Source organism: Castor canadensis, chromosome 7, assembly GCF_047511655.1.
Source record: "Castor canadensis chromosome 7, mCasCan1.hap1v2, whole genome shotgun sequence".
In the NCBI taxonomy this organism is placed as follows: Eukaryota; Metazoa; Chordata; class Mammalia; order Rodentia; family Castoridae; genus Castor; species Castor canadensis.
Window position 1 is genome coordinate 13,948,727 of NC_133392.1, and position 144,179 is coordinate 14,092,905.

General features: G+C 42.6%; 3 protein-coding genes across 3 annotated transcripts in view; 1 reads left to right on the top strand and 2 right to left on the bottom strand.

The window, feature by feature from the left end:
• Window positions 1–10,606: 10,606 nt before the first annotated feature.
• Pdzd8 (PDZ domain containing 8) lies at window positions 10,607–75,605 on the top strand. The gene is made up of 5 exons (XM_020185947.2): window positions 10,607–11,730; window positions 35,997–36,119; window positions 43,830–43,932; window positions 65,803–65,965; window positions 67,916–75,605. Exons 1-5 carry the CDS (start codon window positions 10,844–10,846, stop codon window positions 70,114–70,116), a joined length of 3,477 nt encoding a protein of 1,158 aa, XP_020041536.2. The 5' UTR covers window positions 10,607–10,843; the 3' UTR covers window positions 70,117–75,605.
• On the bottom strand, window positions 74,668–109,703 carry Slc18a2 (solute carrier family 18 member A2). Its single transcript, XM_020185948.2, has 16 exons — window positions 109,589–109,703; window positions 109,054–109,187; window positions 107,258–107,612; window positions 99,111–99,169; window positions 98,758–98,841; window positions 98,403–98,495; window positions 97,611–97,700; window positions 97,456–97,499; window positions 97,324–97,384; window positions 95,153–95,248; window positions 84,206–84,284; window positions 83,980–84,031; window positions 83,330–83,393; window positions 82,242–82,361; window positions 81,971–82,104; window positions 74,668–75,895 (listed from the first exon to the last, which is right to left on the bottom strand). Exons 2-16 carry the CDS (start codon window positions 109,172–109,174, stop codon window positions 75,791–75,793), a joined length of 1,557 nt encoding a protein of 518 aa, XP_020041537.1. The 5' UTR covers window positions 109,175–109,187; window positions 109,589–109,703; the 3' UTR covers window positions 74,668–75,790.
• Window positions 109,704–131,842: 22,139 nt separating this feature from the next.
• Window positions 131,843–144,179, bottom strand: part of Kcnk18 (potassium two pore domain channel subfamily K member 18) — a 14,068-nt gene continuing 1,731 nt past the window's right edge. The window contains exons 2-3 of the mRNA XM_020185950.2: window positions 142,713–142,841; window positions 131,843–132,642 (exon numbers count right to left, since the gene is read on the bottom strand). Of these exons, the coding sequence (XP_020041539.2) occupies window positions 131,843–132,642; window positions 142,713–142,841 (929 nt within the window). The remainder of the gene's footprint in view (window positions 132,643–142,712; window positions 142,842–144,179) is intronic.

Genomic DNA, 144,179 nt, shown 5'->3' on the forward strand with positions numbered 1-144,179 from the left:
ACAACCTAGCCTTTTACACATGCTTATTAGCTGTCTACATGGAGTTCATAAGACATACTATGTATTTTTGGGTGAAGCTGAAGAGTGAGCAAGAGAAAGGTGGTCAGCTAGAAGTCCCACTGGATTTTTCTTTGCTAATGTCAGTGATCTGGTTTATTTGTATGGGGGAGGGGATAAGGGAGCAAAGATGGGCCATGGCAATGGCAAGTTCAGCATCTGCACACAGATAATCCTAGCTGAGAATACTGTCCCTGCAGCTCAGTAGCCATGTGACCTTGTGCAAGCCACATAGCCTCTCTGTGCCTCCATTTTCTTGTCTGTAATAAGAATTCTATACTTACTCCAGTTTTTACTTGAGGGCTCAGCCTGCTGTAATGTGCCTATAAATGGTACCTTTATTTTAGAAGGCTGTTAGTAGGTATTTATGAGTGTGGTTTGTTGTGGTGAATTTTTTCCTGACTTGAAAAAAAGGTATTGGCCACTTTCTGCCAAACATGATTTTATCCTTCATTCCCACTGGTTCTCTTTCATTTTGATGTATTTGTTATGAAGTTACTAGTCAAAGTACATTGCTAAAACCCTGCTATTGGTCAGGAAATTAAGAACTGAAGTACTTGATTGCAAGTATGCATTTTCTTATCAAGGAGCTATACTGCTCCTTAGCAAAAGCACATCTAGTGCAGAGTCATAGTGAGGAATGCTGAGCCCCATTCTGATGTGTGGTGGGCAGAAGGGAACACACAGGCAAGAGGGCTTGTACATCTCCATGGCTCAGCATTGCCTTCTAAGGCCCCATTCAGCCCAGAAGATTCTTTGGAGGCTAAGCACTAGTGTTTGTGTATAGTGCAAATACCTAATGACTGAGCGATCAGTCAACCATCCAGGGAATTCCTTTTTATACTGTCCTCAGACTTGAGTGAGAGAAGAGGGCCCCTGATGTCAGGGACCCCACACACAATCTCTCTCTCTCTCCCCCTCCACCCCCATACACACACATTAGAGAATATGTGTGTGGATCTGATCACATCACTATCTCTAGTTCTAAACATTCATTCTTGGGTCCAACACTACTCAGGCCTCAGGGAACATTCTTCCATATTTTTGGCCTTTTGTTCTCCACGAGGTCCAAATGCCATGAAAGACTGTGAGTCACACCTAAAACTGGAGAATTAGGCCCCAGTCCCAAACTCCACTTCAGTTCATCTTTGGGGCACAGACATGAGCTCTAGGTTATGTTTTGTTTTGTTTTTTGTGGTACTTGGGCTTGAACTCAGGGCCTTCACCTTGAGCTACTCCACCAGGCCCCCCCCCCTTTTTTTTTTTGTGAAGGGTTTTTCGAGATAGGGTCTTGCAAACTATTTGCCCAAGCTGGCTTTGAACCGCGATCCTCCTGATAACTGCCTCCTGAGTAGCTAGGATTACAGGCGTAAGCCACTGGTACCTGGCATGAGCTCTAGATTTAAATAGGAATTTGAGCAGGGGGGCAAAAGTATGCATAATTATCAAACAAACCTGGCCAAAGTATGGGCTGGTTGACCATTATGGGGGGGGGGGAATGGGAATTTGGAGAAATTGAGACAGAAGGGCTCCTGGAAACCTAATTATTACCTACCTGTGACTTTAAAGGGTGGAAAGAAGAAAAAAGCAGAATGGATTGGAATAAGGATAGTATGAAGATTAGGGCACAACCAATCAGAATGTTGTAGGCATAGCCAACCAGAATGCTGCTTTCTGAACACCTAACTAGCATAGAGATTGAGCAACATTGGATAAAAACCTCAGACCACATCACTTCTGTGGCAACCCACTCAGGACCCCTCCCTTCCCACAGGAGCTTTCATCCTTTCCCTTAACAAACTTTCCTACCTCTGTGCTCACCCTCCATTGTCTACAAAGTTCATTTTTCAGCTTTGTAAGACAAGAACTCTGACCACCAACCTTCCCTCTGGTTAAACACCTAGCCAGCAAGGGTGAGTGGTAACTTTTGGTCCTATACAAATCTCCTGTAACAACTGGAGGGGAGAACTCTGGTCAGGAAAACAAATCATTGTTGCCTGGCAATGATCTGTCCTAAAGAGGCTCTGCTGTTCCTTTCCTTGGGGGCAGTTTCCTCTGATCAGCCCTGTCCATCTTAGATTCCAAAGCAGCTGCAAGGTGAAGGTTCAGAGCAAAGACACACACAAAATGGAGGCAGACATTCCAAACATTTCTCCTGCTTTTAGTTAATTCATAGGCCCAAGTAAGAAGTTCATTTTTTTTTTTTAAAGCAGAAGCAGTTTCATAGTCCCTGTTACACTGCTGCCAACATCCGAGATAGACACTGCTTCAGAGGGCAGAGGGCGGAAATGGAAAAAGCCCTCAGTAACAAGAAAGGCAACTTCTTTAACTTCTCAACTCCTTCCTCCCAGAGAGCAGGTGTCAGGGAAGAATTCCCTAGAGATGTGACATTACAGCAGTGATCTGGGTGGGAAGTTGACCATGCAAAGAGTCTGGAGAACATTCCATATTGAGAAAATATCTCAGGTAGAGGCCATGGGAGGGGAGGGGGCCTGTGTTGGAGCAGGAAGATTCTGAGAGGAGGCCCAGTGAGGCTGGATGTGAGCCCTGGACCATTCCACAGTCACATCAGCACACTGCCTGTTTTGATAAATAAAGTTTTATTGGAACTTAGCCACATACATTTATTTGCTTCCTACATATGACTGCTGTTTTCAGCTACAAGAATAGGGTTGAATAGTTGTAATGGAAACCTTATGGCCCACAAAGCCTAAAGTATTCCCTCTCTGACCTCTCAGAAAACTTTGCAGGCTCCTGACCCAGATAGTGGGGGTCAGACCTTATAAGCCTATTTGAGGATTGTGGCCTTCATGCTAACAACAGTGGAAATCCATCAAAGTGTTTTAGGAGGGGCAAAAATGGGATATATGCTCCGATTTCATGTGAAACATTCAGGAGCCTACTGTATACTTACATTGCCAGGTTATCCCAGGTCAGGCTTCCAAAGACCCCCCACAAGGGAATTGTGGCATTAATTTCTGCAGAAATGGGCTCTCAGTGCTCTCTAGTCTGTGGCAGGTGGCTCCAGTCAATATTTTTCTACCTGAGCTCCTATATTCATCAGATCCTTTGGGAGCAAATGGCAGAAACACAATATAAACCAGCTACAGAGCAAGAAGGAGTGTATTAGTGGTTTATGTAACTAGGAAGGGCAGCAGTGTGGTTCAGAAAAGCCAAGAAAGAACAACAAAAAACACAGTCTGCAGCACTCCAACCAGGGACTCACCATATTGAGGCCCCTCTCCACTCACCTCTCATCTTTGCATGACCCCACTTAGCTTCCAGAGCAAACAGACATCATCCTCTGAGTGATTCCAGGTTCATATTCTCCCACTTTACACACTCAGCAGATTTTAGTTCATGTGCTTACCCTGAAGGCCAGGAGGTAGGCCTGAGTTTAGGACTCCAGGGGAACAACCTAGAAAAAAACAAACAAACAAAAAAATCCACATGACTCTTCCAGTCTGCTCCATCTTCCAGGCCAGTACCCTCAAACTTTGTAAGGAAAACCACTCTGCTTTCCTGGCCACAGATGAATAGACCAGGGATTGATCCAGAACAGTGTGAAACACATATCTGTTGAACACAATGGAGGCTGATCAGCTCTGAAGACACCTGGCATAAAGGTCAGTGGGGGCCCTCCACTGCGTAGCAGCAAACTGACCAATCAGACCTCACTTGGAAATGTAAGTGCTTGAAAACTCAATAGCATTCGGATTGCTGTTGCACACAATACCTAGAAGAACTTATCTGAGTTTCCACTAGCTCACTCCACATCCAGGGTCTAAACAGGAAGTCACACAGTAAATCTCAATGGCTGAAGGAATTACTTATTTCCTCATAAGTAATTTGCCTGTTTTGATCAGTTCAATCTGACACCCTGAAACACTTTTTCAAGGGAAAGTGTTTCTGTGATAGGATTTCCCACAGCAGGTTGTGAGCTACTCTTAAGACAAGGTATAATAAAGTCAGTATAAGAATTTCCTAGTTGCAATTCAAACACTTCAATGGGTGGCCAGGGGAGATCTAACCACACACAGCCTTTCTTGGGAAGGTGGTTAAGTGAAACCAGGCATGTAGAAATAGTATTCTACTGGTAGTCAGGCAGGAGTCCTGGGTTCTCTGCTGGGGGCCATAGGCAATTCAACTTTCCTCTGGAAATCATTCCTTCACCCTGCAAAGATGGAGCTGAAGCAAGAGAATGAGTAAGAGCAAAAGAGATGAGGCTAGAGAGGCAACAGGGACCAGATCGTTTGGTACCTTGGATTTTACTAGGAGGACTGGCTTTTACCTTTCATGAGACAGGTAGCAGTACTAGTTTCTTTTGGCTGCTGTAACAAATAATCACAAGTTTAGTAGCTTAAAAATGCAAGTTTTCAATTAAAAAAATCTGACTTCTAGCAGGTCTTACTGGGCTGAAATCAAGATGTCAAAAGAGCTGCATTTCTTCTGGAGGTTCTAGGGGAGAAGCCATTTTTTTGCCTTTTCCAGTTCTCAGAGGCTCCCCCCACTCCTTACTCCTAGACTCCTCTACCTTCAAAGGCAGCAATGGCTGGTTGAGTTATTCTCACACTATATCACTCTGGTTTTCCTGCCAGCTCCCCTCTTCCATTTTTAAAAACATTTGTGATTATATTGGACCCAGCTGGACAATTCGTATTAATCTTACCTGAAGACCAGCTGACTAGCAAGCTTAAATCCATCTGTAGCATTAATTCCCTTTTGCCATGTAACTTAACATTTTCATGGATTCTGAGATCAGGATGTAGACTTCTTTGGGTAGCCATTGTTATTTTTCTATCACAGAACCCATTGGTGGGTTTGAAACTAATGAGCGACATGATCAGCCCAGTACTTTAGCACAGTCACTGTGATTGCTGTGTTGGAACAGATATCAGGGTGGCATGGACAGAAGTACAGAGTCCAGTTAAGCTATCACATAATCCAGCCATCACTCTTCTATGCAGGCAGAGAGGAGGGAGAGAGAAGGATCAAACCCACGAAGCCTGGTAAGTCTGAGCCCTTTAAATACCTCCCATCCAACTGCTGACACTTAACTGCTCATTGGCTATTCTTAATTGCAAGGCTGATTGGGAAATGTCATTTTTAAAAAGCTGAACAATTTGCTGTTCCCAAATTCTTTAATATGAAAGAAGGAATGAGTGAATATGGGAGAAGCAACAAGCAGTCTCTGCTATAAGCATCAGAATAGGGAAAGTATAAAATAGTGCTTGAGTATAGCGCAGGGGCCATGCCTAGACTAGGGCTGGGGTGTGTCCTGGACAGAAATAGTGAAGTCTGGACTTTAAGGGCAAGGTTTTCTGCCAGAGGGAGTAGAAGCATTTCAGGGGGAAGAAGCATGTGCAAAGGCTGGAGAAAGAGAAAAAAGACACAAGTAGGAATCTCAAATAGCCCAGGAAGGTTAGAGCACCGCTGTGAGCAGGGAAATGTTAGGTGTTGGCTGGAAGAGGTAGACAAGAGGCCAGGCCTGAGGGATCAGTCTTGGGAAGTAGCACTTTGCCCATCAGCCTATGGGGAGTACTGAAAGATTTCAAGTAGTGAGCAGCTCAATTTAGTTTGGCAGCAGAGACACATAGAAAATACAGAGAGGAAAGGTGGAGGTAGCTAGACCAGGAGACAGTACCAGGGATTTAGGCATGAGAGGCCAGTGGCCCAAACTGGAGTAGTGTCAGGGGACAGAAAAAAGTGGAACAGCTTGGAGAACAATTCAGAGGAATACAAAAGCCAGTGAAGGCCTCATATATTTAAAGGGGATCTGGGGAGCTGGAGACTGGCTAAAGTGTTAGAGCACAAGCATGAGGCCCAGTGTTTGAAGGCCAATACCACCAAAAAAACAAAATAAATAAATAAAAGGGATCTAGATGCAGGGCATGGTGATACAGGCCTGTAATCTTAACACTCAGGAGGTGGAGGCAAGAGGATTGTGAATTTGAGGCCAGCCTGGGCTACATACAGAGACTCTGTCTTAAATTTTTGACCTTCTAAGAAGCCTCACACCTCCAGGATTTAGTTCAGTTTCTGAACTGCAATAGGGTGTCAAAATTGGTAGACAGTTTAAAGGTAAATTTTGAGGTTGGCATGGAGTAGGCAGAATTTAGAGGCATTGTTAAACTATCCTGAATGTATTATTAGAAAGTTCTTTACTTCAACTGAGAAAGACAGAACAGCTGATACTATTCCTTCACTATTCCATAGCACTACGTGATTCTCCAGGACAGGAATCAGCTGGCTGTTTAGCTTCATCTCTAAAGGTACCACCCACGTAGGGTGACTATCTTGTCCCAGTTTGCCCAGGACTCTTCTAATTTTAGCACTGAAGGTCACCATAAACCCAAGTGTTTCTTCAAGCAAGGTTTTTTCTCTTCCTGTCACTATCTCTATATACTGAAGTGGCAAATAACTTTAAAGGGACAGTTTCTCTTGTTAACAATCCAAACAAGGAAGTGTGTTTAAAGTTTGACTTTACTTGGTGTACTTTATGGTATTGTCAAGGGAAGGGTGTCAAGGCAGGAAGGAATGATCCATATTGTTAGATGACCCTCAGAACTCTGACAGAAGCCAGAGCCACAGAGGCTGGGCCTTTGGTAAGAAAGGGATCCTTGGGGGTAGGGGAAGGGCTGTTTAGGCAGAAGTGGGATTACAGTGCATGAAGGAGTGAATGGAAGGCAAGGATGGCTTCAGAGAGAATTGGCTTGTCCTCTGTAGGCAGGAGAAAAAAAGGTGGTAGTTGAAGAGGTAATGGTCAGATATTCTCTGGAGTTTTGTTTTTATTTTGTAGTTTGTAAGAACAGAGAGAGCAGTTTATATGTTGAAGAAGAAGAGATAGATCCTGTAGCGCAGTGTGTCCTAGAGGACAAACAGGTTTTTGCTCTGTTTTATTTGTTTTCAGTCTCTTGTGTTTTTTGCTGTTGTTACTGTTGCCACAGAAGAGAAGCATGAAGAGAACAGTGTCTTCACAGGTGAGCTTGAGCATGGCGAGGACAGGCCAGGGTAAGAGGCCTGAGACTCACCAAGGTTTGATTGCACTTTTGTGAGAAATGGGGGAAGATGATGGCTAGGACAATGGAGAAAAGTATATTGGGGGTGTCGGGGGGTATTGTGAGGACCCTAATGAGAATGAAGGCCATCACTTTACAGATGGGGGGAGGAGAAGTTGGATTTACAGTTGGATTGCTTCAGGGTTGAGATTTTGCAGGTGGATAAGATGGAGAGAAAAGTACTAATGCTATGCTCTTGCTTTAAAGCTTTTGGGAATTTTACAAAGCCTGCAAAACAGAATCCAACTCACCCTGACATTCAGCCCCTCCATAACTCAATTCACATCTGCTTTGCTGTCTTACTTTCATCTTCTTTCTTTCCTCTCTTCAGTCCTGTTCATACTGCCTGCTTCTAGTCATCCTGTCTTAATTTCCTTAAACTCTGCTAGATTTCTAACTTCTGAGCTTTTGCCTCCATCTGACTAGAACACCAATCTAATCATCAAAGTAAAGTCCATTTGCTCCCCAAAGTCCCCCACCTTCCCCAGTCAGAACTCAACTTTCATCTTCTCTCAAACTAGAGGCCCCCATTACATTTTCTCAACACTCCTCCTGGAAGAAGTTGCCTCACCCAGAAGCAGCAAGCCCTTGGATATGACTGGATGAGTTTGGCCAACTGGGGATTCTTTCACAGGGCTTGATATTGAACTAGCAGGCCACAATGGGCACCAGAGACATAGAACCCTCTAGATTTGGGTTCAGAGCTGGCACCTTCCCTGTTGCCTGTATGCAGAGGCCATTGGGGGAGCAGGAACCCATGGCAGAACACTGGAGGGATGAGATACTGGGTGGGATTAGGGGCAGTGGAAATGAAACAGCCCTTTCATTGGGGCTTTTGAGAATGCCCCAACTGAACATCTTGCAGCTGAGATCCCGGAGCTATTCCAGTATCATTAACAAGAATCTAATTTCAGTTAAGTTAACCTGAGGCAGTCTCTGTTCCTTGCAGTCTACTGACCTTGCCCTGAACTGAAGGCTCTGCTCCCACAGACTCTGGAGTGTGGCTCTGCTAAAGCAACCATCTCTTCCCATCAGAGTTACGAGGTATATGTCTACATCTGCCTGGGTCTCCCACCACTGAGGGCAGGGACTCTGTCCAATTCCTCCAATATCCCTGAGCCTAGCACATGTTGGATGCTCAAAAAATAGTTGTTGAATCTGTATCTTCAACCATTCACAAAAGTGATGTATCATTTGTTAGCAAACATTCTGAAATTCTCTATGCATTCTTCCCTATTTTATCATATTTGTATTATTTTATCTAATTTTTATTAAATTGGTTTTCATGTACTCCCAAATTCCCCACATTCCCATGTGTTGGCTTTCTCTTATTTGGTGGTCACCAACATTACAGGCCCCTGACTCTCACCCATCATCCAGTATTCAACACTCCTTTACCTTTGAAACAGATGCTTCCCAGGAAGGCTGGTGGAGCAGTTTCATTTCAATGATGTCATCTAAAGCACATTAATGGATCTTCAGCACAAACCAAAATTATTGTGAGCATTACCACCTAATTGCAATATCAAATACATTTGACTTTATAAAATCTCGTGACATTTTGATTTTAAAATATTTAAATATTTTAAAATAGTAAAGTATTTAACACCAAGCCTAGAACATATGCTCTGTATTGTTATTAGTGTTTAATGAATGTTAACCATTTTTAACGCAGGGGAAAGGATTTTCTTTTATCTTCCCAAAAGGTTTGCTGAGCTCCTTCATGGATTTAAAGTGTGACCCTCAGGGACAAGTTTTGCTGAATGGCTGAATAATGGATTGAGATTTGGGGTTGGAAGTATTCTGAGGAGTAAGGAAAAGTTGTGAGATGGAGTGTGAGACTCATTCCCATGGAAACCACCAACTTTCCTCCTGGGGGAGGGAGGTGTAGGATATTTTAAGATCCAGGATGGGTCAACACACAATTTCAGGTTTTCATATCTCACGAATGTGAAGAGCTCCCCTACCAATTTCTGGTGGAAATTGAGAAAGGGTATATAGATTTTCCATTTGGATTGAAACAGTGTAGAACACAAAGTAGAAGGTGACCATGAGAACAGAAGTTGCCCAAAGCTTCCAGAATTCGCAGCCAGGATTTGAGCATGGTCATTCAGCAGAAACCCATCTTACATCTTCTTAGTATTAGAGCCGTTCTGGTCTCAGACCTGGGCGTGAATAGATAAGGTGAGATAAGAATGTTTTCAAAGTTCTGTCCTGCCCCAGCCGGGTCAGAACTCTGATTTTGTTCTAGAATCAACCAGAGTCACGAAAATTCCTGGCTTGAAGATTTTTAAGGACTAAAGAGGAGCTCTGCCCTGGTACCTTAAGACTGGCCAGAATCTGCCTGACTTTTACAGAAAGGAATGACCTCTGTAGAACTAGAAGTTTTGTGGTGTCGGTGTGATTGAAGGGACATAAGCATTTATGATGCAACAACTAAGTAGTCAGAGGGCATACGGAGGAACATTGTTGCTAGGCAACTTGCTTTCATTAACTCTATGGCTTTGTGGTCAAGGTGCTACCTTGTGCGAAATCTCCTTAAATTTTTCCTTTACCCTTCCCCCAACTCTCCCTTCTGAAGCACCAGGGAACCAACCGATCAGCCCCTCCACCCCCATCCCCTTACAACACTAGCGGTAGAGTAGTGACAGAGCTTCGGGTTTCATGTTAGCTAAACCAGGCTTCACTATGTACACATGGGGTTTACAAGAGCTTGGTGTCTCTAATTCATCTTCTAATCTGGCAAATCCTTCTCCCATCACACTCCTTCCTCCCGGCTCTCATTAGAACTTCCTTTTCATTTAAAATTTGAATGTCTACTTAGGTGGGAAAGTTAGTCCCCATTTTACGGCCTTTCCCCTCTGCCCCTCCTTCTCAGGCCCACCCTTTGTGGACGCAGAGCGTCTGCTGGTCAGATTGAGAGCTAGCGATGGCGGTCTCTGAGGTAGTCAGTCCTCTCTGGTCGTCTTGGGCAGGGTCCTACCAGCCTGCTCAGGTCCTCTGCGGCACTGCCATGCAGGGAAAGCCGCTGCCGCCAACCAAGCAAAAAAAAAAAAATTTTTTTTTGGAGGGGAGGGTGGACAACTTGGAAGCACCACGCTGCGGGAAGAAGGACACTGCTGCAGAAGTAACAGGCAGGGACCACTGCCAGCGCAGGAGGATGGGCACTTGAGAAGATAACGGATGACTGCGGCAAGCCATCTTGCCGGACCTCCTAGCCTCCAACCTGTGCCCTCAGTTATCCCGACCGCGGTTCCCGAAGTGACAGCCACGTGGACCACGGCGTGCGCGGCCGGGAAAGAAATGCTGGAGTATGGGGGGGCGGGGCTGGAAGGACGCTGGAGAGCGCAGGAAGGACCCGCGTCCGCGCGCCCGGCTGCCGGCTGCCAGGCGACGCTGCCGGGAGCGAGCACGCCCCGGACGTCACGCTCCGCTCGACCAATGAGCGGAGGCGTGGGGCCAGCGCTGTTCCCGCCTCCTCCCACCCCCGCTGCCGCCGCCGCCGCCGCCACTCCAGCCGCCCCGGGGAGCGTCTGAGGAGGCGCGGGCCTTTGCAGGCTCAGGCGCCGTACCTGCTGGAGCCGCCGGACAGGCCCAAGGAGCTGCTTGTTCCGACCCCACCGCCCGATGTCCTCAAGATGGAGGCAGCGGGGGCAGCGGCGTGAAACAAGCGGCGCTGTGGGCGCGGGAGCAGGGACCCGGGCGGCGGCGGCGGCGGCGGCGGCGGGATGGGGCTGCTGCTCATGATCCTGGCGTCGGCCGTGCTGGGCTCCTTCCTCACGCTGCTCACCCAGTTCCTGCTGCTGTACCGCAGACAGCCCGAGCCGCCGGCGGACGAGGCGGCCCGCGCGGGCGACGGCTTCCGCTACATCAAGCCGGTGCCGGGCCTGCCCCTGAGGGAGTACCTCTATGGCGGCGGCGGTGGCGGCGGGGCTGAGGAGCCCTCGGGAGGGCTCCCCGAGGGCGGTGCGACCCCGACCCCGACCCCGGCTCCCGAGACCCCCGCCCCGCCAACGCGGGAGACCTGCTACTTCCTCAACGCCACCATCCTGTTCCTGTTCCGGGAGCTGAGGGACACCGCGCTGACCCGCCGTTGGGTCACCAAGAAGATCAAGGTGGAGTTCGAGGAGCTGCTGCAGACCAAGACGGCCGGGCGCCTTCTGGAGGGGCTGAGCCTGCGGGACGTGTTTCTGGGCGAGACGGTGCCCTTCATCAAGACCATCCGGCTCGTGCGGCCCGTGGTGGCCTCGGCCACCGGAGAGCCCGATGGCCCCGAGGGGGAGGCGCTGCCCGCCACCTGCCCCGAGGAGCTGGCCTTCGAGGCGGAGGTGGAATACAATGGGGGCTTCCACCTGGCCATCGACGTGGACCTGGTCTTCGGCAAGTCCGCCTACCTGTTCGTCAAGCTGTCCCGCGTGGTGGGCAGGCTGCGCTTCGTCTTCACCCGCGTGCCCTTCACCCACTGGTTCTTTTCCTTCGTGGAGGACCCGCTGATCGACTTCGAGGTGCGCTCCCAGTTCGAAGGACGCCCGATGCCCCAGCTCACGTCCATCATCGTCAACCAGCTCAAGAAGATCATCAAACGCAAGCACACCCTGCCGAGCTACAAGATCAGGTGAGCCTGCGGGAGATGGGAGATCGGAGATGGGAGGGCCCGGGCGTGCCGCGTGCGGGGAGCCGTGCCTCCCGCCTGCTCCAGCCGCAGGTAAGGCAAGGGGACGGCGCTGCGGGGAGCAGGACGCCTCTGGAGGGATCGGGGCACTCCGCGCCTGGTGCTGGGCAGCACGGGCGCCTCGGAAGCCATCTGGGGGGCCACAGGGAGCCCCCAGCCCAGGTCGTCGCTGTTGGGACTGTGGAGAAACTTCCTGTGCGTGGCAGCCGTCGGGGGCCATGCAGCAGCGGCGCAGTTGTCCCCGGACCCAGCGCGGCGTGGAGAGATGCGCCCGACCTCCCACTGTCCGCTTGGTCGCTTTGCCTCGAGGCACCCGCGGCTTTCAGGACAGACGGGGTCGCTGTGCAGAGGCGGGGTCCTCAAGCACTCAGCACTCCAGTGTTGCCTCCCCCTTCTGCGGGGAGGGTGTGCAGCCCAGGCCCGTGCTCTGCCCCTCGGTGACCACTCGATGGCCGTGTTCCTCGCCCCACACTCGGCGATGCTCATTTCTGCAGAACCCTATTGCGCCCGCGGCTTGCTTGTTGTCACAGGCTGGGTGGATGGAAGGGTGGAAGGACGCGCGACAGGTCTGCAGGCCTCATCCACGTTGGTCCAGGAAGGCTCGTTGGTAGGGGGGCGGGGGGCGCAGAGCGGCATACCTGGCTCTTCTGTTCAAAACATCAAAATTGTTCATTTTCCTCTCGGTCCTCCAATAATTTTATGTTTGTGAAAATGTTTGAGCCTTTTGGAGTTCGTCCTTTATCAAAAATTTTGTCAGTCTTGTATCAGCCTTACCTAATGCCTTTCAGTTAGTAGAAGTTGAATATCCCTGTTACCACTCGTTTCCTACCACGGTGTCAAGCCACATCACTCAGAAATCTTGTGAATCTGGAATGGAGTTTTGACGTATGGATGTCGTGTTTAGGCTAGTAGAGTGACAGTTTAAAACTGTTGGGTGGCAGTAAAGTTTTATTTTCTGCTGGAATCATCCCCATAGATTTGCAGGGAGTGGTGGTGGGGGGCTGAGCTGGTTGTTCACTCTGTTTAATTTCTGGTTCTGTGAAGTAGAACATACTTTATGAAACCTTCTTTTAAGCCCTGGAATATAAGTGACTAGATTATAAAGTCACTAAATTATGAGTTCCAGTATTTACACAATGAGATCTTTATATATAGCAGTGTGTTGCTAAAAAGTCATGAGAAAAAGTTGTCACACATTTTAGTATATCATAACTTCAATTCTGATGTTTTCTGGGTGGCTTTCAGGTAATAAACTGACTAGGGTTTGTTTGTTTGGTACTTCTTGCATTTGAATTCAGCTTTGTGCTTGTGCCCTACCACCTGATCCATGTCCCCAATCCTTTTTGCTTTTTTTGCTTTAGTTATTTTTTTGGGTAGGTCTCATGTTTTTGCTTCAGGGCGGACCTCAGATGTCCATCTTCCTATCTATTCCTCCAGGGTAGCTGGGTTTATAAAGCACACCACCATACCAGTGTGGGCTTGCTTGTTGAGATGGTGGTGTTGCTAATTTTTTGCCCAGGTTTGTCTGGAGTTTGGATCCTTCTGAGTACCTGTGATCACAGGCATGTGCCACCATACCTGCCTAGGCTATTATCATTTGGGGGTTATTTACCGAATAGCCAATGGCAGTAAGGTTACATATAATTTTGAGGGGTTTTTTTAAAAACATAAACTTGAAATTTAGTTGAAAGTTGAAAGAAAGTATGAGTAAGGGTAATGGAGTCATTGAGAAGTTTGTTGCTTTGCAGATGCTATCGTCTATATCATTGAACAGCATCACCATTTATTTAAAATATAGTAAATTTGCTTTTCAAAATTTTACTATACCCAAAGAAACTTTTTAAAAATCACAACATGAATTTAACTATATTTCAATTCTAAACCTGAAGCATTAAGTGACCACTTCCAAAAAATGTACACGTGTGCTATTTGTTAGAGGACATTTCATTGGCCAATTCGTAAATACTGCACTGAGTGCATCATTCACTGTGCACATTTTTATTGGATACCTTCTAGGTGCTGGGGCTTATTTCAATACTGACTAGGAATAGACAGCTCCACCCTCCTGGAGTTAGTCTAGTGAGAACTGCATTACCTATCCCTATGGCTTAAACTAGAGTGGGAATGATGGGATTGAGTTACTAGGAAACTGATTTTAGCTTAGTAAAAGAAAAATTGAAGTGTGAGGATGAAAAAGCCACTTCAGGAAGCATTCTCTTTGTAGCTGCTCTGCCAGAAGTGTTCTAAACTGGTGATGTCCTGGGGCCGACTCAGGTTTCAGGTAAGAGGATGAATTGCAGTACATCTAAGATGTATCATTCTCACAATGAGAATTAAAGTAGCTAGTGTTCATTGTGCTGTATAGATGAAAGAATGGAGTCAGACTAGTTAAATAACATGCTTAAAGTCATGCAGCTGTCAGGTGGTGAAACCTAGCTCTGATAAGTCAGGCAATCTTTTTTTTTTTAAATTGTGTTAGGCTAAGGGTGTGGTCCCAATGGTAGAGCACCTGCCTTGCAAGGATGAAGCCCTGAGTTTAAACCCCAGTACCACCAAAAACATAAACGAGAAAACCCACTCCACTGTTCTTACAAGTTTTTTTGTTTTTGTTTTTGAGTATGCCATCAACAAAATATATGTTAAGTATATATAGCCTATAGAGTGTAGAGTGTGACTATGAAGCTTAGTTTGTTTCTTAAATTGGAAGTTTTGGGAAGGTCTTTTTAAAATTTAAATCCTAAGGTTAAGTCTGAGTGCTGACACACAGAATTTCTTTTTTAATCTAGCAGATTGTGTTTCTAAATAGAAGGTCTTGCTAGATTATCCATTTTAGCCATCTAGTCTTCTTAGTAGAGCTAAAGTAGTAGAAAATTGTGTCGAGTCTTAGGGTTCTTTAGCACGTTTAATCATTACATAATAAGAATATCTTGCCAGTTATTATTGTTGTCAGTTCTTCCCCCTTTATTAATTTCCCCTTTTTCATTTTATAAAAGGAAGTGACCTGTCAGGACTGCCAGGTCCCAGTTTTTCACCTAGAAATGCTCAAGTAGTAGCTTCCTAAGGATCCAGCTGATTGGTACTTCATTTTACCCAACTTAGGCATTTAGTTTGTAAAACATTAGATTTTTAAAAAGTGAATTGTAGTATGCAGAAAATGTGTTTACTAATTTATCGAAGTTAGATTCTCAATTGTTGAAAATTTTTTGCTTTAAATGTAACTTTAAATAGTGTATTAATAGTAATATTTTAAAACATTAACACCCAAATTCATCTTTGGGGAGAAAGATTACCACTTTTTGTTCTTGAGTATATGGTGAGTCTATCTCCAATGTGAAGTTTAAACAAAAGTCCTGGGGTGACAGGGGTGGGGGTTTTTAGGGTTTAGGAGTCACATATTGAGATTCTTTTTTGGAGGGGGGGGGGCTTGAACGCAGGGTCTTGCTTGCAAGGCAGGAGCTCTACCACTTGAGCCAAGTCCCCTGCCCTGGTATTCTTACTGATGCTTCTGTTCCTAGAGTATTCTTGCCCTGTAGCTAGCACAGGTTGTGTATTGAAAGGGCAAACTCAGTTTGTAGGTACTTTCTATTTGGCTTGCATTCTTTTTGTTTTTTAATTGCCAGCATTTAAAAATGGAATATTTTGCATGGTTTAGATTTCTGGCTTCTGTTAGGCAAAATTAGAATATCTTGTTGCACCAGGTCTGCATTTCTCCTAGCAGCGTAGGTGGGGAGAGGAACTATAGTAGCAGCATTGGGGATAAAACTTGGTGTGTAAGCTCCTTCTGCATTTTGCAGTCCCTGCTTACTTGTCCCATTTGCTTGTACCTGCATGTCTTGGAGTCATATGACTTTGAGACCCTCATGTGAGGAGAAAATGGGGAGACTTAACAGGGTGTGATTGTTTTTTACCCCTCTTTAAGATTATATCTGTGAAGAGACTTTCTTTAAAAGTGATTTTACTCTTTAAAAATAAACTGTCTATATAATGTTGAAATTTAGAAAGTCATTCTACTACAGTTTTTTAAAAAATCCCTTGAAATATTTCCACTTCTGTCATGTAGTTATAGTAAATAGTGACAGCTTTTCTCTTGAGTTTGGTAGGGATTTTGCTGTAGTGGGGTTGGTCCTTTAATAATTAATTAAGCATTTACTTCTCTGATCTGCAAAGGAGGGGCATCTACTTACTGACACCATATTTGAATTTGATAAACATGGCAGACATTTGAGGAAAACTTCACTTTATAAATTCATGGAATGTTTTCTGAGCATGACTGTTCGCATCCTAACTGTTTTGTTCTGCTCTTTACCCATGAAAAACATTCTGAAATGTATTTGTGGAGAAATTTCAAATATCCTTAGTGACTGGACCACTATCTCCACTGAAGAGGAGGGAAAGACTTACAGCATCTTTATTAATATATAGGCTACTATTTTCAGAGAACTAAATTAGACCTGCTCTGGAAAGCATCACATACTTTATAATCTCTATAATGTGGTTTATATCTGATTTATTTCTTGGTCTTGTGAGATGAAGAAAACACTCTAATGTTAATTATAGCTTTATTGTTTTACTGATTATCAGGGGTAAGGATGGTTTTCTTTTTTTCAGTGCTAGGGTTTGAACCCAGGGCCTTACTTATGCTGAGCAAGCACTTTTTTGTTTGTCTTATTATTAGCATGTAACTAATTCTAAAAAGGGGTTTCATTGTGATACTTCTATACACGCATATAATATACATTGATCAAATTAACCCCCTCTGTAACTGTAAGCAAACACATTACCACTGAGCTACATCCCCAGCCCAAAATGGTTTTTGATAATGCATGTCCTCTTGCAAACTTTCAAAGTCAATTCTCTAGAAGCTGACAAAACCATTTGTGAAGGTAAGTGTAATGTATTTCACTTATTCACTTACTTTCTTGTACATTTCAAAGTATGTAGATAATTTTTAAAAGGTGTTGGAAAATACTTAAAAATAGCTAATAAAATTCCTTTGTGATTATAGTACTCATAGTTTTACTTCCTAATGGTAGCAAGAAACATAACTAGTCTTTGATACTTTGAGAAATTGAGACAGTGGTATTAGTGTGTTACTCTGCTCCTGGAGTAATGATCTAAGGTAGCAGTGAACTATTGTGATTTTTCTTATAGTGTTACTCAGAGGAAATCTGTTTTTATATCTCTTTATAGATAGAATTGGAAAATAATTTGCTTAGAGATGAATCATGAAGTCATTTAAAAAATCATTTATTTTCAATAAATGTTTTCTGTAGATTACCATAGCTAGTGTTGTGATAGGTATTGTATGGGTGTTAAAATTGATTACAAGGTAGCTCATGCTTTCACGCTGGTTAGTTTTTCTAGGGGAAACTAATAGTAAAGCTCATTATAATGGTATTCGGATATCTAAGCCTTTTAGTGTTTGAGAACCAGGAAGAGGAAAGATCAGTATCAACTGATTACTTTGTTGTTAGTATGTAGTATGTACTCATACAGGGTTCAGTACTGTCTGGGGTTTCAGGCATCCACTGAGGTCTTAGAGTATATCCTCAATAAGGGAAGACTGCTGTATAGTGACCTTAGGCTCCTTAGAGTGTACACTAGTTTGGTGCTAGTTTTACTTCTTGCATGTTGGATTTCCTGAAGCTGCTGTGAATTATTGTGACCGTAGGCTTTAAAAACTTTACATGGAAAATAATGCATCAATAAATCATCTGTAGAAATTTGATTTACACTGAGAAAAGAGTAATTAAGAGGAGGATGTTAGGTTCTAACCAGTAATATACAGATGTTAGGTGTGTTGACTGTCCCAGAAAGCTACAGTTTGTTACTGCAGGTAGCCAAAGCAGGTCATTATAAAGTAGATTGCATTGAAGGAGTATGTCTGCATTGAACGAGCATGTCTGAGCAAACAATATTGACTTACAGATGTTACTAAAAAGCTAACATGAGCAGGGTCAGGGCTAATGAAATCAAGTTTGCTAAGTCTATGTATGCCAGGCTGTTCACACATTTACTATCTCACTCTTGTGTAGGAGAGATGGGCATCTCATTTTTACAGATGTAGAAACTTGAGACTTATAGGGTATTTGTGATTTTCTCAGAGTTCTTTAAGAAAAACAAAGCCATCACTAAAAACAAAAACCAAAAAACCCTGGACTCTCAAAACCCTGTGTTGCATTATTTCTGTGGAGCTAATTGCAAACTAGAAGCTTTTAGTGTCCACAAGTTCAAATTGGTGTTCATTTTTTTTTAATTTTATAGTTGATTAAACAACAGATGTGACAAACTATATGTACCTGGAAATTCTGAAATATTTACTGCCTGGCCTTTTACAGAAAAGATTTGTTGATCTCTGTTCTTAACTCTTAAAAACCAAAACCAAAAACTAAAATGCTTACCAAAAAAGAACATCTGTGCATGTACATTGAAAGTAGTCTTCAGCCATTTTTGAGGCTCCTGATTTTTTGAAAGCTAATGAAAACTGCAGATAATTTCTGCAGTAAAATGCATAAGCAGATTTTTATTTAACTTCATGAAATTCATAATCCCCTTGAAGCCTACGTAGGGTTAGACTTCAGGTTGCAAAGTAAACAGACAGGATACAAATTTGTTGCTATAAATTAAATTACAATTAAAGCTAAAGCTAGTGTGTTAAATATTAAGGACTTCATAATCTTGCTTACCTTCTTAGAAAGTATACAGGATTGGTATTGCTCAGCCATTTCTAAATAAGCTAGAGCAGGGATTGCCTGCCAACCCCCCCCCCCACCCCCGCCACAGACACTGCCTCAAGATTACCTATACCTATATTACCTCTTCAATAAGAATATCTGACATTTCATCCAGGTACGGGGCTGGGGGGCACATGCCTGTGATTCCCAACTACTTCTGAGGCAGAGACAGGAAGATCTCGAGATCAAGGCCAGTCTGTGCAAAGTTAGTGATACCCTATCTTAAATACAAAATAAAAACAAAGGGCTGGTGTAGCTTAAGCGGTAGAATGCTTGTCTAGCAAGCTGAGGCCCTGGATTCAATCCCCAGTACTGCAAAAATAAAGCAAGCAAACAAAAAAAATCTACCTTATTTAAAAGTTAGATACTGACCCAACATTTCTTCCCATTATTCTCCATTTTCTGAAAATAATGTCACTAGGAAACAAGTGCTATTAAATCACTCTGTTCCTACTTTAGAGTCATAGACCAGCCTGACACTTTTTTGGCATGGCATCAGAACACATCACGCTTCATCACACATCACACTTCATCAACTACCTGGTCATTAGCAGACATTTTACAGAGTAGGTCCAAAATCTGTTTTGCCAAATTGCGAATGCTGACATAAACTTACTGTATTTGACTAGATGAGTAAACTGCAAATAATAGTGCCAGCACTATGGAATTGTTCACTTTTTTTTGGATGGAGGATGTAGAGAAACACTTAGGTTGTTTGTTTCAGTAGAGGGCTTGGGAGGAATGTGGACCTGACTTAAGCTATCAGCACTGTCTCCAGCAAGAGACCTTGGACAAAAGACCTTCTTTAGTCTAAGTTTCCTTACTAAAATGGAATTGAGGCTTTCTCCATTTTGTAGATAATGTAGACAATTGGAGACAATAAACATCACATGTGATAACAATTGAATAAATCTGTCTTTCATAACTAATCAAATACATATTTGTTGACTATCCTATATCTACCAGACATTTTGCTAGCGATATAACAGGTATTTTGTAGGCAAAACATTAATTTTTCTCCCTTTCAAGTGAGTGATAAACTCATTTAAAAAATTCAAGCTGCTAGAAAATATGAAAAACTCCTGTAATATATTTCCTTAAAGGAAACTGCTGTTAAATTTTGGGACTACTCTTCCATTTAAAAAGAGGTATCATAATTTGTCATTAATTTATAAAAACAGGCTCATACTCAGTACTCCAGTGTTAGCACTGGAGGTATGGCTCAATGCCCATACCAGCCTCTTAGGATGTCTTGGGTTTTCTAAATCTACCTACTTCATTTGTTTTAGTAGGAGCATGGAATTACATTGATCAGTAGTACCACAAACTAAACTCGTTTTATTTTTTTCCTCCTTAGGTCCTCTTTAATATAGACAATGATACTATAAACATCCTTCTGTTAATCTCTTTGGATAGATGCTGGTTTTTAAAAAAATCTTTTTGCCAGTTCTTTGCAGGTGTTTAAATAGTATTGAGTAGCTAAAATACTTGTAATTAAAAATCTACTTCTCTCCATTTTAATTTCATCTCCCTGCTATACCCAGTGTTAAGTTTGAGGAGTACACTTCACTGAGCAAACACATGTACACAAGCCTCTTATAAGCTAAGGAGGTGCTTCTGCCTGTCTTCCTTTTCCTCCCTCTTCCTCTATTCCTTTCTTCTTAATAATAAAATGGGAATAGATTGTAAGTGTAACCCCAAAAATCAGTTTATAAGTGTAACTTGATAAACTTCCAGACAGTACACATGGATCCTATTCACTTTTTTTTTTTTTCTGGTTGCACTGGGGTTTGAACTTGGGGCTTTCCACTTGCAAAGCAGGCAATCTATGGCTTGAGCCATGCCTCCAGACCATTTTGTTCTGGTTATTTGGGGGATGAGAGTTCTTGAGAACTCTTTACCTGGCTGGACTCAAACCGAGATCCTTCCCATCACAGCCTCCCAAGGAGGTAGGATTACAGCTGTGAGCTACTGGTACTCTTCACTCTGGGTCATCTCCTCCAGCTTTGAACTACCTTACATCTCTTTTCTTCTCAGTCCTATTCATGCCGTCTGGCTTTTCCTACACTTCAAGCTTCCACCCCAGGGTCTGCCTTTCCTATTTGCTTTTCCAGAAGCTTTTTCCACAGAAAGCCAAAGATCACTTCCTATCAGATTTCAGGTCCCTTTTAAAATACACTTTGCAACAGCCTGTATTATAAAAGTGGGCTAGCCCTTTGGATGCTGGAATTTTTTTTTCTGCACAAACTAATAGTTGAAATATGGGTATGTGTGTCTTTTGTTCAGAAATTGGCCAAATCTTAAGTAGTGAATTGTAACAAAGTGAACTCAGACATGTAAATGAAATGTAAGTTCTGAACTCTAACACCAGTAATTTTGGATTTCTTTTTAAAAATTTTTTATTAGGCTATATTCATTATACAAGGGGGGATTTGTAGTGACAATTTGATTAGACTTATTTTGTACATTATTTACACTGTCCCCATCATAAATGGATTTCTTAAACAGAATGTCTAAAACATTTATTTCGCTTGCTCCCTCCCTCCCTTCCTTCTTATTTTTTTCTTTTTTCAATACTAGGGATCAAACTCAGTACCTTATTTCCCTCTTGAGCCATGCCCCAGCCTTTTTGTTTGCAATTTTGTTTCTGAGATAGGGTCTTACCAACTTTGTTTGGGCTGGCCTCAAACTCTGATCCTTGGCTTCCACCTCCTGAGTAGCTGGGATTATAGCCATGTACTACCACCCCTTGGCCTTAACTTGTTTCTTTTTTTTTTGTCATTATAACACAAGCTGATGTTATATAACCCAGTGCTGTTGTAAAATCAGCAGTGTGTTGTATTGGAGAGGAGTGCTTCCTCCCTGTTACATAACTGGGTGTCAATCAGACACCCCTACCCCTACATACATTCACGCGAGCGTGTGCGCGCACACACACATTTCTGTTGATTGAGAACTCTAGAAGTTCACCATGCCAATTTTAAGGTCTGTCCTGGCTCCATAAGGGTACTGCTCCCTCATTTCCACACACAAACAAGAAAATAGCTCTTATACTCCAGAAGCCTTAGTTTTTAATTTCACGTTCTTAGAAAGGTCAATATTGATAAGCTGTAGATTATATTTTGCCTGGACTAATATAGAATAGCAATAAAATTTGTTTTCATTAGTCTGATACATAATTTCCAATTTTTGTGAAATCAGCAGAATGCTTTAGAACACATTTCTCTTTATTCTGTTGTCAGCACACTGGGTATTTTATGCCCATAAATTCTTCATGTATTGTAGGAAGAATGGAGCTGATGATACAGTGGGTGGAATACTGAATATCTGGACTCTTATTTGCCTAACTTTTATAAATGAGCTAGAAAACTTCCCATTCCCCACTGTAATTAGTTCTGTTACTGTGTACTTAAAAATGCTGTGATTAGTATAGTAAAATAAACTAATGAAGTTTATTTTTTATTATAACTATTATATTTACTTGGGCCAGTGGTAAGATACATGCTAGTTAGTTAAATAGGTGACCTAAGTATGTTTAGAAATGGTGTTTCTCTTAGGATCAGCTCTGTATCCTTCTTGTACAATCTACAATTATGTGACTACTATTTTTTACTGTTAAATCTTATGTAGCTATATATATAAAATAGTACTAGAGTACACTATATTTAGTAGTACAGGAGATCAAGAAACTACACTTTGGAAAATGACTTGTATTCTGTTCTTAGAATGATTTCATGCAGACCTGAGTATCTACTAAATAGTGTTTCTGGTGTTTTTGTTACATGCTAATGTTTTGTCCTTTTCACACAGCAGTCTTCATACCTACTAGATTATATTGGTACTCATTACTAAGGATAATTGTGGTTGCTGACTGCACAGTCTTGCTACTTTAGTCATTTGGTCATGAAAGTAAATAATTCAAAGCATTTAGTTCTCTGCAACTTGCTGTGGCTGAAGTAAACCATTCTAATACAGCTAATTTCATTTGTATGCTGATTGTTTCTATGACACTGAAAACCTTTTTTTTAAACCATCATTGAATGTAATATTATTTTCCATACAGTTTAAAATCTTACTTATTTCAGTATTTGGAAAGGTTATTAGTTCTCAATGTTCAACTCTTTGCATTGTAATTAGGACCTGAATGGCAAACTCTGGACACAGGAAGAAATTAGCTAACTGGTTATGGTAAAATAGGCATCCTTTTATTTACTAGTGCTGGTGTGATAGGTAATACAAGTTGAATCTAGTTCAGTTATTTTGAGATCTGTAAAATATTAAGAGAAAGTTCTTGACAATCTTAATTTGTAATAGAACCTGTAATACAATATACCTAAACTAGCCTATTTTTGGCAAATTATTTACATAAAATAACTTGAGCAAATTACCTACTTAAAATATCTGAGTAAATTACTCAGAATTCTGGAAATTTTTAGTACTACAGAGTCAGGGTTTGAAATCAATAATGCTAAGAATCATGGCAGTCAATGAGAATTTATTGCACTAGATTCTGTGGTGGTAATTGATGGAGCTTAGGAAATTTCTGTGCTCTTAAGGTTTTCTTGAAAGTAACTCAACCTCTTGCCCTGAAATAGTAGGGTTAGGAATTTCTGTTCTGTTTCTGAGATTACTATTGATTTGTTGGTTTAGTATACCTTGAACAAGTCATGAAACTTAAAATTTTTGAGATAGAATGACATAAAAATCTAGTTTTTAATGTTCTTAGAGAAAAGAATTATGCAAACGTGATGTGGCAATTTATTACTTGCTTCTCTGTTATTTCTACAAGCTAAATCTTATTCTTGCATAGGTCTGATGTATTGATTACTCTCAAGTATGCAGATAGAAATTGTTTATCTTAAAAGGATTTTCATTTAATAAGTTTCAACTTTAGTGAGAATTTAAAAAACTAAGATATAGAGGTATAGATAACATCAGGATCATCTGTAATTCATAAGATGTTTTGCTTTTACTTGGACAGAGAAAAGTTAGGAAAAAAACTGGATTGTTATAACCTTAAAGTATTTACTTTCTCCTTTCTCTTGTTCAGATCATTCTGTATCTGACTTCATGTCTGGAATGGTTTTCCACAATTATTTATTTTTGTGGTGCAGGGCATCAAACCCAGGACCTTGCATATGCTAAGCAAACAAACACTTTACCATTAAACTACCTCCCCAGAACTTGCTATGTAACTCAGGCTGGCCTGGAACTCTCCATCTTCTTGCCTTTGTCTCCCAAGTGCTGGAATTACAGGTGGACACCAACATGCCTGGCCCTTTTGTCTGTTTGATACACCCAAGTGGGTTAAGAAAACCAGACTTTTTTATTATATACTTCATGTCTTTATGATATTTAGGAGATGATAATTTTGCCTTTGGGTATTTTCTCTCACCCAATCCATAAGAATTCAGAGGAGATTCAATAAATGTTTGGCTTTGCTCAGGGTGTAGTACACTGCAGAAAGAATTAGTACTGTATAAAGGGAATAAATCCAACCAGTCCTTCAAGATAACTTTGTTTTTTAAATCTAGTAGTGAGAAACAGTGTACTTAAAATAAGATAATAGGTTGCATCTTATAATTTGTAAAGAATTGTCATGATTAAGAATTGTTACAGTGTAACTCAGTGGCTTTCAAAGTGTGATTGGGGCACACCTTTGGATCTCCTAGACCTTTACCATGGGTCTACCAAATCAGAACTGTTCTCATAATAATGCAAAGTGTTACCTGCCTTTCTCACTTTCATTCTCTTAAAAGTGTATGGTGGCGTTTTCCAGAAGTCAAACAATGGATGACTTCAGATTCCGCTTAGCCATGATTTCAGTCCAGTCCCCATACTAGTTTATTTAACAAAAACAACAATAAAACCCCCAAACAACAAAAAACCTGTATCCTTTGTTGATAGTATAAACTTGCAAATGCAAGAGAACAAATTAATAATAGACAGTATGCCTCCCTGTTTTAGGTATTAATCTTTCTACTTCTGTGTCATTAAATTTTGTAACTAAGCTGATATTAAAATGAACATATTAAAAAACTGACTTAGGGAAGCCCATGGAGAATTGTTCTATTTATGGAATTGTTTGGTGTGTATTATTAGTGAAAAAGGCTACACTTGGAGAAATGATTTTGATTTCTGTACTTTATGGAGAAAAAAGGTACTCCTCAATAGTCATGGAAGAACAAGAATAACAAATACTGTTACAGATCCCTCCCCTCCTGCTCACTCATATAACCTCTATCTAGTAGTGCACACTTTTTTTCAAATTTCTAATTTTGAATAAGAATAATCAAGATCATAGCTGGTTCTGGAGTGTAGCTCAGTAGTAGAATGCATGCCTAGCATTCTACAAAGGTTATGGGTTCCATCCCCCAGCCCTGTAAAATGAACAACAGTGACAAAGCCACCAATATCTAAAATGCCTCACAATTTTCTTAAGTGGTTTTATATATAAGCTGAGCAAAAGAATGGTAATAGAGGCTGCAGGTCCCTCATAAAAGGACTCCAGCAGCTGGTGACTCAAGGGTGAATCAATGTTAACTGATACCCTGTGCACCAGAGATAAGGTATCAAATGAGATGATCAGATGTATTGCCCAGGGAACCAAAGTAATTTTCTTGACCATGTCTAACAAATCTCATATCTTTTTATGTTCATGGCAACCCAAAATGTGAGGCTTCCTTACCATAGCCTATGATCAATTAAACCAGAATTCTCACTTTTCACAAAACTAAAAAATGGGCATCTCCAAACTCCTGTTCTTCTACCAGCTTCCCCTCAACCTCAATCTTTGAATAAGAGAATATAAAAACTACCACTTGTTACATTTCCAGCACTTCTGTAAATTATGCACACAATACTTTCACATATCCTTTATTCTTAAGACTCATAATGAGGCAGGCTAGAAAATAGGGAAATATTGGGACTCTTAAATATATATGACTTAACTTACTGTGTTTCAAGTTGAACATTTTGCTGTCTGACACGTCTATAGGAGACCAACCTTAACATAGATGATACATAGAAAGTTTGATAGGAAATATTTTAGAGCACCTCACTGTACCAAATGCTTTGAGAAATTTCTCATCTACCAGTAGAAGATAGAGGCTACCACTATCTGACCTTTGCAGATGAAGAAACTAGATTTCTCAGCTGAAGAAACTTGCCTAAGTATTCAAGCCTAGTAGGTGTTAGAGCCAAAACTCAAGATCAGGTAAACACTACTTCAAACTGCCTTATCAAAAAGAGAGGGGAGGATGAAATAATAGAAAATTCAAGGGAAAAATACCAGAGGGAAGACAAAAATCAGGGGTAATGGGTATTAAAAGTATGTTGGGGACTAGTGACATGGCTCAAGCAGTAGGCCTCATGCCCAGAGGCCCTGAGTTTGAATCTCACACACACACTCACACTCACACACACTCACACGCACACACACAAGTGTGTAGCTTAAGAGCACCAATCAGTAAAGAACTGTACTGTAGTCCATGAAAGAAGAGGGGAAACAAAAGAGAAAGAAAGGTCAATGTTTTGAGCTTCTGCTTTGGGCCAGGAAAGTACTATGTTATTATGTGAACTACCTCTTGAATTCCCACAGTAATACCCTTGGAGTGACTTTTGGTTAAAAGTGAGTAAACACGGGTTCAAAAAGGTTAAGTGAGTCAAACAATTTGAAACCTTGGTCTGTAAAATTGCAGAGCTCATGCTTTTATATTTTATCTAGTATACAGTTTAAGAAACGGAACTTTTTTTATTTCAATTTTATAATGAAAAATTTCAGGACTGGTGAAGTAGCTCAAGTGGTAGAATGCCTGCCTAGCAGGCATGAGGCCCTGAATTTAAACCCCAGTATCACCAATAAAAAAAGCCATTTCAAACATTGTTCAAATGTAAAAAGAATAGTAAGATGAACTCTCATGTACATGTTTACCTCACTTTAATAGTCATCAACTCCTAACCAGTCTTGTTTTAACTCATACCTCCCTCTGCCAATCCCATAGACTGGCAAATCTTACATATTTTATCCATAAATACTAAGAATGTATATTTAGAAAATAAGGATTTTTATTTTTATTAGAGCCAAAATAAATTTTAATGACAGTGCTAAATTCATTAAATATCCTGTTAGTGTTCAAATTTTCTTGATCCTGTAGGCTTTTCTAAACATAGACTTTTGGTTTGTTTTATATAACAGTGATCATATTCACATAAACAACATATCCTGATTTTCCATATACCATTTTAACTGAAACATTTTCCTATGTTTTATTTAACTTTGTAAGTTATTTTAAAGACTTGAATGCATTCTTTTGTTCCTTAAACATTTTACTGTCTTGTTTATATTAGAAAAAAAGTTTGTCTTTATGAAAATTGTAAGCTAAACTAATAGCATGCTACATTTTCAAATACTTTAATTTTTTTAAAAATGGATGGAATTGGAGAACATCATTCTGAGTGAGGTTAGCCTGGCTCAAAAGACCAAAAATCGTATGTTCTCCCTCATATGTGGACATTAGATCAAGGGCAAACACAACAAGGGGATTGGACTATGAGCACATGATAAAAGCGAGAGCACACAAGGGAGGGGTGAGGATAGGTAAGACACCTAAAAAACTAGCTAGCATTTGTTGCCCTTAACGCAGAGAAACTAAAGCAGATACCTTAAAGCAACTGAGGCCAATAGGAAAAGGGGACCAGGAACTAGAGAAAAGGTTAGATCAAAAAGAATTAACCTAGAAGGTAACACCCACACACAGGAAATCAATGTGAGTCAATGCCCTGTATAGCTATCCTTATCTCAACCAGCAAAACCCCTTGTTCCTTCCTATTATTGCTTATACTCTCTCTACAACAAAATTAGAGATAAGGGCAAAATAGTTTCTGCTGGGTATTGAGGGGGGGAGCGGGAGGGGGTGGAGTGGGTGGTAAGGGAGGGGGTGGGGGCAGGGGGGAGAAATGAACCAAGCCTTGTATGCACATATGAATAATAAAAGAAAAATGGAAAAAAAAAAAAAAAAAAAAAAAGTTTAAAGATTTTTGTATCACGGAGAAGAGGGGGCAGAGAATATCAGCCCCAAGTGAGCCTGATATGAAAATATTTTTTGTATGTATATACTTGCTATAGTGATTTCAACCCCTGTAAGAGCTATTTGGGTTAGTTCTAATTTTCTCCTTTTTTCCTTCTTGATTTATGCCCCCCCCCTTTCTTCTTTCCTTATCCCAGAGTCAGATACCTGTACCTTAAGAGTAGATTAATGGTAGAGTACGTATTATTTTGAACAGCAGCCTAATTTATGTTTTGTAAATGCTATTAGGAATACGACTAACATAGCTTCTACCAAAAGTGTGTGGAAAATTGTTAGTCTGGTATGTTCAAATCTAACTTTATTCCTAAAGAAACACTGGGTCAGATGTCAGGACACCTGTGTTTTTAGACTTGGGCATGTTTCTAATTTCTGATTTTTCTGCTCAGTAAAATGAAGGTATTTAAATTATTGGCTATCTGTGGAATAGCAAGAAGTCAGTGTTTTTTAAGCTTTAACGTTCTATGGAGTAAATAATTTTGAAGTGTTTTTTTTTCAAATGTCCATAATAATCTTCAAATTGAATTTGTCCTTTAAAAATTTTTTTAATAAGGTGACAAATTATATAACTTACCAAATGGTGTTAAGATGGAAAAGTATATTAAATATTAGAAATGCCAGATTCAACAATTCTCTAAAAATAGAATCTATAGGAAATTCATTTGATAGAAAGGGAAAAAAAATGAATTACCATGGATAGAGTTCTATGGTCAATGACCAGTTGATTGAGTTCCTTATTACATTTATAATAAACAAAAAAAAGAGAGAAATGCATCTATGATCATTTAAAATTAAAAAATAGACCATAGTTGTTTTAATAGAGCAGACCAATAAAACCTTCATGGAATTTCTTCTAGAAACTTCTGAATAGTTTCAGAAAATTCAAGTATTGTAGTATTATTCAAAGTTACATCATTTTATCATTAAATAGCTTCTTTATTTCAACAGATATATATTAATGTCAATTTATGTGCCAGACATTTTGCTTAATACCAGGAATTTAAGCTAAACAATAATAATTAGTTGAGTATTTGCTGGCATGGTACTAAGTGGTTTTCATTGTCTCATGAAGTCCTTATAATAGCACTATGAGGTGTAATTATTATCCTCCTTTTGCATTTGAGAAAATGGAAGCTTAAAGACAGTTTGTGGAGGGGATGAATTCAAGTATGATATATTTGATATGTTGTAAGAACTTTTGTAAATGCCACAGTATACCCCGACCAAGCACAACAATGACAATAATAATAAAGACAGTTTGCTCAGTCATATTGCTAGGAAGTTGCACAGCAGGATTCTAAAACCAAGTTGTCTGGCTCCACAAACTGCTCTTAACCACAGTTCTATACTCCTAATTGTATGTTTCTTTTTCTCATGCCAACTCAGTTTAGTTGTGAGATGAGAGAAATAAGGGAAGAGCTAGAAAGAGGCAGACATTTAAACAGGATGACTAGTAGCAGCATGAAAGGATATATGAAGTGCTTTTAGAATATAGGTGAGGAAGCAATGACCAGATGGAGAGGAAGGGGACAGGTTACAGAGAGGAAGTGACTTGATGCTGACAGGGAGCTTAGACATGGAGCTACGAATGGGATTAGAGTGGTTGGCAGGTGCAGTTTATCAGAAGAAATAGTACATAGTACTAACTTTGGTAACTGTATAGGAGCTTTTAATGTAATATCAATTGAAGTGCTTTAAGTGATATTAAACTTCTTTTTTTTGTTTGGCTATATTAAACTTCCGAAATTTAGGTTTGTAACTTACCAGTGCAGAAAGTTAAGCATTTGTAATCACTTGTCCTTTGGTTTCTTTTTTGGCTTATGCTTAGTTTTATATTAATGTGCAATAGTTTGCATAATAATGTGCATAATGAAAGTTATAACTGAGGTTTTATAAATCATATTTTAAATGCAGGAGAGGAAACTCATTATTTATACTGCCTCTGAAGCATATTAAATGAAGAAACATTTTTGAAAACATTCACTCCCTGACTTATGTAGCTTAATTTGGTTTAGGAGAATTTAGTTCCAAATGTGAGAGAACCAAATGTGTAAGATTGAAAGGCAAGAACTACACTGCATGCGTGTGGCTGCTTGGTCTCCTGTGTTCCTTAGGCAAAATGTAGTGTTGTGCATCCCTGACCCAGCCTGAAAGAAGACTGGTCTCTGCAGACCTCTCCATTTCCAAGTAAGCCTCCTTGTTGACAGGATGAGATGACACTTGAACTAACTGTTAAAGAAAAGGTTAGTTTTAGAGGTGGGGAGATGGGATGAAAATATATTCTTAAGTGGAATAAATCACAAAGGAAAAGAATCAGGACCTTGTAAGGTATCTATAGGACTAAATAAGAAAGCCAGTTGATAAGACTCAGCATAGGAAAGGAAAAAAGAGGACTGTGCCCCTTCTATATGCCAGGAACTCTTCTCAATGCTTTTACACTCATAAGTTCTCAATTCTTTCCTAATAGTTTTTTGATGCAACTTTTTATTTAAAAAAATAGATAGCGGCTTTGGTTTAATTTCACTTTGTAAGAAAAGGAAACATAATTTAAGAGTCACAACCTTCTAAGTAATCGATAAAACCTGAACGATGGCAGTATGAATGTAAAATGTATAATGAAGTCAGTATGCAGAAGAAGTCCCTGCACTCCCATGCACATTGCAGCATTGCTCACAGTAGACAAGGCCTCAGCTAGTGAATGGAGGAAGAAAATGGTGGTGTATATACATGGTGAATACTACTGGTAGGCCTTAAAAAAGGAAACTCCTGTCATTTGTGACAGTATGGATTAACCTGCATGATATTATGTTAAATGAAATAAGCTAGGCATAAAAAGTCAAATACATTATATCATTTATCATATGTGGAATCTAAAGAGGTTGAACTCAGAAGTAGGGAGTTAGAATAGTGGTTACCAGAGTTTGTGGTAGGTGGGAGATGTCTGTCAAAGGGTACAAAATTTCAGTTAGGACTTGGGGCCCAGCTCAAGTGGTTTAGCGCTTACCTAGCTAGTGCCAGGTCCTGGGTTCAAAGCTTAGTTACTGTAGTTAATGACACTGTACTGTGTTCTTGGAAGTTGCTAAGAACGTAGATTTATTTTAAATGTTCTCACCATAGTTTTAAGAAGTATATGAAATAGTACATGTGTTAGCTTAACTTAGCCATTCTGCAGCATACACTTATTTCATAACATGTTGCACATGATAAATATATACAATGTTTTTGGTCAATTAAAAAATTAAAACAAAACAAATACTTTCACCTGCATGCTGATAGAGTTGAATGCGGGAACAATACAGGTAAAGCTCTTACACCAATGCCAGGCATTACTGCAGGTATACAATGAAGTAGGGGCCAGGCTTAGTTGCAGTGGTAATAATAACTGCTGATAACTAGTTGTGTGGACAAGTCACTTCATTTCTTAGGACCTTTGTTTCCCTGTACAAAATGAGGAAGTTGAACTAGTAATGTCTAAGATTTAGGAGATACCCTTCATCTCTGCTATTCATTGATTAATTGGTAAAATTCATATTATTACTGAGCCTCATGTAAAAATGCTGCTTTTAAAGAAAAAAATTTTTTTCTTAAATAAAGCCATCAAATAGTTTACATGTGCCATGAAGTGAAGTCTCAGCATATGGGTGTGGAAACAAGAACATGTGGTCCTTTATAAATATGGGGCAGACTTTTGAGTGTGATGGGTCCCTCAAAGGTGATATAGAAATTTTAAGAATTCTTTCTGTTTGGCAGATAACATTTATGTGATACCTTGCAGTTTAAAAGGCGCTGATATATGAATTAATCTCACCTCATCCTCTTATAGATAACAGGAAGAATACTCTACCTTTTGAACTAGAAATTGAAGTAGAGGGAGATGAAAATCCTTGCTGAAATCACATGCTTTGAAAATGAAGTTGAGACCACAGTCTGCTTTTGTGTTCTATTTCCTAATGCCTTGCTTCCTTGACAGATCCTTATCTGGTCTTCCCCTTGCTCTGCATTGAATGGGCTATGTCCTTTGTGGGTTTTTTTTTTTTTTTTTACTAGCTCTAATTGTTAAAGTTTTCCTTTCAGTGAACAGGAAGCCCTAGCAGATTTATCACTTGGACAAAGACAGATGAGCCTGACTGGAGTCGAGTAGATTTAGAGCTCAGCATATTTTTATATTGAGTTTGCAGCAAACCCCTTTTCTGTAAAGATCACAGTGTTTACAAACAGTTGTACTGCTGCCATGTGATGGAGATGTCACCAGCTGGCATTCAGGGTGCTTTATAGAACAATCTTGAAAAGACATCTGAGTGAAAAATATTTTAGATGTTGCAAAATATTCTCTCAAATCCATATATGAAAAGAAGGTTTGGCTTCTCCTATAGATGTAAAATTTAAATACATATTTAAAATATTTACTAATGTAGTGCACATTTTGAAATCAAGCATGTTTGTTTTCTTTTAAACTTTAATGGAAATATAACTCACTACCTGAAAAGTGTTTAATTGTAAAAGTCCAATCCAATGAATGTTGATAGAGTGAGCGGGCCCATGAGATGAGCATTCAGAACAAGCAACAGGGTTTACTCACCCAAGACACACCTCATGTGCCACCCAGTCACTGCCCTTCCCTGCTCTGCCTAAAAGTAACCACTCTCCTGGCCTTGAACATTTTGAGGGATTTTTTTGCCCATTTTGAACTTTATATAAATCCAGTCATACTGTGTACACTCATTTTTTGTCCAGCTTCTTTTACTCAACAGTTTGTGAGATTAGTCCATGTTGTGTAAGATAGTTTGTACATTGTATTTGCCGTGGAGTATTCCACTGTGAGAATGTGCCTCACACTTCCCAGTTTCACTGCTGATGGCAGTGGATAGCATAGGACACTCTTACACATGTCTTTGATGAACATTTGTGCCCATTTCTGTTGGATATGCATCCCTTCAGGTTTAGTAGTGACTGCACACATTCTCAAAGTAGTTGTAATAGTCTAGTCCAGCATTTTCACACCCTCTCCAACACTTAGTATTTCTCTTTTCATTTTAACTAATGCACATAATTTAAAAATCAAATAGAACAGAAAGATTTGTAATAAGAATTACCAGCTTCCTGACCTAAGCAGGAAGCACCTATCTGTAACTATTTCTCTTTTTAGCAGCTGTTAAGAAGCATTATTAAGAACACAGATGCTTAAGCTCTAGAATCTTGGCTCTTCTACTTACTAGCTGTGTGTCCTTGAGCACATTACTTAGCTTCTCTGCTTTGGTTCCCTCATCTGCAAAATGAGGGCTAATTATAGTACCTGTCCCATGGAATTATCGGAATTAACTAAATTAATAAAAATGATGTCTTTTAAAAGCTTAAAAGGTGACCATAATTTGTTTTTTAACAGAGCTGTGTCATTTGTGATTTTGTTTATTATTTAATCAAATAATTCAAGTTAAACATTTACATAAGTATTCTTAGGAATGTGAATGTGTTCACTGGCCTGCTGAACAAACTACTTTATCCTATTGTTTAGTATTCTCATTTTACATGTAACACATTTTTCTGATTTTAGTATATTCTTGTGCAAAGACACTCTCAACAGATCCCTTTAGGCATTAATAAGCCCAAATTAGACTTTATCCCATATCATTTTCAATTCTCATGCCTGTGAGAAATATTCTGTTGACTTAATTTTGTCCTGGACAAGGAAGTGTGATCCTTACAGCAGCCAAATAACTTGGATTATTAAATTCAAAATTACTAGTATATGTAGTGCTACTTATAATTTTTTTAGAATACCATTTTATTTAAAAAGAAATTTTGGTGGTACTGAGGTTTGAATTTGTTAGACAAGTGTTGTACCACTTGAGTCACAGTCTAGCCTTTTTTTGCTTTACTTATTTTTGCTGGGGCCAATCTTAGACCATGATCTGCCTACCCTTTCCTCTCAAGTAGCTGGGATTATAGATGTGGACCACCATACCCACTTGTTTGTTGAGATGCCCAGATTGGCCTCCAATTGCAATCCTCCTAATGTCCACTTTCCAAGTAGCTGGGATTACAGCCAAGCACCCCACATCCAGCTTAGAGTAACAGATTTTTGTGTGTTCATCAAGAGCCATAAGACTTCTGTGTGAAAAGCACTCAACTATAGCATTGTATTAATATGACAAATACAGTTCCTAGTTTTCCTCCAATAATTTTGTATCTGTCTGCCTGAATCAAATGACTTTAAATACAAATTAGTGTAGCAGTCAGGAAGAACTGAAGGGGCTTCTGCTTTCTGTACTAGTTCAGAAACAGGAGAAAGCATGGATACTGTCTGTGTACATACTGGTGCTTTCTTAAAAAGGTTTTCCTTTAATCTGCTTTACTGGAAAACCATAAAACAGAATTTCCCCACCCCATCAGAACCTTCGAGACTAGATGGTAGGAGGCTACTCATATACCCCAAGTGTTTAGTTCATTGTTAGTATCGGGCTTTTATAAATCAGCTCATCATATCCTCGGGTCTTGGGGTGCAAGGCACCTTGTCAGCTGCTTGAGAAGCACAGAGAATCACGAGACTGGGCATAAGTGCACAGCAGTTTAAACACCTGAGATAAAGAGGAGAAAATTAGCGTGAGTGTGCCATTCTCTAGGATCTGAGGACCAGAATGGAAAGAAGCATGAGTCGGGCAGTACCAGAGGCCTGAAGGCCAGACTGTGCTTGGTATGGTGTCTTCTGGGTACACGAGCTGACTTCCTAGGTTAAGGGGTTCGTTTGTTTTTGAGGTGTTAAGGATTTAACTCGGCCTACAGCTTGAGTGCTCTAACACTTGGCCATACCCCAGCCCCTTTTGCCTTTAATTCATTTTTCAGAAAAGGTCTCCTTCTTTTGCCTTGATCAATCTCAGACTGCCATCCTCCTACCTACCTGTGCTTCCCAATTATACTCCACCATGCCTAACTTCTTTTTGATACACAGTCTCACTAACTTTTGCCTGAACTAGCCTCAAACTGTGATCCTCCTAAGCTATGCCACCTTTGTAGCTGGGATTACAGGTGTGACCACCATGTCAAGCATGTTTGTTGAGATGGAGGTCTCGTTAACTTTTTGCCTAAACTGGTCTTGAACCATGATCCTCCTATTTGTACTTCCCAAGTAGCTGGGATTACAGGCATTCACCATGCCTGGCTGAAAGGGATAGATATATGATTGGAAAGATTAATTGTGGTGTACTTTGAATGTGAAACTAAGATTTTCTGTCATTGCAGGGTGGGGGTTGCTGATTGGGGGTCTTCTTATGTTGTCTAGGCTGGTTTCAAGATCCTGGGTTCAGGCAATCCTCCTGCCACAGCCTCAGGAGTAGTTGGGAATATAGACATGTGCCACTATACCTACCTGATTATCTTTGTGTGTGTGTGTGTGTGTGTGTGTGTATCATCATTGGAAAGCCATTAAAACTTTTTGAGCAGGCTGGCAGGGTGGCTCAAGGGGTAAGAGCACCTGCCTAGCAAGCCTGACACCCAGAGTTCAAACCCAAGTGCCACCAAAAAAAAAACAAAACAACTTTTGAACAGGCACATGCCGTGGCTAGTGACCATGTGTAGGATGAATTGAAAACTACAGGGTCTCATGTCCACTTTTCCCTCATTTTACTTGTCCCACTTTTCCCTCATTTTACTTGTCCTTTACTATTTTATGAAGGAGTATGAGTTCTGTTTCAAATTAAAGTTTTTTAAAGCCTACAATTATAACTCAGCACCAGTGCCTCCATTAAAACAAGAGTATTAACAATGAACATAAAAGTGCCCAAATAATTACTAGGTAACTGAGGTGTTACATATTTGGGCTTCTATGAAGTCAAACTTGCTTGAGTTCTGGCTTGGCCCCTCGTTATGTAAGGTTGAGCAAAATCTTAACCTTCCTAAGCCTCAATCCATCTGCAGAGGGAGATCACAGCGGTCTGTGGGGTGAGCACTAACAAGACAGCGCACGTGACACAGTTATCCATCACGTGGCAAGTCACAAAGATCCAAGGAACACCTTGCTGCTGTCAGCTGTTGGCACTGTTACTATTACTAGTATTTACTAATTGCTGGCATAGAACTGTGTGTTCTGAATTTTGATCTTCTACTATAGGAACATACTTCCAGTCTGGTCCAAAGACTTCAAGACCTACTGGCTGCCTCTAGATTATCCTGTTCCTTGTGCTCAGTGTCCTGGCCTGACAGTGAGGGCATACCACAAAGCCAGGCTTCCAGGGTGCTGTCGGGAGGCACCATTTGCTGCCAGTTGTGAGGAAGTGTGGCAAGCTCTGGTCTTGTAGAGCACATGCAGTATTGTTTTGTGTTGGTTTTTAAGCCAGTATATATTGTTATTATGCTTTGTTATTCAGAAGTTTAGCCTGATCTTTGCTTTTTTCAGGTTTAAGCCGTTTTTTCCATACCAAATCTTGCAAGGATTTGAAGAAGATGAAGAGCATATCCACATACAGCAATGGGCACTTACTGAAGGCCGGCTTAAAGTTACCTTGTTAGAGTGTAGCAGGTATGTTGTTTTGTCATGACTGTATCATGGGAAAGAAAGTGCACTGGAAATGTATTGAAGGAATATTTGTGTTTATTTCTCTTTCCTATTAATTTATGTTGTAAAATTTATAAATTCTTTAAATGTAAATTTAATAAAAGCAGACCTTTACAGCTTACAAAAAATATTAACTACATTTTTAAAAGTACTTTGATGGAGGGCATTTATTCTGTAATAATTCCCAAGTTTTAATTTATTTACTTATATTTTTTAAATTTTTTGATAATAATGGAACTTGAACTCAGGTAGGCACTCTATTGCCTGAGCCAGGTCTTCAGCCTTCTGGAACTTTTTAGGAGCATACTACTCTGTTGCATAGTTTTAGTCTACTTTGCCTGTTAGAGAGTTGGTCCTAGTACAAAAGTTTTGAGATTTGTGGTCATTGGCAAGATGCAGGAAGATGGCAGAACCAGATTTGGGAAATCAGCTTACCTAGCCTCAGTATTTTACCACCTGACCTCACATCTGGCTTGCAGTACTTGCTACACTAACTTTTCTCACTTTTCTCCTAACACTTTCACTCCCAATAGAACAGCCAGAATGGCCTTTAAATGCAGACCTAATTGTCACTCTCCTATTTAAAGCTTTCAGAGCTTCCTCCAAGTCCCTGTGCTCCTGCTGCTTTCTCACTGAATTCTGCCCATCCCGTATCTCGTACTGCTTAAGCTACATAGGCCTTCCAAAGGGACAGGGATTACAAAACTTTTTCTCTAAACTGTAGGTAGTAAATATTTCGGGCTCTGTGATTCACCTGGTCTCTCTTGCAGAACCCCGACTCTGCCATGTAGTTTGAAAGCAGTCACAGACAGTATGTAAATGAATGGGCATGACTGTGTCAGGAGAACTCTATGAGTTTCATGATTTTTGTGTGTTATGAAAATAATCTTTTGATTATTTCTCAATCATTTAAAAATGTGAAAACCATTAGTATTAGCAGCCCAAGGACTAGTTCATAGTCCTATGTTTAGATGTAAGCTCCTTATGTTGACTCTGCTATTTTCCTGGTTCTCTCTCTGCTTCTTGAAACCAACCTTCCCTGGTACAGCGCAAGGCTATCTCCTTAAAACCTCTGCTGGCCTTTTCAAGTAAAAGTATGTGCCCGTGGGGTTGCACATCCTCAGCACTTGGTTGCACTACTAACTTGGTACTTACCACTTTTTTTTGCTTCTAACCCATAATACAAATCAGTACTTGTACCGAAGCTCTATTTTGCACACATTTGTGTCCTTGCTAATAGGTTAAATTTGAATATACTAATAATATGTTAAAGCATTTTTTTAGTCCTGAGGTGACTCAGGATTATGCATCATTCTGTCAGAAAGTCTGTTGACAAGGAATTCTTTCTTTTATCGAAAAAAAGGTGGGGGGTGGACCCTGGTGGCTCATGCCTATAATCCTTGCTACTCCGGAAGCAGGAGGATCATGGTTTGAGGCCAGTCTCGCAAAAAGCGAGATCCTATCTCAGAAATACTCAACACAAATAAGGGCCGGTGGAGTGGTTCAACTAGTAGAGCACCTGCTTTACAAGCTTGAGGGGCCCTGAGTTCAAACCCCAGTTACCCTACCTAAAAAGGGAGGACTAAATATGCTGTATATTTTGTAAAGGGAGCCATAGTTTATAAAAAAAAAAATAGGTATAAAGGTATTATGCCTGGTATTTAGAAAAATATTAGTCCTTTTGCCTTAGTGTTGATGGTGGGGTTATTGTTCTCTTGCCATATCTGCAGTACTGCATTAGACATTGATATGTATAGTCAGACACTATTTAGGTCATGTTGAATTGAGATAAACGATACAAGAAAAGCACTGGAAATTATGGGGTACTTTTAGCCTGCTTTATTTTAATGAGGAATGGTATACTGAATCTTGAAAAGAATACATGAGAAACTAGCAAAATTCTTATGGAGGAAAGAAGGAAAGAACTGGATAAATAATGATGATGGTCAAGGTGACAGCCAAACTTTTTACTATAAATGTCGGTATAGTGTTTGATTTTTGTGACTGTGTTACCTGGTCAAAAGCCAAGGACTAATAGACAGCCAATACTTTTACCTAAATGGCAGCTTAATCTTGGGAATAGGTACATTGGCTAAAGAATTTTCTAGTTTCTAGGCACTGTCTTTATAAACTCTATGAAGAAAAGTTACTCAGTCTTGTGGTGCAGTGTTATTTATTGTTCACATAGCTTAAGGATTACTTAAAAGTGTTTACAAGGGAGATAGGTTACTATTCTTAACTCATCCTAGGTTTTTATCTTCATATTCTTGTTACAAGCTCACCTTATTCCTCAGTGTAACAATACAACTCTAGGTTCAAATAGATTCTAAATTTGTAGGATTGTTTAGTTGTTACTGTTTTGAATGTAAATTCATCCTTTGTGGCTTATTGTCATCCCCGAGGGAGAGACACTAGAGAAAAGGGAAGAGCAAGTGATAGTAACCCCCTTTTTAGAGAAAAGTCCAAAAATGCTTATAATTTCACATTTTGGAAACAACTTAAAGGCTTATGCCCTCTTGATATTTTTTTCTACCATAACTACTTAGTGATTTGCAAAAAAAAAAAAAAGTAACAATTAGAATGGTTAAAAAGTTTGAAAGAACATAAACCAAATAAAATTAAGATGTTTCTATAGGCTTTTTTGTGTGTGTGTGTGTGTGATGCTGGGGTTTGAACTCAGGTCCTCAGGCTTGCTAGGCAAGCCCCTACCTCTGTAGACCATTTCTGTGTAGATAAGTTGTTCTGAATGAGCATGTCTGCTTAGTGGCTTTTAGGGTGTTGTTTGTTTTGCTGGCTTCGAAAAATATATTTTTTAAAAGTTCTTTTTAATGTTAAATATAATAAAAATACAGAAAACCACAGCAGCTGACATTCTGTACTACCAGGAGTCCTTCCTTACCCCCATTTATCTACTGTCATTACATACTCAGATTCCAGTTTTTCTTAATGGATATAATTTTTTAATGACCTTAATGATTTTAGTCCTTAAATTGTTCCAAATTTGGCAATTAGGAGCCTCCCTCAAGCTGACTTTTATGTGTTTATGACATGACCCCACCTTTTGTTGATTTATTTGCTTTTTTAGGACTTCATTACCTGCTGCTATAACAAGCTGTTACGTGTTTATCTTAGAATCAGTTATTTTTCTAAAAGGTCCGTGGTTCCTTTTCATAGAGCATGGTCTTAGAAACCAAGATCTGGGTATTGGTGTGTTTGTTGCTGATTCATATATTTATAGACTCCTTCAGCAGACCTTTAGGAAATACATTTAGGTGTATGTATATGCATATGTGTGTGTAACATATATACACATACATAATTTAGAAATCATGAGTAGTTTACCTGTTATGTCCAATTCCAATCCATCCTAATGGGGTTCTTCCCCCATTTTGTATCTCATGGCTCCCAAAAGCATCAGCACTTTTATTCATTTGCTCAGCCCTATAAATACATCTCACATAGTTTCAGATTTGCTTTGTCTATACAAGTACAAAAGCATACTATAACATATTAAGGATTCATTTTCAGTTCTGTTGACCCCACCCTACTACTTTGTCCATAAATTCACTCTGCTGATTGTCTACTCTGTCTTCTGTTACTTAACTCCCTCAAAGCTTCAGCTTTCTGCTGCTCAAAATGCACTAGTGTTTCCCTGCAGCCTTAGCCCTCAGCTACGCTTGGCTTGGATGGTTTGGACAGTGCCCTTAGACCAGAAAGCCAGAAGCTAGCAATTTGTACTCCTTCCAGATGCAATTTTTTTAAATTAAATATTAATCTTAATACAGGGTCCTGTTTGATTTTAGAAAGTTTTGTTATCTGTGTGTTTTTAAAATCATTTTATTCCAGTTCTTATAATTGCTGTCTGTGAGCGTTTGTGACTATTTCACTGCTATTACGTAAAGTACTGGTCATCTGGGTTTGCTGTAGATGTTGGTGTGTTTTGCTTTTGTTTTCTTGTTGATTTTGTGATTTTATAGATGGATTTAGGGAGACTCAACTGTGCTGCCAACCCAGGCATCCTTCTAGAACCAGAAATAGTTTTACAAAAGAAAGTCTTCAGCTGGCAAAGTGGCTCAAGTGGTAGAGTGCCTGCCTAGCAACTATGAGACCCTGAGTTCAAACCCCACTGCCACAACAAAAAAAAGTAAACAAAAGGAAGTCTTTACTTATGTGATTAAGTAATTCTTATTCTTCTCCTCCTCCCCTCCTCCTCCTCCGTCTTCCTTCCTTTTTGCTTCTTTCTTTCTTCTACTTCTTTTCTTTTTTGGGAAATCTTCAATATAGTCCAGGCTGGCCTCAAACTCGAGATTCTCCTGCTCAGCTTCCTGACTGCTGGGATTACAGCAGGTGAACCACCACATCAGGACACATTTTATTTTAATATATCACCTGTCTTGTTGTACATATTAGATGAAGCAGTTTCAAGATGAAAGTATGGCAGAAGGGAAAAACAGGGAATTAATCCTTTAGCTTAATTCATGTCCATATTTTATAGTAAAATATTTAATTCTTCTGCATGGAAGGCTGCTAATTATGTAGGATTTTGAAGTTCATTGATAAGAGGAGCTGATTTAGGTGTTATGGCCACAAAATATTTCTAGTTTGCATTTGTTTGTGACTCCTCCAAGACTTTCAGATAGGACAAATAATGCTTTGTGTGCTTTACATTTGCATTGTTAAGAATATTAAATATTTGTGATATTTTAACATTAATGATTTTATTTGGAATTCATTTTGTCTTAAGTTATCTTTTAATATAGTCTGCCATCAAATGTCCATATCAGAAAAAGATCATGTTTACACTTATTGAAATATATAATCTTGTCAGAGTATTATATTGGTTCATAGTAACAGTAAACCAAGAATTTGTTGCTATATCTTTTTTAACATGTCTTTGAAACTTACTATGACCCTATCACAGAAAATGATTTTGTTGCACACACTGTTTGTTTTTTAAGCAGTTTTATTGAAAAAACTCAGGTATACATCTGATTAGCTTTTATTTGCAATTCATAAATCATCCATTTTATAAAACAGCATGATGGTCCCCACTGAGCAGTAGCATAACAGTGGGCTTCATAAAGTGGGAACAAAGAAACAGAACAACAAAAAGCTACTTGGTTCATTTCAGGTTACTGTTTTGTGAAGGTTAAAACAAAGGGGACTTCCTATTACACTGGTTTACAGAGACTGAAATCTGCTGTTTTCATGAAAAACCTGGGGTCTGTTTTTAGATCTATATGCTTCCTTAAAGTTTCAGTTTGATTATGTGATATTTAACACGAGTGACTCCATTTTGGCTTATTCTGTTTTGCTGGGTCTTAGTGTAGTAGCTCAGTTTAAAACAGTGGTCTCCCATTTTTCCATTAATACTACTCTGCTTTCTGTCTCTATAACTTTGCCCATTCCAAACATGTCATATGCATGCAGTCTATAATATGTATTCCTATGTGACTGGCTTCCACTTAGTGTGTTTTCAGGGCTCATCCATATTGTAGCATGCTGCAGTACTTCTTTTCATTTTGTTGCAGATAATATTCCATTGTATGATTATGCCATGTTTGAATTGTTAGCCTTCTTGGACTATTTGAACAATGCATTCTTGTGTGAATTTTTTGTGTGAATATGTGCTTTCATTTCTTTTGGTTACATACCTAGGAATAGAGTTGCTAGGTCATGTGCTCACTCTATGTTGACTTCCTAAGCAGTTGCCAAACTATTTTCCAAAGTGATTACCATTTTACATTCCAATGAACAATTTATGGAGATGACAGTTTCTCCATATCCTCACCAATACTCTCAGGTCATGTTTGTTAGAGACAGTCTAGCAGGTTTGAAGGGGTTTCCGTTGGTAGTGATGCCCAGCATCTTTCTGTGTACTTGCTAGTCATTTGCATATCTTTGAGAAGAACATCCTTTGCCTGTTTTTAAATTGGGTTATTTTACTTTCTGTTGTTGAGTTGTAATTGTTCTTATTTTTTTCTGGGTACTAATCCTTTATCAAATACATGATTTGCAAACATTTTCTCCCAGTTTCTGAATTGTCATTTCATTTACATAGTGGTGCCCTTTGAAATACAAAACTTATTAAATGCAAACTCTAATTTATCAGTTTTTCCTTTTGGTGCTTGTGCTTCTTGCATCATATCTAATAAACCACTGCCTAGCCCAAGGTCAAAAAGACTTTAGTTCATATTTACTTCTAAGAATTTTATAGTTTTAGCTTTTACATTATGTCTGTGGCCATTTCAAGTTAATCTTTGTTATACTTCGTATTACTATTTTTCTAAAAAACGTTTTTTTAAAGCACTATGAAAAATATGGAATACCTTATGGTTTCAGAAAGAATTCTGCTTTCTTGTTCCTGACTCGTGAGTATTAACACGTGTCAGGAGTTTGAGACAGTAGTAACTGGTACCTGGCCTTCTCTGCCTGTTAGTGAAGACCCTGAGGTAGTTTACTCTGTGAACAGACGGTGGCAGCAGAGATCCAGTGAATGAAAATTCTAGTTATTCCAGACTTCATATTATAAAGTTATGAATCCTCTTACTGTATTTATTCTGCCTTCCTTTTGGTAATAAGGTTGTTAGGCATTACCTTTAAAGTTCCCCTGAAGATTCTTTAAGCGTTATTTAAATTTAGGGATTTTTTTTTTCATTAGTTTATGAGGTCAGTTTGTGATGTGGAAATGTGGTTTGCTTGAGCTCTCCAAACTTAGGACAGTTTTCTCAAGTTTTTCTGATGTATGTTATCCACTTTTCTTTCATTATCTTACTCTTGCCCATGATGTTCCTGTAGAATAAAATAATAGTTAACAGTTAAAATGTTGACTGATATTAAAGCTGTTCTCAAGCTCACTCCTGAAACAAATTAACACACTGCAATCTGATTCTGAGGATAAATAATTCAGAAGTTGTACACATGATAATCTTTCTTTTCTTCAGTAATAAGAACTTTTATATAATCTCAGAATTGTACTTCAGATGTCCTTTTTATACTGAATATTAAACAATACAATTAAGTGATATCATTATTCCTTGGAAATGGTTTTCAAGATAATAATAAAAATAATATTTATTGATCACTTACTATTTGTTAGGCAGCATGCTAAATACCTTGTGTATATTTTCTTCTTTTACTCTCAAGACAGTTTTTAGAGGTAAGTTGTTTTTGCCTTACATTTTGCAGAGAAGGAAATGGGTTTAAAGAAGTTAAGTAGTTTGACTGGGGTTGAATTAGGGAAGAGAAAAAGCAAAGGAGAATATGAATTCATAAGTACTTACACTCCTGTATGTTAAATTTTACAGAGATGACATACATATTATATGTATCACTCTGCAACTTTTTTTTTGATTCAACAGTTTTGACAATTTCTAGCATTGTTTATTGCATAGAGATATTGATGAACTTCTTTTCCCCATGAATAGATAATATTCTGTTATTCAGACAAATTGAAGTATTTGCTTTGAAAACACAGCATGTCCTGAAATCTCTTCTGATTTTAGTCTTCTCTTTTCCACTAGAGGGTGTAACAAATGTTCGGTTTAATTTTTTTTCTATTACTGAAGTTATAATAATAATGAAATAGTGTATCACTTCTTGCTATAATCATCAGAAAGAAAATTGAATTTTATACAACTGGCATAATGTTCTCTCTGCTTTTTTGTACCATAGGTTACTCATTTTTGGATCCTATGACAGAGAAGCAAATGTTCATTGCACACTTGAGTTGAGCAGTGGTGTTTGGGAAGAAAAGCAACGGAGTTCCATTAAGACGGTAAAATGGGTTTGCATAGTTCTATATCTGTATAAAGTCTTATTCTACATGATGCTTTTATTAGTATTTCTGTATTTCCACATTATTATCGGTCACAAGCAAATAGTTAGGACCTTCTTAATTTGTCTTGCTAACAATGAAATATCAGCAATATAATAAACCATATGAAACTAGGTGTTCAGACTGCATAAGAACAAAGTCTTACGTAGTTTTCCTTTCAGAACTTTAAAATTGTTTCAGTAAGGGATTAGGAGGAATAAACCTTAGAAGTCATGCCGAATTCATAGCATTCAGTCAGTCAGCAGTATTTTGTGAGCACTTCCTTTGTGCTATGCACTATCTCACGTGCTGGGGAAATAGTTCAAGACAAGAAGAGATGCTGTTCCTGTGGCACTGCAGGCACCTGTGAGGTGTGGTGTGGCATGGATGATGGAGGAAGTTGAACTGCCTATAGTGCAGAGAGAATGAATAAGCCAAGAAGGAGAACAAAGTTACTTCCAAAAATGAACAAGTACTCTGAAGAAAACACTGTTATGACAAAGAGGCTCTTTAGATCTGGGGATCATAGGGACAGGCGTCTACAGAGATGACACCAGAGCAGGCTTTCCAAGGAAAATATAGGGTGCCCAGTTAAATTAAATCTCAGGTAAGCAGTGATTTTTTAGTATAACCATCACCTCAGTATTTCAGAGTGAAGGTCAAAATGCTGCTAAATCTTTAGTAGGCAATCATAAGGCCCTTTTATGAATGTTCCTTTGACTTTTACATTGTTTCTTATTTTTTCATGCCATAACTGTTGTGAACATCTTTACATAAAAATTAGGTGGTGTGAAATTCTTTTGGAAGAAACAAAGTAGTTTTGATTAGTGGGGAAGTTAGGAGAAATGAAATTAAAGTGGCTCACTCATAGAGTTTGAATTTATGAAAGTAGTAGGACCTGTTAAAAATTTTAGAGGTTTAAGCAAAGTTTCCTTTTTCTTTATTAGCTGTTCCAGCCTCAACTTTCTTTTAAGTTATATATCAAGCAACTTGACACAAATTGAATAAAATAACCAGCTTTATGGTTTGTGCTGAAATACATGGCTACATGAAAAAATATCATTTTGTCTGGATAAATTTTTGGCTTTTTTTTGAGTTGGTTGTAACTTGCCATTACTGTTGACATTTTCAATTTCTCTTTATTATATTTGCAAGGATATGAGATTAGACAGCTTTAATATTTCATAGCAAAGGTTAGTAAGACTTTAATCTTGAATCATTATCTTAGCTCCTAGCATATGTCACAGAAAGAATTCTGGGTTACTAAGTACATCTGGTGTTGAAAATGTCAACAATATCTACAAGCATTACTTTACAAATATCTGAGTTTAATAATGATAAGGAAGAGATTAACTTTTCCAAGACAACATAAAACATCAGAGAATAGGATTCGACACTGGAATATATTGCAGATTTGGGTAGAAAGTAGTGCATCATTCAAAGCATGCTAAATCATTTGATGAGTTTAGGAGGCTCTCTTTATATAAATACAGTATTCACAGTTAAAACCACTTTTTTAAACGTTGAAATTTGTTAGGTGAATTTAACCACCAATTGCAATGAATATGAAGTATAAAGGAAATTCAGTTCTTTCCATATTTCAATGTTGAAAGCATTACAGTACACTAACCAAGGAACCTGGCTTCCTTCTCCATCATCCTTAGCATGGGGTTTGTGCTTATGGTTATAAGATGGTTAATGCAGCCCTCACTATCCATCTTTGAGGGAAAAGGATGAGTTTGAAGGCAGACCAAAGGCACATGTCAGCCCAGTTTTGTCCTTACCTGCTTTTCTCAGAGGTTTCCCAGGGATTTCCACTTAAAAGCCTCATTGTCCAGAACTGGGTCAAATGGCCTCCTCTAGCAGAAGGAATATGGAAAGTCATTTTCTTAACTTTTCTAGAAGTGGAAGGCAAGGAAGAGTGGAGTTGCAAATGGCTTTTAGATGGCTAGTGCACAAGAAAGCAACCCAAATCTATTTGATGACTTTCTTTTTAAAGGAGTTTTTCATAAATTAGAATATAAGGGAAAAATGGGAAAAGTGATTTAACAAATAGCCTATGTAAAGCCTACTTTTAACATACCTTATGAAACATCCAAGGAAAGTTTAAAGAAACTCATACACTCTTGTCACTGCCCTGCTTAGCTCATTTGCAGAATAAGAGTTCATAGGATAAATGAAGAACCTGTTTGTTCTATAACAGTAACAAATAAGAAAATAAAAAAATTATTTGCATGAAATGCAAATAAATTAGATATTAGACTTGTCAAAAACTAGAAGATCAGCTTGCAAGAGATGGTTCAGTTGATACTAAAAATACCTATACTTACAACAAAGAGAGATGGTACATTTTTTGATATATTTCATTCTCCTGCAATATTCAAGTTTGGTGATGAGAATTTACTGCTCATTCACCAAGTAACAAAGTTAAGGAGTTTTAGGTTTTAAAAAGTTTTAGGCCAGAATATTTTGATAGTAAGCTATGAAAACAACTGTGTATCAACAGAATTAATAGTGTTTATCAAATAAAATTTATAATTAATTAATCCGGCATATAATAAATCATATACACAGTAGTCCTCCCCTTATCTGAGATTTCCCTTGCCACAGTTTTAGTTACTTGCAGTCAAGAAGAAGGGCAAACAAAGTATAATGAGATATTTTGAAAGCAAGAGAGATAGATTATAATCACATAACTTTTGTAATCATATCACACTAGTTCTATTTTATTAGTTATTGTTGGTAATCTCTTACTGTGCCTTATTTATGAATTAGATGTTATCATTAATAGGTATGTATAAGAAAAACATAGTTATATATCTATTTATATATATGTATGTATTAGGGGACTATCTGCAATTTCAAGCATTCCCTAGGGATCTGTGGAATGTATCCCCTGTAGATAAGGAGAGATTACTATCATCATTGTTATGTGTGCTTCAAAGCAGACAGGTTACATAATGTCACATTGTTTCCAAGAGAGGCATCCTAAGTCTTAACCCTTCCAGTTTTGGAGTTTCATTGGCCACCCACTGACTTTACCCCTAGCCAGACATAAAATAGGTTACTAGTAAATGTTCTTTTTTCCTCTCTCTCACTATTTTGACTGTTCTCCCTGTGCCTTGCCTTCTGCTGTGTATGCAGCCTGGCACTTGATTCTTCAAACTTCAAACTGATTGTTCTAATCTCTGTCTGTCTTAGAATGCTTGAGGCCACTTGGGAAGAAGAGGAAGGTACCATGAAAATGAACTATGGAACCTGAGAATCTGGTAGTTGTGGGATGAAAGAAAAGGATTTGGGAGCAAGTGCAAGCACCTAGCTATACTTTCATTCTGAATAAAAATAGGATGTAAGAACTTCTGATTTTTAAAAACAAGCTTTTATATATAGTTTCTTTTTGTGGTGCTAGTGATTGAACCTGGGGCCTCACACATTCTAAGCATGTGTGCAGCCACTGAGCCACATCCCCAAATCCACATTTTCTGATGCTGACCATATCCCTCTCCTTACAACCTATTACAGTCTGCATTCAGACACTTGATAGCAATTGCCTTTCATAAGAGACCAAGTCTCCTTCTACAGTTGGACAGAAGGTTAGAAATCCAAACAACATTGGCATAAAGTTGTCACTACAAACAGTAAGGATGAATGTGAATTTCCTCCTGTTTTGAAATGGAGAAGGAACTACCAAGGAAGCTTCTGAGTCTTTACTATAGAGTAGATAAGTAGAGAGCGATTAGAACAGTTGTTCTGCATGAATTGAAAAATAAAGTATCTCATGTCCTGTGTAGCCCAGTGTGCAGGGTGAAGGCAGGAGGTCATGTCATGAGATTGCAGTTCCAGAGTTAGATTACTCAGCACTGTGAAGCTGGAAGAATTCACCTTACAGACTCTGAACTTTTGTCTTTCAGCTTGACTTGAGTGGACCTTTCCTTCTCTCTGCTGCTACTTCCTTACTGAAGTCTTGTTTTTCTGAAGAATCTGGTTCTGAGAAGAATTGATCACCAGGCTTTCTTTAACTGCCTGTAGGCACATCATTATAAAGAGCTGTTTTAGGAGATGATGCTTACTCTAAGAACCAAAATCTAACATAATCTGGTACTTTAGAGTCTAAGAAACACTTTGTTAGTTTGTGGTACTGGGGTTTGAACTCAGGGTCTTGTGTTTGCTAAGCAGGCACTCTACCATTGAGCCATGCCCCTGGTCCCTTCTTGCTTTAGGTTATTTTTCAAATAAGTTCTCATGTTTTTGCCCAGCCTGGACCATAGTCATCCTGTTTATGCCTCCTGTGCAGCTGGGATGACAGGCACATACCACCACACCCACCTAATTGGTTAAGATGGAATTTTGATAACTTTTTGCCTGGGTTGGCCTCTAACTGGAGTCCTCCCGATATTCACCACCCAAGTAGCTGGGATTACAGGTGTAAGCCACTGAGCCTCACCTATGAAATACTTTTTCCCATGCACAAACAGTTAAAGTTTTCTGACTATAAGATCTGTACTTGTTCTAGCTGGGTGTGGTGGTACATCCCAGTAATCCCAGCTACTCTACTAGAGGTAGCGCTTGGGAGGATTATGGTTTGAAGACAGCCAGGGAAAATGTTAATAAGATCCCATCTCAACTAACAAGTTAGGTGTGGTGGAGTGTCCCTATCATCCCAGCTACTGGGATGCACAGGTAGGAGGATCACAATCCAAGTCCAACCCTCAATAGCAAGACCTATCCAAAAAAAATAACCAAAGGAAACAGGCTGGAGGCATGGGTCAAGTGATAAAGTACCTGCTAACAAGTTTGAGACCCTGAGTTTAAGAAGTACTGCCAAAAAAAAAAAAAAAATCTATACTTGTTTTACTAAATTCCACTATCTCTAACAAAAACTGCTCTATGAAATGGTATTCTTACAATTAAGTGACAGGTTAGGATTGGTGATCCTAAGTAATGGGATCATTTTGCAGTGATCCAGCATGGGGAGATGAGATTTGAAAGCGAGAGCCTTCAAAAGATTAGCCATGTATACTTGCTCAATACTGAGTGTGACTGAGAGGCGATCTGGCTCATTGAGCCAGCTGTGCTCCTTTACTACCATGAAAGTTGAACACAACAAACACTTGGTAGAGAAAAGGGTAATCAGGAGAAAAAAACAATATTTACAAAAGTCATTCCTGTCTAATACAAAGCTAAATGAACATACAGAACAAATAGAAGCTGTTCATGCATTTCACTTTGCAGAAAGCTTTTGATGAAGAGCCTTATCAAAGAGTCTCAAAACATCTAATTACTAGGAGACTATTCTGTCACAAATAGATTTGACTTAAAGATGTGGGAAATGTAAACTCCAAAAGTAATTCAATCAATAAATGGGCAAATGAACTGAAAAAGCACTTTTCAAGTGAAGAAGTACAGATGGTCAATAAATGCATGAAAAAATGTTCAGCATACTTAACTATCAGGGAAATGCAAAGCAGAACTACACTGAGATTCTACCTCACCACAGTCGGAATGGCTTTCATCAATAAAACAACAACAAATGCTGATGAGGCTGGAGTGGGTGGAGGAACTCTTATTCATTGCTATTGGGAATGTAAATTAGTCCAGCCACTATGGAAATTGGTATGGAGATTCATCAAAAAACTAAAAATAGAGCCAGGTGCTAGTGCTTATAATCACGCTTGGGAGGCTGAACTTGGGAAGATCACAATTCAAGACGAGCCTGGGTAAATAGTTCATGAGACTCCATCTCCAAAATAACCAGAACAAAGCAGAAAGGTGGTGTGGCTCAGGTGGTAAGGAGTCTGCTTTGCAAGTGTGAAGCCCTGAGTTCAAACCCTGTCCCATCAAAAAAATTAAAAATAGAATTCACATATGATTGAGCCATACCACTTCTGTGTATATATCCAAAAGAATCAAGGTCATCTCACTATAGAGATACCTCTATATGCATGTTTATATTGGCACTATTCACAATAGTTAAATTATTAAATCAGCCTAGGTGCCCATCAATTGGTGAATGGATAAGAAAATGGAAAATGTGGATAAAGAAATGGAAATGTGGATAAAGAAACACAATGGAGTGTTATTCAATCACGAAGAAGAATGAAATCAAATTATTTGTTGGAAAATGGATGGAACTGGAGATCATCATGTTAAGTGAAATAAGACAGTCCCACAAAGACAAATCTGGCATGGTTTCTCTCATTTGTGGAAGCTAGGAGGAAACAAAACCAAACAACCAGGCAAAGGAGAGGATTACTAGGGAGGTGGAAGGGGAAGGAAAAGAAGAGATGAGAAAATAAGAAAACAATAGAGGAGATGAATATGATCAAAGTATATTATGGCCACCACGCCTTTCCCTCCATGCACAGGACAGACCCACAATGCTTCCAGCCCCTGGCCTCTGCTAATACTACTTTTCCTTCCTCTATTGGTCCACTCTAGGTTGGTAATGACTTCTTACTCTTGCTAATATCTGAGTTCTCTCCTTGTCTCCTGTTTGGTACTCTCTTGTCCTTTCACCAAGTAGCCATTCTGTTTTATAGTCCCATGCTTTCAAATACACAAGTGTTTTCTCCTTCCTTATCAGAGCCTGACTGATATACTAGTCATCATTTCCTCTGAGAAACCCTTCCTAAGCAGCACAAAACTCCTTGGTAAATTTTGTCACGGTAGAATTTTATATTTCTACGTCAATAGTATTTGATTAGTGTTATCTCCAAAAATATCTTCTTTTAGAGTAGGTTCCATGATTTTTTTTGCTCTGGGCATGTTTCTAGGAAGATAGCCTGGCTATCTGGACATCAGAGTCCAGGTATCCTTAAGACTTTTTTCCCAGACCTTCAGGGTTTCAGCTTTACTATTAGTCATACATTGATTTCCTTTCTCAGTTCAAGGCTATTTCTAATCTGTTTTAACCAAATAAAAATCTTTAATACTCAATATTACTTTTGTGACAAGCTTATTTTTTTTAACAGTGAGAATTTCAGTTTACAAGTATAGTACGTAATGGTATAAGTATTCTATTTCTGGAATTATTAAAAACATCAAAAGAACTTCTGATGCTATATGTGTAGTTCAGTGTAGCCTAAATAAAATGACTTGGTATGATCTAAAATTGAACTGGCCTCACTTCCCTTTTAGTTTTGGAGAATTTTAGAAGTCTTGCTGAGTGATATTCAGTGACTCTACAATGTTCAGATCTGTACACATACTATCAAATGTTCACACAAAGAATTTAAAAGGGCTCCCTAAAGCTCTTTTTCAGGTAAAAACATCTGAGGCAGACAAACTTATAAATACATTAGTCTAAATGCCTCAGAGTTGGCATTTTGGTGTGTTTGTTTAAAGCTAGATGCCTTGCAGGTAGTATTTTGGTGTGCCTTTAACCATTTGCCATTTACAGTCTTAATCTTATCAAAAGGAAGAGAAAGATTTAAACAAATAAAAGCGTTTTAGAAAATGTCAGTTTTTATGAAAACTCTGGTTTAGTTCAATTTGATAATATTTGGGAATGCAGTAGGGACTCAATGAAATTTTAACCATGTATAATGTTTTATAATTTGGCTTCTTAAATAAACTAAATGCCTTTGAGCTTTAATAGTGAGTCCTATGCAACATTTCCACTCCTAAAGTTCATCTTAGTTAAAAATAAGGGATGCAAGTTTTCTTTCTGTCTTAGTTTTTCACACAGTTTGGTATGATAATAAAATACTAGGGAAAGAGTAGGAACTTAAAATAAAACACATAGTCCCCAAATCAAATCAGTGTAAGGCACTATAGGTATGAGAAGGAAGAAACTGAATATAAGATGTAAAGTCACTTTATGATCCTTCCCTTCAAGGGAAATAAGCTCAAAATTACTGTGTACATCAAATACTACTATTAGCACATGAATGCATGAGATAGTTTCAGAATAAAGTAGTATGGACTTGCCACAAAAGGAAAATAATATTCTTTGGGAAAATAAGATAAGAATATGTTAAGGAAGTATCATTTGAGCCAAACCTCACAGTATATGTGAGATTTTGAGATGGTGGGGAGGGCTTTTCAAGATGTAGACTCGCATAAAGAGAACGTGTAAACTACCATAAGAGAATATTTGAATACATTTAGGACACAATAAATTGTCCAAGTTGGCTAAAGAATATGGTAGCATATGAAGAGTATGCAAAATAAGAATAAACGTTTGGACCATATTATAGGGTGCTTTAAATACCAGACTAAGAAGTTTGGCTGCTACTCTCCAAGACAGTAAGAGCTGTGGAGTCTTCAGAAGGAAAGTGATCCCATCAGAACCTTTCTTTAGGGAGACTTGGAGCTGGAGTTGAGTCTTAGGTAGGATACTGCTTGGCAGCATGCCTTTAGTCAAAGTTCCTAAGCCCATCTCATCCACAAGCACTTTATACTTCTACAAAAACCAACTGATAGTGCTTCTCATGGTTGTAAAGAAGGTCATATGAAAATGTCTAGCATCGTACCTGGTACATAGTTGGTAGTCAATATTATGTTTACTGAACCTGGAAGCAATGGATAAAGTCAGGGATGATTTGGCAAGGGAAAGACAGTAAAGGTGAGTGGCAATGAAAGTATGAACCAGAGTGGTAACTGTAGAAATGGAAAATAGAATCAGTGTGACTTTGGGTATCTCTTCCAAAAGGAGAAAAGAGCCAGAAAGACTAGAGCTTTGAGGAGGGAGAAGGACTAGGAGAAAGAGGACCTTATTCTGCACAAGTTAGGTTGGAGGTTATAGTGACTACAAAAGAGTAGTCCAGAAATGGAGTTTTTTTAATCTGCTGTTTCTTGTTTTTGTTTTTATATTTTCCGTGCTGTTATTTCAACTTTTAGTGAACTTGTAAGTTAAACACTTTATTTGGACTTTATGCCCTATTTTTTTAGATCTCCTTTTTCGAATAGAATAAGGGAAACAATATAGTGGTAAGAACCAACATTTATTTACTTTGAGTTTTGGTGGTGCTGGGATCAAATGCAGTCAGTGCTTCATGTGTGCTAGGTAAGTACTCTAACACTTAGCTACTTCCCCAGCCCTAAATTCTTTTTTCAAAAACTTTTGAGAGAAAATTAAGGAGAAATATTCCTAAAACTTAAGCACTACTTTTGGTTCTCAGGGTCTCAGGACCCTGCAATTGACTATAATCCAAGTAAGACTGATTGACTCAATCCATGCTTTTTCACAAGCTATTAACATCCTTTTAAGGCATGGTAGTACCTTCCCATAAACACTCATGTAGCCAGATAGCTCATTTTCTGAGTGTAAACAGATGCAGGACATGGAACTAGGTGATTCAGGGAAGTCTTACGAGTTGCTATCAGAGGTCCATCCACCTTACTACCCACCTGTATCCAGCTGGGTATATAGCATTTATAATACACAAGCAATTTCTTTGTTCCGGTTGTTTTAAGACCTTATATGTGTTAACCATTTAATCTTCATTGATAATCCCATGAGAATAAACATATTTCTATCTATATTACCTCTCATATTCTCCATATGGGGAAACTGAGGCACAAAAAGAAAGTAATACCAGCTAGCAGATAGTAAAGACAGCCTGCATACCTAGGCAGGGTGATTCAGAGCTGGTGTTTTTTACCACTATTGACATAAAATAACAACTCTGCTTTAAAGGAAATATGAAATAGATTATTCTGAGTCCAATATAAGTGACCATGGCCAAGGAGCATAGAGTCAGGTTATCCTGAATGACATATTCCATCAGGGAAGAAGTTACATGAACTTTCATAGTCACACAACAAAACAGTCATGAATTCATACATTTATCGTTACATTGGTGGTGGGAAACATTAGGTAGGTAGAATACAGCAAGGTGGGAGATTTCTTATGCCGGGTTTCAGATGTTTAGCTTTAGAGATGGTGCAGGCTAGAGATCCGCTAAGCTTAATGATACATTCTGCTACTTAGTGATACATTCTTGGTCTAAGATAAACAAAGATAATTTTGGCTGTGGACCTGCAACATTCTAGTTCCTTCACAGTAGCAGTGTTCTAGTCATCCTTGGTCAGGCAGTCTACAGAATCTTTAACATAGATGCAGCTGTCTTCTAAGAACTTAAGTTCATACTACATCATCATCTTCACAAGTGGTGCCAGCAGGGCTGGGTTTAAGTCCACATTCTTCCACTCTACTTCTATGACTGTGAGCAAGTTATTTCATATCTCTAAAGTAGAGGGACTACCATCTGCCTTACAGGGTCTAGGGGCTAAATGTGGGTAAAACACTTAACACAGCATCTGCACTTAGAATCTGTTTCGACTAAACGTACCGCATTTGCTCCCAGGTTTTCAGTGCTGAGATTCTGTGTGTCTTTATCAATTCTGCGTCCCCATTACTTTTGAATCCTTCCTGTAACAAGGTGAAGAGGGCAGAACAAATAGCTTTCTCAGTCATGGGATGGAGATTTTGTTTTGTTTTTTTTTTTAAGATGACAGGCCCAAATGGTGATTGAAAGCATTACCAAGTTTGCTGATAGCAACTAGGAGGAGGATGGAAACCAACTACCTGTTGCCCATCACAGCTGAAGCTAAAACATGAACAAATCTTAAATTTCAGGAAGGTTTAAGCAAGAAATTAAGAACTCCTTATGATTAAAGAGTGTGTTGATGTCAAAGCATAGAAAAAAAAACCTACTCATATCTGTAATTAATAACATATTTATAGGACACTTAGGAACTAGTTCATGGTATTTACTCAAAACCTCTAACACACCACTTTGCATTTTACTATAAATGTCAGGTGTTTAAAATGAATAGGCTAAAAGTAAAACTAGGTTGAAGCTTCTGTTTTTGCCTTCAAACAGGCAAGTGGAAAGGGAGAGGCAGCAACAGCAGCAGTTTAATTCATACATCCTATCAAGCCAGTCTTTTTAGTATTCTCATAAGATATTGACTGTTTCTCCAAATAAATAGTGAACATTACAGTTCATACTAGATTTGGGAACAGCTGTGTTTCTCATATGTAAGCATATTGATTTATATTAATATTGGGTTGCACTAGACAAAAAGGAAGTTGTATTTGAAAGTTGCTTATGTTAAGCAGCGTACTCTATATTGGAAGAGATAAGAATGTCTTATTAATCACTGTATTAAGACTACTTCTGGACAACTCATTATACTTCCTTAAAGGTCATCCAGTGCTTCTTAGTGTGTGGACAGATCAACACTGAGAAAGTTGTCAGTAGTCCAAGTCAGAAGCCATAAAGCATAAGGTGAGAAGTATCGTGAAGCAGATTTTTTAAATTTTTGCAGTGATTCACTCATTTGCAAAATTTGGGGAAGCTTGCATATTTTAACAATAAAATCAGCAGTCTGTGTAAGATAAAACTTATGTATGTTTAGATATTGGTATGGACTATCTTTTCCCATTTAAAGAAAATGCCATGAAGAAGACTGCAAAAATCAACCACAGTTGTACTACCCAAAGGGAACACTGTTAAATTTTCATAAAAACTGTACAAACATACACCGTTCACATACAGAATGTGTGTATGTGTTCTTTGAAGAATAAAAGCCTTTTTCATCACTTAACAATATTTGGGGGCATGTTTCTGTCTCCATGTACACATGTCATCATTTTTATGTGTGCATGATATTTTGTTGTATACCTTAATGTATTTAACCACTCACATACTGATGAACATTTGGGTTTTTTTTTTCTATTTTTGATGTTTTAAGGAAATCTGTAAGTCATGTCAGTGTGTATATCTGTACACATTTATTCTTTAAGTCATTGTTTGTCACACCATTTCTATAAAGGGCCAGATAGGAAATACTTTATGACAGTCACTGTCACAACTACTCAGTTCTGCTATTTTAGTTCTAAAGCTACCATAGAAAATATATAGTTAAGTGAGCATGGCTATTTTCTAATAGAACTTATTAAAAATCAGCCCATGGGTTATAGTTTGCTCACCCCTGATTTAAGTCTTTTTTAATGCAAAAATATATGATTATTGGTATGTATTTCAAAATGCATTCCAGCTAGAATAAGGTCTGTAGACTAGTACTACACCAGTGTTAGTTTTCTGACTTTCATCATTGTAATGTGATTATGTAAGGGGACTTTTTTTTTTTTTTAACATTACTGGGTGCCTTGAACTCACGGCCTTGCACTCTCTAGGCAGCTCTACCACTTGAGCCATGCCTCCCACCCTTTTGTGTTGGTCATTTTTGAGGTAGGACCTCACTTTATGTCGGGCTGGTCTGGACCATAATCCTCCCTATTTGTGTTTCCCCACATAGCTGGGATGACAGGCATGCACCACTGTGTCCAGCCATTGGTTGAGATGGGGCTTCAAGAACTTTTTGCCCAGGCTGGCAGTCCTCCTAATTTCTGCTTCTCAAGTAGCTAGGATTGCAGTCGTGAGTCACAGCACCCAGCTAAGAGAATGTTCTTGTGAGTAAATACTTAGGGGTAAGGGGCCTCATGTCTGCAACTTATTTTTAAATGATTCAGGAAAAAAATATGCAAAGAAGAGAAACAAATGTGGCAAAGTGCTAATAACTAGAAAATATGGATTCAATATAAGTGGAAGTTTTTGTTACATTTTTACATCTTTTCTGTTAGCTTGAAGTTATTTCAAGATTAAAAAAAGTTACTTTAAAAGCTACATTTAAAAAAAAACAAAACAATCTTTCCCTAAGGATCTCCTGCTTCTGTAGTAAGATACAAATCTTACTAAGTATATATTTAGTAAGACACACATCACTCTGTAGATGTATAATGCTAATATATGAAGGTAAAATTTGACTTGATGTTTAAGAATAAGAGCTGTTGCTTTCTATTTGACAAAGGAACTAAAAACAGCATGAGTGTTCCACTGTTATTTCATTAACAACCTCAGCCTTTGCCCACTTTCCTTAGCTTTTTATTTCACAGGAATGGTTGTATAAAATTTAAATTTGTTTGAGATCAAAACATTATTAGAGACTTCAATCAGATTTGAAAAGAGAGAAACAAGAAGAAGCCTTAGTGTATTGTAAGGTCATGTTCATTATTTTTCTAACAGCCTTTGAACCTCAGCAGACTATCATTTTTATTCCTTAGATCTCTTAGGTCAGCTGTATTTGTATAATGGAGTTTATCTTTTTTGCATATTCCTGGATCCTTGTTGTCTCTTTGTGACCAAAGAATGCAGTCCTAATTTACCATCCAGTTGCTTTAGAGACTAAGTTACCTCATAGCCAGCTGCTATTCTGTTTTGAGGGGCCTCACTTGTACTTTCACCAAGAAACAAATCTTCCTTAAAGAAGATTATGGAAGTTCCTGGGTTGTGCTAAACATTTATGACCAGATGCATTTAATCCTAACAACAACTCAGTGTGGCGGATATTATTAGTAGCTTCTTTTCTATGATTTGGATGTGGCTTGAGTGTGTCTCCCAAAGGTTCATGTGTTAGACAGTTTTTCCCCAGTTTGGCAGTGGGGAAGATGATAGCATCTTTAAGTCATGGGGCCTAGTGGGGGGTCCTTAGGTCATGGACCTGCCCTTAGAAGAGATTAAAGTAGCTCTCATGGAATTTCTGAGCTCTTGTGAGCACAACCCCTGAATTAGTCTCTGGCTTCCTGTTTTGCCTTCTCTTCTAAATGCTGTCACTGTAGTGGGGCCAGCTACCATAAGATCCTCACCAGAGTTTTAAAGGCATGCTGGTGCCATGCCTTTAAAACTCTAAAACTGAGCAAATTAGACCTTTTTCTCCTTAAGTAGCCTGCCTCAGGAATTTTGTTGTAATAAATATGGACTAATATATGTTTTTTGCAAATAAGTCCCATAGTGGCTAAACCACTTGTGGAGGTCACAGAACTAGTAAATGTAGCCAGAATTCAAACCCAATTGAGTACAAAGCTAACCAGACAACATTACAGTATTCTTGAACAAATTTTAAATCTGCCATAGTTCATGGAGGGTTTGGGTATGGGTGTTGGACATCAGAGGTTCTTCAGCTATTCATTGAGAGTTAATTGCTGAAAAGGTAGGTATTATTCTGACAAAAATATTTACTTGTACAGTCCAAGTGAAAGAATTTAGAAATTGTTCCCCATATACATCTGCCCCTTTAAATACCCTGTGTGTATATAATTTTTGTCATGATTGGAACAGGGGCAGCAAAATTTATTTCTGCACTGGCAGAAATATGTTACCTGGTAGATCTTTTTCATTTATCTGACTTAAATGAGTAAGAACCGTTCTAATTTATACCTTCAAGAATTGCTTACTTTAATGAAAGGTGTTTGAAAAGGTCCATTAGTGTTGCTAGAAATTTTTATGTCATGAAATAAAAGCAAAGAATTTGCCATATATTTCAAAGAGTTGTATTTTCTATGAAAAAGATGGTGTAATCATATGCATTCAAAATGCGAGCCTTCTTGGCTGATCAGAGACAGTTTCAAAGAAGACAGCTAATATAGTATTTTTTTTCTGTTAAAGTGATGGAACTGGATGGGAGATGACTGAGAATTTAATAGGGCCCTTGGAACTAAGGAGCATAGTTTGTAAACAGTCAAGGGTCTCGTGAAATATTTTAGTTTGTATCTTCTGTGCCATTAAAACAGCTTGTGCCTGGAAGGAGATTTGACTGATACCAGAATGACCTTTCAGAGACTCAGGAGTTTACTTCTTTTTATATGTATTTCCTTTTTCATTCTGGAATCTTAACTTTTTTTTTAACTTCTCAGAATTATAATTTACTGAAATACCATTCTAAACAGAAATTGAGTAATAGTACTCTAGCTCTAACTCAGTCACTTCTAATTGAGCCAAGTACTTCGTATTTTACCTTGCACCTAGCATGTTGGGGGTGGAACGGTGCAAAGAGTGAAGATGGACTGGAGCATGTGCTTATCTTTATGTTTTAACCTAGTACTAATGGAGTTAGTGGGCTCATCAATTGTGGTTATAGCTTTTAAAGGTGATGGATGATAAAATAGGAAATTTAGCCCTAGATTTTCTACAACCTGGTGCTTCCAATTGGGATAGACAGTAACCTGTTAGTTCCTAGCCTGCTAGTCATTTATGCCCTGTAACCATAAACAAATTGAACTGATGTTTGGTATTCAATGAAATGACCAGAGAATAGCATTTTAACACAGAAATGTTGCACACAGGTGTTCACTTTGCAAATAACTCAGGAACATTTAAAATAAAAGTTGTAGTTTTAGAAATTTTGACCTCTCAACTATAACTCAAAGTTTGGGTATAACTCTTTGATATGCTAATCATAATGGCTAGAATCCTTAATATCCAGAATTAAATCTACCAAGCAAAGGTGATCTACACACTGATCCATCAAAAACAATGATTGTTTTTTTAGTCACATTCAGTCCATTTAATAAAAATACTATAAACTGGGTGGCTCATAAACAACAGAAATTTATTTTTCACAAGTCTAGAGACTGGTAAGTTCAACATCAGGGTTCTGTGTAGCAGATTCTATGTATGATAAGGGCCTGCTTCATCGCTGGCCATCTTTTCCTTATGTCCTCTCATGGCAGACAGGACAGAAGTTAGTTGGGGCTTCTTATATAAGAAAGATAATAGCACCACTCTTGAGGGCTCTGCCCTTAATACCTAATTAATTACCTCCCAAAGGCCCCACCTGATGCCAGCATCTTGGGGGTTATGATTTCAACATAAGAATTGGAGAAGGGGATGACACACAAGTATTCAGTCTATAGCAGTCCTTCTGGTGACATATAGCATTTTGGTTACTTTGACCAAAGAAGCTATTTTATATTCCCATGAGCACAGTGACCAAAAAGAGGCTTTCTGACAGAAATGTTTGGATTCTACATTAATAGTATAGGTTTTTGAAAGCCATTCTTGTAATTTGAATAGTCCCAAAATATCTAAGGTATTTGGTTGGCATAACCAAATAGTTCTACTTTCAGGCATGCAATTTATAAACTTCAATTTATAAACAAATTGTTTTTAGACTCTCTCTAATATGTTACTCTAATTATACCTCTGCTGAGGATGTTTACTCAACCAGAGGGCTCTGAAAAAATAGTGCACTTCTCTGTAATAGTAGAATTTTAGCCAATATGAACCCTAGTTATTGGCAGTTTTTAAAATGAGGGAGAAACTGGCCAAATTTCTGTAACCTGTAAGAAAGTAGGTAAAGCTGGAGCCCTGGCCTAGTAATGACCCAGAGGAGGAGGAGAAGGTAGAGGTGTGGATTTAATAGAAACATGGAGTTTCCCATGTACCCTTGGCCAATCTATAAAAACCCATTTTGTAGAAGAAAGTGTGTTTGTCTCCACTCATTAAAAATATAGGCAACAAAACCATTATACTTAGGTACAGTAGGAGTTGGAAAAAAACCCAAGTCCTACAATGAGTAAGGCGTTCCCTTTCAAAATGTTAGTGATGAGGGTTGACCTCCATACTTGGCTCTTTCCTTAAAACTTCTCTCTCTTACAGCCAAAGGCTATCTCCACTTCAAGTCTCTTCACTGTGCTTTTCATAAAAGTGTTCCTGAGGGGGGCTCTTCTGTTGTTCTGGCATCCCTACGCTGAGGGAGTCCAGTCCCTGAGTACTTGGAAGTAGCAGTGATACTCTCTCCCTCTCCCTTGCCTGATTCCCTGTCGCCCTCTTACCTATACACGTCTCATGGTATATCATCCTTCAGTCTTGGAATATAGTTAAATATTCTCTAAATAGCTAACCACAATATAGATACTGTCCACAGTGGAGGCAAGAATTCCAAGAGCATGGTACCAGCATCTGAGAGCTTTTGTGCTTCATCATAACATGGTGGAAGGGCAAGCAAGCACCCAGCAGACAGAGAAGGGACCAAGAGGTAGCCAGGGTTATAGCAAACTCATTCCTTCCATAATGAACACACTCCTGCAATGTTAATCTGTTTGTGAGGGCTAAGCCTTCATGACCTAATCACCTTTTAAAGGTCTCACCTGTATGATCCTTGAGGATGCAATTAAATTTCAACATGATGTTTAGAAGGGACATTCATAGCAATCTCCAAAAAAATTAAAACAGGAAATGTAATGTCCAATTTTATAATAAGTACGGCTTTTAACTCAAAATATTTTAAGTACTGTTTGCTGACTTACAGCTTTTAAAATCAGCCAGCCTTGATAGTTTAATTATAGTTAGAAAACAAATAATAGTAATCATGAACACTGATGGTTTAATTTAGAAGGTTGAAGTTACAAAGAGGAGAGGTAGAGAAGGGCTAAAATCAATAAAGATATTGTTTAGAGTGGATGAATAAGAAATAAGGTTATAAGTGTATTAAAGTTACAAAGAGGTATGTAGAGCAACTAAAAACAGTACTATCACTATATAATTAGAATAAGCTAACAACCTTGTCTGCTACTAATAAGGAGTTAACACATTGTCTAAAATTTGATATATTAAGAGATGATGCATACATAATATCTAGAGAAAAAATGGCAACTCCTAGAACAACTAAAAACAGACTTTTAAAGTCATTGCTATGGTAGTTGTGGGGAGCTTGACAGACAGCTCTTTATTATATGTTCTTTTTTGTATTTACTATTTTAACTACATATAAATGTTTGCTAAAAATTTAAATTTTTATGCTATTTTAAAATTTAACAGTACCAAAATAAAAAGTTAGATTACATTTTATAGGTTTTTCTTTCAGATACACTGTTCTTTTTTCTGACTGTATCTGGTTTAACCCAGTATCTATAGTCTAATAATTCTAGTTATCTCAAGTTAAGAGTCAGTATGCATTTGATTGACTTAAGTTAAATGGAAAAACTATCTAAATGTTGTTCTTCCTGATTGACTTAAAGATCATCAAAATTCATCCCAAACTGCTTTTATTCAGTTAGGTAAATTGAAAAACTAAGGGCTATCTGAAATAGTGACCTGTATAATTCAGTATCTTAATACAAAATTTGTATATCTGGAGGATTATCAATGTACTGGATCCTGTTACTTGCAAATAAAGACAATTTTTATCCTCCAAGCTTTATGCTTTCCCTTTGTGCTTGATTCTGCTATCTATAACCTCCAGTGCAGAGTTTAAGTGGTTAGAGAAATCCTTGCTTTGTTACTGATTCAAGCAGAAAACATTAACTATTTCTTCCTCCGAGTATTGAAGGTTGAAGTCAGGGCCTCTTGCTTGCTAGACAGGTGCTTTACCACTTGAGCCACTCTGCCAGCCCAGAAAAATGCTAACTCTTTCACCTTTGAGCTTTACGTTTTGTTTTTATTTTTGTTTTACAGTTATCAAAATATTTATTACTTTCCCCATTGTTTTGTTTTGTTAATATGCTGAATTACATTGATTGATTCCTGACTGGTAAACCTTGAATTCGTGGAATGAACTCCATTTGGTTATCAACATTATCCGTTTTTTTACATTACTGGATTGAGTTTTATTTTCCATTCAGGTTTGAACATTAGGGATACTAGTCCATAGTTCTGTTTTCTTGTTTTATGTTTGTCTGGGTTTGGAATCAGTGTAACATTGACTTCAACATATGATTTGGGAAGTGTTCCTACTTTTTGTATTTCTTGAAGATTCCAAGAGTTTCTTTAAGAACTCACCAAAGGCCAGGCTCATGCCTGTAATCCTGGCTACTCAGGAGGATCATGGTTTGAGGCCTGCCTGAAAACCAAAAGCAAGATCCTATTTCAAAAATACAATACCCAACACAATATGTGATAAAAGATAAACATACACAAAAACAAACATGATCATATGCAAGCTCATATGTAGAACATGTTAGCAACAGTGGGATTACTTTATGGAACTCGAGGAGGGAAGGAAAGGGAAAGAGAATGGTAGAGCATCAACATAAGGTAAAACACAACATCTGTGAAGGTAGGGGATATGAGGATGTGTATTGAAAGCTATTGAAATTGGGAGAGTGGGAGGTAAACGGGTAAGACGGAGTAACAGAAGGGATTAAACGGACCAAAGTAAAGTGCACCCCAGTGGGGATACAATAAGAAATCCCTTTGAATACTGACTTAGATATTAATAACGAAAGACAAAGAATGTAAAATAGTGGTGGGGGAAGTACTAGTGGGAGGGGGAGGGGAAATGAAGGAGGTTACGGTGGGGGAATATGGTTGATGGACTTCACATACAAAATAGAACAAAGAAATCTCTTGCTATAGTTTTAAGTGGGGCGGAGAGGGGGCCAAGGGGGAGATATGGTTGGGGTGATCTAACCAATGTACAGTATAAGCCTATTTGGAATTTTCAGAATGAATCCCCCTGTACAAAGAATATATCCTAATTTTTAAAAATTCAAAAAAATGCCCAGCACAAAAAAGCCAAAAAAAAAAAAATTTCACCATAGAAGCAATCAATATGTGAAGGGTTTTTTTGTTTGTGGGAAGATTTAAGAATGTGTATCTAACTGATAATAAGAGTATTCAAATTTTCTCTTTTGGGATCTGTGTTTGTCATTTATATCTTTAAAGGAAAACATTCCAGTTCATCTGCATTGTCAAATGCATTGGCAGGATGTTGTTCATACTGTTGCTTTATTCTGTTAGTGTCTGTGATGTTTCTCTCTTTTTGATTTTGATGATATATGTCTCTTTGCTTCTTGATCAGCTCAGCTTAGTGACTTATCAGTTTTACTGATCATTTCATTGAGTTAGCTTTCAATGATTTTCTCTTCTATTTTCTATTTCATTGTTTCTGCTTTTTATTCTTTCCTTGCTTTTACTTTGGGGTTTCAATTTTCTTAAGGTACGAACTCAGATCACGAATTTTAGATATTTTTTCCTCCAATATGAGCATTTGAAGCTATAAATTTTCTTTAAATACTGCTTAATTATATCCATTAAATTTCTCTTGATTTTATTTTCATCATTTCATTCAAAATATTTTCAGTTTCTCGTGAGTTCATTGACTCATGAATTATTTAGTATACTGCTTTTACTTTTTAAACATTTGAGAAATTATTTCTGATGTCTAATTTAATTCTGTTAATCAGAGAACATACTTTGTATGAATTCAGTCTTTTAAAACTTACTCTTGTTTTATGACCTTCCACATGCTAGAAGCACTTGAAAAGAATGTGTATAGTCCCACTGTTGGTTATAGTATTCTATAAATGTCAGTTAAATCCAGGTTGATAATGTTTGGATCACCCGAGCTTCTGCTTATTTTATTATTATTAGTTTTTGTTATATTTGGGGTGGAGAAATAAGTTATGTCTCAAATGGCAAGTTTGATAGTTAACATTGCAAAGGGAGATATGTACCAGGATAGGAGAAATTTGTGACCATGTTTATAATCTGCTACAGGGTTCATTTTACTGTTCTCTGTATATATTTGAAATTTTCCATAATAAAATGTTAACAGCCAAAACCTCTGAGATAATGATATCCTATTCCAAGGAGTGCATACCACCAGACACAGGGGAAATATTGAGGATATTTATTTTTATATCATCTAAAAGGTTCCATTTGTGCATATGTTTTATAATGTATAAGGTACGATATATCTAACAGTCATATAACTTCAAGATATATATGTAGGAGACTATTATATATTTCTTATTTAAAAATAGTTTCCTCTATGGAGGAATCAGTTTTGTTCCAACAATCATTTCATCATTTGGATGGTCTTTTAAATTTTATCTTAAATTTCACAATAAAACATTTTTTGTATGATGCTCACTTTTAAATGGATTGTTCTGTCAGGTTTTCCTGGAGGAAAGGAACACAATTCTAGGGGTTGAATTTAGGGTCTCATGCTTGCTAGGCAGGCTCTCTATCACTTGAGCCACTCTGCCATCCTTTTTTGGGTTGGTTATTTTTGAGATAGGGTGTTACTTCATGCCCAAGCTGACAAGCCTCCTATTTGTGCTTTTCCACGAGGTGGGATTACAGATATCCACTACCACACCCAGCCATTGGTTGACATTGGGGGTCTTGTGAACTTTTTGCCCAGGCTGGCCTTGAAACACGATCCTCCCAATATCACCTCATAGTAGCTAGAATTACAAGCCTGAGCTACTGTGCCTAAGCTAATGTTTTTAATTAAGAGGTGTTTGGGTTTTATTTTCCATTGTTTTATTTTTCAGTGCTGGAGATCAAACCTAATAGGCAAGCACTCTACTACTGAGTCACATCCTCAGCCTAAGCAGTGTTTTAACACTGAAACTTTAGAACCGCTGTCAGAACTTAACTGGTAATTCCTAAACTAAAACTGTAAACTCAGATAAGCCAGTGGTACAAATTTAAAAGAAAAATAAAGAGCTCCTAACAAGAAAAGAGGTAAAAGAAGCAGAACCTTGTGTTCTGTTCCTTGTGTAAGTTTGAAATTAACAGCATTTACTAATAGTAAAAACTGGGAAGAAATGGAGATTATGTAGCATTTGTCCTGATTAATTGTTCCTATGACAACCTTCTCTTTTTTCCCATCTGGAATGTTTATTTCACATACCATTTGAAAAGAGAAAAATCAAAGGGAAAATATATGCTCAGGCAGCAAATTAAGAGCCTATATTGGTAGGGCACTGGTGGCTCACACCTGTAATCCTAGCTACTTGGATAGCATTTCACCTTTCTGCTTATTTCCATATTTTCTACAGTGAGCATGGATCTTTAATAAGACACATTGAAGACAAAAGTGTTTAATTTTTTTATGGCTTAAATGTGTAGTCTTAAGAGTATGTCAACTTATATTGTTAAAATAATGATTTCTTCTTTCTCTACCTGCAGTTATAGTCACCGTAGTACAAAAGTCATGGTCAGCTGTGATGGTCTCAGTGTCTTACTGTTATCTCACTCCACCTCTGTGAATCCACTGAATCTGTTTTCATTTCTCTGCCTTTTATCAAAGGTTGAATTAATAAAAGGAAATCTGCAAAGTGTTGGACTTACACTTCGCCTAGTTCAGTCGTCTGATGGGTATGCTGGGCATGTCGTCATCGAAACTGTAGCCCCAAACTCACCTGCTGCGATTGCAGACCTTCAGCGGGGAGACCGGCTCATTGCCATTGGAGGTAATTACACTAATACGTAATGTACTTCACGTGTACAGAGGAACGTCCCCTCTCTTCCTTCCTCCTTATTTCTATAACAAGCATCTGCTACTTCTTACGTTACTTTCTTTTATGATGAAAGGAAAGTAATGAACTTTATTATAAAAAATACCTGAAGGATACCTTAAACATACATCTAAAGTATATATGTCATTTTAGTCCTACTGTCATAAATATTTAAAATACTCCATCTTTAGGACACTTTAATATAACTTCTCTAATTTTTCTTCCCTTCCCACCTTTTACTCTATATTTTTATTGAATGTGAGAGTAAGAGCAAATCAACCATCACCTTCACCATCACTATTCTGAGCCTAAAATTGGTAGTATTAGCACTACTAACCCCATTACATAGGACAAGAAAATGAGCAGGAGAGGAACTGGTATTCCTTGCTCTAGAGGGCATACCCACACTCTCCTGGGGCTCCATACTGTCTGAATGTGCAGCCATTTGTTAGTATGCTGTTATTCAGAGTTCAGCCAAATCACGGGTGGAAAAATGTCACCTGCATACTGTACACCTTCTTATCAACTGGATTGTTGTTGACAGTAAAAACAACTCTATTGCTATGCAGATTATTTGCCTGGATATATGCCTAAGCAGTAGCACTAAAGTGTGCAGAGCAGTAAAGACATGCAAGTCTTTCAGACCTTGTGGTATCTAGTCACAGTTGATCAGTTTATTTTTATTTTTTTGGCTGCACTAGGGTTGAACTCAGGGACTCTTCCACTTGAGCCATACCCCTATCCCTTTTTGCTTTAGTTTTTTAATAAGGTCTCACTTTCATGCCCCAGGCCAGTCTGGACTGTGATCCTCCTGTTTCCTTACATAGCTGGGATGACAGTCACATGCTTTTTATTGGTTGGATGGGTGTCCCATTAACTGTTTGCCCTGGCTGGCCTCAAACTGTGATTTTCTGCCCTCTACTTCCAGAGTAGGTGGGATTATAGGTTTGACCTACCGTGCCTGACTATAGTTGACCTTGTAAGGGCAGTGTAATAAGTTCTTTCACAGCTAAGACATCAAGTAAGGTAGAATGGTTCCCAAATCAAAGAGCAGTTATCCTTGGTAACATTTCACAAACTCTTGTCTTTGATTTAAATCCATTGTCACAATAAAGCAATGAAAATGATATAGTTGCACACTTGGGAGCTCAACTATGTCAGTTTTTCCATGTAGAAATCTCTCTGATCGTGGCATAAGCAGTGAATCCCTCACTTTCATGTGTATTCCAGGCACCGGCCATGGTATTCAAAAATGTGCAGTGATTCAGAATATTCAAGGTGGGCCCAAGATTCTGCATCTCTAATAAGCTCTCAATGATGGTGATGCTGCTGGTCCATAGACACTTAGGACGGGTGTAAAACAGACCTCCTCCACTCCATAAACATAAAAGTTAGTCTCCCACAGCTAAAATCACAGTTCAATGTACATTTCTTACACTCACACATACCCTGTTTTGGTTTTACGTGTTGGGGATATTCTTTTTTTTTTTTCAACCTATTTTACGTATTGGGGATTTTACTTCTTTATGTCCCTTTTAGGGTTTTGTTTTCAACTATACAAGTAGTAAATATCTATTATCCAAAATAAACAAATCCAAATAATACAAATGTATGCAAAGCTTTAAAAAATGTTATTCCTTCATACCTAGTAACATTTGTAAAAAAACAAATTTGTATTGAGAGGTAAGTGTGATACACATTATTTATATAGGTTTATTTCTTTTAATTTATCATAAACTTTGCCCCATATCAACGGGTATGTCTTTAAAAATTATAGTTGTAATTGATTAATTTATATGGATATATAATGGTTTTTAAAATATTTAGTAATGGAATTGGTGATAGCTGTAACAAGATTGAATTTTTGTTCCAGTACTTTATGTTTTCCCTTTTATCTTAAACCAGGTGTGAAAATTACATCAACACTGCAAGTGTTAAAGCTTATCAAGCAGGCTGGTGACCGAGTCCTGGTGTACTATGAAAGGCCTGTTGGCCAGAGTAATCAAGGTACGGTGCTACAAGATAATTTTGGCCAGTTGGAAGAAAACTATTTGTCAAGCTCATGCCAACCAGGTTATGAAGAGGAAGCTGTTGGGTTGGCAGTTGATGCTGAAAACAGAGACTTGGATTCTGAATTTGAAGATTTGGCAAGTGACATTAGAGTACAAAATGAGTTCAAGGATGAGGCGCAGTCATTAAGTCATAGTCCTAAACGTACTCCCACCACACTTTCCATTAAACCCCTCGGCGCTATATCACCAGTTTTAAACCGTAAATTGGCTGGAGGAAGTCACCCCCCACCACCAAAACTTCCATCCAAAGAAGGAAATAAGCCAGCAACCCTAAAAACTTCTGAGGTAACAGACCCAGCACAAGTGACAAAACCCAACCAAGGACCCACTTTCAAACCACCTGTGCCACCACGACCACAAGTGAAAGTTCCTTTGCCTTCTGTGGATGCCCCAACTCAGGCAGAGCAGGATGTTGTTGAAAAGCCAGAGAAGGTACTGCCTCCGCCTCCTGCAGATAAATCTGCTGAAAAGCAAGCGAAGACTGTGGATCATGTAGACGATGTGGCTCCAGCTAAGCAGTTTTCAACAAAGCAAGAAGTGGTGAAAGATTGTATTTCAGAAAGTTCCTGCCCTACTAAGGACAGTTCAGATGACCGTCAAACATGGGAATCATCTGAAATTCTTTATCGTAATAAGCTAGGAAAATGGACAAAAACCAGAGCATCCTGTTTGTTTGATATAGAAGCCTGCCACAGATACCTAAACATTGCACTGTGGTGCAGGGATCCTTTCAAGTTGGGGGGTCTTATCTGTTTGGGGCATGTTAGTTTAAAACTTGAAGAAGTGGCTTTAGGGTGCCTGGCTACATCAAATATGGAATACCTTTCAAAATTCAGGCTGGAAGCCCCTGCACCCAAGGCAATGGTCTCTAGAACTGCACTTCGAAATCTGAGTATGCAAAAAGGCTTCAATGACAAATTTTGCTTTGGTGACGTTACTATTCACTTCAAATATTTGAAGGAAGGAGAACCAGACCACCACATAGCTACTATTGTAGAGAAAGAAAAAGAACTCCATTTGGTCGAAGAAGTGTCTGCTTTGCCTAAAGAGGAACACTTTGTCGGACAGACAGGTTCACCAGAAAGTAAACATAGTTTCCAGGATACTCAGTTCCAAAACCCAACTTGGTGTGACTACTGTAAGAAAAAAGTTTGGACAAAAGCTGCTTCCCAGTGTATGTTCTGTGCTTATGTTTGTCATAAAAAATGTCAAGAAAAGTGTCTAGCCGAGACTCCTCTTTGTGGAGCAACTGAGAGGCGATTAGACCGGACCCTGAAAACACTCAGACTGGAAGGACAAGAGCCCCTCTTGGGCCTGCCTCCTCGTGTTGATACTGAAGCTAACAAGTCAGTCAATAAGACAACAGGTTTGACAAGGCACATTATCAATACTAGCTCTCGGTTGCTAAATTTGCGTCAAGTCTCCAAAACACGCCTCGCTGAACCAGGAACTGATCTCGTAGAACCTTCACCAAAACACACGCCCAACACATCGGACAATGAAGGCAGTGACACAGAGGTCTGCGGTCCAAACAGTCCTTCCAAACGGGGAAACACCACAGGAATAAAGTTAGTGAGGAAAGAAGGCGGGCTGGATGACAGTGTGTTCATCGCAGTTAAAGAAATCGGCCGTGACCTATACAGAGGCTTGCCTACTGAGGAGAGGATCCAGAAGCTAGAGTTCATGTTGGATAAACTGCAGAATGAAATCGATCAGGAATTGGAACACAATAATTCCCTTGTTAGAGAAGAAAAAGAGACAACTGATACAAGGAAAAAATCACTTCTTTCTGCTGCTTTAGCTAAATCAGGTGAAAGACTGCAAGCTCTAACACTTCTTATGATCCACTACAGAGCAGGCATTGAAGATATTGAAACCTTAGAAAGTTTGTCTTTAGAACAGCACTCCAAAAAAATAAGCAAGTATGCAGATGATACAGAAGAAGACCTGGATAGTGAAATTAGCCAACTGATAGACTCTCAGCCATTCAGCAGCATCTCAGATGACTTATTTGGCCCATCTGAGTCAGTGTAACAGACAGGCTATTTAAACTTTCAAATGGCTGGGGACAAGATGCATCTAAAGTACCACAGATACAACCACATTTCAATCCTCTCGTAATGCACTTTGGCCTGCTTCTCAGTTATTTGCTTGTATAAGAGCAAGAATGATAAAGGTTGTTTTCCAGCAGACACATGACCACTAAATTGGTTGCTTTAGGTTGCATTTATAGCTATGCTTTTTTAGGTTTATATTAGGAATTGGTTTTTACTAATTTATTTTTAACTTTTTCTAATTATGTGATTATGTAAGCTAACTTTTTGTGTTTATGTATGTGTGATGTCTGTTATTTTTCCTTCCTCTTAGTTTTTGAATTAGTGTCCAGATCCTTGAAATATTTTCATTTTCATCATGGTTATAACAACAGATTTGCTGCATGCCCAAATTGACAACAGCAATTACTGAGGGAACAGGTTTTGAATTTTTCTTTTGTATTATGAAGTTTGTCATCTCTACTTGCTTGAGGTTTTGTTATTTGGGGTTTGAGGGTGCTTTTTATTTTGTTTTTGCCAAATGTAACATGAAAGCAGATGCTGCAGCTTTTAGTATGTTATGCAGATTTAGTAAAAAAAAATTTTATATATATATATATATTGCTTGCTTTCTATGCTTCTGTGAAATTTTCTAAAACTTTTGTGCAGTTGGAGTAAAAGTATAGTTATTAATTTGAAGAGCCTGCATTGAAAAATAAAAGGTAATATGGAATAAATATATCATATAGTTGGTCAAGAATTTTAGAGAGGATAACCAGCTTGATTACTGCAAGACAGTAACCTGTAGGATTTTGAAGTAATTTTCAAAATGCCAATGCTTTCCTAAGCATTCATGGTGATTTTTTCATCTTCAGCTCTCCCATAGGAAATAAAGCACGTGCAAGGGTTTTTAAAGTTTCAGAGGACTGTTCTTAAAATAACCATGTTGATAACTGGTTTTATTATAAAAAATTTTCATGTAGGAGTATGATGTGAAGAAAAAGAATCATGCAAATCATTTTATTGCTTCACCTGGTGTCTTACAGGCTTAACAGAATGATAATCATTCTGAATACTTTGGTAGTTCAGACCATCTTCATTTGTTATTAAAAAATAGATAAATGAATAAAAATAGACAGTATACATAGGAATTGGGACCAGTTCTCTGAAAATGATGATCTAGTCTGATACTGGGTCTATCTTATAAATGCCAGTAACACACAACGGAGGGAAAATGTGTGAACTTGACCTCTCTTGGTACCTTAGAAGTTTGGGCCTGTTATATACCTATAAAATGGATGTGTATGTTTTTCCCTTTTGCAAGTAACTCTAATGATAAACTAATACATAAACTGACATAAATTTAAAACCAGATGCAACAGCTGTTATGGCTGGTAGAAAAATGCATAGTGTTAAAGTAAGGATTGTGGTCCAGTCTTGTAGTCCAGACTCCATACAAGAGTTTAAGTTCAAGCTCTTCCATTAATGAACTGTGCAGCTCTAAGCAAGTCACAAAAGGACTCCATGTGGCAGGCTCCCTGTCTCTGATGTGAGAATGATAATACTTTAACTACCTCACAGGATTGTTGTGAGGAAACCAGTAGCATAACTACAAAAGCACTTTGAGCAGTAACAAACTATACAAGGTATTATTTATATGAGAAAAACATTTTTGAGGGTAGAAAAGTTATTTTGCTTTTAAAATCAGAAGTTAACTCTCCTATTTTATTAAGTGAAATATTATGGTTCTAAATACCTTTCTTGGCCAGGTTTATAACGAGAATATATATGTGTTAACCACCCCCCCCCCTCAGTTTATTTAGGCAGCTGGCATTTTAAAAGAACTTCCTGAAAGCTGAATTGTTGTTCCACAGCATATGCTTGAAACAATCTGTCCAACATATAACCACATTTCATCTTGTAAAAAAAATAACTTGCCACTGCTAACTTGGAAGGTGAAGTGTCTATAAATGGCTGGCATTTATGTATTAAACCATGGAAGTTGTAATGATACCCAAGCATGCTCCTGAAAGCTGATGCATTTGAAAGAGCTGTAGAAACAATGCAAAACTTGAGTTCCATAAGAATCTACTATGTTTTAAAGTATTTAACTCTGTAGGACCTTAATTACAGGAAGCTCAGTAATGCTGCTAATGACATTTGTAAAATATACCTTTAGTATAGTGCAATACTTTTCTATCTACTGAGAGAGACAGTAGAGGCATCACAGTCATACTTTAGTGCAAGGGGGGACACTCCAAATAGCCTAGAGTATAGTAAGGTATAAGGCTTCAATTTTAAAAAAGTTGTATTATATTACATTACTGATGTAATCTTGCTGCCATGCTATGTTATCAATAGCTAAAAAATAATAAAGACTACCACAGAAAATAAGAATATCTTCATTTGATGACATCTAAAGACAAGGTGACTGCTGCATCTCTGTGAAATTATTGCCTGGTATAATTTGGCCATACAGACAAGCTAACAGTTCACTTTTGCTAAACAAAATTGCAGAAGCATTTAAAAAAAAGTCTCTGTTTCCTTAACTTGTGAAATATATGTATAGATTTGCTTCTCTTATATAATAATAACTAGACTATACATAGACCCTGTCTCAAAAAAAATTACACTAATTAAAGTGTATCATCTTCATTAGTATGTAGATGAATGATTTGGTTTGACAAAATGAGCAACATTTTAGCATTTTGCAATCATAACATACTACATTTCTTAATGGCAAGCCTCATACTCTTCAGTATCATGACTATTTGGAATATTATGTGGATATTTTCTTATTGTAAGAGAAGAAAATACAATCTAAATATTTTGAACATATTATCAAGTTCTAAATTTAAGTATACCTGACTTTTTAAAGGCAGTTTGAAAATATTTGCTTACTAAGACAATAAAATTTTAAGTCCCTTAAAAATAAATTTAAAATCACTTTAATTAAAATGTTATCTTAATTTCTAAATTGAGATAGTACTTTTCCTTACCAAAGAAAAGAGTGGGAGCTTCCCTAGCATCTTTTTGAGTACTGGATGCCCGTTTAAGGTCTGATTAAAACTAGACCCCCAGTCTCGGAAGAAGCTGTTGAACATACACACACTGTTCAAAATGACCCTATTTTCAAGGATTTTGCAGAACACCCAGGGCCCTGGGGCCTGGGCTTGCATACCATATGTCAAAGGCTGGATATTAGAGGTATTTTCATCAGGTAGTTATTTGATCACAGTAGCTAGAACAGTAATATAAGTAGAGATTCAATAATTACTGTTTTTTCCACACTGATAATAATGTGGCTGGTTATATTTTCATTTAAAACAAATTGTGGAAAGCCAAAAGTATGCTTCACACTAACCTGCAGTGATTTTTACCTGATACCTGCAAGCACAAAAGAAAAGTTTTTAATTAAACATTCATAGTCAGAATGATACCTAATTTATTTTATTGCAACAGGAATATTTGGTTTAGGAAAGAATACAGGCAGGTACAGTACAGTGCTCAAAAGATTTATTAAGTAAACTGCTAAAACATGACTTGGACAGATATGCTTAGCAGTCAAAAGAAAACTGAATATTCATTGCTACCTCATTAAGGTTTTTGTGTCTGTATTACCTGGTACAAACATAAAAGCCACCTTTGTTCAAAAAATCTTCAGAGAGCTGGATTTTCTTTGTTCTGATACATACACAATAAAAAAAAGTTTTTTAACCCTCTATTTTCAGTCTTGCTAACTTTATATGACTGATGTTAGTCATATAAAAGACCTTACTGGGTTTTTTTCCCCATATACACATTTTTTTACTCCCCAAACATTTCTGAAAAATTCGTCTGTCTTTTATCTTTTCCCTAGGGAACAATAGCAGACATGCCTTTGCCAGTCATTCTTACAGACTGCCTTAAAGGCAAAAACGAAGCAGGAACAAATACGATGTTGTGGGCAAGAAGAACCACAAACTCTAAGAGAACCAATTTATAGCACATTTTTAAAGGCTATCCTTATAAAATAAAACCAATCCTGCCTTTTTATTTTAACCATATCTCCAGAGCCATCTTGTAAAGTAGCAGACTTGTGTAACTATCCATTGTTACTAAGAAGGAAGCCTGTTTCCCTCAAACACATTGCACTTGGAAACCAGACTTCAAACCACCTATGGCCCACAGAAAAGCTTCATAAAAGCAAAAGACGTTAGCTACTTTCCTAGAGAATCTGTAATATTGCAGTCGATAAGACTGAGGAGTCGTTCCGAAGTTCTTTTCCTCTTGTTGTCCAAGTAAACACAAACACAATTTCAGCTTAGCAAAACTGACATTAGGTAATTTTGTTTACAATTACAGAACTGCAGAATTAACAAGTACTCCACACTATCTTTACATCCCAATCGTATTTCATACATGGCTATGTTGACTGACAGTGTTCACTAACAGTATTGCTGATACACTGAAAAAACACATCAATGTTGCCATGTTTAGAAGAACTACACTACCCAGCACACAAGATGATATGGTAACACATACACATTTTTAGATGGTTTTCTGTCTGGGAAAGGGGATGTGTCCTGAACACCCTATTGATCTGTTTTCCTAACACGTTTAAAGATAGTTTCATTCCTTAGTTTCAAATTCATTTTCACATTGATGTGAACATCTTTTAGGAGTCTAAAAAATAATGGTTACAGCCAATTCAAAATTAATAGAGCCCTAGAAAAACACTTGGATGACTTGCAGACAAGTCAAAGATACTGTAGTCTGATATTTCTAATTATAACAGCTATTAGTCTTGTAAGGTTTCTTTTTCTAAAACTCGAACTAGGTGTTGATAAACTGTACCGTGCTTAAACACTCTCGACAGTGTAAGGTACATATGCCCTCCATTTTCATCCAGCAAGACAATTTACATCTTAAAGGAGAAGCTTTTGGTTCATAACTACATTTGGGTGCTTTTCTCTGCTTTCAGAACAATAATTTTTTTTCTCTTGTTGGTTTTTATGTTTGCTGCCAACCACAAGATAGAAATATTAATTTACAACCATCTCTTTCCAGGTGTGTGATTATATACAAAACTAATACCAGCAAAGATTTACAAATAAATCCAAAAGATCACTGACTCAATTTCTTGTCCTCTGCACTTGAAATAACTAGCTTTTGACTCATAAATCTATTCATACTAGTTACAAGTTAAATAACAACACTTAACTCAGTGTCGCTACATAACATGCTGTCTTACAATGATTGTTTTTCTGACTTCTGGTTTCTTGTTGGAACAGTCTCCGATAATGTGTGCTTTAAACACTCATTACCAATATTCAGAAAAAATTTTGAGTTTTTTTGTTCAAGTGTTCGTGAATGTAAGTTAAAAAATTATATTTGATTTGGATTCAAATATTTATAGATTTACAATATACCTATTTCGTTAAAATATATTGTATAATATTTAATAAAATCAAATACATAAAATAAAGTTTTCAACACTATTTATACAAACCCCTAGAAAAGCCGCTTTTTCTTTATAAGGCTGTTGGCAGTCGATCATAACTATGGAAAAGAAAGAATTGCCTTTGGTTGTTTACTCTTTGCCAGGGATGGATGGTGACTAAGACAGCTGTGCACGAGTCATTTCACTGGAAACACTTGTATACAATTAAACACTTGGATGACTTCAGATAGGCTCAGTCACTTTCGGATTCTTCATCATCACCTATCGGATATGACTGGATATTATTCTGAGTATACATTTTTGTCTTAATGGGGCAGTTGTGATCCATGAGAATAGCCTGAAAGAGAGCAAAGTGCAAGTACATTAACTAATTGTTTTGTAAAGATAAGACAGTTTTAACCTGCTGCTTTGAAGGATTACTAGTTTGAATGCACTGTGTCATTATCTGCTATTAACCAGTCATTTGGAGCCATTGGGCGATTCTAAGTGAAAATACCAGGCAACAGGAGATAGCAGAAGCCCTCTCTGCAGTATTTTCATTATACCTGTTGGTAGCAAAAGTCAGTTCTGGGAATTTCTACTCTGTGAAGCAAGGGTTAGTTAGGAAGGTTAGATTTAAGAAGATTACACTTAGAATCCTGGAAATGGGGCGAGGGGTGCTGGAGGTCACTCAGTCCAACTTCAGGAACTGAGGAAATGATGAGGACACTTCCTGAGGATGTGCAAAAGGGGCTCTCGCTTGCTAGAAACAGGAAATCTGAACTCAAACTTGACCCATTTTTGCATCCCTGGATCTGGTTCTTACGCCAGCCATCTTCACAGACTGCCCTTACATATTTTAAGACCATATCACCACGGCCCCTTAGGTATTTTCATGGCCAGACATCCTGGGACTTGTATTTCTTTGTAAATGTGTGATGCAGGCACCCTCCCCAGATCCTAGCTGTCCTGTCTTACCTCAATTTTATGATTGTCCTCGAACATAAAAGTCTCATCTCTCTCCTATTGTTATTTAAAATTAAACAAAAAAATAGTATGACTGCAAAAAAAAAAAGCAATGCTTTGTTTTCAAAGCATCTCAATTAATCATTTATAGTCATTATTCCTCTTTTCAAGTGTGGAACCAAGCATGTAGTCTGATAATAGAGCTGACATCATGCCAAGAACATACTACACATACAATGCTTCAACTTCACAATAACCCTGTGAGGTAGGTTGAGAAAATATGCACAAACAGGTTAAAGAACTTGACTCCATATCCTTGGGACTGGCTCCAAGACACCCCACACACACACATACACACAACACCAAAATCTGCACATGCTCAAGTGTTTTATATAAAGTAATGTAGTATTTGCATATAATCTACACATGCACTCCTGCATATTTTAAATCATGTCTAGATTACTTAGATACCCAGTATGATGTAAATATGCTGTGTAAGTAGTTATACTGTACTTAAGGAACAATGAAAAGGAAAAAAAAAGCCTACGTGTTAGTACACACTTAGTTCTATTCTGAATATTTTTGAAACTGAGGTTGGTTGAATCCACAGATGCAGAACCTGTGGATGCAGCGGGTTGACAGCACAGCTAGAATGAAGCAGAGGGGGCAGAGGAAGCAAGGCAGCCTCAGGACCAAGTCCACTCTTGTAACACTCCATGGCAGCTGGAGTGCAGGGGATGGCAGTGAGACCTCATGTGCAACTGGAATGAGTTCTCTTCCTCACCAGGTATGTCTTGTAGAGTTTTCCTCCCCTTGTGAACTCTTCCCCAATACCTTGTGGTGCAGTTTGCAAATCTAAAGGGATTAAAATATCTGATACTGGCCTACTGCAATCTATCTGGTGTCTGTTAGCTATTACTTCCAGCTCTTGTCCTGTAGATGTGATAAGACTCCACTCGATGCTTAACCCTTTTATCATTTCCCAAGAAATTCTCAAATGATCTGCCTGTGTGACACATGAAGATAAGGACTTCCTCGACCTCTGAGTCAGGCTGCTAGCTCAGATTGTCAGCTTCAAACTTAACTGTTTCCAATTATGCTGCTTGCTCAAAGATCACTGTGGAGATGGAGTGGTGACGTAGAGCAGGCTAAAAATGAAATTCCAGGTTCCTCCCTCCCATCACATGAAAGTGTTGTCAACAGCTTGAAGAAACACTATCCCAGTCACAAGGCTTATATAAGACTACAACAGAAGAGTCATCCAGCTGACGAGCTTCCAGGGCACCTACTAAGTGTATGCCACTACCTAAAGATCCTATACCATCAACTTAGTTGCACAGGTCACCCAGGTTCATAGGTGGAATGCTCACTGCGGGTTAAGTGCCAGTGAAAATTATAGAGGAACCTTGAAAGATGAAAGGATTTGGACAACAAGGCTGGTGACAAGTGTGGATTATTTGTCAACAGGACACTAGGTAAAATAGAGACACTAAGCCACCAGACCACCAGAGGACCTGATTGCAAGGCTGCTGGGCCTGGCCCGCTAGGTGTGGGCTTCGACTCTTGCTTGGCCCATGGGCAGCAAGGCTACCTTGGAAAGAATGGTCGTCATACCTTATGCAAAATTGCCTTCTGTCACTCCACTCACCCACCATTGCACCTGTAAAGGAATCATAAAGACCCCTGGGCCTAGGACTGGTCATAGACTATGAACTCAATAAAAACTGCACTGCAGGGAAGTTCGGTGAGCCTGGTGCTTTGGCATCATACATATGTAAGTGATCAGAATTTATCAGTGCAGCCAAACTATTTGTTGACATAGCCTGTCTGTTTCAGGTAAACAGAAATATTGTTTCATAGCTTTCAATACCTAGCTTGCTGGCTTCAGAGCCTGTCTGGAAAGATTGGGAAATAGTTATATTTTTCCAAAAGTTATGCATGATTAAATAAGCCAGATGACATATAATATTTCAAAAGTGCCACGAAAAGAGGCGCAAGCAGCAAGTGGGTAGGTCAAGTACATGAGGGATAAGTGCCCAGTGGCCCATGAAGTAGGAAAGTATTTTAAATCAGCATTCCACACACTGAGGAGAAAGCTACATTCAACTTTTAGCTGAGGAGAAAAAGGGAGGGTTGGCATATGAAGTTAGAGGAAAGACCAGAGACTGAAAGCCCAGCCTCAGCCCTGAACAAATACCTAGCTTGTATCAAATGCAGATCAGAGATGGAATTGCCAAGATAGTTAAAAAACATGGCAGACCAAATGAAGTGGGAAAGTCATACAAATTTGATGCTGGACTAGTGAAACAGTAAAAGCATTGGAAGGTAGAGCTCTAGTCTTGGAGACTTTGAAAGGTACCAGGCCTAGCAGAAAGTGTTACTCTCATTAACATAACTAGAAAGGTGATGGCTTTGCATGTACTATATAAGGGCCCTGCAAAGGGACAAATGTCTCCAAGTGGATTACAATGTGCAGAGCATGCCTTGTCTTATCAGCTGTGGCCATCCCATCCTTGCCCAGTCTATGGCATCCAGGAAACAGGTTGTGGCTTGAAGGACCTCACAGAGCCATCTGGTAGAAGAAACCTGCACTCCTCAGACCACCTCCTTTGTGCCTGGACAACAATTAGAAATTTCTAGAATGAGGCTAAGAAATGTGCCCTGCCTATAAAAATGATTCTTTAATCTGAAAAGCAAAATCCATACCAACTGGGTGTTTTGAGAATTAAGAACAGTGTTGTGTAATGGTCTTATCACAGGAACTGTTTTCCTCAAAGGCAGTGTTGACATTTCTTACACTTGCAGGGGGACCTGAGTAACAAGGAGTGTTTTTGTTTTTGTTTTTGTTTTCCTCTGCCTATGTGGATAACACTGATTATAAAGATCAGAATCCAGTAAACCAAATGGATAAAAAACTCAAGTAGTCACAAACTCATTTATGATTCTATGGCATGTGAGTCATGAAAAAAGCATTAGGTCTTTCCATATAAAACAGCTTAAGTGCAAACACCTTGTTATTAGGATGCTGCCTAATGAAAGAATGCTTTGCTCAGGGTGGAATGCCTTTTTCTGGCTCATGGGTTCCCTGTATTTGGATAGCTGCTAACCCTGAGCACCAGCACTTGTCTCTGCTGGGTTTTCTCAAGTGTATAATAATCAATTCTTTCTCCCCTTGGCACACACTGCCGCACTCTGTCTTATCATTAGGTGCTATCGGCTTCCACCACTTTGTTCCTGCTCTGCTTGTATAATGAGCAGACAGCAGCTGCTGGCCACCACCCTCAAGTGTTACCATTATGCCAGTCAAATGGCATCCTCCAATTCTGGACATCAGTTATGGGCAGTGAGATGCACATCTTTTCAAGATTTAATGACTTATCTTGCTGGGCACTTATTAAAATTTTACAGTGAAAGTGGCTTTCTGGAGACCTGTAATTCTTACTGCTTTGCCTTTTGAGATGGTCTTTTCCACTACCTTCGGTATTTTTATTTTAAATAAACTAAAGCATTGATCTAAATGGAGAAAGAGAAAGGGCACTGAGGACCCACCTTCTGCCACCATTTTGCAGAACGTAGTGCTGGATGTATGGCTGGGCAAACATACCTCCTTCCCCTCTTGTCTTCTGACCTCACTTATTTCCTTCACTAGCTCAGATAGGCCATCATGCTGCTGCCCACAAACAGACACTACAATCACTAACATCTGCTGCCTTGACCAGGGATGCCCATCTAGCAGTTCTGGAGTCTGGGTAGCAAAACAAAACTCTGGCATTGAAGAGGGAAGACAGGCAGGACATTCGGATGCTGCTGAGCAGACAGAATGAGGCAGAATGCTAGATAAAACAGACAGATGTGACAGTGGGTGACAATGGAGACAGTAACCCATTTCCTGGGCCTGACCCTGTTAGGTCAGTGCTGTCATTTCCCTGTGCATCAGAGAAGAGAATCACATAGCCCCTGCAAGGGACAGACAGTGCAGCTGCCCTAGGCCTGTGCCTGTTTACCACCTCAAGAGTCTGAATGGCCTCCTGGGTGACAGAAGCATTGCCAGGTTATTCTATTTTTTTGGTCAAAGAAGGTTGGAGTATAACCTACATTACACCTTAATCAAATTGATAGGATGGCAACACCATGACAGCTTCCCAGTGCTGTGCTCAGAGTTTTCTGGCCCCTTCTGGGAAAAGCACTGTGTTCAGTCAGCCACACAACGGTAGAGGGGGAATATACACAGTCAGGCTGGTCACAGCCTCCTTCACCCTCAGAGAAGGAAGCTAGAGACACATGCAAGCAAGAAAAAGAAAGGAGAGGAGATGCTTCTACCCCAGGACCTCCATGGCACCTTCCCTCCTTTCCTAGGAGTCCAGTGGGATTCTGAATTAGCTGGTTAATCCTACCTCACCCAAAGCATAAGCCAGGGCCCAGAGCTTGAGGTATTTTTCAAAAGAGGATAAATGAATTAATGAATGTACAAAATGATCCAGACAAATGTAGGTTGCACATAACCCAACTTTAGGCTGTGTCTTTAAATCCACTTTTGTGGAAACCATCAATGACAGTTCAGGAAATGCCAAAGCCTTAAGACCTACTCAGTTGCAGAGTCAGAACTGCTGATGTACTTCCCAGAGAACATCACAAAGAAGCCCCAGCCTGTCAGTGAACACAGAAACACCATTGCACCTGCACATCTCCAGGTGTCTCCTTTCAGCTGAATGATCTCTGCCAGTGTTCAGTACTTAAAGATCAGCAGCACCACTGCCAGGTATGAAGGGTTTATCAGAAATACTGAGATTATTTTCTGTTGGAAAAGGCGAACACCTTAGAAAAGATAAAATGGCTCAGACGTTGCAAAATTCCAATTTAGAATCAGTAGGGTTGAACTTATTCAAAAGTGCACTTTACTCTCTGTATGGCTATGATTCTGGTCATAAAGTCATGAATTAAACAGCTCCCTATGCTCACGTGTGGAACTCAGGTTACACATATCATGATTTTCCATACAAATCCCTAAAGCCATCCCATAATCCTCACTGTATAGAGAGGACCAGGGCAACTGTCACTGCTGTAAGGGAGAAGAAAAGCAAGCAGCACCACAAATGGCTACTCTTGGGAGGCAGAAGAATTATGCTCAAGATTTACAAGCACTGTAGAAAATCAAATTGAAGTAGCTCAGGTCTATATTTGGTTGCCAAAAGAGCTACACTGATGCTAATCTATGTACCAAACTAATTTCATTCTTTGAGTGAATAAACAATCAAATATTATAAGCATGATAAAAACAACTGTAAAGGTAATAAAAATAAAAGAAGTAAGTGCCCTGTGTAGTACAAACTAAAAAGGAAACATTTGTTTGGAGGCTTCTGCCCCAAAGGAGCAGAAATACATTTTAGAATGGGACCATGAAAAAATTACCTGAATCATCTACTAAAATGACCAAGAAATGCTTCACTGCATCCTAAATTTTTCTTACCATTTTTTCTTCCTTGGCAGGTGGACTCCGAAGAAAAAAACAGAGAGGAGCAAAAGCAATATCAATTATCCCGATAATTGTCATGAGCCATGGGAAGCCAATGGCCTTTGCAATAGCCCCGCCAGCAGAAGGACCTTTTGGGAAAAGAGAATTAGACAGTGCTCTTGCAAATATCTTACCAACAGAAAATGGGAAGATTTCAATACTTTTAGGAGGTATTATCTGTCCTGCATTGAGATAAAAAGGTCATTTTGAAAGCCAAGGTTCTTACCTATAGCATACCCCATACAAAAGGCTACATCTGCAATGGCATACACACTCCCATAGACAGACACGTGCCGCAGGTCTACAAGGTAGCCCATTATAGGCATCATGGACGAATCCACCATCCCTGTGGATAGTTAGGGAACACAGTGTATGAAAACTGTTATAAACCAAACGTGAGACAGCTCTTCCCCTTTGCCATCACCACCTGCCAGTATTGTGGTAGACTCTTGACAGCACTGAGGAGTCAGCGGATGGGCTCTGAGGTTGGGAGTGGAACCCAGGACCACACTCTGAGTCCTTGTTAGGCGACCATTTGACTGCTCTCTGCCTTGCCTTACCTTGTCTGCCACCATTGGAGTGGCCTGTCATTTGGGTAAGGGTGGCCCAGTCCTCTGGCCACTCACCTTGGCTTTCTCCAGCTCCTCATTTTGTTGGATGACACCAACATCTAAGACCAATATTAGAACCTCTAATCTCTTGATTAGCAGAAGACAGGTGTGTGTGTGTGTGCAGAGTTCTGGGCTCAAATCCTTGGCTGAGCAAGCATAGTCATTCTGAACATCTCTAAACAGTTTCCCCATCTATAAAATGGGGGTACTGAGGATTGGCAGCAATGGACCAGTGCCTGTGAGCACACATGCTAAGCCATAACTCCCTCTCTCCACAAGTTTCAGCAGGGGGCAGGTGACAGGAACTCCACACAGACAGTATTTTCTTTACCAAGGCTTTTGAAAAGCATATGCAAAGCCTTTGTCCCCAGTCTCATCTGACAAGGTCTGCTCACAGATTTGAGCCCAAGCAAACTGCTGCATGAGGGAGCCTGTGCTTGCCCAAGCATGGCAGTGGAATATGTTTGTTTCTGTAAACCTGAGTCTTTTAAAAATGCTGGTTTTCAGGAAATAAATGACAAGTATGTGAAAGCAAGTGTGTGGTCTACAGGCTGTCACTGAGCTAAGTTGCTGGCAGCCTCCGCTCAAGCTTCTAGAAAACTGAGCTCAGTAACTATAGTCTCCTCACTCTACCAGAGGAACAGGAAATGTCCCCTGTAGAAAAAGCAGTTTCAAATTTAGGTGTGAGGGTCATGTAACTTACCAATCGCAAAACCAACTCCAAAGTTGGGAGCTATGAGTCCATAAATGTTTTTTGCAAAAGGAATCTGTGAAAGGAAAGAAATGTTATAATAACAAGATACTCAACTCTAAAATCATCTTGCAAAACTTAAGAATATCTCTGGAGCTAGTGGTCTTTTCCCTTCTGGGGAAATATGAGCAGGAGGAAGGATGGGCTTGCCATCCTTTTCTTATAAAGGGTAAAGGTTGAAATGGGTGCTCGGACTTCCGTGAAAACGTGTCAGGAGCCATCTGTGAAAGATAAGTGAGTTCACCCTCAACTTCAACAAGGAGAAAGAGGCTGTATTGAGGGAGATATTGGCCATTGGTAGAAGATGTTTTATCCTAAAAATATATTGCTATGACAATTGTAAGGGCTAGTATAGGGCTAGTAGCCCTAAAGTGTTTATGACACTGTAAAGTTTCAGATAATGAGAAGAAAAAACTTAAAGGTAAACTGTAATAGGATAACTTGTCATAAAATAAAAACATACCCATTGGACAGACTTGTCAAAAATGTTTTAAAAATTAGAAACAACAGACATCATAAAACTAAATATCAACAAGCTCAAACCCAAAACAAGACTTTGAGTCCTGACTGTCCCCACTTGTCAAATGCCATCTTTTACTCACACATAAAATGCTGATTCCAACAATTATCATTCCCAGAAGAGCACAGAGCCACCTATCAAAAGAAAAAGCACATTAATAATGAACACTTAGGGTGTTTGCCCAGTCCAATTTTTCAATGGAAATCCAAACAATTACTTGTTGCAACTAAGGCAGAAACACTGTGGATTTCATCAAAGAACAGGATTATCAGAATAACAGAATGAATGCCGCTTTCATTTCATCTTACCTCCCCATTTTGTGTGCAAGTATCCCAAAAATATTGGTTCCAATGAGATAAGAGATACTGGCTGGCAAGAAAGCAACGCCTGTGAATTTATGAAAAGGACACCTTATCAGTACTGAAAGCAGTCACATGTCAGAAAACTAATAATTATAGACGCTGCAGTGTTGATTCAAGCCAATGAAGTGAAGCCCCAAAGCCTGAACCCAAGCAGCTAATATCCGGTGGCCAGCTCTGATCTGGACCCCAACAAGGCTTATCCACCCCATACAGCTGCAGAGATGCTTCAGAAATGAAAGCCATTTCTCTATCAGCGGCTGCATCTCATCCCCATCTCTGTCTGGTGCATCTTTATACATGGACTGATAGGGAAAGCTCCCAACTGAGAGAGTCCAGCAACCGCCACCTATGTGTGCTGGACATCTATGTGCATGCCCTCCTCCTCCCATTAATTCCGTAAGATACAAGTAGTCACTGTCCTTGAAAGAATTAGGGAAAACTTGGATAAGCAAAATAAAGCAGTCAAAATTACCCCAACCCCATTACTCCGACAATCTCTACAGGATTTGCCCTTGTTAAGTTTATACACACACATGCAGGATTGTGTGCACTCCAGTGGGGTCATACCACACCTACTGCTCTATATCCTGCATTTCTCAGTTAGCTTTATGGACATCTTTCCATGTAAAAAAAATTTCCTATTTGGTCATATTGTAGCAAAGTCATACATCACTGACATTTCACGTCCAAGGTTCATGGGAAAGAAAGACTGCATCCCCTGGGTTCTGAGGAGTCGTGAGTGATTTCTTGCTGGTGGGGTCACAGGCTGCCTTGAAGGTGGCCCCACATTGAACAGGAAGGCCCCTGTCAGGCCACACCTGGCCTCCAGGGAATCTGTTCACCTCAGCTGTTCTATCCATTGCTAGGACAACAGAACAATCTCTTTATAACCTCTATTTTCCAACTTCTTAATAATTTTAGCATGTTTTTCGCATGCTAAAGGAGTTCACACTGGAGGAAAATCTGCAAATGCTCAGGGTGCAGAATGTAAACACATTGATGATAACAGGACTGACAGAGCTTCTCCACATCAACTGTGCTGTATAATGCATACACAGAAATTTCTTTTTTGACTACGCTTGGTTGAAACCACATGTAATAAGTCTGTGAAAAATGCAGGCTTACTGTACACAGGATAGCTGATTTGTTCTGAACCATGACTGCATTCACTAGATATGCTTGGAGGATGGTCAGCAGTGCTTGCCATATTCAAAGTACAGAGAGCCTGGGGCTTTTCTGGTCCGGGAAGTGCATCAACACACAAACAGACAGATGTGATCTTGTTCCTTTAAGGATAAAGCCCTAATGTAATCCACCAAACCCAGAGAAAGGGTGAGCCTCCAACACAATAGGGATTTCAAAAAGATGGGTTCCAGGAGCAAAATCCAAAACCACATCATTCTAGACCTGGGAATTCTGAGAAATAATAAAGAAAAATCTTATTTCATATTCCCAGGAATCATTTCTGTCACACATAACAATATGTGGTGGCCAAATAATTCAGTGTAATCTGATTCAGCAAACATTTACTGACAGCCATGTGCCCAACACAACACCAGCCTACAGCATAGACAATGACAATATGGCTCTTGTCACCACAGAAAGTGTCTTTGAAGGAAAGAATCAGATGATATTTGAACTGTGACATGCTCTTGTTAAGAACATAACAAAGTACAGACACCGGGCTCTGGGAATCCTGAACCTGCAGCTGGCCCTAAATCAGATGGGACTTAAGCCTAGCCTAACAGGTGTGTGGCAGACTCCCCACACTCTAGAGACTGTGTTTGTCTGGATAGTAGAAATCATGTTGACCCTGTCTCAGGATCAGTGGCTCAGGGACTGGAGAGGTGTAAATGAATGAAGCAAGCAAACTGGAAGAAAGACAATCAAGCATATACCTCAATAAAGAGCTAATGACCTCGAGCCTCAGGGTCAGAGAAACAAAATGAAAACTGGAGTGGATAGGGATCTATGGTGACTCCAAGGGCCCAGACCCCATCAGAGAAGGCAGCTACCACTCTCTCCAGCCCATCCCTGCCCTGGGGGACTACAGTTCCAGTACTGGAAGATCTGGGCTTTCCAGATCTTCTGGAAATTTCTGCATGAAATTTGATTTTTTAAATGTTGACTGTTCATTTTTAAAAAACAAACACATTTTATAGGCCAACACTATACTAGTCAAGCAAAAACAAAACTATTTTAAGGGCTGAACTCAGCACACACAGAGCCAGCCAGAACCCCAGTCTCCAGCGCAGTCCTGACTCCAGGGTCAGAGCCTGGGATTTCTCTCCAAAGCCAAAGCCATAAGCAGGGACACAGAGAGGCTGCAGCTGAAGCCACCAAGCAGCCACATCTTCCTGACCTGCAAGTGGGATGCTGAGCTCACCCATGGGACTCAAGAGCAGGGTGACCTTATTTCCCATGGATGGCAAGGACTCTACAGCAGCAAACCCCATCTCACGATTCTCAAGCAAAAAGCACTGGATTACAGGAAAGAGTAGGAAATACTCTGGAGTTAGTAGGTATAGGTAAGAACTTTCTCAATGGAACCCCAGCAGCACAGCAACTAAGAGATAGCATAGATAAATGGGACCTCATAAAACTAAAAAGCTTCTGTTCATCAAAAGAAATGGTCTCTAAACTGAAGAGAACACCCACAGAGTGGGAGAAAATATTTGCCAGCTACACATCAGACAAAGGACTGATAACCAGAATATATAGGGAACTTAAAAAACTAAATTCTCCCAAAACTAATGGACCAATAAAGAAATGGGCAAGTGAACTAAACAGAACTTTCTCAAAAGAAGAAATTCAAATGGTCAAAAAACAAATGAAAAAATGCTCACCATCTCTAGCAATAAAGGAAATGCAAATTAAAACCATACTAAGATTCCACCTCACCCCTGTTAGAATAGCCATCAGTAGCAACACCACTAACAACAGGTGTTGGCGAGGATGCGGGGAAAAAGGAACCCTCTTACACTGTTGGTGGGACTGTAAACTAGTACAACCACTCTGGAAAAAAATTTGGAGGCTACTTAAAAAGCTAAACATTGATCTACCATTTGATCCATCAATACCACTCTTGGGGATATACCCAAAGGATTGTGACACAGGTTACTCCAGAGGCACCTTCATACCCATGTTTATTGCAGCACTATTCACAATAGCCAAGTTATGGAAACAGCCAAGATGCCCCACTACTGACGAATGGATCAAGAAAATGTGGTATCTATACACAATGGAATTCTATGCAGCCATGAAGAAGAACGAAATGTTATCATTCGCTGGTAAATGGATGGAATTGGAGAACATCATTCTGAGTGAGGTTAGCCTGGCCCAAAAGACCAAAAATCGTATGTTCTCCCTCATATGCGGACATTAGATCAAGGGCAAACACAACAAGGGGATTGAACTTTGATCACAAGATAAAAGCGAGTGCACACAAGGGAGATAATGAAGATAGGTAAGACACCTAAAAAATTAGCTAGCATTTGTTGCCCTCAACACAGAGAAACTAAAGCAGATACCTTAAAAGCAACTGAGGCCAATAGGAGAAGGGGATCAGGAACTAGAGAAAAGGTTAGATCAAAAAGAATTAACCTAGAAGGTAACACACATGCACAGGAAATCAATGTGAGTCAACTCCCTGTATAGCTATTCTTATCTCAACCAGCAAAACCCCTTGTTCCTTCCTATTATTGCTTATACTCTCTCTACAACAAAATTAGAGATAAGGGCAAAATAGTTTCTGCCGGGTATCAAGGGGTGAGGGGGAGAGGGAGGGGGTGGGGTGGGTGGTAAGGGAGGGGGTGGGCGCAGGGGGGAGAAATGACCCAAGCATGGTATGCACATATGAATAATAAAAAAATAAAAATTAAAAAAAAAAAAGAAAGAAAAAGCACTGGATTAGGAGGCATGAAATAAAATATTCACTTCAACTTGAACTTGCTAGCTAAGGCCTGAGGGAATCACTCCAACCTCTTAAAACTCTAGAAGGAGCCATTGTTCACATCCTACACACCTCACAGGGTGGATTTGAGGATCACACAGCAAATTGTGCCATATGGTCCTGAGCCCTTCCCATCCCATTTCAGTCACACCATGCAAATCCCATCGTCCCGTGCCTCCCTTCAGCCTCTTATTCCCCACACTGGAATAAGCTCCCCATAATTAGAGGCCACTTCACCTCCATGGTGGCATACAGAAGGTGCCCAGAACACGGTTGGCTATCTGAAGAGCCTGTATGAGGACACTCACATCACAGAACTGAAGGCGTCCAGTGAGGCCACTATCCCTTAAAGACAACCCCACTCCATGGGAGTCACAGACAGCAGTGTCTCTGGAGCTCAGAGTCCCTTCTTGGTTTCTGAGCTGGGGACGGGGCCCTGTGCTCTTTGCAGTCCTGACTTCCAACACCTGTTCTGACATTGCTCAGCACCCTCCGCTTGCCAGGGCTCTTTCCCACAGCCTATAGAACCACAGCATCCAGGACTGCTCAGGCACCACAGTATCTCATGTGGCGGCCAAGAGCTCTCACCTCAGCCAGTGGTCACAAGAGGTAGCATCCAGCTGTGCTCCAAAACCCAGTACTGGTCCGTGACATTTCCAGACAGCCACCTGCCTCCCTGACAGCTCTAAGTATGGACAGGCTTCCTGACACAAGTCCACAGCAATCCTGTATCATTTCCACCATTGGTGTCCATGGCCAATGGAAGATGGCTCTAACAGTCCCTCAGTCCAGTCACCAGTGAGAGCCCATCACACCCACAGCCTAGCCATCCCAGCAAAATGCATCAGGGTTTTGTGCTAATCCCCAAGACAGGGCTCCCACCAGCTCCTCTCTCTACAAGTTCAAGTTACTTCTCTACTTCAAAACACGATGCCTAGAGCTGGCCTAGCCCCCAACTCTGAGAAAGAAAAGAAGGACTAAATGCATCCCACAGGGCTTGCTCTATGGTCAGTTCTCAGTGACTCACCTACTCCTCGTCATCTCACCACACCAGTGATGGCCTCTCTGGAGCTTGCTCACTACAGGACCCTCTGGGGCTTGTGGTGCATGGACACGCTCTTGCACCAGGCCATCACCTCGCCTTTGTGGGAAGTTCTCTTAACTGCAGGACAGGACTGTACATTCTCACCAAAGGAACTGCACTGAGTGTCCTTCAGGCCATCATCTCTGCCTATGGAGATCTTTGCATCTGTAACTTAATAGCTATCATCACCACTCCCAAATTTCTATCAGCTGCAAGCAGCAAGAACTCATTCTAAGCCAGGTGCAGATGGCTCATGCCTCCCTAGCTATAGCTGGAGTGAAAATTTCCTGAGACCCCATCTCAACCAGTGGCTGGGTGCAATGGCGTGTGCCTGTCATCTCAAACTGTGCAGGAGATTGAGATTAGGAGGGTCACAGTTCCAGGCCAGTCCAGGCAAAAAAAGTTTGTGAGATCTCATCTCAATGGAAAATAGGTGGACACGATTGTGCATGCCTGTCTTCTCAGTGATTGTGGGAAGCATAAAATAGGATTGCAGTCCAGGCTGGCCTGGGCAAAAGCAAGCCCCTATCTTCAAAATAACCAGAGCAAAAGTGCTGAAGGTGTGGCTCAAGCAGTAGAACACCTGCCTAACAAGCATGAAGTCCTGAGTTAAAACTCTAGAAACACACACACACACACACAAAGGCCTTTTCTCAACTCAGAAGAATGTTGACTGGGCCTGGCCTACACCCAACTCCTCAGGGCCACACACATGAACTGCTCCTCCTGCTGTTGCTAGCTGGTTTCCTGAAAGGGATGCCCACAACTTCCTTATTCATCTCAGGATGCACTAGAAAGTTCATCACAAGGAGGTCCTCCACCCACCCTCAGTGATCTATGTAAAGTGTTGGCCAGCAAACCAGGGAGTGGTTTACCCATCACAAAGATGGCTGCTGGAATCTGGCACTAGACATTCAGTCCCACAGCCCCATAGGAACAAGTCCTCTGGCTTCTTCCAAGCTCCACGTGAGCCATCCCTGCACATCCCAGGGTGCTCTGCCTGGACCACAACAGGGTGATGGGAGATTGGCCTGGGCTAAAGCAGGCTTATGGCTGAGTCACGTCCCGAACCAGAGAAAAATGGCAATATGCACTTGTCTTCTGGCACCCTACTGGGCTGGCACAGGACAGCCTATGAGGTCAGAGCTGGCTAGGAACAGAATGGGCCTCCTGCCTAGCAGGCAGGTGTCCTTTCTCCCATCCCACACCGTATCACCACATCTCATCGAAGAAAAATGTGCCAGAAGAACCAAAGGGAAGAGTTTAGCTCCATCCTTGTCTGGAGCCTGTTCCTCAAGGCCTAAAGATCTCTTTGGGGACTCATAAGCCTCACCCTGAAATCAGTTCCTAAGCATTAAGGTTGTCTGATGGAGGTCATTTGACCTAGAACTTAAGGTAAAAAGAAAACACCATGAAATGATTCTTTCCCCACCAGTTCCAACTCAGGACCTCTCACCAAGTGACAGAGGAGGGGTTTAGGGGGAGACTTGTAAGGGAGTCCTCTGGAACAGGGATGGGATGCCCCCTGAAACTGTGGCCCAACCAGCGCGATCATGTGTCACCCACACGGATAACAGAACTGTTTGCTCTTACCCCAGGCAGGGAAGCACAAAGGCCCTTTCACCCTGGACTGGGGCAGCGACCAGAGACTCCGGGGTATCCAGGGGCCAGGCCACAGGGGCAGCTCTAAGGAAAGAGCTGCTGGCCTTGAACCCTGTGTCCTCCACACTGCACTGCACCTCCCAAGGAGTGCTCAGGCTCAGGGTCCTGAGACCTGTAGGAGCCATGGACCCTAAGCTGCAGAGACCCATTAAGGTGAAGTGTTTCCCCTGACACTGGAGCTGAGGGAGCAGGTAAGAAAGAGGATTCTCTTGAAGAAAGACAAACCTCCCTTGGAGGCAACAGAAGGAAGAGCTTCAGAGACAGAACTGTGCAGTGCTGGTCAAGTGAACAACCAGCCAGCAAGATGATCTCCCCGTGACATCCTGGCAGCCTGCTCTGCTATCTCACCCCCATGGCCTGGGGCTCCTGGTTAACCTTAAAGACTTTACAGAGAAAGCCTCAGGCTCTGTCTGGAGAACAGAGAGTAGAGCAGCTTAAGTGCCCTGCACAAGGCCAGGACACATTCAATTAGGATCCTAAGTTGGTTAAGTGGAGACATCAGGGAAACTACAGCCTAGAGCAAAGAGCTCAACTGGGAGTCACACCCTTGCACAGGCAGTGCCTGCTGAGAACATCTCAGACCCACCCTGGGTCCCCCAAGGACCAAGGGGAAGGAGAAACTGGGAAACATTTTTGCAAGAGACAGAAGCAGGCACTAACAGCAAGACAAGAATGCCAGTGTCTTCTGTGCTGTCTTTGAGTGACAGTTAGAAGAAAGTGCCCCTCCTGCCAAGTGGTGACCTTTCCAGGAGAGGCCAATGGCTTGAGGCTTTCTCTTCTGCCCTGACTGCTAGGAAGGGCACAGCTACATTTTCTGCCTGAGAAATGGCCTTAGTTTAGCTTCAAGAAAAATGTTGTTAGTTGAGGCTTGTTTTGTGACATAATTCATATCCTGTATAATTCACCCTTTACAGTGTAGCTTTGTGGTTTTTAGCACATTCACAAGGTCATGCAACCATTATCACTACTAAGATCCAGAAGATGCTATCACCCCAAAAAGAAACCTCATGCCCATTAGTATCCTCTTCCCATTGGCATCCCAGACCCTATCCCTATCGGGCCTTTTAAGGATTGATTGACAAAAGAACACAAGCAAGTCAAGGCAGATCCCGACGGACTGGTACTTAGGCTGGGCCATGTGTTGTGAGGCAGACAGAACAGGGGAAGGGCTAAGCAAGGAGTCACAAGACTCCCCCAGCATAGGTTGGATGCACCAGGATGGAAGTGGGGGAGATGGGGATGGATAAGGTCACCAGCACAAAGGTAGAGAGCATTGATAATGCCAGCCTAAGTCAGAACTTAGTCTCTCTATGAAGACATCCATGTGTGAGTTGAAAGAACTATGAAAAAAAAAAAATCTCTAGGACGGATAATCAATAAATTCACAAAGAAAAAGCTATATTGTGGGGCCTAGCCTTCCAGAAATAAAGGCAAATGATTCAACAGAGAGATCCTGAGACAAGAACAACAGACAGAGCAATGGAGCAGAAGAGAGAAACCAAAAACAGGCCCCAGAACACATGGTCATTCAGAGAACCATGGAGATGGGACATTAGACATACTCCTAGAGACATGGCCTAGGACAGTGGCCGGCCACACAGAAAGCAAAAGCACCACATCCCTGTCACATGCCTTAGGACAAAATTAATTTCATATGAACCCAACACTATGGTATAAAAAATCATGAATAAATTAAAGAAAAATATGAGTTGTTTTTTTTTAAATACTCTTGACATGAGAAAGGCCTTTCTGAGCTGGACCTGAAGTGACAAAGACATAGAAGGGAGGAAACAACAAGCAAGGGCAATATTTGTTAAACTTCTGATAAAGGATTAATATCATATATGCAAAGAGCACTTAAGATGAATAATGACAAATAACAGATAAATGGCCAAAGAATACCAATAAGCATCCATACTAAAGGAAATACACATGGCTATAAAAATTTGTTCAATTTCATTCATTTGTAAAACAAAATTGAAATGCGATATACCCCCCCATTCTTACATACTTGATTGGGAAAGACTGATGATACGTGTGTTAGTACAGAAGTACCATGCCTTGCAGCGTCCTACAGCGATGCTTCCAAACGCACGTAAGAGGGATCATCTGCAATAGTTTCTAATGGCAAAAACAGGAACTAACCCAGATGCCCAACAGCAGGCACTGGTTGAAAATACATTGTATGATCTTGAAAGAGGACAACACGAGCCATTAAAATGAATACTGTATTGCCTACCATTTAAATGGGGTGGTCTGAGTCTATAGATTTTATTCCACTTACACCCCAAACTCCTTTTTAAAGAATAAATAAAATTTCTAGACACACATACCAACCCCTCCTCTCTGCACCTGCCTGAGGTCAGACAGAATGGGCGGGGAGAAGAAGCAGTAATAGGGAAAATAGTGATGGACACAGAGAACCTTCTGCCTACATGTGGAGATGCCAATAAGAAGTGAGACCCCCGTGCCTCATAACCCAGAAAGACCAGGATCTGAGGGGTCAGATGAGTTGGCCTGGGCTGCCAACAGGAAGAAGGTGGGAAGGCTGCTTTGAGAGCAATCGGACCCCCCAATCCTCTGCCCAACCCCTGGCAGGAGACAATCTCTCTAGAGAAGCTAAATTGAAACTGTTCACGGACCCCAGGAGTTCTGGGCAGTGTGGAGACCAGCAGACCAGGGGCAGCAGGGAGGTAGAATTGGGGATGGAATGAATGTCTCCCTACTAAGATGGTGAGAAGGTGCTATTTCAACAACCACCACACACAAAACAGCACTCAGGGTGCAAACTACAGTATCAGTTGTGAAAGCATCAAGTTTAAAAATTCAATGAACTGCTTAAAAGATTAAGATGAATAAAAAGCAAAAAAGGAAAGATAAGAAATTTAAAAGGATAAAACCAGGATGTTCAATAGCCAACTAAGTGGAACAAAAGAAGAAAATGAAGGGAAGAATTAATTAAAGTAATAATAGAAAAAGTCTCCCCAGAATTGAAAAAGGCGGTTCCTCCCCAAGTGAAAGGGCTGACCCAGCAAGTGCCCACCCAGACCCCGCTGCAAATCACCAGCGTAAACACTCATAACCCAGAGAGGAAGAAAGTCCCATGAGCAATGAACAGAGGACTCAGAATAAAAACAACCCTGGTCTCCACAGCAGTGTCCCTGTGTGCTAGGAGCTAATAGAATGGTGGCCTCAAAACACCAAAGAGAAATGATTTCCATCCAGGAGTTACACAGGCAGACTAAGCCAACCAAGTGCAAGGAGAGGGTGAAGGTGTCTGCACACACCCAGGATCTCAGGCCATGGTGCTAAAGTATGTGTTCCCTCATAGTGGGGAGAAAAACCAAGAAAGGACATGAGAGAGAAGGACACCAGAAACAAGGGAGGCAAAGAAGACACCCAAATGATGGACAGGAATGTCTCAGCATGCCCCAGAGAGCACCACATCTAAACTGGAGAGCAAAGACAGATGTCCACAACAAGCAAAACCATAAGGATCCCGTTGGCATACTGAACTACACTCAGAGAATCCTCTGTTTCTGCCAGAGAGTCTGGGGGATGGGTTCACAATTGTGACATAGAAAAATAAGAAAATGCAGAGACAAGTCAGTGACTAAATCTGGGGAAAACAAGCTTGTTAAAAAGGAAGGAACTTAATTAGAGTACCCATGTCTACAAAGGTCAGCTTGGAACAATATTCACTCAGTCACCCTAAAGTCAATGCTAAATACCAATCTAACCAAAACACCGTGATGCAATTATAGGAGTTCCCCTTACCTGTGAGGAACACATCCCAAGACCCCCAGTAGACGCCTGACACCATGGATAGTACCAAACTCCATATGCACACATTTCCTCGCATACATACCTATGATGAACTATAACTTATAAAACAGGTACAGTAGATTAACAATAATAATAATGAAATAGTACAATTATTACAGTGCTTTTTACAAAATGAATGTGAATACTCTCTCTCTCTCAATACTTTTTCTTTCATGTGATACATCCATCAGGAATGATTTTAAAAAACTGGAGCAGAAACAGAACCCAAAGCTGCCCTAGGCACTGAGCCAGTAAGAGCTGAACAGAAGCAATCCTTTATCATCCTGCTACAGGCAGCTCAGTAGGGCTAGGCTGACAGGCCCTGCCTTGGGAATGAAAGTTCTAGACTCAGAAGAGCCTCACTCCTTACCCAGCTGCCACTTCCGGGAACACATGGTCTCCATCATCCAGATGGGCAGAGCTGGCTCCAGCATGGCAATTCCCATGTTTGCAAAGCAGATGGAACCTTGAAGGGGGAAAAATGGTTAGTGTGTTTCTGCTTCCGTACTGAGGGTCTTCAGCCATCTCTGAACACTTAGACCCCGTGCACGCACAGCTCAGATACCCAGAACAGCAAGTTCAGAGAAGAGCAAGGGGTACTTATAATTATAATTTTAAACAAGTAGAATCCTGAAGTCATAAAGATTGGAACTGGAAACAGCCTAAAAAGACCACCTGGTTTAACCTACCCAACTTATTAATGAAGAAAAAGAGCTCTAGTTTGTGAATGAAGCTGCCTGAGGCAGCATGGCAGCTGAGCAATTTTCAGACCACACACAGTGCTGGGGCAGCCTGAAACTCTTGTGACTGTCTTATTGTGCAATGAGCATGGACATTTCTAATGGTGCCTAAAATGCCAGAAAATCCAAGGCTCGTGGTACATGTGGTACAGGTGTGCTGTGTAGGGATTTTTTCTTTTTAATCAACTACCCATATAGGGTAACTATGCAAATATTCATTATCACTCTGTCAAACAGACCATTTTTAAAAATAGAACCATCTGGAAAAAGACACACAGAGCTTCCTGTGTTGTGTTCCATGGAACCTATAATTTACTAGAACAAATTCAAAGAACATTGTATGATCGTGAAGGTGTGTACACAATGAAGAAAGATTTTTTTTCATTCTTTGTGACATTTAAAGGCAGAATAGACAAATGGCTGGACTCCTTTTACCCAGCTCATTCCCAACCACCCTCTCCCAGAAACAGAATTGTTTATAATCTGCCAGTTAGTGTTGGATATGTCTTGGCATTTTCTTCCACGGTGAGGCTCCAAGAAACCCAAGGCAGAAGGGATCAGGCAGCACAGTCCTGCCCAGAAATGCTCAAGGTTTGGGGAGTCACATCTCTGGGACTACACCTCCTGCGTGCCCTCATCCCATCTCAGATAGCCAGGGTTCTTGGGGTGCCTCAGCTTTGGGATGCTGCCTGCACTCTGAGGTCCCCACTGCATGAAGAGGTCACAACACCAGCTTTCCAGCCCTTAAATTATGTTTAGCAGACCAGCCTGGAGTTTTGAAAGGGGCTGGATTTAAATATCCTCAGGGCACCAGGCCCCTGTAATCTCAGCTACTTGGGAGGCAAGATTAGGAGGATCACTGGGGTGAGATGGGAAAGGTGTAGGAGTGAGGGACGTGAGAACCCATCCTAAAGCGAAAAAGGCTGGGGGCATGGCTCGAGTGATAGAGCTATCCCTAGCAATCTTAAGACCCTGTGTTCAAACCCCAGTATGCAAAAATGAATAATAAAAATAAAGACCCTGAGGAGGATAGGGCCCTGTTCTCCCTGGCACCCCCACCTCCTGGAGTGTGGGAGCCTTGCTCAGACCCCTCTGGATCTGACTCCTCACTACAGAGTAGAGCACAGCCAGTCCCTTTTCTGCCACCTGACTCCAGGGCCACCACTGGCCTCAGCACATTGCTGCCAAAGGCTGGGCCCTCAGAAGGAGGGCAGCCCCAGGACTGGCACAGAAGTGGCCTGTGGCCACTGGGACAATCTTAGACACTCACCTGGGAGAATGAGGGCTGTTTTCCATCATCAGAACCACAGAACCCCAGAGGTTTCTTTTAGCCTGTGCAGGCCAAGAACCTAACGGCCTTTCCCTAAAGAGTGCTTGCCTCAGCCTCCCTACTGCTGAGCAGGAAGGGTGACCTCTGGGCCCTCTGGGACTTGGCCGTAGTCTTTATTCACACATGCCCAAAGGAATCAGATCCCTGTGATAAGGCCACCATGCTCTTCCAGAAAGTTCAAGGTCAAGTAATGATGGCCTTTGACACAAAGACAGTAATGGCATCCCAGGAAACTGGCAGCTCTGCAGAATGCCACACTCATCATTTACATTTGCTCCAAGTGAAAAGAAAAAAAACCTCGGCAGACAATCAGAAAACAATGGCAGAAAAAAAATGACTTCCTGAGTCTTATAAACGTCATGTTCTTCTACAGCTCCACATATCCAGCAAGCTAAGTGCAAATGGGCACCCACCCCACATCCCCACCTCCAGCATGCACAGCCTTGACCAAGAAGAATCCAGGAGCCCCACCTGCGGCGATGAGGATATATGGGTCCTTCAGCAGGGTGGTTAGGGGTGTCCCCTTCTGACTCTGTCAAGTGAAAAGAGGGGTCAGAAGAGTCACCAGAACCACCATGGGGCCCTCAGTTCCCAGATTCTTACCTCTGGCTGCACCCGGGATGGCTGAAGCACAAAGAGCTGAATAACTACAAGGGAAAAGCACAGCTGATCCTCTTCTCAGGAAGCACACATGACCCAATCACATGCTGACACGAATGCCAAGGTCACAGCCATGGGGCCCAAGGGACCTCACTCACCTCCATCCAAGAGCACCAAGGCAGCCAGTACCAGGAATGGAGCAGTCTTCCCCACAAACTCGTAGAGCACACTCCCAAAGGGGGGACCCACTGCAGGAAGAGAGAGGGGGCCAACCCAGCCCTGGTGGATGCATGCCTCTCCTCACGTTGAACCCTCAATTTGATTTTTATATTTTTCTCTCTGCTTTGTTGCAAAAAAAGATTTGGAGTGCACACCCTTACATTCTTTTTAGTTAGTATCAAGTTGCCTTGACAACACCCCCCAGGTGGGTTTTCATGTGACCAGTGGGGAGAGTATACAAAGGCCGCCCCAATGGCAAAGGCCTCAGAGGAACATGAACCAGGCCTGTGCTGCCTCTGTAGCCGGGGAAGGGACACAGTCTCCACCCCTCATCCACCAGCACAGTGGAAACCACCACATCCAAAGTGAAAGCCAGGGGAAGGATCCAAATCCCCTGGCCTGGGACCTCGGCGGGGCAAGTAGAGTGGAGCTCCTGACTCACAGAACGCTGGAGATGATGGGGTCTGGCAGACGACCCTGCTGAACCCTGTATTTTACACCTGGGCCCACGGATGTTTGGGGCAGAGGCCAAGGAAGCCCTGAGCCTCCCACTTCAGGACTCTTCCTGGGTTTTCCCAAAGTTTCTATCAAGGTAGGAAATAGAGTGGGGAGGGCTGGGGCGTCTGTCCATATGAAGGTGGACGTGGCCCCACAGTGGCTACAGCCATGGGCAAGGACCACTGCTACCCAATGCCGGACAGGCCCTGCCTGCAATGGTGGTTCTTACTCACCTAAGACCCCCATGGCCAGGCCTCCCAAGGCGATCCCCATGGCATTGCCCCTCTCTTCGTCATCTGTGTACACACTGGCAAGCATGCCCATCCCTAAACAGGAGAAGACACAGTCAGTAGCCACACTCTGGGGAGCACAAAAAAATCCTCCATGACTTGCCCTCCTTCCCCAGTCAGACCAGCCTCTTCCCAGTCCTGTGGGATTGACTACAATATGGATCAAGGTGAATTTAAGGGGAAGGTGGGCACCTTCTACAAGAAATCTCCCCCAAGTTCCCCAGTACCTTGAGTCCCTAAATCAGTCCAGCTAACTGTGTGAAGGGCCCTCCCCTCCAACAGGTGGTTTCACACCTACCAGCTACAGATGAGCAGGAAGAGCCAATGCCCTGCAGGGACCTGGCAATCAGCAGGAAGGCATAGCTGCTGGAGAAGGCAAACACTGCCAAGAGAAGAGGCCCACACACACATCAAGGTCATGTTCCTACCAGTAGTAGGACCAGACCATCCCAACAGGCAACTTGAAGCCCCTCCCTCAAGTAAAGGTGCATTTCCATATTCACGACACAGTGCTTCTCTCCCATGAAGCCTTCCCCTGTCTGCTCTGTTCTGCTACAGTTGCCTGTATACAACTCCCAGGTGTAGTCTGATCTCAGCTGGTGGGATCTCATTCCAAACCCCACCCTCAGAAGGAAAACATGAGACACTTACTAATTGTTGAAATAAACATGATGCAGAATCCTGCAAACATTGGAATTGGATAGCCAATTCTGCGAAACAAACACGGGGAAAATCCAGTGACTGCTGGGTGTATTTTTTAAGGCTTGATATTGATTCTGTCCTGGTTACCCTCAGGGACCAGACAGATAAATGTTTGGTAGACTTTTCTAAAAATTCATAAACTCAGAGCTTCCTATGTGACCTTTTTGTGTTTGACTGTCTTGGAACGTGAATACAGTTAAGGACTGCCACTCTGAACAGAAATTTCTCTGGAATAAATGTTAACACGATATTGGCAAGTAACCCAACACAGCCCCAATTTCCATCAATTTTTGTTATTATTCCTTTAATTACAGTCTTTGCTAGAATATCCCCAAAGGGACAAGTGTAATCAAATGACTCTGGTAAAAGGCCACCAAGTAATTCACCTGGCAGCAGAGACAACAGCAGTTTGTCTAAGAGGCATTAGGAAGCAAGATTTTAAGCCCTGCTTCCCTGTAGACCCCAGTGAGGCCAACCTAGAAAGACAGGTCTCACATTCTGTGCAAAAATTCAAAATCCAATCTGTAAGACCACTGCCCACACAGGGCTCAGGCACCAAGCAAGGGACAGTGCAAAGTCCCTGTGCTTTCTGTATCATGTCTGGCTGGACACTCTGTTCCTCAACCCAGGCAACACTCCTTTCAGCCCAAGGAGAGACCACTGCCCATCTCCCAGGACCAGAATAGAAAGATGGAGTCTGGAGCATGTAAGATACCACAGAAATTTAATTCCCTCTCTTGTTCTCCCTCTTTTCCTTGTATTTCATTCCCTCTCTTGTTCTCCCTCTTTTCCTTGTGTTTTGGTGAAATAAGCAGACAGCTTTGTCCCTGTTGTGCAGGGGCTGGGGTGGGGGGATATAAGCTATACCTACAGTTTCCTGGCCCCTCTGCTCCAAGGAGGAGGAGCCAACATTGACTGAATTATTGCCTTATTACTGGCAATAATAACTCAGAACAGCTCCAAACATCTCCAGGCTTCTTCTCCTCTCCCTGGTCCCCAGGAAACTGAAGAGGAACCAAATGAACCCAAGAAGGCAGAAAGTCACATGCTGAAAAGGCTCTTCTATGCCAGGTTTTCATGAAAAGTTACCATCACAGCACCATCTTTTAAAGGTGACACCCAGCAACTCAATTGTTTCCAAAAGATAGCCGGTTGCCTCCCCATTTCACAGGTGAAGAATCTGAGGCATGAAAATGTGACTTGTCAAATGCCATCGGGCTAATTTCACTTGGGGTCACTTCTTCCAGTGCAAAGCTTTTCCTTGCAAACTTTACCACCTCCCCAGGAAGCCAAAAAACATATTGTGGCTTTAAATAGAATCTTTCCAAAAGTTCTTCTGACCATACCCATAGTTTTCAAAACCATTTCACTCATGTGTGTCCAGAACCAAATATCAAAATTACAAATAGCCTCTCAAAATTGTGATAAATTTTCAGATATTCAGTGCTCTTTTCATAAACCCTACAAAGATCTCCTGATATGAAGTGAAAAGAGCTTGTAATTCACATTGGAGATGGGGTGAGGGGGGGTGGGGGAGAAAGGTTCCAAGTACATTGAGTGAACAGGAACCCAGCTCACAAAACCATCAGAGGGCACTTACTCTCATCTCATCCAGCCAGAACTGACTGCTCTATGCTCCTTATTCATGAGGACAAAAGAACCCCAGCAAGGGGGTCTTATAGAACACCGCTAGGCACTGGATAAAGTCCAGGAGCTCAGAGAGATGATTCAAACAGCCCATTTTCAGCAACCATGGCCCTTCTTGCAAAAGAGCAGACATACGACTATGCTCTCAGCTGCCTGGAATAGACATAGGCTACTCACCCCTCCAAACACCTGCAGAATCTAGTAATTGAGGTGCCAAAGTATGTGTCAAAGATGGCGGAATGAGAGGCTAGCTTGTCTATCATGAGTTCTTCACTTTGGTTATTTACTGGGCTCTAACATGGAGCCCTTGAACTCCAGAGCCATCCTTGCAGCCACATAAAACTCTGCAGGCAGAAGCACTAGGTGGTTTGGGGATGAAACTCAAGAAAATGCAACAACACCTGTCTGTGGCCCTACCCCACCAATGATACTACACCAGACTGCAATCTGGCCAGCAGCCCAGGTCACCCAGCAGGGCACAGATGGAGCAGGCTGGACCTCTGGGACCCCTCTTCCCAGGGGGCTGAGTGTAAGCATGGAACTAGTAGTGTAAAGGTGACCTGGGATTCTCATGACATTCCTGGGGAAGTTACATACATGCCTGCTTTTTGGATGGCCAACACTACAACTCAGAGACCCGAATTCAGCCAGAGGGTATACTGTGGGTGACTGCTGTGTGTCCTGCCCTGCCAATATATATTTTGGTGAGGACACCAGTCCCAGAGATGGATGATTCCAGTGGCACACGGGATGGAGGGCTCACAAGGCTATGCACCTACACAGGGGTCTTTTCCCTAGGCCAAGTGCTCCATTCCTGTAGAAATTCTGAAGCTACTGTCTTTTTTAAACTCCTCTGGGATCGTAGCAAAGCATTACTGAATAACTGAACGGCAAAGCTGGAAGCAAAGGCAAAGGCTGGCCAGTCCTCACCCTCATCTTGATGAAGCAGAGCAGATCATCCAAGAGGGAAGGCTGTGCACATACACCTGTGCTCACAGTGCCTCTCACTGCTGGACACACACGTCTGCACTCTCAACACTGGCAGTGCTGCTCTGTGGTCAGTGCTAGTAACATCTTTCCCTAGTGCTCAGACCAAGGCAAAGAAGATACAGAGGGTCTCTCCTGGGGCTCCAGCTTCAAACTCTTCCAGCCCTGCACACCCACCTCAGAGGGAGGGCTGTCCAGTGCCCCCAGGTCATTGAGTAGTGGGCAGAACACCAACGCCCTTTCTCCTTAATGTCTCCCATAATGTCTCTAAATGTACAGAAGCTCAAGTGACATTATTCATAAATGTCTGAGTTGGTCATCTGTCTCAATTCAATGCCATCTCAATTAAACTATTGCTAGCAGAGGTAGCTCTGATTCAGAAAACCTTTAACCAAATGTCCCAGTGTCATTCCCCTTCTAATTCATCCTAGCCTCAGGGAGAAGTTAATCCAATTTGAATAAGGCTAAAAACCATATATCGACTCTGCAGAAAAACATGTAAAACAATAAAAATTATGCTACTTGTGTAACCCCATATGTCCCCAGATGGTCACTAATGATTAATACTTATTCTCTAATGCTAGCAAGTAGTTTAACTTTGCTACAGAGACTAAAGCAGACTCTAAGCTTGCTAAGGCCATAGTTCCCTCTACCACAGTAAATGACAAAGGGAAGGACACAAGGTAGAGACCCTATAGTGCGCAAACCACTGCCAGATGAGACAGAGGCACTGTCTCCCTTCCAGTATCTCAGCACACTCACACTCCTAAAAGGTGGGACAGGAAGTGAACATCAATGAACACAATGATATTTTCAATCAGCTCAGAAGTAACAGGAAGTTTGTCGATCATTTAGTAAATGAAACAAGGTTCATGCTAGGTTGAATGCTTCAGCCAGCTGGTCTTTTTTCAGCTATGATATGCACACAGGTTGTTCTGTGAGCCATGGACTCTGACTTCCCTCTGTGTTAGCCCTGGGCTAGAACACACAACTCAAGGATGGCTTTGCTCCCATGAGAGTTACTCTAATGCCACTGCTGGTTTTTCTGATTTCAAAGCAAAGACTCTGTCATTGTCTAGGATGGGAGATCCCTTTCCAAACAGCTGGTTTCCCTGTCTGCTGAGAAGCTGAAAAGGTCACTGCTTATTCTTACAAAGCCCACTCCAGACCAACTGGCTAAAGCTGGAGGAAAAAATAACCCCAGCAGATCTGTAGAGATTTCATGCCCTGTGGCTTCCTCCTTGTCATTCAGATGTTAGCTAAAATTTGCGAGGAAACATAACTGCTTTCAAATATACTAGGTAACTATGGAAATAAATTAAGCCACTGGTGCTGGCTTGATAAAAAGCAGACTATCCAGACAATGACAAGCTAAGGAGGAAACCAAAGGAGACAGCCCCCAGCAATGGCCTTAACTCTTTCCCAAGCCAGAGGCTGGTCTGAAATACTTCTTGGTTCAAAAGATGCAGCTACTATTTAAACTTCATGCTAAGCTAGTAAAGGACATCTTGAGCTAGGGCACAACTCAATAATAGAGGATGCACTTAGCATATACACAAGGCTCTGGATTTAATCCCCAGTGCCAAAAGGAAAGAAACAAAAACCAAACAACAACAAAAAGAGGCCACATCTTTACCTGATTTGTGGAAGAGAGAAAGGTAAAGATGTTTTCTTATTGTTTATCTGCTTAGAACATTCATTTTCTATACATTCATGCATAAATTTCACATCGTGGACCAGATGGTGACCAGTGTCACTATATAACCCTGCTACCTCCTTTTTCGCAAAACTGCAATTGTGAAACGAATACCAGTTCAACTGGAATTATAAACAGTCACACAAGCCCCCCAAAAAGAAATAGAGCTGATCAAGGCACCCTCCTGGGGTGCTAAAAAGAGTGTTATTGCATATGTGACAATTACATGTTTCAAAATTAAAGATCCTTTGTTCCTTATCTGGTAACATATTTGCAGTGAATATATAGTACCCCAAAAGTAAACAAAGCAAAAATAATTTATATCAGATTACCAGCCAAACAAACACTAAAATGCTTAGCAAGACTTGTTACTTTGTGTTTTCAGGGTTTGGTGTGAGATCTTATCTCCATACTTAAAACATCAAACAGACAGGCTGCCTGCCTTCCTGTATCACCTGACAAAAGCCAGCACCACCTTGACCATGAATACAGGAATCGGGATCTGACCTGAATGATACAGGGAATCTCATCTCAGAGGGGCTTTTCAGAGGCGTGGCTGTGACCAGTCTAACTCTATGTAGATTCTCCATGTGTCTTTGGAGATGTATGAGACTGAACCAGCTCACATCAGGAGCTAGAAAAAAACACTGTTTTTCTGGGGGTCGGATCATGTCCAAAAGAATCAGGCTGATTTTTTTTTTTTAATTTCCTGATGCCATTGATTAAAATTTCATTTGTTCCTTTGCCTGTTCAGCCTGTGGGGGAGGGAAAAGATATAAGAATGGCATTTTTGATCTGTATTCTTTATTTTTACCAGCTAAAAGTATAAACTGTATAATAATGAGCAGGTGGTAAGAACAGGAGGGGGAAAAAAAACAGCCCTGAAACGGGGTCAGGGCAGGATAGGGGTTGTAGCCCTGCTGCAGCCATAGGCAAAATCTTTCTACTGAACTGGGGCAAACTCCTTCACCCCCAAAATTCTAGGACTGGCCCAGAACTGCTCAGTAAAGTCTGTGCAAGCTCTGTGGTTCCATGTTTGGAATGGCTTTCTCAATAACAATATAGAAGCCAACTTTAAAATGCTCTTTACCTACACTTGTTTACAGCACTAGACATATAAGTTATAAGTGATGTTTTTAACTCTTCTTTAATCATAAATGTATTAATCAACCTTAAAATGCTGTTTTAAACATACTTCTTTACAACACTGAAAATAGAGTCATACTTCTTGTTGGTAATTGAGGATGGACTTGGCACAAATTGCATCAAAAGACCATTTCTAATGACTTAGAGGGAAGACTGCCCCTTCTCTGCTAGCTTCCTCTGTACCATGAAGGAAAGCAGTCTTGAAATGCCCACAGGAGCTACAGGTCCCCAGATTCATGTCTACCAGGTTCACGATTACTGTATAGGGACAATAGAGTTCCCTCAGTTGTTTTGCCTATGTCAACATGAAAAATTGTTTGCATTTCCATATTATCAGGCAGTGTTGATCCTAAGATCATTTTAAAACTTGCTGGATAGCTAGGAAAACCAGCTAGGGGTTAAAATTTTGCTCTAGATAATTTCCAAAGTGCATTGCCCACCATAAGAATAGACTGAATTGCACAAGTCAAAAAGCAAAATTAGGATTCCTTTGGAAGACAATCTTCTGGAGGCCCAAACAGAAGCCTTGGTGGCTGCAACCTCAAAGCACCTGGCATATCTAATGGGGAAAGGCCACTGGTTTTAAACAGGCTTCTTCCCTGTGGCATAAGCAAAGCATTCACATCAAGATAGGATTTTAAAAAAACTGTTCTGTTTGCTATTTGCATGTGGAAGACTGAAATACTCGTACCATTTCAGAGCGTCTCTAAGTATTACACAGTACTGCTAGTAATATCCCACCCAAGTGATTGACAAGGCATTATTACGATAATGTCCTCAATTTTCCCATACAGTATTTGAGCTGTTTGCTCTGACAGAACACAAAACCCTGAGCAGTTTTCTGTAATTATACCAGATGCATTTTAAGAAGTGCTCTTAGTTTTGAAAAAAAAGAAAGGAAACAACCCTGCAACTCCTGAGATCTGTTTGGTTTTATCCTGGAGAATACAGGAGTAGGCACAATGTCACCTCCATAATGGTGCTTCTCAGTGGGTGCACAATCAGCTGTCCCTGGGTTAATGTGCTTAGTATATTTTATTTGACAGGCAGCCTTACAATATTGCTCTGCACAGATGGGAGGGCTGGCCATGGCCTGGGATTGTTAACATGGATTCAATAAGGGTTCAGTCTAGAACATCAAACTTCAGCTGGAAAGGGCTCCCTTAGCCTCCCCACGAACACATTTGTGGCAACCCCATGTGTCCAAGGACAGCTGGCACACAGGGGAGGCGAGATCTGCCACACGCTCTGAGCCCCTGCCATCTCCTCAGCATACAGATCCCCAACCCCAGAGAAGCATAGGACTCCCCTCTTAGAGAGGCCCTTGCCTAGTTCAGTGCTGTCACTGTCATCTTCAAATGCTTAATAACAGTTGAATAAGGGGTCTGCATCTTCACTTTGCACTATGCACACAAATTGAGTAGCCCCACAAATTAAGTAGACACTCCTGCTCCCCCCTTCTCACTGCTTGGCTCACTTATTCTTTAACTGGGTTTTAGAATATCAGGTGGCTCCCAATTAGCCACCCCCATAACAAACCCTATTCCTTCTGTAGCCTCATAGCCTCACCCAGTGGTCCCCCTCCCCAGCCCTGCCCTTAGTTCACCCCTCCCCCCACCATGTTCTTTTGCCCATCTCTACTGTTTGTCTTTGTTAACAAGGGAGTATTCTGGGATGCAGGATTCTGAACCCTCCCCTTTCTAGCATTTTTCATTTGTGCCTGTGAAGCTACCCCTCCACACACCACATACACATACACACACCAACTCTACTGGTTCCCACTCCTTACAGCTGACACCTTTGAGGATGGCTCACAAGCTCAGTGTCCTGTGCTTTGAGACCCCCATATACAAGGCACAGTTGGGCTACCTCAGCTGCAGAAGTACCCATACTTGCTGGATGATTACCAACAACAGAGAAATGAACAATTATTCCAAATAATGCAGGTCCAAAATAAGCCAGAACATCCAGGTTACTATAAAGCTAGTTTGGGCAGCCTGGATTCTTTGGATGGTAGCCTCAATTCTCTTCCCTTTGTTCTCATGGACACAGATCAGTAACCAGCAGAAAGGAAAAGGACATGGTCCTGGGCTTCAGCATTGGCTAGGAGCTCAATCCGTGCAATGGTACCACCCATCTCTCCCCCTATTCCCCATCTGGGCACCTATGAGATCCCTCACCATGCCAGTTCTAAAAGAAACAACCTCAGCTTTCTATAAGCAGCTGCGTGACCAGAGAGAGGTGGAAGACAAGGGAGAGAAAGCCACATGGCCCACAAAAATCTCGGATGGCCATGGTGGCTGCAGAGATCCTGCCATTCATGGGCAATAGTGACAAGTATACTTATGAAATCTGGCATTTAGACAGTTTTGTTGTCTTTATTCTGCCATCTTTTCTATTTTAGCACTTTCTGAGCAAGAGCAGAGAGGATGGAAGTGTGGAACGAATGGGAAATCCTCACTACTGAGGGCAGAGACAAGAGTCAGGAGAGTGAGTTTTCCCCAGCCCACCTGCCATGGATTCTTTAGACTCTAACAGATGAATAAGAAGCAGGTGGCAGGAGAAAATAAGCCATGGGCGATAAGTCTAAAAACTCTCAGACTAAAGTCACATAGCCTACCTGTTGGTCAACAGTCCTATGAAAGGGTTGGTGAGGAGCTGGACTGTGGCCTTGGAGGCAAACAGCAGGCCAACTTGCACGTTTTCATTCAGGAGGTCTTTGTCTTCACTTGGACAGTCAGAAGGGGCAGTGGATGTGTTGGTCACCATGTGCTGTGTGGTAGTGACCTTATGTGGCTGCCCCCCCTGAAGGTCGCCAGTGGCATTCCTGGTGATCATAGTAGAGTTGTCATAGTAGGAAAAGATGGTCTGGAAGCTTCCTGAGGTGGAGGTCGTGAGCACTGGCTGGGCAGTCTGAATTTCTGTAACATTTTTCTCATGCTTCATGCTGTACAAGTAACTCGGGATGATGGGAACTGGGCAAGAGCAGAACAAGAAGGTGGTAATCACACTGGAACACTCCCCAAGACAGATGCCAGCAAAACTAAGGTCATGTCAAAATCCAAGTGAGGCCCAAAGCACAGGCATATATACTGCAGGAGCAGGTCACCCATGCCTGACACCCACACAGATGCACACTGGACAATTTCACAGTGCTTAGTCCACCAGGGAAAAGCAAAGCCCCACCCGGGGACCAGCTACTCTAAGGAGCAGCTGTTGTATCTGAGGCACTGGCCCTGGATTTTTGTCATTTGTGGGCTTTCTCATTACAGCATTCCTTATCAAGAATGTGTTAAAAGAGCAAAATTAGGTGGCTGGTTCGCTCAGTTGGTTAGAGCGTGGTGCTAATAAAAGAGCAAAATTGAGTCTGAAGTCAAGTTAGCGCTGACCTGGGGCAGCCAGTGCTTCTCAGAAGATTTCTGAATGAATGAGGCAGGGAAACGGAAATTTTCAATACATCACACACCTCAGAAAAAAGCCAAAACTGCAGGAAGTAATAAATTGGAGACTCTGCTTCAGGTCAGCTTTGTCTGTCTGTTCTGTGAGCAGGAAGCTGTGATTTTCCATGCAACTTGTAAGATTTAAGAATTCCTTTGACTTTCATAAAAGAAAAGGAAAACTATTTAATAGAACAGATGTTTTGGGCACACAGCTCACCCAAGAAAAGGGGAGCTGAGGTCCTTGATCATGAAAGGGGAAAAGCCCCACAGTTCTGACACTCCTGAACTGAAAACCTGAAGGATGCTCTCAGAGCTGCCCTGAGACAACCTGCAGAGGGGAAGAAAGGACACCACCCATACACTTATAGTGGGACAAAAAATGATTTTTCCATTCATTGAAAACTGAGGCAATCCTAAGAAAAAGCATGTCACATATTTTTCTGTTAATGAGACTAATTAAGAGATCTGATTCTCAATTACATCATTTTTCAAAAATCCATTTGAGCAAAAAGTATAAAACCAACATTGTTCCAATTGCTCTGCCACTGGACTGGGTCCTGAGATGTCTCCATCTGGTCAGTCACTGACACAATACACTTAAATGTGACTTCTTAAGAGAGGGCGTCTGTTCCTTCCTTCAGTTGTTACCCACTTTTTTGAGGAGCATAATACTTACTCTAAAGCATTGAACTTTGAGAATGGCTACTCCTTTACAGAAATCTTTCACTGCAGTGAAAGCAGTAAAGGGAAGTAGGAAATTATCAGGAGGAAACATAAGTTCTGGGTGTTATCGGATGTCACAGTTTTTGACCTGGCCACCAGGAAAGCAAAGCCACAAGCGCAGCTGTCTTGAGGGGCTGTTTTTTTTTTTTGTTTTTTTTTTTTGCAAAGCGTGTTCCCCAGCTTTCCCCGCGAGGCGCTGGGCTGAGTGGGGGACAGCAGGGGTGCCCGGGAGGGGCTGCCAGGCAGTACGTACCCACGACGGTGAGCAGCATGTTGTCCAGCAGCAGAGCGAGGAACACGATGAACAGGATGAGCTTCCGCGAGTGGCGGCTCTCCTGCAGCCAGCGCAGCAGCGCCAGCTCGCTCAGGGACATGGCTGGGGCTCGGCTGCGGGCGCAGCGTGCGGTGAGCGACCGTGACCGCCGGGGAAGCCCCCGGCCCCGGTGCGCAGACTTCGCCCGGCCGCGCCACGCGGGTCAGGAAGTCGCGCACAGCGGTGGCCCGAGACTGTCCCCGCGAGTGCCTGCGCTGTCTGGAAGCAGCACCCGCCAGCGCCGTCGGGGCCGCGACTGGGACCCGGGGCGCTGTCCCGCTCCCAGCCACGCCCGAGGGTCCCGCGCCTCCATCTGAGAGTGGGAAAGCGCCGCGGACCCCGCGCTCCATGCGCCCCGCGCCCAGCCTCCCGGGGGTCCCCAGATCCCACGCGCGCTGCTTTGGGTCTCTCCGGTGCTCCCCGGCCCCGATCCCCGCCCCGCTGCGCCTGCGGGCAGGGAGTGGGCTCGGCGTACCTGGGGTCGCCTGCCGCCGCCTGTCGGGTCCTCCGCCTGCGCCGCCGTGGGCTCCGTCCGTCGGTCCCCGCGGCTCCGGCTCGCAGTCTCCGCCCCAGCGCCCAGCCACCGCCGGGTTTACCCGGTCCTCCTTTGACGTCACGGCCAGCGCGGAGCGGGGGCGGGGGGCTGGGGCGCTCGGCCTCCGCCCACCTGCGCTGTCGCCGAGGGGAGGGAACCGTCGCCTCCCATCCTCGTCTTGGCGCGGCAGCGCCTCCACTCTACCCAGACCCCGCGCCCTGGCACTTGGTGGCACCCTGAGAACCTGGGCGGGGGGGAGAAGAGGCAGGGGTGCAGGAAAACGGGATCAGGACCCTAAGAAGAAGGGTCAGGGGTCCCTCAGAAGGGTCCGGGTCACGGGTGAGGAGGCAGAGGCCAGTGCTGTGTTCTGTCCCCTGCCCAAGCTGCTCTGAGCATCTGAGCAAGTCATAGAATTCTTTAAGCCTCAGTGTCCCTGAAATGGCCCGAGAGGATGTGAATGAAGGCAGAAAGTGCTGTCGGGGGTAGAGATCCTGGGGAAGACACCTTTGCACCCCACCATCCCTCCTGCAGCCTAGTGCAGGGACCACTAGCAGTCCTGAGTCCTGTGCACTCTCAGTCTGGTGACATGGGAACAAAGGAAAGGGGGACAAGTGAGGTGAGTCTCAAAGGAGTAGCAGTCCTGGGCCTGTGGGGCCACTAGGAGCACCTGTTAGTAGGCAGGGTACCCTGGAGACTAGGTGAGCACCTGGCAAAGGGTGCTCTCTGCTTGTCCTGTTGGGGGTGGGGGGGTCTGGTTAGAGATGTTTGACAGGCTGCTTGATCTGATCTGCTCACCTCTCTACCAGGAGGTAAGAGTCCCCCTGTGCCTTCCAAGTTCCCTTTATAAACAGAAGAAACACCCCTCCTTCCCGCCCCCACAGACACACAGCTAAAAGTTTGGAGGCCCTTTTTTGGGGCAGAGGATGGAGTTATTTTCTTGGAGAGCCTCTTAGGATCAGTGTTGTCCTATAGCAATCCCTTGGCAAAGGAAGTCTGACCTTGTTTTAGTAATGCTCCTGTGTTGTCAGCAACACAGGAGCCCTGGTGTGATGTGTGATGGTCCCCACTCTCTCCATTCTCCTTCCTTCCAGAGACCCCCTGTGCCTCCCACTGCTGCCCTCCCCCACTGTGAGAAAGGACGGTTGGATAGGTAAGTAGGTCAGTGACACGGGGCTTGGGAAGTCCCAGGATGTGTGCGACTTAAATATTGAGCAGGGAGAGAGAAGGAAACGCACTTAGGAGGAGACAGCAGACTGTAGAAAGCTGTCTATGAGGCTGTGGAGGTGGGTCACATTCACGGAGTGCCCCCAAGTGCTAGCTCTGGAAATTCAGAACCAAAGACTCAATCCTAGGGACCGCAGGTGCAGAGAGACATCACTTGTAAGGGCTCTCACCTGGATGCCTGGGTCCCAATCTACTATTCCTTGATTGGTGACCATGAGCAGGTTATGAATTCTTTCTGTGCCTTAGTTTCCTCACCTCTGAAGTGGGAATCCTCACTGGACCGACTGGAGGGTGGTGGTGAGAACTAAGTGGGCATGTGTGGGCAGCCCTTGCCACAGTACCTGGCACATAGTAAGAATCCGGCCATTCATTCAGGGAGTTGAATGCTTGCTGTGTGCCTGTGCAAGGTGGATGCTGGGGAGACAGTAACAGCCAGAAGAATCAAAATTCTTGTCCTTTGGGGCTTGTGTCCCCCTCATAAGCCACACCAAGCCATAACCCAGCCAACAGAAGGGAACATACCAGTCCCTGTGCTCCCTCCTCCTGCTCTCTGTCATCACCCCTAAGAGTCCTTGATCTACACTGGGGCCTCACACTGTTTTGACACCCCCTTAATAATTGTTTTAAATAAAATGTCTTACACTTTTTTTTCCCTGTAGTGCTAGGGATTGAACCCATGGTAGGCAAGCGCTCCAGCACTTGAGCCATGTCCCCATACCTTTTGTCTGTATTTTGTTTTTGAGACAGGGTCTCCCTAACTTTCTCTGGGTTGTGCTGGCCTCGAACTTGTGATCCTTCCTCCTCCATCTTTCCAGTAGCTGGATCACAGGCCTGTGCCATCAAACCCAGCTCACTGTACACATTTTTAAGTTGACATCTAGAATGGTTTTTCAATCAAAAACTTGGTATTGGCCTTTATCTGTAAAGCTATTATAACTCTTTTTAAAATGTATTCAGTGAAACATAAATACAAAAAATGCAAAATCACCACATTACTCTTAAAAATGCAGACAAGTTTCTCTTTAGCAGTCAGAAAATTTATATTGTGTCCTTCACTCTTTCCAAGGTTTTCACAACCTGGCCAACAAAATTTCATCCTACCTAATGTATCCCTAATTCAACTTCCTTGTTCATCACCTCATTTGTTATGTGAACTTCAACAAAGACATAAGTCTGTGTTAACTTTGTTTTTTTCTTAGGGCCATAAAACTTGATTTAGGATTGTGTGACTATAATAATTACTAATGGTATGCAAAGGGAAATTCTACATATAACATGAATTTGGGTAGATAATTATTAAACATGAAAAGGAAAATTGTAGTAGAAGTGTGTTACACTCAGCATGGTGGAGCAAGCTAGTAATGCCACCACCCATCCAAGAGGCTGAGATGGGAAGCTCTTATCTCCAGACCAACTTGGGCTGTGTAGTAAGACCCGCCTCAAAAAAAAAATCAAAACAAAATAAATAAAATTTGAAAGGGGTATTACTTATTGTGATACATGAGGAAAGGATTAGGGGAGCTTTTCTGTCCTGGGCTTTTAGTCCTCCATAGCCTCCTCACATACCACTCAACTCCTGCCTTCTCCCTCCAGCCATACTGGTTACTGGTTCCTCTCTGTTTTTCTCTGCCTCAGAGCCTTTGCATATTCTTTCCCCTCTTCCTGGGAAGTTCTTCCTCTTTTCCTAGTTATCTTCTCACTCTTTATTACCACCCTAACATCACTTCTTGGGGGAAGCCATGCTTTCATGGATGCCACCCCAGTACCAGACAGGTCCCTCCCGAAAAGCCCTCATCCAAAGCACTTCTCTCCATGACAAGCAATATCTTCCCCACAGTTCCTGCTCATGGAGCACCTGGAGCACAGGCAGTTAGGGTTTCCTGCTGATGCTAAGCATGGAGACCAGGGAGAGCCATGCCTTGCTGGGAGAAGGCCATGCTTCTGTCTGTGCCCATCAGAGACCATCCCAGAGGAACAGGCTTGGGGGAATCTCTCACTAAACATGCCCTTTATTTTTTTCTTCCTAGGAACCCAGACTGTTGGGCTCAGCCACTCAGCCCCCAGTCTCCAGTCTCTTTTTCCCTTGTTAGACATCAGGGACTCAGAAAGCACAAAGGTACCACCAGGGTTGACTCTTTCATTAAATTCCAATATTTAGAAACCTAGGAAAGAGCAGTTATTTGATATAGACACTAGTTGAGGCCCACTAACATGAGCTAAGCTATGGATAACATCCTAGCTGGGTCACTTTTACTAGCTACAGACTTTGGGCATGCTACTCAACCTTTATGTGCCTCAGTTTCTCATCTGTCCTCCAACATAATAACAGCCCGTCCCTTGCAGAGGTTACAGAGATCAAGTGGGACGAATCTCTCACTCAGTAAGTTTTCTCTGTTACTGGAAAACTGGAAGTGCTGAATCCAGGGAAGGTGTTAGCATTCTAGCACCTTCCTTGGGGCAGAGTGAGGGCTGGTGCAGCTGAGGGCTTCCTCCACCAGAGAACTCAGGAACTCATTTATGCTGTGAAATGTAAATAAAGGGTGAGAGCAGAAATGAACAGAGACATCCAGAAGTCTCCGTGGCTCCCAGGCTCCAGCACATGATGTATTGGTTAACACACAGGAAGAGGAGGAAGGTGGAGGAGTCACAGAGAGCAGGGCACAGGATGGGAAAGGCAGGAGCTTCTAGGCTGTAGCTCGTGCAGAGATGCTCAGGATTCAGAGAAATGCCAGTGAGAGCCACAGTGAGACCCAGTGCCTGCCTCAGCACTGGCAACAGCAGGAAGCTGGGTACTGCCATTTGGTGGCAGTGAGTGAGAAAATGGGGAATCATTTTCCTGCAGTGGAGTGAGGGCTGGTGCAGCCTTTCTGAGGAGCAATTGGAAGTGTTGGGTGGAATCCGAGTAAGCACCCACTCTCATTCAACCATCTCACTGGGTCTTTCTATACCTCAGGAGGTCAGATGAAATAGCTCCCTGGTGGAAGGGGTTGTTCAGTAGCAGGACAGGGACCTTGTGCAGTGTGAGACCCTGGGTTCAATCCCCAACATGGGAGCAAATTTAAAAAGGGAGAAGGAGGCAGAGGCAGAGGAGGAAAAGGAGGAGGTGGAAGAAAAGAAGGAGAAAGAGGAGGAGGAGGAAAAGTAGCAGGAGGAGGAGGAAGAAGCACAGGAGGAGGAGCGGAGAAGGAGGAGATGGAGGTGGAGGAGGAGGTAGAAGATGAAGAGAAAGAAGAGGAGGAGGAGGAAGAAAAGGAGGAAGAAGAGGAGAGGGAAGAGCTCCCTAGAGGCTCCTTGCAGTGGTTAGGGGCTGGGGTCTGTACACTCAGCTGTTCCTTGGAAGCCCCAAAAAACATAGTCACACCAGGGAGGCCCAGGTTCCCCAGGGACAGTGCACACCAAACTGGCAGGAGACCCTCCCTATTTGTGCATGGCTCCCAGTGACTCCCTTGGCCTGGCCCTCAGTCCCCAGATTCTTCAGGACTGGCAGCCTCAGCTGGACTTTCTGAGAGGAAAAGGAAGTCTCCTTCCAAATGGGGCTTTTTTTTGCATCATCACCAGTCTGTGTGGACCAAGATCCAACAAGCTTTCCTAATATTCTCCTGCTGACACAGACAAGAGGCAGGGGTAGTGTCCCTGGCAGCCTGAGAGGGTCTCTCTGCTCCCCACAAGGCACCTCGGTTGCACAGGCTTGAGCAGTACTGACACAGAGACCTAGAACAAGAGGGACCCACCAGGCTGCCATCTCTCTCCCTGGGACATGTGTCCCAGGTAAATCCCTGACAGGGTCCTCTGGGAACAAAGTAGACATAGCCATGCTATCTATGGAAGTGGAGAACTGAAGTGACCATCAGCATAAAATAAATACAGTAAACCTCCCTCATCTGAAGTTCTGCATTCTGCGGTTTCAGTTACCAGTGGTCAACCATGGCTTGAAAATATTAAATGGAAAATTCCAAGATGAAATAATTCGTAAGTTTTAAATGGCACACCATTCTGAGTAGCGTGATGAAATCTTGTGCCACAGTACTCCATCTAGCGGGACATGAATCATTCCTTTGTCCAGCATACCCACGTGCACACTCTACCTGTCTGTTAGTCACTTAATAGCCACCCCAATCATCAGAGGGACTCATGTGGTCTCACAGTGCTTGTGTTCGGGTGACCCTTATTTTACTTAATAATGGCTCCAGGGCACAAGAGCAGTAAGGCTGGTGATTCAGATCTGCCAAAGAGAGGCTGTGTTTCTTTTAAGTGTCCTCTCTCGTCATTGCCACAGGGATGGTACCATGCAATACAGTGTCTTGAGATGATTTATTATGATTAATTTTTGTTATAATTCTTCTATTTCATCATCAGTTATTGTTAACTCCTTACCGTACCTAACTTACAAATTAAACTTTATCCTAGGGATGCATGTATAGGAAAAGATGGTATAGACAGGGTTTGGCATGACGTGTGGGTTCGGGCATCCACTGGGGGACCTGGCCTATATCCCTTCCAGCTAAGGAGGACTGCTGGAAGTGAAGTAGCGTATGTTCACCAGGAAGCACTGCGTAGCTACTGAGACCCATGCACTGGGTTGTACACACCTCATGTGGCACATGTTAAGAAGTGTTGAAAACAGAAGGAGGAGTACAGCTACATTCCAGGGGGCACACAGAAAACAATACAGCACCACTACTTCATTCTTGTTCAGTGGTGTGGGTCAAGTCTATTGTGCCTGTCCCTGTGGATAGGAGTCCCAGAATGGGGATCTGAAATGAGGCTAGTAAGTGGAAATAAACCAGGAAGTGAGTCTTGCAAGGGTCATTGATGGCAGTGCTCTGGGAGTTGAGGCCAGCAATAACCCACTTGGCTTGACCCACTCCCACCATGATGTGGCTATCAAGAGGGCGGCTGACCATAGTTACCTAGCAAAGTAGCTGGCAATGCTGAACACAGGCCACACATGGAGAATGTCTGCCAGGGGTAGGCAGGGCTTTGCTCTGTGCCAAGCCAGCCTGGAGGGGAATGAGAGCAGATGGAAACCAGACCCTCAGAAGAGAAGGAAGAATGTCAAGAAAAGTAAGTATCATACTGAAGCCAAAAGACTCCTGAGTGGGTTGTTTTGTTTTTTGCTTTTTTCCTGTTTTCTTTATAAATATTTAACTATTTAAAGTTGAAATTATAACATTATCACATGTAGCTCCATTACTTAGATGAGGCTAAAACGTGGCCAGATTTCCAGATTCTATATTTGTAATATCACTAATTACAAATGGACTATGACAAGCTAGGGATATATAATGTAATCTCTCAGGCAAAGGCAACAAAAATATTGCAAAAGAGAATAGTCAAACAGGTAGCAGAAAAAGTCAATGGAATTTTTCCAGGTGTGGTAGCATGCACTTGTAATCCCAGTACTGGGGACGATATGGCAAGAGGACTGAGAGTTCCAGGCTAGACTGGACAACCTAGCAAGACTGTCTGAAAAAAATAATCAAATGGAATTCTAAAAAGTATTAAAGTAATTTTGAAAGGTAGGACGGAGGAGCAACTGAACAAAACAGAGGAGTCAAGCAAAAAAAATAATAAATAAAATGATAGCTGAAACCCAGCTACATTAAAAACTACATTAAGTGTTAAAGGACACTACCATTAAAAAAAGAAAGAAAGAAGTTGTCCAAATGGATTAACAGCTGGTCTCAACTCTATGCTGTAAATAGCAGCCATTCTTTAACTATAAAGACAACAATAGGTTGAAAGAAAATGAATGAGAAAAAACAATAGATGCAAATTATAAGCATAAGAAGCCCAGGATGCTTTATCAATTTCAGACAGGATACTTTTCAAAGCAAAGCTTTAAATAGAGACAAAGAAGGAGTTCTCATAATGATTAAAAGGGTTAATCAGCAGGAAGGCATTAAGAGTCATAATACATATACACTGACAATAGGGCTCAAAATAGAAGTAAAAATGGACAGAATTAATGAGAAGAATGGACAACTCCATAGTCAAAGTGGAGAATTGCTTTGTCCACAATTGATAGAACGCCAGAGCAAAAAAAAATCAGCAGACATAGAAGATGGAAACAATGGCGCCCACCACTCAGCTTGATGGACGTTCAATCACACTGTACACAAGCAGTCTTCACACTCTTTTCAATCCTACCCAGACAGTCTCAGCCAGGATCTGTCTCCTTTAATTAGAGGGTTTCTTTTTCCTTGACATCAACTCTAACAGTTGTTTAATAGACATATAAACAACAGGGATACAATTTTAAGAAGAATGCATTTCAGATCTCCTGCTTTTCTGAGATCTACGTACACACTACAACATTTTCTATATAAAATTTAACTAAATCAATTGTTCCGATTTTAAGAGGGAATAGCAAAGCAAATGTCAATTTACTTGAAGGATGCCTTGCTGATGGCCAATGAAATTAAGGCATAGGTGCTCTGACTTAATAATTCAATTACTGGATTACCGGGCTTCCTACAGCATTATCTGTGAATGTGGTTCTCCAGGTGGGGCTCCTTTAATAGCATCACTAATCTGTCTGGGGACATTTGCTGTGAGTGAGCCAGGCAGCTGGGAAGAACAGGCTTCCATCAGCTTCAGGCCTGAGCCTCACTCTCACCAGTGTCTGCCCCAGCAACCTCTAGGCCTCCCACAATGCACCCCCGTCATGTTCAAGAGAGCTCCAAGACACAACAGTGCCTATGCCACCCTGTCTAAATCCTTGAAAGGGAGGATTTAGACTTGGGATAACATCAAAGGTCCTCTATGTGACCCGATGGGACATGTCTCATCCAACCCTGACCACTCTTTCCAGTTCAATTTGTCATAGCCATTGTGGCCCTTTGATTCAAGATCAAATCCCTTTATGACTGTCTGGCTTCTTTCATGACTTCTTACACATGTCTTTGTGTATCTTCAAAGCCTGGCATCCTATCCTGAAGAGCTTTGGCCTCCTTGCAGCTTCTGCCTGGGAATGGCTCTTCTCCCTCTGCTCATTATTCCCAGTCTCCCATCTGTTCATATACCCTCTGCTCCTTGCTACCCCAGGGCTTTTGCTCAGGACATTCCTACTGCCTACAGTATCCTCCCCTCTTCCTCTTTTATCAAGTTAATCCTCCCTTATATTTTCAGTCTTAGGTTAAGACACAGGTAGGTTGAAAGCAAAAGGATGGGAAAGCATTTCTCCTCAGGGAAGTCTTCCCTGACCCCTATGCATACGGGTCCTGGCACTTCTCCTTATAGTGAAAATTTTATAATGTCTGACTTCTGCAGCCCTCCCCCAGCTCACTGAGGACAAGGCCTCCAGTGAGTGTTCTGTTCACCGCTGCATCCCCAGGCACAGAGTGGGAGTTCCAAATGCCACCCCTGACTCAAGTTCCTGGGTCACTTACACAGGGAGTTTGCCATCTGTAAGTGACTCACTGGATCCATGGGTAAGCACCCAGCACCCACCACCCATGAGGCCTCTGCCCTCACAGGCTGTGCTCTCACATGCCCGGATGTGCTATGTCTAGCCCAGCTCCCACACTGTGCATCAGGGACTTCTTCCACCTGGAGTACCCACCTCCTTTCTCCTACCCGTTTCAGCCCTCCTGGTTCAGCTTGGGAAACCTTTCCCACCATCCCACTCATCCCACCATCCCCCAAAGTCCACTCCACATATAGTGCAGCAGGGACATCTGGCTCTGCTTGCTAAAGTCCACCTCCCCAAGGTGAACTCGTCCAGGCCCCTGTCCCCAGCAGTTCCCTGAAGCATCCCCCCATGTCTGCCCTGATGCTTCCTGACTCTGGATCTCTGCTGAGGCTGATTGTCTTCCAAGTAGGTCCTCCTGCCTGTACCCGAGGGAGCCCAGCCAGAGGCAATATGTCCTGTCATTTTTACCATCAAAACTGAAGGCTCATGGCCTCAGCACAGGCTTCCCCCAGGGCTCTGTTGAGTGGCTCCTCTTCTTTCTCCATCCTGGTCACCTCTTCCTGCTTCAGCAGCCCTTAAAACTGGTTTTCCCCTCACAGTGCTGCCCATCAGTGAGTCAGTCCATCTGCAGTAACTACTCTGTCTTTCAACATACTCTTCTCCAACTCAAGAACCTAAGGTGGCTCCCTAATACCTCATGTCTAAGCTCTCTGCTTGACTTTCAGGTCATCCACTGTCTACCCACCTCACCCTAACTCTTCCTCTGCTCTATCCCACTGACTCCCACCATACCCCAGAAAGAGTCATCCTCCACGGTGCATTCCTCAGCTCTCCCATTTTCCATATCCCATCCCAAGCCCCAAAGCTCAACTTAAGTCTTCTCTTGGCTGCAAAGGTCAAACCTTAGAAAGCCACTGGGCCCTGCCTAGGTTTCTACCTCCAAGAACACAGAGCTAGGCTAGTCAGTTCACACTAAAGCAGTCACCAGCAGGCACACTTCCCCAGCAGGTTTATGGGACACATTCTTTTTCCTTCCCTTCCTTTGCCTCTTTTTTTCTTCCATACCCTCCAAACTAAACCATCAGCTCCTTGAAAACAAAGGAAGCTGTGCCATCCTGCCATGCCCCTGCCGGAGCTCTGAGCAAGGCCACCCATAGGACAGATCCAGAACTCTAGAGGCTTGCATGATACTGGCCATGTGAAGCCCTGGGTCAGACCGGCAACTGTGCACGGGCAGGACACACTTGTCCCATCCAGACCAGGAGCCACTGTCACCTGTGGCCATGAGGGATTTGACATGCAAGTGGGCTGAATCCAGGTGTGCTGGGAGTAAAGCAATCCTGCTGGATTCCAAAGACTTTGTGTGAAAAAAGGAAAATAAGTCATTAATCATTTTTTTATTTCTCATATGCTAAAATGTCATTTTAGACATATTGGTTAATAAAATATATTATCAAAACTAACTTCACTGCTTTCTTTTCTCATTTTCTTTTATTTGGGGGTGGGCAGGGATGATGAGATTGAGACAGGGTCTTGCTATGTATCCCAGGCTGGCCTCAAACTCAAAAATCCTCATGCCTCAGCCTCCTGAGGCACAAATGTGCACCACCATACCTGGTTTTTTTTTTTTTTTTCAGTGTGCCTGCCAAAAATTCTAGATTACCTATGTAATTTGTGTTTGTAGTTCACATTAGACAATTCTGGGATGGCATATCAATGCCAGAAGGGGCCTCAAATGTTGTGAAGTTGATGACTGCCTTTGACACTCAAAACACTGACCTAAAGAGGGTCAGTGTTGTGCCCCAGATAACACAGGTGTGAGACCAAAACAGTGAGGGTTGGAACTCTGCTTCCTGGACCTTCATGGCTTGGAGGCAGCTGAAGCTCAACCCAGTGGGTGCCAACAGGTAGGTGCTGACAGGTGGCCCTCAGCAGCAGATGAGTCTGGGAGGGATCTCAGCCTTGGGACAGCTCTGCAGAGGCTCCCACACCCCAGCTCCAAACTGTCTTCACCACTTGCTATGCTGACTGCACACCCAGACACCCACAGGGCACAGATGTTAGTGAGCAATCAATAGTCCAATAGGGCAGGCTGCAAAGACCCAAACCCAATTATGTTGTTCAAAACTTGTCTGTAACTAAAAGGCATCGGAGAAATCACTGTCACCATCTCTAAGGGGGTGGGAGGGAGAAAGCCAGTTATTATGTCCAATTGGATTTCTATTGACTGCTGCCTTGTGGAAGGTGTTATCTCCCTGCAACTATTGTTTGGGTGTTCTGGGACACACACAGTCCTTCCCCTTTTCTGGGAGACTTCAGGGAAGTTCTGGTCCACCTTTTGCGCACAGGTGGCCCACGATGCTAGCAGGGTGACTTCCTAAGTCTCATTTTGATGTTCTAGATCTCAACCTCAACTCTGAGGAGGGAAAAGCACAAATCTCCCCCCAAAGGCAGTGCAGAGAGACCCTAGACACTGGCCACGCCCCCACATGAGAAACGATGCTTTAGGGTGGGAAACCTGGAAATTACCTGAGATGTTTTAAGTCCAGCCATTCATGTAACTTCAGGATTGCAACAGGACAACCCTGAAAGCCTCCAGATCATCTGCACAGAGGGGCCACAGAACTACATGACAGCCACCTGCACTAGATACCAAGGGACCACTTGAGAAAATACAGTAGTCAGGGCGTACCATGGAAAGGGAGTGGAGACATATTCTCCAGTGCAACCCAAGCTTGTGTGTCTGGAATGGCCTCTTTAGGAAGCCATTTTTATTCAAAAGGCTATGCATACAAGGCCAAGTGAGGACAAGAGGTCCTGGTGGACACTCGTCAGCCCACTGTAGTGCTGACGGAAATGGTGCATGCGGGAGGGAGGACAGAAAGGAGATGTTACTTCCCACTTGTAATTTTCTGTCCTTCTGTATTTTTTTTTTATCTTTTAAAAGATTTCTGTACCACAAGCTTCTGTTTCTTTTTCTCATACTTTCATTATGAGATAGGTCATATGGAGAAAAGAGGGCAGAGAACAAGGCTACCATATAGGGAATAATTATTCAGTGAGCCCCAAGTCAGGATATAAAACACTGGCAGAACCCCCCCCAGCTTCTCCACTACACACTCCTCCTCTTGAACTATTAACAGTTATTGCAGATGTAATGAATTTGGGTAATGATCTACTTTTGTGGCAAACTATCTCAATAATTTTTTAATTTATTTTTTCTGAGAAACACTTTATAGATGAAATCATCTATAAACGTTCTAATTTTTCATTAATCATATAAAATTTGCCACAGGGATACTATATTTTCAGTGACCTCTAAGAAAATATTTGTTGTTGGGATGTGTTCATGGTGTCTTAAGACAGCTTACACTGTTTTCCTTAAAAATGACTGGTATGCAATCTATTCTATTCCTGCACATCAGTTTTCTCCATTAGCCATCGATCTGCTTCTGGTTTCTTCCATTCTTCTCCAAGCAGCATGCTAAAACTGAAAGGCTTGAAGTATTCTAGATAATGGAAGTCAAATTTTTGTCCTTGAAGTGCATGCTGGGGCACAGGGTAAAGCGTGTCATAACCTCTGTTATCTTTTGACCCATAGAGTACAAACAAATTGAATTTGGGCACATTCCATGGAAAGTCAGTTCATGGAAGAAAAGATTTGCCTTCCCATTTTGTCTCCCCCTGGACACTTTGAATGATAAAACGAGTTCCTGCTACTTATTATTATTATTATTATTTTTTTTTTTTTTTTTTTTTTTTTTTTTTTTTGCAAAAACACTGGCAGCTGTTCTCATTCCTGGTTCCGAAGGCGGGACCTGCAGGGTCTTTCTACCTGTTGCAGCACTGGCTTATCCGCAGGTTCAGCGCTTGCACAAGGCTGGTCCTTTCTGTGGAGCTGCCCAGGGGCAGGGATGCTGTGGTCCTGTCCTTCCTATACATATGCACAGCACAGCCTTGCTAGATAACACTGCAGTAAACAATGCTACGGCCTCACCTTTTCTCACCTGCCCACTGAGCAATCATCACAGAGTCCCCAGGAGTGCCATTGTTGGGTGGGAGAGTGGGGAGCTTCCCCTGGGGAGTGGATAGAGTGCATTTCATCAGTTCCATGCTGTGTTCTACATGGAAGGCAGCAGAGTGCCATGGCTAGGAGGACTCATGGAGGTGCTGTCAGGAATCCCCTCTTCTAACATTGGTTACAAGACCATGGTCACCTCCACTTATCCTCTGAGCTTCCTTAAAAGGGAGACAACGGCCCCCACCCTCTTGTCTCCGGTATGCAGAAGGCGCCCGGATCCTCCCCACCACAGGGTGGTTCTCATTGTGGATGTGTTCTGGCCAGAGCCCTGATCAATTTAGCCTTGAAGGTCCTCGAAGGACACTGGAACCTACCAGGATGTCTGGCCCAGAGCAAAGTCAGTTCTGTCTTGTCTCCTTTCTCCAGGCAAAGGTCAGGTCCTTTCATGTCCTGACCCTGGCTCAACCTACAGCCCAGCACAGAGGCTGCTGTTTGTCCTGGGAGGTCTTCTCATGTCCTGTGGTTTGATGCCATCAAATGTTTACCCGATTACTTTTATTGAGTACCTACTGTGTGCTAGCTGTGCTAGGTACTGAGGACCCAGTAGTGAGTGGAACAGTCACCCTGCCCTAGTGGAGGTGACAGATACTAGGGCCTGGGCACTAATCAGTATACAATAAAAACTGGGCAAAACCCTGCATCCAAGACCAGGGAGCTCCATGGGACTCTGGGGGCAAGAGAGAGGCCTCTGAGCAAGACTTAGATCTGTAAAGCCCCCAAGGGGAGGGAGCACTTCCCAGCAGGAATGGATGAGGCACTGTGGAGGGAGAAAGGGCTCAAATTGCTGCCTCAGGCTTAAGGAGGAGTTAAGCAGAATCAGAGGATGGTGAGGCAAGAGTGAAATGGAGCTGGCATCCTCAGGCAGAGGACTGCCCAATGCCAGGGGCAGTGACATCCACTCAGCCCAGGCCAGGAGCCAGCTACCTTGCAGAGAACTCTGGCCATGCAGCGCCCCAGAAGCCCACCTCTGTGTGGTCATCACCTTTAGTCAGCTTCCTGTGCTGTTTGGGGAATGGTGACAGTCACTGCTGAGACTGGGGAGTCCAGGGGTGCCTGGAAGTCCATGTGGAATGGAGTGGAGGCACAGCCTCCACCCCCTGGAGCCTCTAACTGCTGGGTGAGACAGCAGAGAAGAACTTCAGCAGCCAAATGGTACAGTGACTCAACCAAGTTCAGGGTGTCGGATACAGGCTGCTCTCCCAGCTGGAATCTCTCTTTATGCTGCACGTTAATTGGGCCTTCAGAGGGAGTAGGAAAGTGCACCCCACTGAAATAAGTGTGAGAAGACTCAACCTACAGGCAAAAACAGCAGCTGGTGCCTGGAAGGTGTGCAGGCTTTGTGCGAGGATGGAGGATCCATCTGCTGCTGTAGCATTTCCTGCAACCCCTCAGGAGAAGAGAAGGGTGGGACCCCCATCCCCAACCCACTGCCAAGGCAGTGTCCATGGCTTTGGAGTTGCCTTTTTCATGGGGGCCTGATGTCCTTAGTTACCTGCTGGGAAGGAAGAGGTGGAGGGTAGGAAAAGACTCAGAGCCTGCCCTGCCTACTGCCCACAGGGCTCTCTGGCCTGCAACTCTAGAGAAAATCTAGGGACCACCATGTTGAGAGAAAGGGCCCAGGGAGCAAGCAGTGCCCACAGAACTTCTCTAATGTTCCCTGGACAAACGTGATAAGAAGACACAGCCAGCTGGGGATGGAGGACAGACCCCAGGTCATCACTGGGCATGTGGAGAGCTGCTGGGCAGGGGTCTCAGAAGAGGATGCTGTCCCTGATGGCTGCTGACCCTCCCCAGAGAAGTTCTGAGAGGCTTATCTTGAGGCCCAGGTGGGATCCCAAGTCTGTGAAGGGTAGGTGCTTTTAGAGGCAAAGCCATGGTCAGCTCAGAGAGAAGCAGAACAGGCTTCGCTGTCTCCTCACCATTTTCCAGGGCTTTGCAGGTTTGTGTCTTTGTCATGTTAGGCTTCCACGTGACCTAGCTGGATCTTCAGTCCTCAGCAGCATAGAACATTCCACTTGGAAAAAGCTTTAGGGAATCTTTAGCCACAGTTTTCATTCCCACCTCCCATGCTTCTTTTTAAGTTATAGGCTTCTTTTTACAAACAAAGCATGACAGGAAAGCTGAGTATATAAAACAGACCAAACAAAACTACTCAGGTACTCAGGCCAAAATAGGGATGGGAGAGTAGGATCTTCATATGGGTTTCAGAAAGGACCTTAAGAACATTCCTGGACCACTTCAGTATGCTTGGTGTACTCTGGGGAAACTAAGGCAGAGTTGTGGTCCTGACTCTAAGTCCTGAGAGATCAGAGGTCTGGTCAGTCTTGTACCACACTGACTGCCCAGCCCTGACCTCGGTTAATCCTGGCACATAATAGGTTCTCAAGAAATCCTTGTTGGCTAGGAGACATACACTCCCATCTCTGCTTTTCTACAAATGCAGATATTTTGTGAAGAGACTAAAGAAATCTCGAACCTCAGAGAGGATCCCTAATGGACTGTGTTTTGAATTTGTAGCACTTGAAAGGGGTTTATTCTCTGATCTAAATAGCAACAATAAAAGCTATTTTCTGGGAAGGATGGAAAGAGGTCATAATTTGCAAGCAAGCCAGTGATGCATTTTGCTGTCCTTCATCTGAGTCAACTTCAAAGTTCTCTGCTTAGTAGAGATACACCTCTGCTGCCATGGCGACAATTAAGTTACCCAGGGCACCTGACCCTGGATGTCCTGCCACCAGCCACACTGTGTATATCTGGCTTCCAGAGTGCTGGATGTATGCATAGGGGCCATGGTCAGCCAGCCTGGCTCCGCAGTCACCCAGCATGTCTCATGGGTGGGTTCTCCTTCCAGAGGAAGAGAAATCTGATAATGCTTGAGCGACCCCCATGTGCCCACATATCCAAGTTCCTTCCCCCAGAGCCATGTCCCCATGCCTGGCACATAGAAGTCACTGAACACTGGCTCATGAGTTAGTAGAGGTAACCAGAGCTTCTGCAATAAACAACTGCCTGGCTCCATCTGAAACCGTTGGCTGCTTCTGGATTTCTGGGAGGTCAGCTCAAGCCTGGGGTTCCTTGCCAGGCACAAACATGCTTCTCCAGTACAGTTGGACAGCCCTCCAAGTATCTGCTTCAACCCCTGGAAGTTTGGAGCTGCAGTCACCGAGAAGGGGAGGCAAGAGGAGCACTGGGTTGGGATATGTTGAGTTAGAGGTACTGGGAGGACAGGCAGGAGCCTGGAGTTCTGGGGGGAGTCAGGGATGGAGATGGCATTTATATCCACCAGCATGCTGAGACCAGAGTGGGGAGTGGAGACAGGCAAGAAAAAGCAAAGAGCCCAAGGTACAAGTCCCAGGGCACCTGGGACAATGTGGAGGGACCAGCCATGCAGATGACAGAGTGCCAGGCAAGCATGGTGTTTTGGGAGCCATACAAAAGGAAGATAGTGTTGCCCAAAAAGCCAAGGACACCCAAGGTCTTGGGCTTTTGCCTGGGCTGGCCTCAAACTGTGATCCTGCTACCTCTGCCTCCTGAGTAGATGGAATAACAGCTACCATAACAGCCCACCATACCCAGTTCAAGGTAGATATGTCTATTTGACAGGACAAGAAATCTTCTGAGACTTGCAGCTGGCCAGGAAGCTAGTCCTGGCAGGATCAGGAAGAAACTGGTAAAAAAAAAAAAAAAAAAAAAAAAAGGACATCATTTCCTCCTGGTGAACGCCTCTTGGATCAGGTTTTGTAGATTCCTATGCAGTTAGGCTCTCTAAGAAAAAAAAATAGCCCATTTAAATTATTTATGAAAATGGAGATTTATTTAGAATCAATTAAGACAATAAATTATAAACTTTACAACACTGACAAATACAAAAACACACCACCACACCAGCATTTCATCAGGGCTCCCCTTGGCCATGGAAGGCCCCAGCAAGTGAGGGACCCTGAACTGAAGCTTCTTCCTCAGCTTCCCAGGACATCACCTTGCCAGTGTCAGCTCACTGATGGGAACCAGGAGAAATCTGATCTTTCCTCTCAAGTACCCTCTGGCCTGGCCCACCCAAGCTGGAGACAGTCAGTGTTAGGGAAGGTTCCAGCAGTTTTGGGCAGGGCCCACCCAGTGCTATGGCCTAAGCCATCAGGGGCAAAGCTTTTAAGGCAAGCGCCAGTATAGACTGCTAATGGGGTCAAGAGAGCAACAGATGTGTGCTGAGAACCTACCCTGCGCCAAGGCCAAGGGCTATCACTGTGAGCCACAGGGACAGCTAAAAAGGCCTGACTGGGCAACATGGGTAGGAGCCTGGCACATATTAGCTGCTCCCCTCCGCCTACTTGCCAGGCACCCTCCACTAAGGCAGCGTCCAGCCCAGAGTCGTGCATACAGCAGCTCTTGGGCAAGCATCCTGGGAGACCGACATGCTTCCCACCCATCAAGACCACAGGGGCTGCCCCAGTCAGGCCCTCCTCTCTGGACAGACCCAGCAGCAGACCTCATTTGTCTGGTCACCCAGCAGGGCTGGGCACAGCCAGGTCTCCAGGGTCTCTGCCCAGTGGGTCTTTTCAGGAAGCCCTGGGCCCTCCAAGCCCCTCCTGTCCTGGCTTGCCTGTCCCCAGCTCTGTCCCTAACTCCATCATGAGAGTCACCCAGCAGTGTGAGAGGCACAAAGCCAAACCACAGCCCCAAGCGCACAGCGGCAGGACCTCCCTTCCAGAACCTCCAACCCTAGGTTTCCTGGGGCCAGGATGGGGACACGCTGGATGCCCCTGGACGTCTCTTGCAAGCTGGGACCCCCTGTGCCTGAAGCTCCAGGGGAGAAGAGGAGCCAATGGTGGGGTTATTCACAGGACACCACTGTCCAGCGGGAGTGACTCAAGCGGTCACACTTCCAACGCTGACATGAGCTGGGAAGGACTTGCGATTTGAGGGACGGGCACGGTGGTGCTCCTTCCCAGGGACAGAGGTGAGGACAAGAGTCCGAGGCGACTTCCCTCATGGGACCACAGCTGAAGGCAAGGATGGAAGGCTTCTCACACACACAAGGGAGATGGGGGTCCCCGACGGCAGGCATTTCTTCCCTGGAGCCCCCTTTCCTTGAAAGTGCAGGGCAGCCGCTGAGCCTTGGGGCCAGGAGCGGCGCATGCGCCACCTGCTGGCCCCGGAACGCGGGATCCGCGCGGTCTGGCTACGCCACCTGGTGGTCTCTCGGGGAACCGCAATGCAGCCGCTCGGCTGGACCACCCTACACACCCGGAGCCAGGGGATGCTCCTCCCTCATCTCCCGCAGCTCAGGACCCTACTAGGTCCTTGGCCCAGCCCAAACCTCTGTCACAGCTCCTCCCGTTCTCAGGGAGTGGACCTCCTGGAACCTCTCCCTTCATCTCCCCACCCTATATCTTTGGCTGTGCCACCTTGAACTTATAGCTGAACTCCCCCAAACTTCAATTTCTTAGGTTAAAATGTGGGGCAGAGGAGGAAAGGAAAGGATTCCGAGGGGTGAAGAGGATGAAAGCACGCTGCATAGATGCATATGAAAGCAGAATAATGAAACCCACCAAACGGTGTTTGTAAGTGGGGGAAAGAAGGAGAGAGGGAATGGGGATATAACAGGGGTAAAATTGTTCAAGGTACACTGTACGCATTATGGAATGACCACAATGAAATCCCCTCACATTATTAATGTATGATACATCAAAATTTTAAAATTAAAAATAAAAATAAAAAGGGGGCACTAATAATGAATGTACCATGCCAGGCTGATGGACAACTGGGCAGGATGTCCTCACAGCCACTGGGCCAGTGCTACCCACCCAAAGCTTTGGTCCAGATACAGGGGGATCAGGGACGAGCTGTGCAAGGGGAATAGGGCGTTTCTGCTTCCAGGATGGGAGATGCCACAGATGACCACCCAAATGCCCCTTCCCTCTAGAGTCCAGGAGCTTCTGGAGCAACTTCGAGGCTTCTGAATTCAGGAGTTGACTTTGGTCAAGCTGAGGCCCTGCAGCTACTCCCACAGAGTTGGGTACCCCTGGGCAGCCATGGGTCCATCCAAGAGAGACTGAGCCAGGCAGGGAGCAGTCCCCTCTGATCACCAGGAGAAGCTGCATTTGGAGAGGACCAGGAGTTGCCTCACTGGCCAGAAGACCCTGCCCCTTCAGTGTCCCTTTCCCTGTCCAGGAGCCCCACCCTCATATGGTCCATATGCAGCAGGGGGTAGAAGGACTATGGACAAGAACAGTGATGAAAAAGACACCATCATTTTATTTGGACAGCTAGAGGCGGGAGCCTCATTATAATCCTGTAACAGAGAGTGCAGTAGGAGTGTGGAGAGGACAAGAGTGACCACTTCCAGGAGTCTGGGGACACTACCTAGGTGAGGCTTCAGGTGGAGTGAACCTCCAAGGCAAGTCCTCATCCATCCCATAAAAGAAAAGGGCACTTGAAACTGAGAGAGCAGTTTGAGCCCTGGTCCTCAATTCCAAACACACATTGAGACCACGACTTTTGAAAAGTCCCTGATGCCCAGACAACACCCCAGAACAATGACATCTGAATCTTGGGTATGCTATGGACTGAATGTTCTCATCTCCCCGCCGCCCCACACACACACCAAAAGTCATTTGTTGAAACTCTAACTCCCAGTGGAGGTGGGACCTTTAGCAGGTGATTAGGCTTAGGTGAGGACAGGAAGGTGGAGCCTCCAGGGTGGGATTAGTGCCCTTATGAAAAGAGGAAGGACACAAGGTCTCTCTGTGTACTCTTACACCATTCTGGCTCTCTGTTCTCAGACTTCCAGCCTTCAGAACCATGAGAAATAAATATGAGGTGATTAGGCCACCCAGCCTACAGTAAAGTGTCCTAGCAGTCTATTGTGGTTCTGCTATGAAGTGTCCCCACAAAAAGCTCAGGTGTGCAAGGTTTGGTTGCCAGCTGGTGACAGTATTGAGAGGTAATTGGATCATCAGGGTGCTAACCCATTGATAAGTGGAGCCTGGTTGGAGGAAGTAGGTCACTGGGTCTGTGGTATGTCTTGTCCCTGGCCCCTTCACCACCCCCATCCCCTCTCTGTTTCTGCTTCCTGGCCACCATGAAGTGGTGCTCCACTGTGCTCTCTCCACCATGATGCTCTGCCTCACCACAGGCCCAGAAACACAGAGCTAAACAACCATGGACTGAACTCTCTGAAAGCATGAGCCCAAATAAATCTTTTCCTTCAAGGTGTTTTCTCCCAGGCATTTTGTCTCAAAGATTAAAAACTGATGGATGCACAGCCCAAACTAAAACAAACAGTGGGGGCTGGGGGACAACATGAAGTGTCTGACGCTCCCAGGTGTTGGTGTGTAGGAAGTTTGGGACCCATGAATTCATATTCCTGCACAGGGACACAGAAGTAAATAGCCCAAGGTGACAGCAATATGAGGTACAGGAGGCAGGGGCAAAAAATGAGGGGCAGAAACAATCTGGGTCATTTCCTTAGAACCATGGAAGAATTCTGACTAGCAAATAAAATAAGAAAATGAGCAGGGCGTTGAGTTATCCATGTCTACATTTGAACAGGACTTACTATTGCCTCAAGAAGCGAGTGGTTGAGAGGTTCAATGCCAGTCGTAATGAAGCCACCTTTAGGTTTCTGAGGAGGTACCTGCTTCATGTTTGGATGCCCTGAGCCTGGAAAACAGCCAGTTGACCAATGAGTGTTTGGGACTGAATCTCAAATAGCCCTTTAGCTGGATCACGTGCTCCCACTTGAGTGGCCTGTCGTGAATACATTTGGGTTTCAGGGGCTTTGTCACACCTCAGCTGGGCTAATGTAGCTTGAGGAACATCAAGCTCCACAAAACCCCTCGTACCCAGGCCTGCTGTCTGAAGTCCCCCTCCTGTGCCTCATGTGTCTCATGGGTCTTGTTCACATCTTGCCAATTCCATTGCCTGAGGCCAGTCTTCAAGGCATGAAAGGATAGATTCTGATCACTGTGGGGAGGGGGAGAAGATCTAGAAAGGGAGACGGAAAGTCTCATTGAGAGGCAGCCCTTGGCAATAACCAGAACGTGAAGCCTTCAGAGACAGGTGCTGCCTTTTTTCTTTTTTCAAATGTAACCCCCTGGAAATTTCCTTGGTTGCCCCTGTAGCCTCATCCACCATTTACCCAGGGTAGTTTGGCTAATCACAGAACCCAGCTGATTTTTGTAAGACTATCTCAAAGATGTAGTCATTGGACATTGTTAACAGCCAACAGAGGAAATAGTAAAAAGAGATGTACTCTTCCGGGAGCCAGCCATCACATTCCATCTGTTCATATCATCAAAGCCCAGGCTGGGTCCTCAGGAGTGGCTGTGACACAGAGTTGAGTGACAGTGAGTTCTGTGAGAAAGGATCTCAGGAGGCCCTGCAGAGGAGTAGAGAAGGGAGACAAGGAAATGAAGGAGGCTGGTACAGAAGCTCCAGTCCACCAGGAAACAAGGAGACAGTACACAGCACACCCCAGAGATGTCCCCATGGGAGGGGCAAGGAAGCAGGGTGCCATAGCTCCATCCCATTCATTAGTCACTGATTGAAAGATGTTCCCAGAGCAGTAACTCCTTGGCACCTCTAGCTGGCCTGGTGCATGCCCACACTTTATTGACCAGAAGCTGTCCTTGAAGGGAGCTGGAGTGCCAGAATGTACAGATAGGACAACATCTACACAACGCAGCCATTCTTGTGCCACTCCACTCAGGAGCAGCTCAGGAAGGGGTCCACCTGGCAAGTGCTAACCCTTCCAGGTACCAATCCTTCCATTCAGGTGGCAATATTTTAATCAGCCATCTCACTCAAGAGGTGCTCTCCATGTGCCAATTAGTGAGAAAAGTTTTCTCACAGACCCTTGTGAACACAGGTGACAATTCTACTCAGTAGCATCAGTGGCGGGGCTAGTCTTATGTGCATTCATGCAATCATTCAAGAAAAGAGGTTGCTCAGACCAGCTCTGTCTCATCAGGGAACACAGTGGGCAGATCAGGAAGGTTTTAACAGCTGAAAGTACTAATTCCAACAGCAGGGTAAATTTTTTCTCGTGTCACAAGAAATCAGTGACACCATCAGGTTGTTTCATCTTGCTTATACTGGTGCTTTTTAAAATTGTAGACATAAAAAAAGAGAGAGAAAATGCAGACAGGGGGCTGGGAATGTAGCTCAGTGATAGGGTGCTTATGTAGCATGCACGAGTTCCTGGGTTCAATCCCCAACACTGCAAGAAAACAAAAATGCAGGCAGGAAATGAATTGGACCAGGGATGAGGGTGATGTTTTTTCCCATCCCGTTCTGAGGTGAAGGACACTGACTAGATTTCCACAGGCTCTTGAGACTGACTTCAGACCTCATGCAGGATCTGTCTCCAAGCCAAAGTCTCAGACAATAGGCTTCAGTGCCACATTGTCTCAAAGACAAGGTGAGAAAATCAGCTCAGCTTGTGTCTGTCACATAAGAGGTAATTGATGGAGCCTCACTTTTTAACGAGGTGGTAAAACTTCCCCCTTGCAAAGAAAAGCATGAGGTTTTTGTAGATGTAAATGAGCCTGTTTTGCATCAGCTTGAAGGCAATGCACAGAATCTCCATTCCGATAATGATATAAATGGAAAGGAACAGGAAGAAGTGAGGGTGAACTAACACGGTGTCCCCAAACCCGATGGTGGTCAGTGTGACAAAGCAGAAGTAGAAAGCATCCCCAAAGTCCAGCTGTGTCTCCCAGAAGGGGAGGATGAGAGCTGCACAGGAAATGTAGGCAAAGATCACGAGCGCAATGATTGGGAGGGGGATGTCCAGCCTCTCCACCTGCCGGCCCACCTCATCCAGGTTGCTGATGATGGAGCAGGAGAGGCGCCCCAGCACCAGCTCGGGACACGAGTTACTCCTCTCTGCAGTCCGCAGGGGCTGCTGCAGCGTGTTCGGTTTCTGTCCTGCAACAAGCCTCTCAAACAGTTCTGTGTTGCAGCTTGGGGCCAAGGGACACCTGCTGAGCTTGGGGTCTGGAAGCTCTTCAGAACTGATGACGATGCTTGGGATGGCTGCATCTTCGGGCATGATGTCAGGCTTCCTCCTGCAGAGCAGCTGGGAGCAAAACTTGGAGAGGGAACAGGGGAATAAAGGCAGCATTCGAAACCGATTATAACACCTGGATAAGACAGTTGCCAGTATGTCACCTATGTCCGTGAGGACCAGGAACATCAAAGGGATGCCAAAGACAGCATAGACTATGCACAGGAACTTGCCGAGCCTGGTGACAGGATACATGTGGCCGTAACCTGAAAAAAGAAGACAGAGTCTTTGATTGTCTCCCAACACTCCCAAAAGTTTTAAAGAGACCTACCATTTCCTCTCCTTGACATATTTTACACAATGTATTTTAAAAGATTCATCTTGAACTTGGAGCTCCATGGTAGAGCATTTGCTTAGCATATGTAAGGCCCCAAGTTCAATCCCCAGCACCTAAAATAAATGAATAAATAAATAAAAATGAAAATGTTTATCTTAAGCATTCACTGCCTGCCTGGCATAAGGCCAGCCTTGTGGAGCGATAGGGAGGAAACAGCTTCTCTTAGGATAAGGAGCAACCCATATCCAGATGTTTAACTTGAAATGTCCTTTGCAGAGGACAAGCACACAGTGGGGGTGAGGTGACTGCCCTTCAGCCTACTGTGGCTATTTCTGTGTGCTTATGGGCTCCACTCACTGGAAGAGTATAGGCGAATGCAGGTGGAGAGACAGGAAGGGTCACATGAGAGGTAGTCACACACACCCCCCCCCACACACACTGTCTTTTTCATCCTCCCAAGCTTTTTAAGAAGCCACCCTTGTCCTCCCCAGGATGTCTGGAGCCTGGAGTTGATTTGTTTTTAATATAATGAGCACTTATTATATGCCAAGGGTGTTCACAGCAGTGTGCATAAGGACAATAAAAAGATGAAAAATGAATGAAATTTAATTACTGCCATCACAGTCATTTTTGATCCAGCTGATCAGGCAGACATATTCATGAACAGGAAGCCTTAGCATCTAGCTTCTGCAAGTCCATGATCTTGATTGAGTCCCAGCTGTGCCATTTAAATACACAACTTGAATGTTGTGTATTCGGGTTTCAGATCTATAAAATAAGGGTGACAGTCCCTACTTCTGTAGTGACTAGTTTATATACAGACTACACTTATATAGTGACCAGCAGGAGTTTCCATAAGGCTGGGGCCTGCCCTGTGGTGACAAGTGCTAAGCGTGCTGTCCTTGCCCTTGAGAGCTAATAGCTGTCTACTGAGCAGGTATCATAGTTGGGTAGTGACCAGCCTTTATAGGGAGTGTCACCTTCATTCACAAATGGAAAAATTGAGGTGCAGGGTAATAAAGCAACGTGACCCAGAGCATCCATGGGGTTCTGTAGGTCCAGACCCCTGCTCTCCATTGCAGGACAGGGCCCTTCAAGCAGTAGAACTGGCCAGCCAAGCAAAAGAGAGGGGTGGGCAAGGGTCTTTAGCTCATCAGGGGCTGCTCAGTTCTCCACTTCCCTCCCCATGCTCCAGAGTGCACAGGGCAGGTTCAGAGAGAGGGTGACCCCAATGCACAGATGCCCAGAGCTTCTGGAGTGGGCAAGATTTCATGGCTTCAACAAGCAGAGGAAGAAACTTCAGTGTTTAGTGCCTGTGTTTAATTTTTGATGTCATCAAGGATGATTAATACAGAAAAATGCAGCCCAATTATGTAAATTAATTTGAAGGCAATTCCTAAGTGGGCTGAGCGCCAGTCTTCTCCAGACCTGCAGCTCCCTATTGTACACTTGGCTTTGGGCTCTGTCTGGCAGGAGGAGGCAGCTGCAGGACACCCACCTTCCCTGGTCCCCAAGGCGGGAGGAGCTGTGGCCTTCAAAGGTGCTTGCTATACCCTTCACATCTGTCCCAAAGCACTCCATACAGCTTTGGATGGTTCCATTCGACACCCTCTGGTGACAGGATTTACTTAACTAAGTGTGTACATTCATTCATTCAATGAGTATTCGTTAAGTGCTTACTGCATGCACCAGAGCCACAGTGGGGAATGAAGTAGATATCAGATTCAACTTCACTGAGCTGGTTTACTGGAGGAGGCAGATATTAATCAAATACCCACATATGTAAGTTTGTCCTTAGAAATGGAGATCAGTCAAAGTAAGTAAGTTTGCAGACTGTTCCCTGTGTGATTAGAATGAATGTGCCCATCCTGGATTTGGGCTCAGGAAAGTTTTCCTGGAGAGGTGACTCTTGAGCAGAGTTTGGGAGGGGGGGCCAAGAATAAGGTGAAGAAGCAACATTGCAAAGGCCCTGGGGCAGGTTTGAGAAAGTACCATTCATAAGATGTGACCCTTGACATATCAAGGGAGTGACAAAGAGTTGAAATCCAGCTATAGAAAGCACCTTTCTAAATTTTTACCAAAGCGTCACAAGGGTGAAGCTGTCATCCTGTATAGAGGATCCAAGAGAAGTCCAGAGAAGCCGGTAGACATCAGGAGGTAGGCAGGGTCTGAGGGTTCACACGACAGAAGCGGGTACTAGTAAGGTAGACTGGAAAAATGACACCTCCCACAAAATTCCAAGTCCTGATTCCTGGAATCCATGAATCCTATCTGGTTTGGAAAAGGGGCCTTTGCGGGCATGCTGAAGGACTTTGAGGTGAGGAGAAGATCCTGGATTAGTTGAGTGGCCCCTACAGGCCATGAAGAGTGTCCTTACAACAGCAGAGCAAAGGGTGACCTTCACACAAGGAGAGAAGGGGGCAGTGAGACCTCAGAGGCAGAACTGGAGTGATGCAGCCACAAGTCAAAGAATGCTGGCAGCCACATGCAACTGGAAGAAGTGGGAAGTTCTCGGGAGGGAGCAGTCTTGCCAACTCCTGATCTTTTAAACCAGTGAAACTGATTCCAAACTTCTGGCCTCCAGAATTTGACAGGGTAATTTCCCAATGCTTTAGGCAACAGAGTTTGTAGACGTTTGTTGCATCTTGAACAGACCACCTCATTGCCTCACAGCATTATGGCAGGCTCCAGGTAGACCCAGAAAGATGGTACCTGTCCAGGAAGAGGTGCTGGGACTTTGGCTACTGTGGGAGCTAGGAGAAGTGGGAGAAGGGTGGGTCCATGGATTTGGACTAGACTTGGCAGGTCTAGCTCAGGGTGGTTTGGACTTGGGTCATTTGAATGGAGCTGGAAATTCAAGCACAGAACAGGCACACCTAAGTCTTTGGCTACTAGGTCAATTTGTTGATGCGTCCCTACTCGGAGAAGTTTTGCACAGATGAGAGGCAGTGATTCCTGGTAGTTAGGAACACATGCTCTGAAGTCAGACAAGAAGGAACTCAACACACTGCTCTGTGGCGCCAAGCTCTATGACCTGGGTCAAGGGGCTTCATTACTGGCTGTCTCCATTTCCCTGGGCACAAAAGAGGGAGGTAACACTTAATTCCTACAACAGTGGGTGGCTGGAGTATTAAACAGTTACCACATGTCAAATGCTTAGAATAGGGCCTGGCCCATAGCAAGTGCTCAGTCTGCTGGTGCTTTTCAAGAGACCATGCTTTCTAAACCACAAGTAGGAGATGTGATCAGACAAAGTGTGTGCTATTCCTGGGAGTAAGCGCAGTTTTGTGACATCAATTTCCATGGGTCAGAAGATTTGACTCCCTATTCTATGACAACCAGATGGACAGTTGCTGGACTATGAAGGTGACTAGAGATATCATGAATCCATCAGATCCAAAACAACCCTGGGGGTCCTGGTAAACTGGTGGGGAGAGGGGTCACTGCATATGCTCCTACATGAAACATATCTTGGTACCCACATCAGTGGTAACCACTGTGGAGTGTCCTTTCTTTGCTCATTCATTCATTCATGGTCTTTCTTTTCAGATAGAAGAATCCAGCTAGATCGGATCTCCATGGCCGACCCATCTCACTCAGGATTAAAAACCAGTCTTCACAAGGCCTATGAAGCTCTGGAACCCCCAACTTCATCTCCTATTCTCTCCTGACTCTGCCCCAGCAACACTGACCTGGTACTTTCCTCAAACAAGCCAAGTGGGCTCCTACTCTAGGGCTTTTACACTTACTGTCCACCTCCCCTAAAATATTTATACTCCAAATAGCCTCATGGCTTGCTCCCTCATTTCCTTCAAGTCTGTTCACATGCCTCCTTCTTAGGGGATCTTCTCTGAGCTCCCTGTGTGCAGTTGCAGCCTTCATCCCCTCCATCCCCACCCCCTTCTTTGCTATTCTCTGTAACATTCATACCTGTCTGACCTACTATATATGTTTGCTATTGTCAGTCTCACCATCTGAGTGGAGACTTTTATTTGTTGAGTGAGCACATTTAGTCAGCATCTACTTTATACCAGGCACTTGTAGGTGGGGCTCGGGGAAAGAGTTGGAGCAGGCAGAGGATGCCTGTCCCTCTAGCAGGTGTCTAGAGCTCTCCTGAGGGGATGGGAGCTCCTCCAGTCTGGGATGGGGGTCTGGGAAGGGCCTGGGCCCTGGGCAGCAGCCAAGATTCCTATACCCAAGCTTGAAATGGGCCCACAGAGCCATCACACAGGGATGTCAGTGGCAGCCAAGACATCCCATAGTCAGGGAGACACCCCATTTCCCAGACGGTCCATAAGCACCCCCAGTTCTCATGCACCCTTAGGGAAGCCAGGAGGAGCTCCCCAGTAGTAACTAATAACCCCCAGTCTCCAGGTTTGGGGTGTCCCAGGGTTAAGTTTACTTTGATTTAAAGAAGAGAATCTAATATTTCTAATATTTCTTACCATGATTTGTAAAGTACATTTTAGAATCACAATTCCCTGCCTAACAAAACCCTTAGGGCTGGCCACCTCCATTCTTACCTGTGTTTATGGACACAAAATAGAAGTCTGGTGACCTGTTCATGGTCACACAGCCCACAGCCAACAAGGGTCAGCCCCCTTCATCTAAAGACATAGCCAACATGCCCAGGCTTCTCCTTGGCAAAGGTGGGCTTAATAGGTTCTAGACAAAGTCCCTTCATGGGTGCCTCTGAGTGAGACATGTTTACAATCCAGAAGAAATGCTAGATTCCATTCCAGAAAGTGTCCCAAGGAAGCAAGTCTCAGAGAACATACAGCCCCTACCAAGGAAGATATTAACCATCCCAATTACCAAATGCTGAAATGCAGAATGGAAAAGTCTATCATTTCCTATTATGCAATGGAATATTCTGATACAATCAGCCCACTGCACTTAGCCTGCCCCCAAGCACTTGCTTCTCTGCTCCAAGTGGTTGACTCAGTAAGAATGGCTGAGGATGGACCAGCATCCCACCTGTCAGGTGTCCCTTTCTTCACATCAAGGCCAGGTGCACTTCAGGTGAAGCAGGGCAGGAAGCAGTATTTCTGGAGGAGCTTTGAGCACTGTATTGATCACAGGCAGTACAGAACATCCCCAACCTCCTCCTCCAGTAGTAATTACCGGGCACACGCTGTCCTAATTGACTTGTACAATGGGTAGTGGCTTTGCTTTCTGGAGAGCTAAACTGAGCTAATGCATTTCCATTATATCGGCGATTCATAGCTTGACTCCCATGAGAATGAAAAAAGCCAGGTAGGCTGTGAAAAAATACTGATGGCTGGGCTTGATCCCTAAAGGTTCTGACTTGATTGGTCCAGGATAGGGTCCGGTCATGGGGGATTGTGAAAGATATTGAGATGATTCTGATGTCAGCCAGGACTGAGCACAGGTGAGTTCTCAAATGTTAGCATGCATCAGAGTCTCATGGATGACTCGTTCAAACATGGATTGCTGGGCCCCACAGCAATTCTCAGGTCTGCTGGGACCTCAGAATTAATTTGCATGCCTAGCAAGCTATGCAGTGATATGGATGCTACTGGTCCATGACCACACTCTGATAACCATAGAAATGGATCTGTGTTTTCAGTGGGCTGCATCCAGAAATGCCTGCAGACATTTTTGGTAGCCACAGTGGGTAGGGGGAATGAGGAAATTTCTCCTGTGCCTAGTGGGTGGTGGCTAAAGATGCTTTTCAGCATCCTATAGTTGACACACCAGCCCCCTACAGCAAAGAATTACCTGGTCCAAGAGGCTACAGAGCCAGGGCTGAGAACCCATATATTAGCTCTAAGTTCTTGAAGTTAATAATAATAAAAAAAAAGATGAACTGAAGTCCATCCTCTTAGTCCCTTGGCTCATCTCCACATCATCCTTGCAGTTACTTTTCTCCAGAACTGTCTTTTCTCATTGCTGTCCCTAGATAGAGGGGCCTTGGAGGGGTGGCTTTGGACTTGATCTCTGCCCTGCTGGCCATACCCCCTCAGAGCCTGCCCCCCTTATCTGTGGAGGGGGACAGTCACAGCACCTTGCTCATGCGTCTGCTCTGAGAATTAAATAAGATAAGGCACTTTGATGTCCAGTGGGCACGCACTCAGTGGTGCAGCTATTGTTCATATGCTTCCCTGACCTGTCTCTGCCTGTCTCAGCATTCAGGTGAACAAAACTGGTTGTGAGGACCAACAGGGGCCGCAAGAGCTCCGTTGAAGCTGAGGTCCATCTATAGAGCATGTGGTGGCAGCAGATTCAGGTCGCCCACAGAGCAGCTACTGCTCCCTCTCTCATTTAGGGGTAGACCATGGGGTCTTAGTCACCCAGTGAGCCAGTCCCTTGTGGGGACAGGGATGGGAAGAGATCCCCACTGATTATGAGACACATAGAAGAAACTGGTATCCCTTTCCCTATTTAGTTATGTTTGGAAGTATGAACCTTGATGGCCTCTTCCAACCTACTGAGCAGGAGGGTGGAGAAAACCTGGTGCTCAATGCCACAGCAGACTGGAAATTAGCCCTAGAGCTGTTCTCCCACTGGCCTCTTCCTTGTGAGGTGACACAGTTTCCTTGCAGTGGACAGTGGTGGGTTGGGTTTTCAGGTAGCTTCCACTGAAGGTCTCCTGATTGCCACTCACACATATGGTCATCACCAATCTTTCTATGGACCCTGGGAGGCAGGTCTAGGAGGGCTATGGGTCCAGACCCAGGCTTAGGGGGGCCTCACCCCTTAAAAGAGATTACCCATCTCTGACCCATGGTGCCTGGCCTCCAGAATATATAGCTGATCACTGTGCTCCACCACCCCATATACCCACTGGAACCACCCAGTGGCATCTTTGTGGCCCTCCTAGGGATGGACACCTCTCTTGAATGAAAAGAGGGGTCCTAGTCCTGCTGGTTGACCAAGAGGGGAAGGGGCCTCCCTTTGAGCAGTGGGCCATGCTCCTGGTAAGACTCTTACCCAAGAGCTCCTGAGAAGTAGCCAAGGGCAGCCCCATCCCCTTCAACCTCTCCTACCCCATCCCTGGCAGGGGAACCCTGGCTTGGCTCCTCCAAGTCAACCCCATCCTGCAACACCACCAGTAGAGACGCCAAGATGATCAGGTCAGCTTGGAACAAGCCCTTAGTTACTGGAATGTTCTCAGTGCTGGCCCAGGGACACAGAGTTCAAGCCCCCCTAGTCCAGGAGGCCTCACTCCCCAACAGGGTCTCAGCCATTTTCTGCTCTATTCTTTGCCATCCAGTACAATGGTCTTTTCCTGACAGGGTCCACTAAATTTGATTGGATTGTTACCTCTGCCTGGGAAGTTCTTGCTCTTCTCTGCCTGGTTAACCTCTGATCCATCAGACCCCAACTCACACGTTCCTTTCACAGAGAAGCCTCCACCCTTCCACTTCTGGGCCTGTTTCACCACCCCCACCATTTGAGCTGCCCCTCTTGAGAACCCCCTAGTGTGGAAGCTTATAGGACTGTGGGTTTATCTTTTATTGCCTTCTCCTCCTCTAGACTAGAGGCAGGGAGCATCCAGCCAGATCCTATGGGTGGGGGACACAGAAGCTTGTGGAGAGAGAGAGAGAGAGAGAGAGAGAGAGAGAGAGAGAGAGAGAGAGAGAGAGAGGGAGGCAGTAAAGTGTTGGGTGAAAGCCTAGGTGGTTTGGGCTCAAATACACATGAGCTGTGAGACTGAGCCTATTTAAACTGTATATGGCCCATTGGGGATTAGATGAGCTAATCAATCATTGTGAAGAAGTTAGGGCTGGGGCTGTAGCTCAGTGGCAGAATGCTTGCCTAGTAGGCCTGAGACCCTTGGTTCCATTCCCAGCACCACAGAAAAACAAAGACCAAAAGACAAAACTGGACAAAACCTGGAATATCTTAAGTGCAAACTGCTAGCCAGCACAGCTGCGGTGTATGTTGGTGCTCAGTATATATTTGGTGGAAGGAAGGCAGGAGAAAGAAAGGAAGGCCATCTCCACATCCCAGTTTCAGTGTCTTCTGTCATCCAGGATCCCACCCTTTGCATAGCCACCAAGAGGAGGATGTATGGCTTTGAGGGTGCCCAGAGCCTGTCTTTATTTTTATTTATTTATTTTGGTGGTACTGGAGTTTGAACTCAGAGCTTTGCGCTTGTTAGCAGGTGCTACCACTTGAGCCACACCTTCAGCCCAGAGCCTGTCTTTAAATGAATGGCTGGTCATAGTGAAAGGGCAGCTCCTGAGCACAGCCCTCTCCCTGCCTGGGCTCTGGAAGGGACACCCCACAGGTGACTTGAACATAAGAAACCTTTCCTTATCTTGGGGACCGGTGCAGAGGCCGGCTTTGTCCTCTCAGAACACTTCTTCTCCAGGGCATGCCATCCTCTCCATCCTCCACACAAGGAAGCTCAGAAACCCAGGCTGTTGCTACCGCCTAGGTAGACACCAGGGTTTCTGCCTCAAGTGGAGGGATGGGCAGGCTCAGGAGGGTGGTGAGAGTGGGGACCAGGATGAAGGTACTGAACGCAGGGCCAGTGGAGGTAGAGTCCCAGTGGTGTCTCCAAATGGAGATGCCCAGCACTACTAAGAACGTGGATCTGGGGCTCTGGGGAGGGGCAAGACTGGGGAGGTAAGGTTTAGAGTCACCAGCAGCTAGGTGGCAGCTGTTCCCTTGGGAATGGACCAGAATTCTAGAGGAGGGTATTGTGTGGAGAGGGAGGATGGTATGCCAGAGCACTGGACTTGGAGTCTTAAAGCCCATTTGTGGGCACCAGCTCCACTCGCTGCATGACCTTGGCCCCTGACTTCACCCTTTGGACTGAGAACTTGGGACTCACAGCACCCAATTCTCAGGACCTCAGTAAGCAGCAGGACAGCTGCAGTGGCAACTTGGGCTGCTACCAGGACAGTCCAGGCTGTGCCTGGCTGCCTCCTCTGATGCCCTCTAAGTGTTCTAATGTTCTCCCACCCAGTACCCCTGCTGTCCTGCAGGTATAAGGGGTGCTGCAGGGCTCCACCCACCCCTGCTCAGGGCACCACAAGGTGGAGTCCTCCTCATCACCCAGCCAGCCACTCCAGATCTTCCTCCAAAGTTGGCTCCACTGCCCAAGTTGTCCTGGATTAGGCTGTCATCACTGTTCGCCTAGCCGCTGCAGAAGTCTCCCCGCTGACCCACTTGCCCTGCAGGTGGAGTGGTCTGTGTGGGATTCGGAGCCACCACTTCCTTCCTTTGCAGGATGTCCTTTGGGCACTCCTGCCAGCCCTCAACCCTGTGGTCCCGCCCTCCATCAATCTCTTGTCTCTCTGTACCCATGACTTAGCCTTACAATGCCAGACATTCCTTTTGCTCCTGTCCAGATTTCTCTCCTTCATGCCTGGACTTCCTACCCATCTCCTGCTTCACCATCATCCTGCTCCCCCTACCCCAGGAGTTCTTTAAAATGGTCTCACTGCTTGTTTGCCTCTGCTCTGAGTAGCTGCAACTGCCCATACTCTTTCCTCTCAGAATCCCCTGATCACATCACTGTCACACACAGACCACATTTAGACACCTGTGAACACTCCTGTCTTGCCCTCCTGAGTCAGTGGGTTGGGACCACCTTTGCCCTGTTCCCAGTCAGGCACATACCACTGACAGACTGTACTTTGTACATGAGCATTCAGGCAAGGGGGTAAGAAGAGCCAAAATCTGGTCCACATCCTGCTCCCTGGGACCTCTGCCCAGGCATGTGGCTACGCCCACCTGAAGGAAGGATGCTCTCTTCTAACTTGCATGGAAGTCCATATGGGTCAGTGGCAGCCGTACTCACTGCAATGCTCCTGAGTTGGAACAGTGCCTGCCTGTGCACAGGGGGCCTGGCAGCTGTATGCATACCTCATCGTTTCTTGTACTCAATAAACTGAATGTTCCCGGACCTCCACCAACAGGTGGGGCCTCCCGCTTCTCCCCACCCCAGTCTCTCTCCCAGGCAGCCTGCAGTTTGTGGTTGGAGGTGGCCACAGGGCAAATCTGCCCTTGCCCTGTACTTACCCACAGTGCTGAACACAGTGCAGCAGAAAAAGAGTGCGCTCAAGAAGGACCAGTCACTTGGATCCTTAAACCACTCAGGCTTCACCTTCTGTAGATGTTCCCGCAGGTTCTTTTTCTTGCCTTCCACAACTCAAGAGAGAGACCACAGTGAGACAGGGCTCTGTCCAGCAACACAGACCCACCCAGGTGACAGGGATAGGGTCTTTCCCAAGGCCCAGCCACTCCCAGCTCTGTGGTCCCCATCAACACCATGGCTGGGCCCTGGAGCCTTCTTTTATGATGCTTCTGTGGCTCAGGTCCTGCCCCTGGTCCCTGGAGTCTAGAAGGTCACACAGCTCCATGAGAAAAGCACTAACAAAGAGGCCCCAGGTCCAGCTGAGCTCAGTCCTGGAATTGCTTTAATTTTTGGAACCTCCATTTCTTTTACTTTTCAAAGAATAAAACACCTCTGCTCTGACTCTCTCATGGAATTCTTTTTTCCATTTTCTCTTATAGTTAGCTTTAATTTTTTTTATTCATTTATATATTTTTAAATTTTTTATTATTGGGGTATATTTGTTGTATGGGGGATTCATAGTGACAATTCCAAATAGACTTACATTGTACATTGGTTAGATCACCTCCGTCATCATTTCCCCTCCACCCCCTCCCACCCCACTTAAAGCATTCCAAGAGATTTCACTGTTCTATTTCATATATGTATATGAAATCCATCAACCACATTCCCTTGCCTTCATCTCCCTCATTCACCCTTCCTTTCCCATAAGAGCTCCCCTCCACACGCATGCACTGTACCTATTTTACAGTCCTTTCATTATTAATTTCTGAGTCAATGTTCAAAGGAGTTTGTCAGTGTATCCCTGCTGTGACTATACTTTACTTTGGTCAGTTCAACCCCTTCCATTGCTCTTCCTTACCCCTTCTCTCCCAGCCCCATCTTCCAACAGCTTTCAATACATATCGTTGCATCCTCTACCTTCACAAGTGTTATGTGTCTATCATTCCTTTTTTGTTTTCATGGAATTCTTGAGAACTGAAAGCAAAAAGGCTTTCAGGAAATGTAAGCTGTGACGTGGATGCAGATTGTCCCGGCTCCTGCAGAGCATTAAGCCCACTGGGATTTGGTGACTTACGGGACACTGGTGGCTCATGCCTGTAATCATAGCTACTCAGAAGGCAGAGATCAGGAAGATCATGGTTCAAAGACAGCCCAGGCAAATACTGGGTTCTGTTGCCAGTTCCTGAACTGCTCTTTCAAGGAGGGAAGCCTAGGTTGGTCCCAAGACTGAGAGAGGGCAGGGCTGGGAACCCTGTCTTCTCAGAGAGGATCTCAAATGGTTCTGTTGGCCTAGGCAGCCAATGGGCTTTGGGACTCCAAAAACTTCCCACCAGGCTCTAATAGGATCAGAAGAGGATAACGCTGAGCCTGGCATACATAGAAGTCACCACCTGTTGAACAGCACCAGC

Coding starts and splice junctions, on each gene's coding strand:
- Pdzd8 (XM_020185947.2), top strand. CDS start 10,844: ATGGGGCTGCTGCTCATGATCCTGGCGTCGGCCGTGCTGGGCTCCTTC. Junction 11,731..35,996: donor CTGCCGAGCTACAAGATCAG/GTGAGCCTGCGG, acceptor TGCTTTTTTCAG/GTTTAAGCCGTTTTTTCCAT. Junction 65,966..67,915: donor CCGGCTCATTGCCATTGGAG/GTAATTACACTA, acceptor ATCTTAAACCAG/GTGTGAAAATTACATCAACA.
- Slc18a2 (XM_020185948.2), bottom strand. CDS start 109,174: ATGTCCCTGAGCGAGCTGGCGCTGCTGCGCTGGCTGCAGGAGAGCCGC. Junction 83,394..83,979: donor TTGGAATCAGCATTTTATGT/GTGAGTAAAAGA, acceptor TTCCTTTCACAG/ATTCCTTTTGCAAAAAACAT. Junction 82,362..83,329: donor TGGAGTTGGTTTTGCGATTG/GTAAGTTACATG, acceptor AACTATCCACAG/GGATGGTGGATTCGTCCATG.